Raw genomic sequence first — 121896 nt, 5'->3', positions numbered from 1 at the left:
ACGGCCACACGTGAGCCTGTACATGCTGGATACAGATGCATCTACAGACACGAGCTGCGTGTTCATGTGCTCGTGCCTCAGTGTTAGTGACTCTGAAGTTCCTGTGATGTTGACCAACAATGTCAGCCTTTGTTCTTAAAATAAAACTTGGAATGAGAGGCGAATTTCTGCTGGCATGTGAATTTTTTGTAGGCTATTATGTTTTGTTTCATATCCACCATATGTTGATTTATTTAACGCTGAGTCAAAAAGTGGTATAATGAGTATACGTAGTTGCTAAAAAAAACTACAAAAACAAACTACATTTCTCCAGAGGTAGAAATGTAGTTTGTTCAAACTGCTGCCAGGCTGAACTACATGTAGTTTTACAAGCCACGCTTGCACAGTAGCTTCCCCAACACTGTCCGTTTGACAGTCAGCTCAGTGTTTTCTTTGAATATCAGCTGTGAATCAAACAAAGTGCCCAGGTATTTATAGGAGTCAACAATCTGGACCTCTTCACAATGCAACTCTTTCTCTTTCAGCCGGGTGTCAGATTGCAGTGTGTTCTGCTTTCAGCACGTGAGGAGCTGCAGCGTTGTGGTAAGATCACTTCTGTCTGACTGCACGTCAGCACGTTTCCTTTATAACAAGACGCTGACTCGAGTGACATCACATGAGGACATTAATCAGTCAGGCACATTTCTCCAACAGCAGTCTGCTGGTATTTATTTCCAAAAATATAAAAGTTGTGGTGTCTGATGCCGCCTGCAATCTGTTTGATTTTGCAACCATTTGCTTTTTCCTACTGAGAATAAACTTTTCAGCGTTGTTCCCTCATGAAGTCCGAGTGACTTCAGTACAGGGTTCAAAAGTTTGTTGCAGTTTGTTATTCCAGGCAAGACAAATATCAAGCGAGAGACCACTGCTCAAGATAGCATCCCAACATTTGTAAGCATGAAAATGTTTTTGAGGCGACATCAGGTCATTTCCCTGAGCAAAAACCTTTAATACCTGACAGCTCGACAAGACGACCAACAAGCGAGAGACCACTGTTCAAGATGGAGTTTCAGCCTCTGTAAGCATGAGACCGCTGGATATTTTCAATGAGGCGGGACATTTTCCAGCCTTGAACCAGGTATTTTAAGCCAAAACGTGATGTTTTCAGAACCCTAACCAAGGGTTTTTTGATTTCATAAGCAGTTGTTCCATTTACAGTGCTCAGTTAACTGTATCTCCAGTTAATGTTCCATAAACGTGTCGTTATGTTGAATCCGTCCTGGTTCCTCAGCTCTCTCCAGTGGTGAGGGATAGTTGGGCCACAGTATCTGAACTATCTGTTCAGCATGTGGGTATTCATCAAACCTGTTATACTCTACAATTGAAGGATTTGCTCTTTTGCAGTACTTGAGGTTCTGTCTCAGACGGTAAGAATCAAAGTTCAGCACCTAAAACAGAAAAAGAGAAGAAGAAGATGAAGAGCGGAACAGCTGCAAGGACTCTGAATGAAAGATGTTAGCAGCCACGCTAAATGCTAACTGAGACTGTCATTGTTAGATAACAGTGTGAGGTATCTGATTTAACTATGACCAGTTGTTTCTCCCTTTGTGATTAAGGAATGTTGGGTTGACAGGTCCAGGGATTATTCATTATTCAGCTGTGTGTTCGAGGTTAGCAAGAAGACGAGGCCACAGGGGCTGAAACTGACTTTGGCCCTCATGCCAGATGGTTGGAGATGTCTAAATGTAGACATTTCCATAGAATGACAGAGAGACCATTTGGTATAAAACCTGTGGAGTGACAGCAGCAGAGTTAGTTAATTTATAGATGAGGAACTATTCCGGGGTGAGCAGAAACAGACCGACTCCTCTTTCATCCTTTGGACAGATGGACCTTCTATCCACCAAAGTGACTAATTAGAAGAAGTAGGTAGGTGCGGGCGAAGGGACTTTAAAAAGCCCGCACAGGCAGACAAATTTAGGTGGTTACTTGTAGATTTCCTGGATCGAAGGCTCAAGAGGATCTCTGGTAGAGCAGAGGGCAAAGCAGGCAGAACTTAGGCAGAACTTTGCCATAGATTTGGGAACAGCAGGTGCGGCCTCACTGGTTCGGATGCAGTCTTGAGATCTGTTTCAATAAAGATTCCTCTATCATTCCACCCAGCCTTGCCCCCACAGATTCTATTATCATCAAACTACACGCCGACACCTTTAATGAAGACAGCCCAGAAACAACAAGTGTATTACAGAATCCAGAATCCATGACGTTAAAGTTCAGGTCAATAAAGCAGATGTTTTATGGAGATGTGGTTCACCTGAGACATCCATCATAAATCTCTGGATCTGCCCAGAGCCTGCAGATCCACATCTCCACCCATTTATCTTTGCAATACTGTGTCAGTTTCCTACAACCACTGAGATGGAGATGTGGTCATCTGTGAAGAGAAGAGTGAGCAGTGAAGGTACCTGTCTGTCCACATGCAGGGCGACAGCAACCTGATCCCAAACACAAAACCTGAGACGAGGCGCCACCTCCTCCACCTCCACCCGTCTTTCCCCAGGTCTCCGGACCAACCTGTATCTGAGGGAGCAACAGAGACGAAGAGAAGCAAACGGAATCACAGACTGGAGCTGTTACCTCCCCCTCCTGGCAGTGAGAGTAATTACACAAACACTGTTGACATGTTTATGACACTATACGCCGATCGCTCCGGAAGTGACGTCATGACATTGGCTCTCTTGTTCTGTCTCAAGAGGACATTTTAAACATAGACTCAACATGTCAACACATTTAAACAGTTTCAATCTGCCTCCGTATTTCTCACTTGTGTGTCCCACACATGGACTCAGGCCTCCAGATGAAGCAGCCTCCTCTGTAGGAACAGACAGAGTTTGGGTCGTCAGTCAGCAGAGGACGGTCTGACAACAGCTCATCACTAACTGGACTGTGGACCAGCACCACGTACATCACTTTCTTTTTGTACAGGACGGTCTTGAAGACCCGCATGACGGGCTGAGCGCCGGAGCAAAACTGGAACGATAAAAGAGGTTTTGGTGGAAGAGTCCTCACAAACACATTCGCACAGCTCTCTGTTAATGTCACAAAACAACAGACAATGGTTTTCACCAGTTTTCACAACTAGATGACAAATTCTGGCAGGTGTGACCTGGATGTCTCTGAGAGGTTTTGAACCTGGAGACATGGAATGTGGAATGAATTCTAAGGCTGCGGGGTTGAAGACTTTTTAGAAGCCGATCACAAATACGTTTTATTCATACAAGCCTTTCATGTCACTTCACACATCCAGATGAGACCGTTAACACAGAGATACCAGTGGAAAACAGTGGGTTTACTCTCACACACACTTCACTCAGCTGATCGATCAGCTGACAAAAGTTAACTTCTCTCTCAGCTTTTTCTCAGCCCTCAGTACCTGCTGGCTGTAGGCCTCCAGCACCTCCTCCAGGGGGCAGGTGAAGCGGTACGAGCCCAGCCTGGAGAGCTCGGAGAAGGCCGGGGAGGTGGCAAACTTCCCCAGGAAGCTCTGCTGCATCTGGACCTGCTCCTCCGTCCGGTCGGGGTAGGTCGTCTCCAGGAGCCTCCTCTCAGCTGATGTGATGTCATCAGGCTTCACAGCCAGACTCCACCACACCAGAGAGCCTCCGTATGGGCTCTTGAAGCCGTTATCCCTCCAGATGCCACATAATCCATCTCTGTCTGTGTCGTGTTTCAGATGAGACAGCTGAAACTCTGGTCGGGGACATGCATTGTCGAAGTCATTTGGTAGATATATGTTTCTTAAGTCTCGAGCTTCCTCTCTCAATTCATTCAGCTTCAAGTGTCGACTTTCAAACACGTGTTCCTCAAACCCTCTCCTGTTTCTCTGTGTGTTCATGGTCAGATGTTGTTTAAAAAGACAGATTAAAAGTTAATTCCTGCACTTTACATTCTGCTCACTGTCCTCTGCTTTCAGAGGAGTGTGCACTCTGATCTCCAACAGCAGCTGAGCCTGTGACCACATGATAAACCACACCCACTTCTTGTTTTACTTTGGCGGGACTTCCGCCTTAGTAAACTGTGTGAGTCATCACATGACAAAAGAGATGTGCAGCGACTGGCCAAAGGTTCGCTCTCACGCATCAGTCTCTGTGGTTTCCTTTTCTTTCTCTACTTCAGTGTTTCACTTTGACAGCACATTCAGACCATGTTTGGTATTGTCCTGGAGGCACCGTCACGTAATGTTACTCTGTAGATATCAGATGGTAAAATTCAAATGGACCTGTACGAACAGACACATACAAACATATCTTAGTTATCTGATCAGTAACTCCAAAGTGTACAACAACAGCTGTTTTATCTTCATGTCTTTTTGAATGAAACTGTAACGTAGAATATTGCCACCAGAACAATAGAGTGGCATGAAATGCATCAAGATAAAATATAAGATCATTTAAGGTACAATGGAAATAGTATCTGTATCTGTGTATCTGTAATTAATTATTATTGACATAATTATTATTGTTGTTGTTGTCATTACATGTATTAATTTCATTTTTTTTCTTCCCCATAAGCCCTCTGTCATTTCTGTTAAATGGGTCATTATTCTCTTTCTTTTTCTTTCTTTCTTTCTTTCTTTCTTTCTTTCTTTCTTTCTTTATGATCCCTGAAAAGCAAACTTAGTGCTTAATTTATTGACCCGCTTATGCATTCATGCATTAATATTAATGTGTATATTTATAGTTACTGTAGTGTTTCTGTTGTTCGTGTTGTTTTTTTGAGTGTTAGTGCTTTTATTTATCATGAATCACTGTTGCTGTTCTTGGAGGAAGACCTTTATTGTGAAGGTTGTTTTGGCCGGAAGTCGCCTGATACCGGTGAAGTGGATCGAGTCCACCGCCCAGTCCGACAGAAAACATCAAACTAACAGGAAAGAAACACATATAAAGTCTGTCAGTGAAGTTAAAGTGAGCGGTGTATCCGTGGAGAAGTTTCCCACTCCGTTTAAAAACTGTTCAAAGGGTTTAAAGCGACATTTGACGGCAGTTTACAGCGAACGTTAGCTAACTATGTGTAGTTAACTCCCTGATTAGCCTGAGAAGCTAACCCGAGCTAACAGGATTAGCTCTGCGGGCTCAACGAGCACACGTCGGTTATTTAAATGTCTGTGAAGCGGAGCACCTGGTCGAGCCAACCTGGAGAGCGGTAAAGGTGAGTGTGTCGCGTCATATCTGCTCCTGTCTGAAGCTAACTGTTAGCATAAAACTGTATGGAGAGTGCAGACAGGTCCAGGAGACGAACTTACGTCACTTTACTGCTTCACCTGGAAAGGTAACACATGGGGGTCTACAGGGGAGAACAGCACGCCAAACTCCACTGATAATTCTGGGAATTTTAGACTTTTCACTCGCATTGTCGGAGAGATGAATGCAGATTTGTACATAACTCATGTATTTTAAAGTTATCCACTAATCGGCGTCCATATAATGTAAGTATTATTATTACTACTAACAGTAAATTGATTACATTAACTGTTTTATGAAAATTGACCATTATCATGACTTGTTACTGTATAAATTGAATTCTACTGGAATGGTGATTAAGCGACTATTTGTAGAGTTTATATCCAGGTTCATGACGGTCAGGACTGTAACACTTAAATTATAATAAAGCAGAAAGAAGAAGAAGAAAAAGGCTTAAAGAGATGATGACAGGCTAAAACATAAGACTAATGTCTGTCACTGGTTCCCTTCACTCAAAACTCGAGAAATAACATTGTAATGGTTTAAAGTTAAAGTTAAAATACAGTCACAGCAATTCCTCTCAGGTGAAGAGTCACACAGCTGGTTGATATTCAATATTGTGATAATATTAGAATATATCTATCCAAGCTGAATGCATTGCAGTGCATTGATTAGTGAGAAAAAGTACAGACTAATGGTAATAATCATGAGCATTAATCACACCGACACCGCTATTGAATCTGTCCTAATGAATCCCGGTGCTCCAGCGTTCTGTCAGCTGTGTCGTCGAGATCCAACATGTGATCTTGACTTCCTCCGCCCTCCTCTGCTGTGTTTATCCAGGATGCTCCAGGGGCCGTACGGCAGCCTGGACCGGGACCGGCCCCTCATCCGGCTCCCTTTCACCAGCTTCGCTGTGGGGACGGTGCTGCTCCCTCTGACCGGCCTCATCGCCTGCCTCTTCATCTCACTCGTGTACCACTTCGAGGACGCAACATTCACACACTGCCATGTAAGTCGTCACAAAGCTCAGACGTGCAGGTGAACTACACACCGTCGGTTTGTTTGTTTTGATGCCATGATGGAGGACTGACATCATGGCTCCACACACACCTGATGTGTTCAGAAGGATCCACGGATATTGATTCTTCAGGGTCGTGCCAATACCAATCATAAGTAATCAATAAGGCCAATTACTGATATTTGGAACCAATAAACACTGGTAGTAAAAATGTAAGTCTTAATGTCAAAATTTTGAACAACCAGTACACTTTAGGTTCTATTCTTGAGTACAATTTTGAAGTACATTATTTTAGTATTTCCATTTTCTGCTACTTTATATTCACCTCCATTGCATTTATTTGGTAATGATAGATAGATAGATAGATAGATAGATAGATAGATAGATAGATAGATAGATAGATAGATAGATAGATAGATAGCTTCAGCTAGAGTAGGGCATCTTTAAATGTTTTTTTTTCCTGAGATAATCAGAATAATGCTGAATATCGGCCTCAGTAATCGGTCCATCTCTTGTTTTCAGCTCTTTGCTGGAAGTTTACGTTCCATGTTTCAACGACGTCCTCATTTCTCCGTCTGTTTCTGTTTTTTATGACAGGAAACACTTCAGTAACTAAAACAACAAACATATGTCAATTTCTTCAGTTCACACTCAAGAGTATTTTATGGACATAAAACAGGTTGATGAAAACTCCTGATGTTGATAACACATTTTGAAACTTAATATGGGGACACAACCTCATCAAATACTCAAGTACAGTAACGAAGTAGCGATACCTCTTCACTGTCCTCCAGTACATGTTCCATGTATCTGTATCTGTATCTGTGTGACTTCTCCTCTCTACACCTGAACTTTCTCCTCCTCACAGCTTCAGAACAGCCTTGTTACTTTAGTTTGATGCATCTGAGGTGAATTCTGGATTCTTGTTATTTCCCAACATCAGCAGACTGATGTGGACCAATCAGACGCAGCGAGACGAGACAAAGACGTAAAAGCCGTAAGAAGCCGTAAACAGACAGAGAGGGAGGCTGGAATGTGGAGAAAAGGCGTGTTAGTGTCTCGTATCTGCAGAGAGTTTCTGATTTTCTCTCTTTGTTGCTGCTCGGGACGCTTTACCAACCCAACATGTGTCTATTTGACGTCCTGGGAATGAGACTCAACAATCAACTGTCTCTGTGGTGCGTTCAGGAACAGCTGGGACAAATCCTACTGATTCTACCTTTAACTTTAATAGTCTCTGAATTCTATTAATATGATGTGAGCTTCAGTTAGCTTTGAGCACAAATGTCCTTCAGAGGGAGACTTTTTACTCTGATACTCTGGGATATTTTCTATTTCACAGTTGTGTTGGAGGTGACATGAACTAGAATGTGACTCTTTTATGACTGTGTGTTGTTCGAGAAGCTGAAATAAACATCTATGTTTTTGTTTTTGTTCAACCAGGTTTCAAACTACCTCCCGTCCATCAGCGCCGCCATCAGCCGCGTGCCGGAGCGTTACATCTGGCGCTGCTGCATTGGCTTACACTCCGCGCCGCGCTACCTGGTTTCCATCGCCTACTTTAACTTCTACTGGGGTCGCTTCACCAACAGGCTGCCGGAGCTGGTGCTGAGCGGTCTGGCTCTCCTCTGCAGCCTCGCCGAAAACACCGGCCTGCTGCTGCTCACATACGTGTCGTCCACCGAAACCTACAGTGAGTTCAGCGGCCAGTCAGAGACGAGATGATCCACGTCTTCCATCTTAAACGAGTGTTAACGAGCTGTTTGTCCCTGCAGATCTTCATAAGAACGGTTTCATCGTGTTCATAGGGAGCTCGCTGCTGCACATGCTCATTACCTGCAGACTGTGGCAGGTGATCAGGAGACACTACGTGAACCCAGAGGTGAAAAAAACAAACAGAGCTTCATCTTTTGTCTCAGCTGTGTGTCTGTTACTTGTATAATTAACCAGTGAGTCAGTAAAACATATAATAACACAAACATCCCTCACAGACGTTGACACAGAAGAGCTGGAGCTTGTTTTTTAAACAGATACGTGAGAATGCAACATGAACACTTCATTATTCTTTACGTCTTCATACGTGATCTGTTGGACGACTCGTCAACACAAACCTGTGCTGAGATGTTCTCAGATAACTGCAGCTGCTGTTGTTAGTGTTGACCTGCAGGGGGCGCTGCACCACAAAACATCCCCCATCAACACAGAGCAGGTTTCTAATCCAGGTTTTCAAGGAGTTTTCAGAGGTTCCTAGTAATTATAGAGGTGCTTGAGGAGGTTTTGGTTCCTGTAGGAGGCTATGAGAGTCCTTATCTAGACCCTCGTGTTCCTTCAGGAGGATTTAAGAATGATTTAGTAAGTTTAGTTGTGGTGGCTCAAGGACCGCTTGTAAAGGTCTTTACTGGTCCTTGTGGCACCTTCGGAGGGAAACTGGAAAAGCTTGAGGATCATGTGGTCCTTGAGGAGGGTGGGGGGACTATGTTAGTGTTCCAGGAGACATTAGTTGACCTCAGAAAGTTTTGTGGGTCCTTGAAGAGATTCAAGATTTTCTTGAGCACATTGTAGGGGTTCCTCAGAAGGTTCCAGGGGAGATATAAACTTAATGGTCCTTGAAGAGGATTTCAGGATCCTTCAGGTGAGGTTCTTGTGGTGGATCAGGGAACGCTTTAACAATGTTCTTTCAGTTCCTCAGGAGGATCAGGTGGTCCTTAAGGAGGTTTTAGGGTCTTCAGAAGTAGTTGAGGAAGCATTAGTTTTGAGGTCCTTGAAGATGAGAGGAATTCAAGGTTCAAGGAATTCCAGATAGCGATCATGAGGTGGTGAAGACGTGTTCGTTATTTAATTAAGTTCAATGCGTCAGCAGGTCAGTAAAACTGTCGATCGCAGCTCTTTCGGTGAGTTTTCAGATATTAATCTGCACTCTGGCTCTGAGCAGGAAATACATGAATACGTTCCAAATTTAACTTGTGTCTGAACTTTATTTTGGTGCTTCCCTGTTTCAGTATCAGCAGAGCAAATGTGTCACAGAGTGACGGCAGCAGTTTAACCACAGCTCTGCATGGCTGCTCTCATCATGTGACTGCTGCACTTCCAGGAAAAGAGAACCGCCTCTTATTATTAATATTTCATTATCTCAGGGTTCCCACACATGAATTGAAAATGGAGATGAATCGTTAGTTGCAGCTATTAACTGTTTATGTTGTAATCATGGATTTACTGAAAACATGTCATGTCAAAAGCTGATCATCAGTTTTTGAGCATCTATATTTCTCTCTTCTGTGTTAGTTTTCTCTAAATCAAACATTTAAATGCTCTGTCTGTTTGTCCATCACAGGAAATGACATCATATCGTTGGAAGGTGCGTCTCTTCCTGTTTAACGTCAGCTGTTGTCTGGCTGCTGCTTATTTCTTCAGACGGCACAACAAATACTGTGAGGCAGGAGGTGAGTGTCGAGTCCACATCTCTGGTTCACACCACGACTCTCCTCTGTATTCACTTCCTGTCTCTCCGTCCTTCAGTCTACACCCTGTTCGCCTTCTTCGAATACCTGGTGGTCTTCTCCAACATGGCCTTCCACATGACTGCCTTCTGGGACTTTGGGAGCAAAGAGGTGATGGTGGCGACGCCTCCTGAGGACAAACGATACTGAGCAGCAGCTTCACCTGTTGACCCTTTAAAAAGGTGAAAAGAGGCCAGGAGACTGGTTCCAACTCTGTGCACACATGAAGGCCTCATGCAGCCTCGTTCACATTACATGAGAACTGATACTGAAGCCTGATGATCATTCCAACAACACCTGATCTGAGACCTGCTCGTCATGTTTGGACCGACGGCCTCGTCAGAGAGTTTACATGTAGAAATGTACCGATAATTAGTGCCGAACCGATAGCAGTGCATTAAAAAATATATATTATTATTATTTTGTATAGTATTAAGCTGCTGGGAAGTAGCAGGACCATGTTTCCAAAGAATATATTATTTGGCATCAGATCGGTGCAAAGACTGATTTTAAGTGTCAGAGGCATTTCTAAAAGTGGTATCTGTTTTAGAACAACCCAAAAAATAGTTTTTAAACTCGGTTTCAGCAGAGATGGAGCAACATGTTCCACCCATACGTGTTGAGAACAAGTTTGTCTCCAAAAAGCTTTTAAAGAATAAATATGTCTCAAAAACATTGTTGTGTGATGTTGTCTGACCGTCGGCAGCCTTTATTTTCCCTCTTCAGGTGATGAAATCTGAAACGTATCGAGCTTCAGAGATCTTCTATTAAAGCAGGATCGTTGACTCTGCTGGTGTTTTTGTTCTTCCACCTACTTGTGCACGTTCATACAGAAACAAAACATTTCAAAGACGACACAGCCAGCTCACTGTTACTGAGCTGCTGGAGGAAACTGCTGGGAAATTCCTTAAAACTTTCCATTTCAGCACCGCTCAGCCTGCGTCACAGGATCCGTGAGTCCGATGCACGTTCTCTTCGGCTCGCATCAGCTCTGATGTCAAACAGACGAGATTTTTATTTTGTAGATCATCGCTGCACCAGTAAAAACCAGTGGTGGATGGTAAATCCAGACCAATGTTTTAAATACCTGAAAACAATAAATCTAATATTAAAAAGCCTTAAAATAAAACTGCGGTCTCCCACACCGGTATTATTTTTTCAGAGATCCATTATTGATTTGTTTGTGAAGAGGGTTCACTCTGGCACAAGAAACCGAACTCTGTAACAAACTGAATTTCTTCTTTTGTTGTTTATTGTTGAATCGCTGAAGCTGTTAGTTGTTTTATTTCTGGTGGATATTATTTGAGCCTCCAGGTCGAGCTGATGATGTAAAATGTGTTTTTAAAGAAGAGTTCGTCAGGACATGAAACCTGTGATCCACATGTGGATGTCTAACAGTCCAACAGTGGCACATTTATCAGTGCTGACAAACAACATGTTGAAATCTAGTCGTGGGTTTGAAGAATTGTGACACCTCGAGTCAACACTGTGTCAGAGACAGAGGAGGTTATTGACTCTGCTGCTCGTCGACACTAAACTGGACTCACATGTTCGCTGCTCATTGTTACGTCCTGACACACAGCCTGTTTTCAGCAGCTCTGTTCATGCAGAGTTTTCTTCAGGTTTACAATAATAAACGTTTCAGTTTCTGCTCAACTCGTCCGAGACAACAGATGATTTAAATTTCGGCACTTGAAGAAATCCCCCGTTAATCGCGGCGGACGGGAACACCTGCAGATGTGCTTGTGTGAATGTGCGACAGTACTCGGTGGGCTGATGCTGTTTTAACAAACTCAAGAACAGAAAGAGTGAAGACTCAGCAGGAGACGAGGGACAGGAAGAGGAAGTGACTGCTGCCTCCGAGGAGACGCTCCAGAGGAAAAGACGACATCCTGAAACACTGCAGAGAAACAGTGACTTCACCAAGTCCGACTGGTCCAGTTTAGAGGTTCAGAGATAGTTTGAGGGCAATCTAGTAGTTTTGACTGAGCTCATTTATCTGACTGGAGTAACAGGTTAGATCTCAGATTCACTCTTCACACCGAGCCTCAGAGAACCAACGTTTGGTTTGACAAAATACTTTTTTGTCTTCTGATAAAACTTTTGAGCTTTCAGGCCGTGATCAGACCTGATGTCACCGTCCGTCCTGAGTGATCCCATCATAAGTGAACCACTTTAAGTCGTCAGTTCATATAAATATATATAAATGTCCATCACTTGGACAGATGTATGCAATGTTTTTATATAAAGAAACATTTGCAGAATTAACAAGAAGGTCCAAATAATGCAGAATGAGTCAGAGACAGAGTTGTACAGAGTTTATAAAGTGTCTCAAACTCAACAACTCACTGAACCGACACATTTGTTAAGGGAGTCTGGTGATGTTGAGGTTACTGGTTCAGTGGCTGATCAGCTGGAACGGTAATTTACATCACAGTGGAGTCAGACTGTGTTTAATCCATCTGCCAGTTGTGGCTTCCTCTTGTTTCCCAGAGGACGTCAGCTGATCAGGTGGTCCTTTAATGTGCGTACACAGCTGTAAAACAATCTGTTCTGAGTGGTCGGATCTCAGGTGCTCTCACCTGTGACGGGTCACTCAGCACAGATTCTTCCCGAACACGCCCTCAGTGGTCAGATAAGATAACTTGTTAACGTCCGCGGGTGTATTTATGATTTGAGTATTGTGTTATCTGACACTAAGAGAGCCCTTTCATCATTTGGGGAAGTTGTTTGCCTGCAGGTCATTTATTAAACTCACTTCCCCCTGCTTCATTTTCCTGAACAACACAAACAGCTTCACCCGACAACAACCGAGTCATTCAGACTCTGATCCACAGCTGCTGGAGGTGGATGACATGTGCTTCACATGTTCTTGTTCCCCTCAGAATGAATTCTAACATTTTAATGTGTCCAGTACTTCGTTTCACACTATTGTGAGCATGTTAGCATGCTGACATTAGCGTCTGTAGCTCAAAGTGCAGATGCTCATCGAGTTAAAACACAGAAGGCAGATGTGCTGAATGAAACATGTTTAAATGTATTGTCACATTTAAATAAAAAATACAGTCAATTTAAAAACAATCAACAAAAATAGTCACTTTTTTTTTTTTTTTTTACTTACAAGTCACTGAAATTTAGTCATCGTGACAAACTGGAGCCGACTTTTCATGTGAACAGCTGACAGACTTTGATACATACAAGAACAGAATGGTGTTAGCGCAGCAGCTAACGTTCTGTTCACATTCAGGGTTCCTCGACCACAACAAAAGCATTTTCTTCCTCATAAAACATTTGCAAAGCAGGTTTTGAAGCTTATAATTTCTTCAGGGGATCAAAAGAGGTGATGTTAATTTATTATTTGGGCGGGAACAAAGAAATTGCAGGTCATAGACAATTAAAAACAGAGCAGAAGTCACGTGGACCTGATGGGACCTCGTTCCAGCAGACATCAGTCTGGTCGTGAACGGAGAGAGACGAATAATGTATTGATCCTGTTTGAACTGTGTCAGGAATCACACACGATGAAGAGATAATGATAATAAAGATATTTTTCAACTTGAGTAAGTTACAGTGACGAAAGCCGACAGTGAAGATCATGTTAACGTTCATGTAAACGCTCAGTATCAATAACTACTTGTTCAACTTCCTGATTTCTATTTACATCAGTTTGTGACTCCACCAAAGCTGCTTCCTGTCCGACCCGCCCGTCCTCTCAGACCGACTGCACGCTGATGCAAATTCATTCCAAAACTGTTTGGTTCATCCAAACCTTGTGAGAAACTGCACCGGTTTTAAAAGAGATTTGTGTTTTATGGAGCACCTGACACTGTGCTCACCTGCCACTCTGACACTCAGTGATGTCATAAACAACACTGAAACACAAGGGAGTTACTGGCTTTTGTCTAAAATACTGTTGTTGTTCGTCTTCTGTTTGGGGAAAATCGTGCAAGTGTGGGAACTACAGTTCCCATAATGCTCTGAGGGGTGAAAACAGGAAGTGCAAGGAGTTCTTCTGTTCCGTTCAGTTAGTTATTCCGAATTATCTGTTTGCAGCGTTCTCACTGATGTCCAGACGACTTCCACGAGATCGCTGTGATACTGAAGAAAACTAAAACTTCTGAACTGTCTCTTAGATGAATATTTTGTTAAGGAGAGCGGCTGGACTTCCTCACACTCCTTTACTGACATGTCATTAGAATTGCCTGTTTTCTTCTGTTTTGTTTGAAATATAGATTTCATTCAATCGATATGATTTCTAAGAGGATTTATGGATGAGAACGACTGCTACGAGTCAAACTGCATCTGGACTGTAATTTGGCGAAATCTTCTTTCTATAAAGTAAAAAGAAGAACAATAATGATTCTGACTGGTTCCTGCTCTGGTGCTTCAGAGAGGACAGAGATGTTTTGAAATGTTTTTGTATCAGCGAAGGTAACGATGGTTTTAGTTAAAGCTCAGAGTGTTTTCCAACCAGTGTTCGAATGACCTTCAGGAGCAGCGGCCTGGATTTTATTTATTTTGGTTTCCTAACAACTCATCTCTCATTTGGTGGAATGATAAACATCCTGCACACGTTCAGACCAACTAGTTAAATATGTTGTTAAGATGAAACCGCTGACCCCCGCAGCTCATTTAAAACCACAGAGATGTTCAATTTGATTTACTTATTATTGTTGTTAGAAATGTCAGAAGATCATCTTTGATAATTCTTCCCGTCTCTTCCCGCTAAAAGTAACCCCGCCCCCTCAACAATCCAAACGCTGAGCCCAAAACTACCTTATATAATTATTTCAAGATAAAATTCTAAAAAAACACACGTTTCCAAACAGTCTCTCAGGTAATCAGCCGACCCAAACCGCTCCGTCGGTGTTCTCCATGAGGCGCTGGAGGCCCGGTCCTACAGCAGGACGCACGGTTTCTTGGTGACGGTGGGCGTCGGGTTGAGGTAGGACCTCACGGCGTCTGCGAACACGTCCTTGATGCCCTCCTGGTTGAGGGCAGAACACTCCAGGTAGCGGGCGGCGTGGATCTGGCGGGCGAGGCTGTCGCCCTGCTGCCGGGTGACAGGCGTCTGGTTCTGCTCCTTCAGCTTCCTCTGGATCTCCGGGTCGTTCCGGAGGTCACTCTTCGTGCCGACCAGGAGGATGGGAACGCCGGGACAATGGTGCAACACCTGATGATGACGAGAACAATCAGGTTGAGTAAATATCTCTGCAACTTGTCTGTAAAGCTTTAAAAAGTTAAACAGTTTGGGAAAAGTTTTCTTTCAATCTCAGAAAACTCGAAAAGAAACAAAAATGTGTTTTTTGTTGGCGTTAAAAAAGGAAAATGTCTCTTCCTGGTTTTAGTTTTATTCATCATCTTTCTGCAAAGCCAAAGTTTTTAAAGAGAACATTTATTTTAATCTAGAGGGATTATTATTAGTTGTTCATGATGGAGAGCTTTATTACACTCATGTTAACGTGTTGCTAACAAATAAACATTTAACCATTTCCAGGAACTGAAATTTAATGGTGGACAGTGTTTCAGTACGGAGGCCCAGAGAGTCCAGAAGAAGACGACATGCTGGGGTTCTGTTTTCTCTCCTGTGTTTAACACTTAACAACAGGTAAACACTGTTTGGTTCTTTGTAAGTTCCCTTTACGAGCCTCTCAGAGCTTCCGAGTTCCCTTAACTGACACACTGCCTGTGACTCCTCCCACCGCGATGATGATGATGATGATGATGATGACAAATAATAAATAATTTAGGTTGGTCTGTTTTTCCCTGAGAAACATCTGGCCAGCTTGTTGTTTGTGTGTGTCACTCACAGACAACATAATGTTACTGATGCTGCTGTGATATAAATAAGACAATACAATCTGCATGTGTCTTTAAAGTGGACTGATTATAATAAATGTTTATACACATCCACTACATTACAATCTAAATTGGACTTGTGTGTAGTTGCCGGGTAGATTTTGACCTCTGACCTCTGGGTGCCACTTGTGTTTGACGTTCTCGTAGGAGGCGGGGCTCGAGATGGAGAAGCAGATGATGAAGACGTTGGTCTGCGGGTACGACAGCGTCCTCAGCCGGTCGTACTCCTCCTGACCCGCCGTGTCCCACAGGTTCAGACTGATGGTCCTGCCGTCCACCGTCACCTGAACGCACCACGCACACACACACACACACACACACACACACACACACACACACACACACACACACACACACCTGGTCAGGGATTTTTGTATCTGTGTTGGTTCATACCAAAAAAAAAACTGAAACTAACAACTAGTTTCCACCAAATTTACTATAAATATTAATGTGGAATTGAGAGTGAAAGTAGCCTCACTCCCACACACACACACACACACACACACACACACACACCTGGCTGCTGTAGTTGTCGAACACTGTGGGGATGTACTCTTTGGGAAACGCTCCGGTGGTGTAGGAGATGAGGAGGCAGGTCTTCCCCACAGCACCGTCACCCACAACCACACACTTTATACTCTGCATGATGACCTCTGACCTCTGACCCTTCAGCGACCTGCAACACACACACACACACACACACAAACATTACTGCTGTTGGTCCAGTGTGTTTTGTATGTTTTAAGGATTTTACAGCTCTGGAAATTTATTACAAGGGAAATTATTTAATCTTTCATCACAGCACAGCGACACACGTACGACACTCCTGAACACTTTCAGATTCAGTTTGACCCTCAAAGTAAACTAATCAAACTAATAAAGTTAATATGTGAGACGATCCATCAGAATATTTACAGCGAAGACAAAAGAATGACATCATCTGGACGTTTACCTTCGGTGACTCTGATTGGTTCACTCGTCTTGCTCCGGCTGTCAGACACACTTCAGTTTCTTCAGTTAACACAGTTTGTTCAGAAACACGTGACGTCCCATCGTCTGACTGCGGGGGGGGAGGAGGGGGGGGAGGAGGCGGGGGGGGGAGGGGGGGGAGGTTGTCCTCGGTCAGTATTTGTGTTTATGGAAATGATTGCTGCAGAAGGAAACGTTCTCTAAACAAAACAGAGATGTTATCCTGCTCACACACACAGATTTGAATGCCAGCGTGTGTGTGTGTGTGTGTGTGTGTGTGTGTGTGTGTGTGTGTGTGCGTGTATTGATGGTTGAACACAGACAAATATTGACAAAGCTGAAACACACACATTTCTTCCACACAGTCAAATTGTGTTGACATTTAAGTGACAGAGACAGTTTGTCAGATTCACGTCGTCTCTTTGTGTCGATCTTTATTCCGTCGCACCCGAGTCGTTATCGCAGTCATTTTTGAAGTAATACTTGCTAGAAGTAGTCGAGGGCAATGTTTGCAGTGTTGTTGTGTTAGATTCCTGCTCTTGCTGTCGAGTCAGAGAACCTCGGGTCAAAGCCAGAGTCCCTAAATCCCCAAAGTTATTTCCAAGTCATACTTTAGATCCAGAAGTCATATCAGAGTTACCCAAATATTGTCCAAGTCGACAACCAGCCAACCAAGATCGTGTCCAAATCCTGCAGCTCATGACCGAGTCACCAAAAGTCGTCTCCGAGTCCAGATTGAGCCCAGGCTGATAACAAAACATTGATCACAACATGTCTGAGATTTACAGGGATCAACTCTGAGTCACTCACTCAAACTCAAGCCAGAAAGTTAAAAAGTTTACAGAATCTCATCCAAATCACCAAAATCTCGTCCAAATCATGTTCCGTCCGAGTCACCCGGGCGGTGCTCGAGTCCCTGATGTCAGATGTCCCAGAAGCGTCTCTCTGCTCTGTTCACATAAATATACACCGAGTCTGTTTGTTTTGACTGACGTGGACAGAAGCTGCGTCGAGCTGCACAGAGCTGATCGAGCCAGACAGGAAGTCAAACACAGGAGCGTGTGGACTCGTGTTGGAAATAAGATTTACGATTAGATTCTACATGAGCAAGCCCGGTGGAACGAAGACGGGAGTCATCAGAAGATCGTGTCACAGTCATCAGTTCACATTCAGATCACTGAGGTCGAGTTCGAGTCGAGCAGGTCAACAGCAGAACCTCTGGACACCAACGAAGAAGAAAAGGGTTCAACACACATAGCTGAGGAGGAGGATTCATACTGAAGTGTCTCTCTTCATGTCAGCAACAGTTTCACTGTCAGTGTTTTGCTTTTTTAAACCTTTTGTTGTCTTGAAGAAGAACTGAGAGCCACAGCAGCGTGAAGACTGAAGCCTGAGGAGTGAACGTGACGAGATGAACTCAGTGAACGCTGAAACACCGACTCTGCAGCGTCTCTCTCCAGATGTCTGGATAGAGACAGCGGCTCAGCCCAGACTCTGGGGACGCTGACCCCACCCTCCTCGCTCTCGCTCTGGGTGGAGGTCGGCTGATCTCACTCCTGCTGGAAGCTTTAACCTCTGATCTCACAGTGTTTCACTTTCTCAGAGTCCTTCGTTTTGTTCAGATGATGCACGGTGAGCAGAACTGTGACCTCTGACCCCTGCAGTGGTGGGAGAACAGCTCCGGTGTGACGTAAAGGCGTAAAGCTTCAACACCTCACTAGTGTAGATTCAAGGTCAGTCACTTCTTTATCAGAATCACAACTGTATCTCATTAATTTCTCTATCGGCAGACTTTAACCACAAATCTCTGAAACCATTTATAAAGACATGAAACGCTCCACGTGAGACGGTTTGTCCAACAGTTGAACCCACTTCTTCAGGAGGAAACAGTTTACTGGGACTGTTTTCTGATTCAGATTTGTGATATCAGAGTCAAAACGAGTTAAAACATCTCACACACACACGTATTAATCTGTTGATGAGAGTCTGAAGCACAATGAAAGAATCGTTTGTCGTGTTGTAACGAGCTCCTGTTGTAACTCAGATGAAGTCGGTAAAAAAGGAAGCTTTCAGTAGAAACGTGTCATCGTGGTTTCATGTTGAAATAAAGAAGCAACCTGAGTGAAGAAAAGTGAAGGAACACGTTATGTGTAAGTGTCCGGTTCAGATGAGTCCAAATCTGATTTCTGACGGTAGTTCAGTCTTATCCAGGAAGTTCTTGTACAACCAGGAGTTGATGTTCAGCTGCAGTTCGTCTGATGGCCACTAGGTGCTGCTGTGATAAAATCGTCTCGCCTCAGGAAACAGAAGTCGTTTCTAACATTGTGTAATTAAACTTAATGTGACACACAGAGACTTCCTTTTAATCTTACAGTGTGAAGGAAGTGGATGTAAACTGTTGGATACACTTTGCGACAACCCCCCAAAATGACTCGTTTCATTGTCTATCATTAATTATTTTATTGTCTTTAACTTAACAGAGAGCTGAACTGAAGTAAGCTGGAGGAAATCCGGCAAAATGTTTGGCTTCATGCACGACTGAGCATCTCTAACGGAGTGACGGGTGAGACTGTATCCAGATTTATCTACAGATTAACGACCACAAGCGTCAACGTCCATCTTAACGATGAAGCCAACGCCGAAGTTCTAACAACTGCAGTTCCTCTAACGGCCACTCGAGGCTCTAACAGTGAGTCTGCTGTTCAAACATCCAACTTCTGAGGGAGGAAACTGAGGAGACACACAACCTCAAATTCAGAAACATACAGTCAGTCCCCGTCTGGACCAGGAGTTAAGAGTCCGTCCATGTTCTTCTCAGTCTGCACTGGACTGATGTCTGTATCGAGCTCCAGGTGAAACTGCTTCGGTCGAACATTCACCTAAAATTCTGTCAAAGTAGCGTATGAAAATATTTCTGCAGAACTGTGTAACTTTATTTTTACAGTTTACAGTCGAGGTCATCGATCTTCTTGTTATGACGCTGTGATTTAAATTAAGAAAAACATCTGCGCTCTTATTGAAGTTTACGACAATTTTCATAATTTGTTCAGAAGTTAAAATAAGTAAAAGTCAGGCGCACCAGTGAAACCAGAGTTACCAGAACCATCAAGTAAACCAGCAGGTGGTTTATTTACCCCAGTTTCTGTTTCATACAATTACTCTTCAGTGTAACTCTAATATGAAGCTCAGCTGTGGAACCGGCAGGTCTGACAGATCTGACGGGGAACTGTGTGCTGACCGAGTCGGACTGTGAGAGGAAGAACGAAGAAAAACACGTTGAAGAAAAAGAGGAAGAGGAATCGAGATCAGCAGAACGACTTTAACACACATTCATTGTGTGAACGCAGCCTTCCTCTGGGGGAGCGTGAGCTCGAGTCAAGTGTGAACCTGAAACAAACACCTTTCTGTTTTGTTTTTAAATGCCAGTTAATCATTAACATGATGAGTTATACATGAACTTGACGTTTGAATATATTTACAGGAATGATAACGGGGAATTACAGACCACCAGACACTGAGCTGCGACCCTGAAGTCATCTGAGAGGCCCAATCAGGAAGCTGCACCTTAGGATGAAATTGGAGGTGAAACTCTGATGTCACTGAGTCCTCGCCATAGCAACGGCAGCTGAGGCTCATGGGTACTGTAGTGTTTAGGCTCACTACATCCTGGTTCAATAATTCCAGGTCACTTTTCTACGACTGTCTGAAGTCAGTCCCTGCTTCACTCACTCACTCTGCGCCTGGTAAACATTCAGCAGCTCACTTTATATAAAACATCATCGCTGACAGATGTCGAGTCACAAAATGTTTTAAACATCATTCAGTCAGTCCGGAACGTTTCTGCCTCTGTTTGAGAGCCTCTGCCAGACGTTCCAGCTCCTCCAGAGAATCCTAAGGCTCTCCTCAACCAGGTGATACCCTGCAGTCTCTGACCAGCTGGACCCAGAAAACCTCCAAATACAGTCGCCGGCTCCAGTCTGTATCCGTCTGGATGTCTCTGAAGCTACGTTCATGTTCAGGTACAACGTATGAAGTCTGGCTTCTCATTAACTTTATTCTGTTTGATTAATGCACTTTATTTGAATATTTCACCCCGACTGGACAGATTTTTGTCGTACTACACACCAGGAAGTCGTTCATTTCTTCTTTGTTTTATCCTGAGCACAGAATAAATATGTCTATGGTTATAAATATGTTCAGTCTGTTTAAACCATGTACAACCATGACACCAAGACAAACAGGCAAGACTGATCCAGATCGAGATCCTGCATCCTCACCAGAAGCAACATCCAGATCAAACCACTGTGTACCAACTCAAATATCAGAAATGACTGAGCCTTTCAGTCACCACAACACCAAAGACTGATCAAACTACAGCAAAAACACACCAGGATATCAGACCAAACCTGGGCTGAACCTGCAGAAGGAGAACCGACTACACTGAATGAATGAATGAATGAGGACAGTCTGGTTGTTAGACAGCAGAGTATGACTCAACCCTCTCGTAGACATGATGAATTAGTCTTGTAGAAATGAACTTGATACTGGATTTGTCAATAACGTGGAGGAAGTGTTCAGTTTGTATCAGCAGCTCATTAAAACAGGAACAGACTAGAAAACAATCAGGCTCCATCATCATCAAACGTATTCAGTTTTATATCTCTAGCAGAAACACTTTCTCTGAGGGAAGCTACAGATCCTGAAATGTAATCAGCACCAGTGAAGAGAGAGACCGGCAGCCTGCCGTCTCCTTCAGGCTTTTACTGGTCTTGTATTTCAGCGTTTCAGGAACCAACAAACCGCTTGAGTTTCGTCTTGTCAGCTGTGTTCTTTTTCTGTATTTTTATTCAATTTTGCTGCTTTAGGAGGAGCTTCCTGACCCACAGAGGAACCGAGCCATCCTGCAGCTGAAGCTCTGACGGGAAAGTCTCTAAAACTGGATCAGCAAGGTTTATATAAAATGTTCACGCCTGTTTGGACTTTTGTATCTTGCATTAATCTGAAAAAACCCAACCGAGAGAAAAGATGCCGGCTCTGCAAAATGAGTAAATTTTGGTATATTTGGTGATAAAAAGGGGAAATGCATGGAAGCCTTTTCACGTTCCCAGGGTCCGAAGTTCCCTACTTCAATATTCTGTTGACAGTTTCCTACTGTGTCCTGATCAGATCTAAAGAAGTTAATACTGACATTCCTCCAATCTTTGTTAACTAAAACATTTCAAACAACACAGACGTTCCACATGTGAACAGACAGTGAAACACTGCTGCACTCAGAGAACAATCACCAAGAAGAACTGGGACATAAATACTGAAGAATATTGGACCGAACGTGGCTAAAACACCAGAGAACTTAGGAGCAACCGGACTTTAGTATCAGGGAAAATACTTGAGCAAACTGGGGCTAAAACAGTGAAGACGTTAGACCAAAATGGGCTAAACGCCAGAGAAAACTGGACCAAAGCTGGGCTAAAATACCAGAGATTAAGTTAAATCAAACACGCTAACCTGCTGACAGGGTCGAGTTATTAGTCAGACAGTCAGACGATCAGGCAAAAAAAAAGGTTATCCAGATTATTTAACCACTGTGACAAACCAGATGTGTGCACTGGACGTTAATAATCCAGGTTGCAGCTGAAACAGGAAGAGAGTCTGTGAACTGTGACGAATGATTACAACAGACAGCTGGCTCAAAACCTTCACCTTCATTTTCTCTTTCAAACTAACGGGTCCGACCTGTGATCACCTCACAGTCCACACATCTCAGTCCACACACCGTCCTGTTATCATGGGCCAGCTGACAGCAGCAGAGTCGGACCGCTGCAGCGTTTCCTCACCTCCCCTCACCCGGACAAAGAGTTCGATGCTGCAGGCCAAAGAGGAACTGGTCTGTGTTGAAACCGAAACAGGAAGGGTTCGTCCGCCGCTCTGTTCATCCAGCAGCAGCATGTGGGAAGGAAAAGTGTTTACTGAGACAGTCTGACCAGCAGCTCGTAGCAGCACAGAGAAAACTGGTGGAACTGTCCTTTAATGAACTGCACTGTGGTCTGAACTCAGACGGTTGACCTCGTTAAGACATTAACCCTCAACCCCCGACTGCAAACATGGTTCTGGTCTTAAACAGACCAAACCTGGGCTAAAACCACCAACAATAATAGACCAAACCTGGGCTAAAACCACCAACAACATCAGACCAAACCTGGGCTAAAACCACCAACAATAATAGACCAAACCTGGGCTAAAACCACCAACAACATCAGACCAAACCTGGGCTAAAACCACCAACAACATCAGACCAAACCTGGGCTAAAACCACCAACAACAATAGACCAAACCTGGGCTAAAACCACCAACAACAATAGACCAAACCTGGGCTAAAACCACCAACAACATCAGACCAAACCTGGGCTAAAACCACCAACAACATCAGACCAAACCTGGGCTAAAACCACCAACAACATCAGACCAAACCTGGGCTAAAACCACCAACAACATCAGACCAAACCTGGGCTAAAACCACCAACAATAATAGACCAAACCTGGGCTAAAACCACCAACAACATCAGACCAAACCTGGGCTAAAACCACCAACAATAATAGACCAAACCTGGGCTAAAACCACCAACAACATCAGACCAAACCTGGGCTAAAACCACCAACAACAATAGACCAAACCTGGGCTAAAACCACCAACAATAATAGACCAAACCTGGGCTAAAACCACCAACAACATCAGACCAAACCTGGGCTAAAACCACCAACAATAATAGACCAAACCTGGGCTAAAACCACCAACAACATCAGACCAAACCTGGGCTAAAACCACCAACAACAATAGACCAAACCTGGGCTAAAACCACCAACAACATCAGACCAAACCTGGGCTAAAACCACCAACAACAATAGACCAAACCTGGGCTAAAACCACCAACAACATCAGACCAAACCTGGGCTAAAACCACCAACAACATCAGACCAAACCTGGGCTAAAACCACCAACAACATCAGACCAAACCTGGGCTAAAACCACCAACAACAATAGACCAAACCTGGGCTAAAACCACCAACAACAATAGACCAAACCTGGGCTAAAACCACCAACAACATCAGACCAAACCTGGGCTAAAACCACCAACAACATCAGACCAAACCTGGGCTAAAACCACCAACAACAATAGACCAAACCTGGGCTAAAACCACCAACAACATCAGACCAAATCTGCGCTAAAACCACCAACAACATCAGACCAAACCTGGGCTAAAACCACCAACAACATCAGACCAAACCTGGGCTAAAACCACCAACATCATCAGACCAAACCTGGGCTAAAACCACCAACAACAATAGACCAAACCTGGGCTAAAACCACCAACAACAATAGACCAAACCTGGGCTAAAACCACCAACAACATCAGACCAAATCTGCGCTAAAACCACCAACAACAATAGACCAAACCTGGGCTAAAACCACCAACAACAATAGACCAAACCTGGGCTAAAACCACCAACAAAAATAGACCAAACCTGGGCTAAAACCACTGACAACGTCAGGAGAAACCTGGGCTAAAACAACAGACAGTATCAGACCAAACCTGGGCTAAAACCGCCAACAACAATAGACCAAACCTGGGATAAAACCACCAACAACAATAGACAAAACCTGGGCTAAAACCACCAACAACAATAGACAAAACCTGGGCTAAAACCACCAACAACATCAGACCAAACCTGGGCTAAAACCACTGACAATATCAAGCCAAACCTGGGCTAAAACAACCAATGACATCAGACCAAACCTGGGCTAAAACCACCAACAACAATAGAACAAACCTGGGCTAAAACCACTGACAACGTCAGGAGAAACCTGGGCTAAAACAACAGACAGTATCAGACCAAACCTGGGCTAAAACCACCAACAACAATAGACCAAACCTGGGCTAAAACCACCAACAATATCAGACCAAACCTGGGCTAAAACCACCAACAACATCAGACCAAACCTGGGCTAAAACAATCAATGACATCAGACCAAAACTGGGGTAAAACCACCGACAGTATCAGACCAAACCTGGGCTAAAACCACCGACAATATCAGACCAAACCTGGGCTAAAACCACCGACAGTATCAGACCAAACCTGGATTAAAACAACAGCCAGTATCAGACCAAACCTGGGCTAAAACAACCCACAACATCAGACCAAACCTGGGCTAAAACAACCCACAACATCAGACCAAACCTGGGCTAAAACAACAGACAGTATCAGACTAAACCTGAGCAAAAACCACTGACAACATCAAACCAAACCTGGGCTAAAACCACCGACAACATCAAACCAAACCTGGGCTAAAACCACTAACAACATCAGGCCAAACCTGGGCTAAAACAACAGCCAGTATCAGACCAAACCTGGACTAAAATAAGAGACAGTATTAGACCAAACCTGGGCTAAAACAACCCACAACATCAGACCAAACCTGGGCTAAAACAACCCACAACATCAGACCAAACCTGGGTTAATACTCTGAAGGTCTTGATGAAGATTCTGGTCTGTCGGAGGCTGGACCGGACCGCTGCCTACTACACAGTACTTATGCTCTTTTGACTTTCAGCTCCTGGCTGCTGAAGAACCACATCAGTGCCCACTGGTCGATCTGTGACTAATCTCACCCTCTGACTTCCTGTTTCATTCTGGGAAGTCTGAAACTGTCCAACTTTACAGACGTGTTTCTCATTCACATCAGAGTGGGTGTGATGACATCTCATCCAGAGTGACTCCATTACTCAATCAGGTTATTTTTACCCTCTGGTCATTTTAGAGGCTTATTATAGTTAAGCTGTTTCCTATATTCAGATTCAAAAGATTAATTTTTATTGTCTTAATATTTTTGGACTGATGTTTGGACTGAACGAACATTGTGTCACTTTGAACTTGTTGTCACCAAGCAGTCGAGTGACTGATGGAGGAAATGATCAGCAGATTAATCCAGAGTGGAAAAAATCATTAGATACTGAAAATGTGCTCTGTGTTGACCGACCACAACAGTTAAATCCTGCTGTTACATCAATGAATGAGTCATAATAATCTAATGACATCATATATAGTATAGTAATAGAGTCACAAGGAAAGTTTGACTTGATTGAGTACTTTTACTTTAATACTTGAATCACATTTCAATGATTTCAACACAGGACTTCTACTGTAGTAAAGGATGTGAATACTTCACACCACTGAATATTAATATAATAACATCTTAAAACACATACAAATATTAAATATGAAATAATTAATGTAAATATACATTTTGTTTTGTTTTGTTTTGTTTTACACTGAATTTGGGTCAAAGTTTAAAGAAGAAGTGAGTGTGACACACACACACACACACACACACACACACACACACACACACACACACACACACATTGGGAGTGGTCGCACCCCATCTCCAGTTTCCTGCAGCAGCGTCAACAAACAAACAAACTATCAGGTTATTGATCCGCTGGAGAACTGATCGATCAGCTGACGGGAATTAAAGCCGAGATCAACAAAGCGCTAAAAGTTTGGACAGAGAGAGGAAACACACACACACACACACACACACACACACACACACACACACACACAGTCAGGGTCTCACACATAAACACACTCAGGGTCTCACACACACACACACACACACACACACACACACACACACACACACACTGATCTCGGAGCTCCGGCGGATGAAACGCAGAGACTCACCGGTCATCAGTCCTCCTCTCCGGGCACACAGCTCCGCTCAGTCCCGCTCCGTCAGTGTATGTGTGTGTGTGTGTGTGTCAGTGCGTCAGTGCGTGTGTGTGTCGGTGTGTGTGCGGGAGGGACAGTGGATCTGTATGTCAGAGTGGGGCGGGCGGGCGGAGCTAATGTAGAGGAGGAAGTCCGAGAGAAGAGAGAGGAAGTGGAGGAGCAAGTTTGAGGAAGTTTACAGAGTGTGTGTGTGTGTGTGTGTGTGTGTGTGTGTGTGTGTGTGTGTGTGTGTGTGTGTGTGTGTGTGGTAGTAACAGCGGGCTTTTCTGTTTGTCCAGAGTTGAGAAACATGTTTCCAAAGTCATTAAATGAGCCAATCAGAGCCCTTCGCCCCGCCCACCACCAGATTGATTGACAGGTTTGCTCTACAGAAGTCTCAGTTATTTAAAGATGAACCGTTTTTAATAACTGATACATCGACAGATCATATAGAAAGGAGCAGGATAAAGTAAAAACATTATTAGGATTGTGAATTAATTAGTTTAAAACTTTTGTCAGGTCCAAAATGATTGTTTTGTTTATGTCTGTGTCAGCCAATAGAATTACACCATTGGAATCATCTACTGGTGTCTTTGTTTCCATGGCAACAACAGTCTTAGCTGTTGGCAGGTTGTGGAGAAAAAAAAAACGTTAAAATCGCTGACTTCTACGGTACGCGCCCAGCTTACTAGCTAATGTTAGGCTTAGGGTTAGGTCGCTAATGTTAGCTAGGGTTAGCAATGTTAGCATTAGGGCTCGTGTCCATTTAGTGTTTTTTTTCTGGCAGTAACAAAAAAGACTCAGACACAAATGGCCACAGACCTTTAGTTAATATTAGCGACATAAGTATTGGTGACATTAGTATTAGCGACATTAGTGTTAGCAACGTAAACTGAATGACATTAGCTAGCTAGCTTTTAGAACATGGGGGGGGCAGATGATTCAAACAACAGAAATGATGAGCGGTGAGTGTGATGGAAGGACACATTTAGTGTCTGAACGTTCTTAATAACATCTCTGACGAAATAGTTAAACAGTCTTTGAAACCTTCTTTCCCTTCAGGGACGTTAGAGTTCCACTGCGAACATTATTCAACCTAACAACTCTGGGGTTTGTCTTTGTGCCTGTTTACAAGCTATTGTCTTTTTTCAAATAAGGTTTATAAAACAAAACAATGTTTGAGTGTTTGAGTCTTTCTTTGAAGGGCCACAGTGTTAGCATCGTCCCGGTTTTATTATCTAAAATGCCTCAGCCAATAGCTGGTTAGCTTAGCTTAGCATAAAGACTTGAAACAATGTGCAACAGCTAGCCTGGCTCCGTCCCAAGGTGACAAATCCACCAACAGGTTCAATAAATAATACGTTTTATTTTGGGTCAATCTTCTCACCAAAAACAGCAACCAAAATAATCAGAATACTGAGTCCAAAATCTAAACGCAGTAACCGCTAGTCATGAGACAGAGATGGTACTATGTAATTTTAGAGAAGAAACTCAAACTCAGAATTTTACTTTTTACAATATTAATGAGGTCATAGTACAAACTATTTTCCATCAGTGAATAAACGAGCTGCACATTGACATTTCTTCAATAAAACCACAGACTGCTCCTTTAAATATGTTTTGTAAGGTCTTAAATGACTAGATTCTAATAATAAACATGTAGAGCAACAGAAACTCTTCTTCTTGTGTTCTTCTGGAGAAAGCCTCATTTGTTTACTTGTCTGATTGTTTGAACCAGTTATTCAGTGCAATGTAAGAAATCCTCAAGTAATATTTAGTGAATTTATCATATTAAGATGTCAGGTTTTACATCTCTTTTCCTTTCAGATGGAGCGAGACTAAACTTTTATTTTGTCAAATGATAAAAACAAAGATTTCAGAGTTTAGTTTCAGTCTGCAGCCGCTGTGCTTTGGTTTTGTAGAGCAGATTCTTACCGTCATGAACAGAACGGTCTGTTTCCTTTAACATCAGCGAGTTGTTAATTTTTTAAGAGAAGGAGAGTCTGACGGGAACCAGATCATAAATATATTATAGTATGATCCTCTCTGCTTCAGTAATCCAATGTTCCTACCTCGATCAATGAGGTGAAACGTCTCTACAGAGACTGCAGGTGGGACACAGTACACAGTGTTCACTGTTCCTACTGTAGTTTACAGAGTATTACAGATCCAAGACCAGCTGGCAGGTTAACAAGTCCTCTACTGGCCCTTGAACTCATCTTCATGAGCTGGACCTGGACTTCCTGTCAGTTCAGGTGTCTGATGTGGATCTGAGGCTCCTCCTGCACCTCCTCTCTCCGGCCACAGGGGGGCGCCACCAGACTGGAGGACTGCTGGGGGGCCAGCTGAGGCTCAGTCCAGGTTCCTGTGGCATCTAGACTCTTGATCCAGGTTTCTGATCAACCCTGATCGATCATGTCTCATCAGGCTGAAACAGTCTGACTGAGGAGGGGAATCGATCAGGCAGCAGAACTGAAGCTGCTGATCAGAACCTGGACTCTGTTGGATCTCACTTAACATCAGCTCACATCAATAAACAGAGAGAAGAATATATTGACTCAAAATACATGTAGGCTGCTTCTATTTTCAACAAGGTGCACCTGAACGAACCTTCAGACCTTACTGACAAAATAAAAGCACCAGTCTGAAGTTTGGCGTTTGTAGGTTGAATCTCAAGGTTCAGTCTGGACCCTGAGCACGAGATGACCAGGGGATGACGTCATCTCATCTCCATGACAACCGCGCAGCTGCATGAGGCTGCATGTTCAATAGTTAAATGACAATAACTTGATGATGCTACAATCATATTTTATAACATCAAATATGAAAATGTTAAATATGAAATTTAAAAAGGATAGTAATGAGAAAAATATATATGAAAGTATTTTAATGATAAATTCAAGTCCAAAACTACCAACATCCAGATAAATGTGGACATTAGTTAATTTATAAGATGTGACATGAACTGACATTTCTGCTGTAATTTGCTTCAGAATTTATTTAACTAGTTAATTATTTAACTTGAGTTATTTACTTCCTGATTTAATTCACCCCATTTATTTATTTATTTATTTATTTTTCCTTTGCATTTCCCCCCATTTATTTCATAAATTTGATTGTATTTTTTGCATTTTATTTATTATTGTTAATATTGTAGTATTCTTTTCTTTATTCATTTTGCTTCATGATACAACAGAACATAATTGACCCGTTAGTTAAAAGATGGTCTGGGATCAGAGTTCATAGATCAATTATACATGTTACAAAATAAAACATAAGTAACTATATAAAATAATACACAAATAAAACAAAACCAAAAAAAAGAAAAATGTAACTAAATCAACACAGGTAAATAAATACAGAAACAGTTTTTTTTAAATGTTGTTGCATTTTCTAAATTAATTACATTCACCTTCATTATTATTTTCATTGCATTTTAATGTATTTAGTGAGTCATTTATATTTATTTTGGATTTTTGCAGTTTTCATCCTCCAGAACAAAAAATAAAAGTTTCAAAAAACGTGAAAAACTCAAACTCAAAACTCTGCTTGAAAATGACTTTGAACTTTAATAGAAACAGTAGCAGATTTATTCGATCAGAACCGCTGCAGCTCTTCAGATCAATGTTTCTATTCTCTGAAGTCGGAGCTTTCGGTGGGTCCGTGAACGCAGCGCAGGCGGACCTCCTCGTGTTTTTTCCTCAGCAGCAGTTTGTTGAGTTTGTGTCGAGACCCGATCAACTGACCGACCAGCTGAGTCTGTGTCTGTGTCTGTGTGTCTGCTGATCGATCCGCCCTGACTGAGCCGATCACATCGATGGATTAACAGCTGGAGGTGAGTGACGTCTTCTGTCTCGACGCTCGGGACTCGAACTCTCCGCGGATCAGGCGCGTTTTTCTCCGCGGCTCAACGTGTTTTCTGTGGAGGGATGTCGGTGTGAACGGAGCAGCTGTGTGACCTCTGACCTCCAGCACACACACACACACACACACACGCTCTGTTTCACACAGAACAAGAAGAAGAAAGTCTCCAGACTCTCTGAGTAACTCTGAAGTTGAGATGGATTCGAGTCACTCGAGACTCGACGGCTTCATGAGTCACGTGCTGCTGCTGCGGATCGATGGATGGATTCATTTATTTAAACCTCACAGAAGCTAAAGACAGCGGTCACTGAGATGAAGCGAGGACCGTGAACGCATCAGCGAGTACTGAAAGATATTTATCGTGTTTGTGTTTGAAATATATATGTAATGATGTAATGTATGAGATGTAAGTAAGTACTTGAGTGCAGTTCATGTATTTACTTTAGTTACAGTTACTTTGTAGATTACACCCAGCACAGAGACAAAGGAGCTCGTGTTTTAATTAATTTATCTAAACGACAGTCAGATAATCAGAATCATGACATATTGGATCCCGTCATCGTGGATCAATAGTTTACAGCATATGGATACATGCAAAATGTACTTTTACTTTAACATTTCATACTTAAGTACATTTGATATCAGATTACTTTAACTTTCTCTCTCTCAGTGAGTCAGTGAACAACAAGGAACTGGATAAATCTAAAATATGAAAAGGAATAAAAGACGATACTGGACGTGATGTCAGAACAGTGAGAGATGAAGAAGAACTCCAGTAACTCAGAACCGGCTGTTTACATCCTGGATGTTCTGATCTGTATTTCAGCATCTGAATCTGAACAGCTGGATGTTTTTGCCTTGACTTAAAGTAACCACATGCATTCACACCCACAAATGCATTGTGGGTAATGTAGGCACAAGGTTTTGAAAAGGAAGAAGAACGTGTGGAAGAAAGAAAGGTGGTATCTCTTCAAACTGTCCGCGACGAGTCTGACAGTCAAAGGAGAGCGGTTAAAGACCAAAACCTGTCGCTACCATTACCCACAATGCAACTCGGCCACTGTGGCAGTTTATCAGATGGCATGCAGCTTCCTCTGGTGCCACAAACGCTTCATACTACTTTTATAACATGCAGCAGAACTCGCCAACACCTGTCAACACACTTTAAAACAAAACTCTCACCAAAATGCGAGCTAGGGTCATTTTGTGAATGTCCCTGAGTCAACCGTTTGTTTAAAAGCTTATTTAGCACCATTAATTAATAACCACTTTTAAGAATGACCATATTTCCGTTTCGGGTCAAATTAATTTTCAATGGGAGTTATTTTTAAAATTGTAGGAAGTCTTGACACAACATGAAACTTTGCTGGTAGCATCACCAGGGTCTCTACACATGAACACCAGCACTGAGAACATTGTTTGTGTACACAGAGTTACTAAAAAGAAAGTTACCAGTTGTTTTTTGGATAGTTGTTGCTGGAAGACAGTAGTTCCACCTTAACTGTCCTCCAGGTTACGTCTCATTCTGAGATCGACTCTTCTCCACTGGCAGGACGGCGGTGAGCGGAACAAGCTACTGCTAACATGAGTTGTTCAAAAACTTTCTTTTTAGTAAACTCAGCTGATGATTAACCTAAAAGCTGATGTCTGATTGATAAAGAATTGCAGCTTTGGTGTTTAGATCCAGTGGCATGTACATATCTGGAATCTGACTGGCTCACCACCAGGGTCAGGAGGTGATAGGCGGTTTGTTAGTGTTATGTATGGATTATTGAACTGCCCTGATCAATGCAGGCTGAAGCTGAACAGCTGTTTGAACTGAAACACGGAAAAAAAAAGTGTTTGCTGTTTGCTGAGTAAGTCATGTGATGCTGTAGTGATACGATGGAATAACTGCAGACCAACAGAGAAACTTGAGGATGTGCTTTTATTGTGAAACGTTTGAAGACACTCCGTTTTAATGTGAAAAAATGTTTCTTCCTCTCATTCTTCAGACATGGAGGGTGTGTGTGTGTGGCTGGTGTGTGTGTGCATACTGGGTGTGTGTGTCGGGGCTCACAGTTCGCTGGACAGAGGTGACCACGCCCACCTGGACCACCAACACCATCATCCTGTTTCCAACGGCAACGCAGCCTCAGGTAGGACACACACTGCCTGGGTGTGTGTGTGTGTGTGTGTGTGTGTGTGTGTGTGTGTTGTTGATGTAATGTGTCCAACAGTCCAATAGCTTCAGCTGTTAGCATGCTAACACACTAAACTAAGATGGTGACCATTAGACCGTGATCCTGTTAGCATGCTGTGTTCTGAGCTTATTTAATGAAGTTATTTCAGTTCTCTTGGTGTCATGTTGTTATTGATCCTATTGGATGAATTATCTGAGTTTGAGCTTTAGCATTTATCCTGTCAGTCTTTCCATGTGAGCCAATCATGAGTCTAGAGTCAAGGGTTAGTTTTGGTGAATAATCCTTGTAAAGTTTTGTTTTATATAAGAGCATGTGTTGCTAAAGCTATTAGTGAGCTAGTGGCACGAGAATGGCAGAGAAAATGCAGCCAAACCAATGCTAACAGTTTAGCTTGACAGCAGTGAGTGCTAACGATAGCCATGGTCATGATGATAGTATACAATGTTTATATGTGGCTGAGACATGAGGTAGTTGGATATAGTTATTGATGAAAAAGATGGACTGCATTCACAGTTCACAGCCTCTGAGCCTGTTGTTCAGCAGCTAGCTAACCTAGCTGCAAAAAGCACACTGCCCCTGAGCATAGAACTGCTGCTGCTGCTGCAACATTTGCCTCCCACAGCTGCTAAAGTTAGCACAAAGCACACAGTGAGTGAGCAGCAGTGACAGCAACAGACTCCTTCACTGGCTAACCCAGTTAGCACAAAGCTTGCAGCTCCTGAGCCAAGCTAACCCAGTTAGCACAAAGGACGCAGTCTCTATTAGTGATTGAGTGAGCAGGAGTGGCAGCGATGGACTGTTGTTCATCAGCTAACCCAGTTAGCACAAAGCACACAGCTACAGCTGTAAGGAGTAACTGTTGTGCTGGGACAGCTAGTTAGCTGCTGTTTATATGATTGTAGCATTTAACAGGGTTGTTTATTTATGTATTTATTAGCCTTTAAAAGCTAATCAAGCTTGTTGAATTTTGTAAAATAGCCGCAAACATTTCCCAGCCGGCTGGTCGGTGTGTGGTCATGAGGAGAGGTTGTAAGATTTTGTTGGTTGGATGCTTTCTAAGTGTAGATCGCTCTTGCTGGTATTGTACCAACTGCAGCTTTATGCTAATGAGGTTATGCTTTCTGTGTAGCCAGATAACATCTAGCATGAGCTGAATCATCTTGTGCAGTTTTTATATTAACGTTACAGCAGCAGAGATCTACAGGTACAGACAGGTAAAGAGACAAACCTGTTCATTTAACATTTTGTTTGTGCTTGGTTTTCTTTTAAATCATGATTGTGATATGAAGTCGATTGAGGCTTCAGTCTTGTTGTAGCATTTGATGAGCACAGAATTTGTTCTTGAGAATGAACGAGGGCTGTTTGTGTTTGAGGTCGGAGCGGTTTTGGATTTTTACATCGTACACAAATGAACCTGAGGGAGAAAGAGATGTCGTGTCACTGTGGAAATACGCCCTGTCCCTCATTCTGTCTACGACTCTTAAGTGACAGCTTCCTGTGAACCATCCTCATGTATGGACTTCAGAAGTGTGTGTGTGTGTGTGTGTGTGTGCGTGCATGTGTGCAGCAAAGATAGTGTGGGAGCTAGCCGTTAGCAGCTCACCACAGTTTCCTGAACTTCACACATTGATGATGTCACAGGAAATGTGTTGTCAGAAATAGACTCATCCCTGCTTCGTAAGAGACAAAAGGCAAAGTTCCGCCTCCAGGTCTGAGAGCCAATAGGAAAAGAGCAGGTGACTGCGTGTGTCACATCACTCGGTTTCTTCTCTGCTACCAAAGTATAAAATGAAACATGCTGCGGGTTCACGGCTTCATTTCACACCTCTGGTCTCAGAACGAGGCGCTAACAGAAGCTTCTGTTCAACAGAAACTGCAAGAAGTGAAATTAAACTCCAAGAAAGACATAAAGAGTGAAAACCTCAGGAGTTACTGAGGCAGAACTTTATCTTCACTCCGTTAATTAACAAACATTTTCTAATATAATATATTATATAATATATATATATAATATATATTCTAACTAATATATACTAGTATATATTCATATGTATAAGAATTTTAGTTGTGAATTGTTGTTGCTGAGATATCTATTAAAGCTAGCATGCTAACCAGCCTCCCAGTCCAGACCACAAGCTGCACGGCTAACTGAGCTAACTAGCTAAAGGCAGCTACAGTTAGCACTCTGGTGACATGCAGAGTATCTACTTAATATGTGGACAATTCTTCCATTTTGCTCCGTTAACATTAGCATTAGACGTCAGGACGGTGTTTTCCCTCTCAGACGCTCTCAGCTCCTCAGCAGAAAGTCGTGTTCTGACTTGTTATCTCTCCGTCTGAATCACTCACTCGTTCTCACAGCTCGCTGCTTCACTCAGCTCAGTCTGTCACACTGACCTTTAACCTGCGACGCTCTGCTGCTGGATTCTTACAAATGAAGCATCCTCATCTGGACGTATGGAGCGAAGCTCACCACTACAGCTGTTACCTTCTGCTGTCAGCTGATTTGACTTATGTGTGAATTTTCCTTCAGCTGGTTTCACTCAATTGTACCAAATTAAGTTACTCTGTTAAAAAGGGAAACTTGAAGAGGTGCATGCTGGGATGTGTCTCCTGCTCTTGGTTCTGGGACGTGAAGCGTTCCTGCTGTGTTGGACTCGGTTCAGACTGATGTTCAGTGTGTGACTTTCACTCAACCTTCCTCCTCTTTAATTCTATTATCTCTGTATTTTTATCCTCACAGCTGCCGATCTTAATCCTCAGACCTTTAGCTGAGGCGGCTTCCTCACCTGTCACTCTCTTTACCTCTCTGTCTTCTTCTGTGGTGTTGTGGCCGTCACAGTGGAGGGGGTACTTAAGCTGGATTTATTCCAGGATCAAGTTAACAGCGGTCCTCCTGGAGATACCTTCACTATAGGTTTAAATCTGTTGGCCGTCAGATTTCACCCTCCGACAGCACGACTCCAACGCTGCATGGTTTGTGGTTGTGAACACAGCTCAACGTGGTCGTGTTTGAAAGTTGAATCAGAAAGCAGAGTGTTCTGTCTGTATAATAACAGGTTTTAAACAAATTATATACTGTTACAGCAGACACAATTAGTTAAAGCTCCTTTTTAGCCTATTCCTGTTTTTATTCTGTCACGGCATCTCACCAAATGTAAAGGAACTGGACACGACTTGGCACCTTGTGCATTCAAACTGTGCTGAATTAGCTGTTAGCGGTTGCTGTTTGCAGTAAACCCCTTCATGTACCAGCAGCTCTTAATTTAATACTGAAGAAAACTCAAAAACGTGATGATTCTCAGGCACTGTCATACTGTCGTGATTCTCTGTCTGTGATTTGTGTTTATCTGTGGTAGATGATGATCTCCTCGGGAAGTGTTCGTCAAACTGAATCCAAAACTATGGACATAAATCTGTCATAGATCTGCCTTGAGGTGTATTAATGTGTCTTAATAAGCTCCACAGACCTGCACACACCTTCTCTTCCTCCTCACACTGTTTTTGTCTCCACTCTTCTCTCTCCGTCTGAAACCAAACGCAGCGTGTAGCCGTTGAATCTCTGTGATCAGAGCTGCTCCATCTCATCTCTAATCTGTCCTAATATTTACCCAGAGAGCCGAGAGAGTAACTCTTGCACTGCTGCAGGTTCGCTGTCGTCACCGTATCGACAGTGTGAACAGCTGATAGTTACACAGTCTGAATTATCTGACATCTGGATCAGCTGCAGCCTCACCGGTGCTGAGGAAGTGGACGTAATGAGGTCAGAAGTCACTGCGACAAACTGAAGTGTTGACTTAAGATAAAGAACTGATGCCGCCATAAAATGAAACTGAATTAGAACTAGCAGGTGATGTTTGTAGCTACACTGAACACAGTCTGCAGATCTGATGTTGGTGCTGGACTGTAGCTCCCAAAACATCGAGCACGAGCGCGTCGTCTGCACAAGAGCAGAACATGTTCGAGCACACAGGCAGCGTGGAGCGAACAGAACTGCTGCCTGAAACTCCTCACACTGAACCTTTAGTGAGAGCATCGATTAAACTGATACATGATCAGATACACAAAAGACATTTCTCTTCACTGAGGAGTTTTTTACAGTGTGTTATTATTCTCCACTTCAGCTGGAGACCCCAAAGTGTCGCAAATCATTTTCACACGGAAGAGACCTTTGTAAACCCCCCCCCACACACACACTCACACACACACACACACACACACACACACACACACACACACACACACACTCAGCTGAGTGCTCATGCAGAGACCCTCAGGCGATCTGCATGCTGAGATGACCAAATGTAGGCATGAACGAAGTTCTCGCTCCGTTCAACCTGAGTAAATCTGCTGCGTTGTCATGACGACGGCGGCAGCAGATAAGTGATTGTGATGGATGGTCGTGGATGCTAGCTGCTAGCTGAGGCTAACAGGAACTGAGGCAGTTGCTGCTTTGTGGGAGAAGAGAAGGAAGAGTTTCATTCTTACTGGCCTCAGTGTTCAGTGTCAGGTTCTTCCATTTTATGATTCTGCTGGTCCAGAACCAAACGTGGACTAACTCCCGACCACCTCTGTTGTGTGTCTGTGTGTGTCTGTGTGTGTCTGTGCACGAGTAAGGCATAGTGAAGAAAGTGTAACAGCGACAGAAGCGACTCCTTTTATGACTCCAAGTTTTGCTGCGTTGACTTCTGTACTCGAGAAAGATTTTCCTCCTCGGGCTCTCGCACGCTTCAGTTCTCGACCCAAACAAAGATGGCAGCCAGACACGCTGGATGTTTGCTCGCCTGTTGCTGTTTTTGGCTCGACGAACAGAGTCGACGTTCATCAAACTGACACAGAAGCTCGGACTCGCAGTCTTTACCTACCTGACATATCTGCTGAGATCCTGTGTGTTCTGGTTCTGTATGGACTTTATGGTGTACATGTCGCTGTAATGCCACACCTTCCCCCTCTGTGGACAACAGTAAAGGTAATAATGATGTGTTGTTGTTGTTGTTGTCGTCGTCTCTCTGTGTTGTAGATCTGTGTGTGATAGACCAGCAGCTCTGTCAGGATGAAAACTCCCTGCTGAGTTTCGAGGCGATCTGCAGCATCCACAAACAGATGGACGACGACGCAGACGGGACGGTGGACATGACCGAGACGGACGAGGTGAGACGAAAACCCTGTTTGTTCTCCTCCTGACCCAACAAGACAAGGCTGCAGCTCACACAGACTCCTTCTCCTTCTCCTTCTCCTCCTCCTCCTCCTCCTCCTTCTCCTCCCCCTCCTCAGTTTCTCAGGGAGGATCTGAAGTATCATGACTCCAAAGCCAAACACAGCAGCTTCCACCGAGCCGACCTGTACATCAGCGTGGAGGACATGTGGACCACCTGGAAGAGCTCTGAAGGTGAGGCGGTGATTCAGTCTGACCTGTTTCCTGTGAACCTGGCTGCACAATTTGCCCTCAACTCCGACATCATTTAAAGGTGCAGTATGTGACTTCAGGAGGATCTGTTGGCAGGAACGGAATATAATATTCATACCTGGATTCACCTGGAACTACGAATATTTGCTAGCGTGACCTCGAGAGGGCGAGATGAGCACACTGATGCCACGACATCCTCGACACCGGACCTTTAACTCCTCGTCCAGGATGTTATTTTAACCCTGGTGAAACTACAGGAACTGTTCAGTCACAGATATAAACATTCAGCAGACGTCGGCTCTCTTCAGACTATGTTACAATGCATGAGATAGAACTTTATTAAGCCCAGAGGAAATCGTTGTGCCAGAAAGTCCAGTACACTGGAAAAAAACAGCAACAACAGGCGGGTTCACTGGGTCAGGGTCCCACACCGGGTCCAGTTTCAGACAACAAACTGACCCTTTTGTTTTGGTGAAGTATAGAAAATATAAAATGTTTAAAGCAGTAAATGCAGTAAACCAGTGCACATCCGTCTTTTGGCATCTCAAGATTTAAGTCTGGACAGTAAATAAAACAACATGAAATATGAATCAAATCTGATTTTTACAGCTGTGGCTCAGTCTGGACACTCGGCTAATCAGGTCTGATTTGAGAAAAATATTTGTCTGATGTCTGAATGGAGCCTGAATCCTCAGGTGGCACCGGAGAAAATACTGCAGGAGTTTGAGTCAAATATCTAAATAACTTAATGACATCTGACATGCGTCCACAACAAGTCCATTAAATCAAACAGACGCTGCTAACAGGAGCTGCTAACAGGCGCTGCTAACAAGAGCTGCTAACAGGAGCTGCTAACAGGAGCTGCTAACAGGCACTGCTAACAAGAGCTGCTAACAGGAGCTGCTAACAGGAGCTGCTAACAGGAGCTGCTAACAAGAGCTGCTAACAGGAGCTGCTAACAGGAGCTGCTAACAGGCGCTGCTAACAGGAGCTGCTAACAGGCGCTGCTAACAGGAGCTGCTAACAGGCGCTGCTAACAAGAGCTGCTAACAGGAGCTGCTAACAGGCACTGCTAACAGGAGCTGCTAACAGACGCTGCTAACAGGAGCTGCTAACAGGCGCTGCTAACAAGAGCTGCTAACAGGAGCTGCTAACAGGCACTGCTAACAGGAGCTGCTAACAGGGGCTGCTAACAGGCACTGCTAACAGGAGCTGCTAACAGGCACTGCTAACAGCTTCCTGAATACCTGAACATGAGATTACAGCACATTTGATGAGCTTGTACACCGTCAGGTTCTTCTGATGGATTTCATAGTTTCTGTTGTAGTCTTGGTTCCCAGACATGTTGGTGTTAGCACGTTAGCATCTGTCACATTTGCATCAGCATGTTTGATGTCCTCTATTTTCACACAAGGACAAAACTCCAACAGACGTGAGCTCACTGCGTCTGTAATTATTCCTGATGGAGCAGGTGATGTTAGAATCACCTGCAGACGAGCCATCGTCATCAAACTGTTGAGTTCAGTGTGAAACTAACTAATTATTAACTGTTAGTGACGATTTACTCTCAATCTGAAGATCAGCTGCTGCAACAGGCTGCTGCTCTTTGTGTCACAGCAACTCTGGGAAATGTAAAAACCCATTAATTAAATAAAGTCGGCAGATTGAAGGAAAAGTAGTTTCAACAAAGCAAAAACACACAAACATCAACAGAACGACTCTTCAGCAAAGTGACTGCTGGACGCAGATCTGAGGTTTCCTCATGTTAAACACTCAGTGACGCATCTTCACTCTGAGCATCTGTTTACTCTGTAAATACAACACAGTGTTCACAGCATCACCTCACAGAACCAGACCTCCTCTAAGAACCTGTGAGTTTAAGGGTCAGGAGAAAAATCAAGATTCATCTGTTGAGAGAGAGAAAGAAAAAAGAAAGAGAGAAAGAAAGAAAGACAGACCGGTGGAGGGATTCAACAGGAGAATTGTGTTGCGTGTAAAAATAAAATCCTATTTTTGGATCCACTTTATTTTCCATCGCAATTTGTCACGGCGATGACGAAAAAAAACGACACATGAAGAAGAAAATGTTTATTTTTAGAGAAAAGTGCCTGAGATGTAATAACAGAGAGAGACGGAGATGTACAGCAGACCAACAGCTGCTGTTGATGTTTCGGTTATTAAGTGACGGAGCCAGAAACATGTTAACAATCTTCTTCGTGTTGCAGAAACCTTCTTGTCGCAGCTGTAAACCACCGGTCGTCCCTCAAACGTCCTCAGCTGTTTATTTTTCAGAATGGTGGATGTTTAGCTCTGCGGCTCGACACAGTCGCTGTGTTCAATCCTTCATTCCACACTGACTCTGACCTTCTGAACTGTGTGAAGTGGTTTTATTATTAAATACATGCTGTGTGTGTGTTGCAGTGTATAACTGGACGGTGCAGCAGGTGGAGGACTGGCTGGTCAACAGTGTGGAGCTTCCTCAGTACACAGAAACCTTCAGGAAACACCAGCTGGATGGGAAGGCCTTACCCAGGTAACCCTTCAGACAGGAAGTATAATTTAACCTCCAGCTACAAACGGTGTATTTGTTTATACTTTGTTAGAGTGTCTGTTAGCAGCTCCTGTTAGCAGCTCCTGTTAGCAGCTCCTGTTAGCAGCGCCTGTTAGCAGCGCCTGTTAGCAGCTCCTGTTAGCAGCTCCTGTTAGCAGCGCCTGTTAGCAGCGCCTGTTAGCAGCGCCTGTTAGCAGCTCCTGTTAGCAGCGCCTGTTAGCAGCTCCTGTTAGCAGTGTACTCATGGATGTGCACTGTTCTGAACTGTCTTTGTTCTCTGATCTCTACATGGTTTTATGGACGTTTGTTCTGGATGTACGTCCGAGATAAAGATGTCCGCAGGACGTGAACGTCACTCTGAGTGATATCAATATGTGTTCCATGTCTGTGAGTTCACATTTGACCCAGTTATGATGGGGAGAAGGAGCAGCTTAAAGGACCATACCAGTGGTATTACACCCGTCGGCATTTATAGTTCAGTCAGACAGACGATCTATAATCCTCAGACTTATTTCTGTGGCGTGGTTCCTGTTGTCCATCTTTACTTTGCTCATTCCAGTTTGTCTTTAAACTGTAAGTCATATTTCTGTCCTCTGTAAACAGGCTCAGCGTCTTCAATTTATTTGATCTAATAATAATAATCTGATAAGTCATGACACCAGAACCGTTGTTTGTTTTCCAGCTCTGTTTAAAGCCTGATGATTTCCTGTAGGCCCCCGTACTCACATCTCAGATATCGGAGCGTCCTTAAATGCACCACTTTTTTCTTCTGAGCTGAAAAACCACACAACCATGACAGTGTTTGTTTCTGGCCTGCCACTTCCTGTGGAGGTTAAAATCTACCGTCGGACTGAGACTCTCGTTTCTGTGAGCCTCGTTAATGAGCTCGTCTGTGTTCCCGGCAGGCTGGCGGTGAAGAACACCACGCTGACCGTGACCGTGCTGAAGATCTTAGACAGAAGTCATGCTCAGAAACTGCAGCTCAAAGCCCTCGACATCATCCTGTTTGGACCGCCGCCAGGTGTGTGTGTGTGTGTGTGTGTGTGTGTGTTATGACACAGTGATATCAGTGGTAATCTCAGAGTAACATATTACTTTGCTGAATGAGGAGGAAATGTGATGGTTGTCTAACCCTCGAGTCCACATTCATATAATTCATATACTTACTGTGTGTGTGTGTTGTTGTTAATATAAATATATATATTTACACACACTTACACACACACAGACATATAGTTTGATAAACATAAGTAAACATACATATTAACACACATATACATACATTCATGTGTATATGTGTGTGGGTATGAATCTGTTTCTGTTGACTGTAGGTTATACAGCTTTAAAGTATTTGTGGGATTATCCTTATGTTGATGTTTCTAATAAAACTACACGTGTTGTGTATTTGTGTGTGTATTAATATGAACTGTGTCACCAGGCCGACAGAACCGGTGGAAGGATCTGGTTCTGGGTGTGTCCATCCTCATGGCGCTGGGCGGCTGCTGGTTCGCCTACGTCCAGACCAGGAAGTCCAGAGACGACATGGGGAAGCTGATGAAGGACCTGGAGGGTCTGCAGAGGGCCGAGCAGAGCCTGCAGGAGCTGCAGGAGAAGTGAGTCCATCACAGCTTCTGTCACAACATCTGTTATTGCATTCAAGGGTTAATAACCAGACGGATCAGAACTACATGTGTTCACATCCTGTGATTTAAATAATCAGCTCCACATCTCAGTGTTGGAAGGAGTTTGAGCTGCAGCCTGTTTTAATGTACGGATGATAAAACTCCTCACAGCCGAGCTCAGAACAGCTGCTGAGACCATCCAACACATTTTGTTATTATATAATTATATATAATTAACCTTCAACAGTGACTGAGCTGCAGCTACCATGAGGAAATAACTCATCTACTGTGTGTGTGTGTGTGTGTGTGTGTGTGTGTGTGTGTGTGTGTGTGTGTGTGTGTGTGTGTAGACAGTCTCTGCAGAGGCCCTCTGTCTGAAGTCCTTATATGGTCAAAGAATAGCCAGGAGCTCAGTCTTATGCTCTCTGTCTCTCTCTCTCACACACACACACCTGCATTTACACACCACCTTACACAAACACTTCACACACTTGGCACAGGAACACACTCTGTGTGTGTGTGCGTGTGTGTGTGTGTGTGTGTGTGTGTGTGTGTGTGTGTGTGTCATGTTGTAACATGCTGTTTCACCTCACAGCTCGTTTTGTTTCTCTCTGACTACGACGAGAGCTGATGACACTTAGAGGACTGTTACTATTGGTTACTACTACTGTTACGCTTTTCTCCTGTGACGGCTGCTGTTACTTTTACTACTGATACTGCTGTTACACTTACTACTGTTACTACAGTAACACTAGTAACAGAAGTAAGTGTAACAGTAGTAACAGTTCACCTGTTACACTTACCACAGCGGCAGCTGTTGCATTTCTACCCTCACAGTAAACCTACTATTGTTACTACCTCTAATATTACACTGTGTACTGCCTTTATTAATGCTGTCATTTTTACCACTAATATGACTTCTATTACTACATTTATTTGTGTAACGGTGACCGCTGCTATTACCACGACTAGTTTTACTAAGAATACTGTCTCTAAGGCTACTATGATTTAGTACTGCTATTACTACGACTACTGCTACTATTACTCCAATTACCATTACTATTTTTGTTCTTATGTTCTCTGTTAGCACTCACTATCCCCTCTACTGTTACATTACTGTGATGGCTATACTGCTACAAACTACTACTGATACAAGTAATATCATACTATTACTACTCCAAACATGAGCATTTCCCATTTATATTATTGCTATACGAACTATAACTACTGCTGATGCTCTAGCTACGGTTACTGCTGGTACTGTGAAAAACTATCATTGTTGAGTAAAATAACTGGTTCTATAGGTGGATTCAACAGAAATACCACCTGTAGTACTACAATAGATCTGTGAGTACTGCGGCTGTATTGTGTGTCAGCAGCTGACCTGGATACAGTGTCAGTAGATTAAATCCAAACAGGTGGTGATTCACCGAGGACAGGTCACATATATACTGTTACACACACTTTACACACACACACACACACACACAGTTACACATTCCTTCATGCCACCCCATAAACACTGACCCCCTCCCCCTCAGACTGAGGCACAGCTCCCCCTGCTGGCAACAACAGTCACTACAGACACTGGTAACAGCAGCAGTATGACAGCAGTGTGGTATAGTACAGGAGTCAAACACCAAAATTACAGTATCACTAGTATTAATAGTGGTACTTGTACTAACAGTAGTATCAGTGACATTACTCGTAGTAACGTCAATAATAGGTCAATTAGCAGTAACATTAGTTATAACAGTACAAAAACTGAGGCAATACTACTAATATAATGTTAACATTAGTGTCAGTACTACTAACAGTAGCATACGTTACAGTAGTAGTAGCAGTTCAGTCATAATGTTGGTAGTAGTAACAGTAGTAAAAGTAACAGTATTCACAGTGGTAGTAGAATCAGTGGCTGTAGTAGTAACAGAGATGTAGTGATAGAAGAAGTACTAACATTGGTGATCCATTAGACATCGTAAAAGTAGTAATAGAAATGCTAAAAGTAACATTAGATGGAGTAATTCTAGTTCTGTATCGTAGACAACTGGACTAATTTATTGAAGACGACTCACCTCTAAACCAAGAGGCTTGGTCAGTTCTAACTAACTGGAGGGGAGTTGCAGGCTTTTAACTCTGTGTGGGAGTGTCCCTACATAGTTTGCAAGTGTCCTTACATAGTGTGGGAGTGTCCTTACATAGTGTGGGAGTGTCCTTACATAGCATGCAAGCATCCTTACATAGTGAGGGAGTGTCCTTACATAGCATGCGAGCATCCTTACATAGTGCGGGAGTGTCCTTACATAGCATGCCAGCATCCTTACATAGTGAGGGAGTGTCCTTACATAGCATGCGAGCATCCTTACATAGTGCGGGAGTGTCCTTACATAGTCATTAAGGACTTAAGTTTGAGCTCTGAGTTTCAGAGTCGTCAGGAGCTTTCTACATCATCTCATGGCCTTCCTCACAGGACTGTGTTTATTTATCACGTGACCAGAGTACAATATACACTCCGTCACTAAACCATCGCCATGACAACTGAGTAACTCAATCCATCGAGGAAGACATAAGACGTGGCAGAAAGCCTCAGCTACCCAAGATAAAACAGGCCGTGTGATCAGTCTGTCAAACTAAATCTAGGAGCTGAACCAATAAGAGAAAATATAAAAATGACCTCATATGTTCTGTTGTTGTTGTTGTTGTTTCCGTCAGGCTGCAGAAGGCTCAGGAGGAGCAGCGCTGCGTTCAGGTGGAGAAGGTGAAGGTGGAGGAGGAGCTGAGGAGTGAGATCGACTCAGCCAAACAGGAGGCTCATCGGCTCCGAGAGCTTCGAGAGGGAACCGAGAACGAGAGGAGCCGGCAGAAATACGCCGAGGAGGAGCTGGAACAGGTAGAGGAGGTTTTCACTGTGAGCTCCCCAAAGACCCTGGAAACGTCTGACACGTTACCTTAGAGGGCTGAAAATCCTGAGTTGTGTATGAATCGCAGGTGCGTATGGCGTTGAAGAAGGCTGAAAGGGAGCTGGAGTCGCGGGCTCACTGTGCTCCACCGGAGTCTCTGCAGAGGTGGCTTCAGCTGACGCACGAGATTGAGGTTCAGTACTACAACATCAAGAAACAGAGCGCAGAAAGGCAGCTGCTGCAGGCCAGAGAGGGGGTGAGGACAGCAACACACACTGTTAACACTGAGACACACATGATGATGATGGTGATGATGATGATGATGATGATGTGTTTCAGGCAGAGAAGATCAAGAAGAAGAGGAGCTCTCTGTTCGGGACGTTTCATGTGGCTCACAGCTCCTCACTGGACGACGTCGACCATAAGATCCTCTCTGCCAAGTGAGTGACGTTCAACCAGACGACATATTAACTTTAGATCCACAAATATTTAATGTACCATCTGTTAGCATGATATTGTGACCTGTTAGCTTAACAGACGGAGTCAACAGGTCCCAGGTCAGAGTATCATCAACAGGGCCCTTGTCATGATTCAGTGCTAACAGACTGAACAACAGCATCTCTGTTACCTGCAGATGTTGTTGGTTTCACAGCCGCCGCCGTCCCTCCTGCTAACACCCTCCTCCTCCCTCAGACAGGCGCTGGCCGAGGTGACGGCGGCGCTGCGGGAGAAGCTCCACCGCTGGCAGCAGATCGAGTCTCTGACCGGTTTCTGCCTGGTCAATAATCCTGGTCTGGGAGCGTTGGCTGCCGCCCTCAACCTGGACCCGTCCTTCCTCGGCCTGCGACCTCCGACCCCGCAGCACCTCATCCTCTCTGACGACCTCGACGACATGGACGAAGACATCCTGTCTCCTGGGACGCTGCAGTGTAAGTTGATGACACGTTTGGTTAGTTAAGGTCCGTCGGCACTAATCTTGTTCAGACTCGACTCGTCCTGCTGCTCATTACAGCACCAAGTGTGGCTTAAAATAGTCTGCAACAAATACACTACTTACTGTTTGTTTGATACAAACTACAGGGAGAAGCAGTGGGGTTTTTTTGTTTTGATTTGTTTTTATAAATTGCAGAATACTTTTTAAATGTAGCTTTGCGTCTTCGGTAGTAACCAATGAGCTCGGACCTGAGGGCCACAGATGGACATTGTTGGTTTCTTAACTAGAGATTTGTTGTTGTTATTATTCAGATAATAAAAAATATATCATGGTTACTCCTCTGAAATATAGTTGTCTCTTTAATGAATAATCTTGTGGGGAGATTTTAAGCCTGACCTGCGGTCTGTGGAAGCAGCTGAGCTACATATTTACTGTCGTCATCTCAGACAGCCAGCCTGACCTCAGATCAGGCAGTTAACCGAAAAGCAATTAAAACAACTCAAACTTTGAGAGGAGGGAACTGGTTCAGAACTCATTACTGCATCAGTGTATGTAGTTTGTACAAGTGGTGTTGCCGTACCCAGCTGTCAAAGATGGTGGACGTACTTGTGCATGCAGTAACATTAGCTTACTGCTAACGATTAGCCTGTGTCTAAAACATATTGTTTTGTCACAGTAGTGTGTCTCATCATTTCTTACATGTCAACAAGCTCTTGAACAAGAGCTGCTACATTTTGTTTTATCGTACATATTGATCGGACAGTTATCTTTTTATCATCAGATTTAACTTACAGACAAGCTTCTTTTTATTACTGCTGCGTTTTATAGTCGTCGATCTGTAGAAATAAACTGAAGGTTTACTTTTACCAGTCAAGCTGAAGTTCTGCCCATGGTTCTGTCCATGGTTCTGCCTGTGGTTCTGTCCATGGTTCTGCCTGTGGTTCTGTCCATGGTTATGCCTGTGGTTCTGCCCGTGGTTCTGTCCATGGTTCTGCCTGTGGTTCTGTCCATGGTTATGCCTGTGGTTCTGCCCGTGGTTCTGTCCATGGTTCTGCCCGTGGTTCTGTCCATGGATATGCCTGTGGTTCTGCCTGTGGTTCTGCCCGTGGTTCTCTCTGCAGTTCTGCCTGTGGTTCTGTCTGGTTCTGTCTGTAGCTGCTGGAGTCCGTCTGCTAAAGTCTTGGGATCTTAAGTTTGTGTAAAGCGACCCCGACTGTAGAGATTCAGTCGCCACTGGTCACTTCGGGTTTCTCACAGAGGGAAACGTGATGACCCACCTGACCTCATCTCCTCTCAGCTCACCTGTGGTCCGCTCACTGTCTCCGTCCTCTCCTCTGATTGGTCCTCTTTTCTTGGCATCTCTCTCTTGATTGGCTCCCTCCAGACGCAGCGTGGCAGATGGACCGGCGAGTGAGCGACCTCTGGCCCCTGAGTGGCATCGCAGAAACCCAGTCACCATGGAAACACTCTGGTTGGCCCCTCCCTCTTTCAGCCTCCCCCTCTCTGATTGGTTCATTCCTCTGTACGATCCGACTGTCTCGGTTCCCACTGAGTTTCTGAACAATGAACACAATGAGATATAAAATAAATTATATATAATTATACTGTATCATAAATTCACATGAGCAGCTACAACCTTTTCTTATGATTTTTCAATGAAGCATAAAATACAAAATATAAAAGTAAATAAATGTTAAGTGATATAAAATCATTACATCGTTACATAAATTATATTTCAAAACTTTATTGGTAAAATAATAACGATGTGTAATACATGGAGGTTATATTAAAGACTGAGCAAACAGGTTTGTAATAATTAATAGAATTGCAAATAAAATCTGAATCTTTTGATACATTTCTGGTAAAAGCCAGTTTAGAAATCTGATTTTCTTAAAATATACACCCAGCAATCTGTCAAAAGTCACAGAAAGTGTTGAATGAATGTGGGAAGCGGCTTCATTTCACCTCGAAGAGGCCAAAACAAAAAGATGTTTCCACTTTGAAACAGAGGCACGAATCAACCTGGAGGCAGCGTTCACATGAACATTTGTGAGAAGTCAGAAAACAAACTGAAATTTAAGGTTAAAATGTGAGGAATTCTTTAGTAAAATTGAGATTGAACGATAAACGACGGCACATCAGAGTACGATGCAGCAGCGTTAGCTTGTTAGCTTGTTAGCGCCACACATCCAGTCATGTAAAGAGGTTTATAGTCATCAGAGAGTCGTTTCTTCTTCTCCCAGTCTTAATGCTAAGCTAGGCTAACATCCGGACTCCAGATCTGACTCATCTGAGCACGATTCATGTTCAATTATTCTTTCAACTTCGATCAGTGTTCTGTGAATATGACGGACCACAGGTGTCCATGTGAACGCCTCCTCACCTGTGCAGCCTCCTCCTCCTCTTCCTCCTCCTCCTCCACCTCGTCCTCCTTCACCTTCCTCGCTCCGTCTGGTCAGATCAGACGAAGCCTCTTGGAGTCTCCTCTTCCTCTCCTCACCTTTTCACTCTCTGAAGACCTGGAAAACAAATCACTGTGTTAACACTTCACCTGTGCCCCCTCCTCTGTTCACTAACATCCACTTGCAGGTCTGCAGCAGCTAAAAACACAAAGAAATGTTTCTTACTTTCAGAATTTCTGCTGCTGGAGCAAGTTGATTCACACAGTCGAATGTTTGGATTCTAAAACCACAGAAACATTTGGAAAGATTAAAAAAGTACCTTATATTGGAGTGAATTACTCCAAGAATACTTGATTGGAAACTTTGTCAAACCTGTTTTTCACAGTTGTCAGTCAGAAGATCAGTTCAAGTGTTTGGCCCCGTTCACACCTGATATCAACATCCGTCCTGAGTGACCACTTGTCATCAGGTCTCACATCCTCACTCTATATGCTGAATTAACAAGAAGATCCAAATAATGCAGAATGAGTCAGAGACAGAGTTTCACAGAGTTTATAAAGTGTCTCCAGCTCAACAACTCACTAAACTGACACATTTGTTAAGGGAGTCTGGGGACTTTCTCCACGGGGACAAAGAAGTCGCCTATATTGTTCCTGTTTAGTGTCTTTGTAACATGTGACATGTTTAGATCAATAACATGTTTCTTCTTTCATAAATGGAGTGTAAATGGTGAAATCAGTGTAAACAGTGTGTTCAAACAGCTGATCAATGTTGGCAGGTAAGACTTTAGCACTTTAGACACAGAAGCAGACAGGCTGGTACAGACATGCTGCCACAAACTGACACTTTTTACAAGGAGACAAACAACTTCAGCTTCTGGTTTAATGCTGAACTTACAACAAGGACACAGTGAGTCGGAATCTGTCTTAATATAGTTTCGTAATGTTTATAAAGTTTGTTTTAACTCAACAACTCTTAAAATCACATGATTTGTTAAGGGAGTCTGGTGATGTTGTTGTTCTAAATGTGGTCTGAGGGACTGGACCTCCTCCTTGATGCATGCTACCTGTACTGAGAGCTGTCCACTTGACATCGGATCACTCAGGACGGATGTTGACACCGGGTCTGAACAGGTCCAGTGTCTCTGTGGACGAAGCTGAAGTTTACGAGCTGTGAATCCAACAGGAAGCTTAAAAAAAAGTCTCATTTTATTTGAAAGTTGTTGCAGCTAAAAGTTCACTTTTGCACTTTTTCTCCTCATGAATCTGTCGTCTGCACTTGTAACTCCTCAGTTTTAAGAAGCATTTCTGCTGTTTGTGAGTCAGAACTTCCTGTGTCTCTGCTTTTCAAAATAAAACCACCAACTGAGTCTAACTCTTCCTCCTCCCTCTCCTGCAGCTCAGAGTCTGATGCCCCTGCGACAGCGGATGGGAGACCCCGGTTTGACGTTCAGCTCTCAGAGGTTGGTTGAAGGGCGGGGCTTACCTCAACAGGAAGGGCGTGACCCGTTCACATCGTCCCGTCCTCCCAGTGGTCACTGCCGGCAGAATCGCAGCCGTTCCATTGGCCAGCTGGAGTTCCTCCCCGTGCCCTCCCCCTCTCTCTCCTCCTCCCTGTCTCACCCCTCCATCGGCCCCACCTCTCCTCTTCACCCTCCCTCCATCTCATTCTGTCCTCCCCCCACCTCCACCTCCTCCTCCTCCTCCTCCTCTTCTTCGTCCTACGCTGAAGGCACCGCTCACTTCTCTGCTCTGCTCCTCCGCTCTTCTTACTTCCATTCTGTGGAGGCGGCGTCCAGCCTCCCTCCAGCAGGAGGCGCCGCGGCGAGCCAGAGGCAGCGCTGTCGCTCCGGCAGCTTCGGGTATCTTCCTCTGCACGGCGTTTTACTGACGCACTAACAAGTCGTTACTCAAACAATCAACTCGTATATGAACAGAACCAGAATTGGTTCTGTGTTTCTGGAAATTCTGTACTGAAGTCCACTACGACTCCAGATTCCAGAGGTCAGAGGTCAGATGTCAGGCGTCACTGTGACCTCACAGTTCTAGAGAACAATAATAAAATTTTACTGCGGTCCAGTCGCCGTCACATCGCTGCTTCTTGTTCTTCTTCCTGTTTCCCTCCTAATGTTGCTGTTTGTTGTTTGTGGTTCTGTTAACACATTTTGTTTTAGTGGTTAAGTTGAAGTGTTCGTTGTTTATTAAAGGATCTTTGTTTCAGAGGTTTTTGTAAACAATCATCTGATTGGTTCTCTCTTTCTCTCCCTCAGGGACATCATGAACCGCTCCGACTCTGACTCCGCCCTCCCTCTCTCACACAGTGAATCACGAAGCCTGTACGGGTCCAAGGCCTTCCTCCTTTCATCCAGGCTCCACCCCCTGCAGGGTCAGGGCTCGGGGCTCGGTGGAGCAGGAGGAGGAAGTGTTGGAGGAGGTGGTGGTCTGGAGAAGAGCTCTAGCCTCGGGGAGCTGAGGGGCAACTCTGCTGCCGTCCTCGCCTCCGCCTGCTCCACCCGCTCCCTCTGCATCACGTCCGACGCCGTCGACAGTCCGCTCGTCTTCGCGTCCTCCGCCTCGTCCAGCTCGACCAGCAGCGGTCGGGGGACGGGCGTCCAGCTCACGCCCAGGAGGAGTCCTGTGGAGGAGGACGGAGGCGAGGAGAGCGAGTCGTCCGGCAGCCGGAGGAGAAACGCTTTTAATAAGATCTTTAAGAAGAAGCAGGGACGTCAGTGAACCTTACAGACATGATGAGATCTTCAACATGATGCACAAAACAAACGCTCACAGGGAACATCACATCTAACGCTTCACTCTTCCTCTTGTCATTCAAGACGGTTTTGACACCGGAGCGTCTCCATCAGGTTTACCTCGGTTTCTGTCGCTCTCCCTCTTCACTCTCTTTGCCTCCTCATCAGCAGCTTCTTCTTCTCTCCTCAGTTGTTCCATTGTTACCTGGAGATAGTGACCGGGGAGAACAGTGCCTCTTCCTGTTGTGAATGCACAATGACAGACTCACTTCCTTATTGCCGTAATTCATTGTTCATGTTTTGGGGAACAACCGACTGACCATCAGTGAAAATGAGGTCATAAGGAACCTGATCTTTACATGGATCGTCATTTTTCTGTCTGTTGCCAATTTAAATAAAATCCTTTGATGCCAAACGTGCTAAACGTCACCAAAGTCATTCAAGTCAACTTTACAGGAAGTGACTTAGTGCTTCATTTGACTTTGAGCCGTCTAAAGTTTGTCTGAAGTAAGAAACATTTGAATATTTCCGTCCCAAATAACTTGAACGTGGTACGAATGCTCCAAAGTGAAGTCGGCAGAGTTTATCTTCAACCAGCCAGTAAACGTTTCAGATCTGACGACATGTAAACACTGAAGAAGAGGCCGGTGTGCAGGGGATTGTGGGAAACAGAGGACCAAATTAAACAGCAGTTGTAGTTTTGGAGCGAATCAGGCTGCAGGTCTCTTCCAGTTTGTCTGTTGATGCGTGTGTCAGATGCATGATGGGAACACACTTTGTTTTGTAAATGCCTTTTTGTTTCATATGTTAATGTAAGAGTGGAGTTATGATTTATTATCTGAAGGGTTCTGATTTCATGATGGTGGAGCAGGACAGCAGATCGATCGACACCTCGGACCCACCTGAGCTGTGAGTCAGAGTCGTGATGTCACTGACCTTTACCGCCATTTCGTGCTTTATTATTCTGAGCAGCAGCGAGTCAGTTGGCAGAAAACGCATCATTATCTTTCAAGCAAATGATCTTTGATGTTGTTTGTAGATCAGAGCTGTCACGATATCAGATCTCCAGTCGTGACCTGAAGAGTTCACAATAATTTCACTGTGAGAAAAAGTGAAAACAGTGCAGGCAGGTCGGCTTGTTGTTCTCTCACCTGCCGACCACTTCAGCTAAACAAGAACAGAATTAAACCAAAACAGTTTCGGAGGCGATGTATTAATTACACAATATTATCGTGTGTCTTTTTAATACAATATCAATATTTGAGGATAATCGTCATCGTGACATGACGTGAAGACGACTTTTAACAAAACAAATCTGTTAGAGGACAAAATATTTAAAATTATTATTAATTCAGCTGTAATTTTATTGAGACGACATCTAACGTTTATCTTTTTTCCCTGATAAACAATTAAAATCAGCCCGAGCTTGGAAAACTGAAAATATGTATTATAGCTGATAAACTGACCTGATCATATGAAGAATTGTTTAAACGGTTTCACAAGCGCAGCAGCTACAGAAGGTGACGGCAGCTCCTTTAAAATTGGTTTGTTGTCAGTAAACAGAAGAAGAAGTCGTTGTCGTGCATCCCTCAAACTGATTAATTATCAAAATAACTGACAACAAATCGATTACTCGTTGCAGCTCAGAGTGATTTTGGAACTTAAACTCATTGTTGCCGGTGTTGAAAGATCTGAAACTAAAACATAACGAGTCACTGAGATACCAAAGAAGAAGTCTGCTGTCTGTCCACCATCCTCCAAACAGACCTCAGGTCAGCTTGTTTAACTTATTCTCACTGTTTGATGTTCACCTGTAGAGGAAATGTAAGATTTTACTTGGAGATGTGGAAATAAAAATGTGTCTGCACAGTTTGGAGTCCACACACACACACACACACACACACACACACACACACACACACACACACACACAGAAGGTAATGAATCAGCTGATGTGTGTGTGTCATCTGCAGCAGGATGTTCAGAGGGATGTGAACGTTAAATCACATTAACTTTATTTACTCTGAACAAAGTTTAGTGTTTATTTAAAGAGAGCAGCTGTCAGTGAGAGCGGCTGTGAGAACTTCATTACCCAGAAATCCTGTCACATGATGCCAGTAAACTAAACATCGGCCTCTTAAACTCGCTGGAACATAATTCAACTTCTAATTTTATTTAAGGCAAAATAAGGCAGAAATAAACATGATGATATAAAGTCCTCCTCTCTTCCTCCTGATGATATAAAGTCCTCCTCTCCTCCTCCTGAGGATATAAAGTCCTCCTCTCCTCCTCCTCATGATATAAAGTCCTCCTCTCCTCCTCCTGATGATATAAAGTCATCTTCTCCTCCTCCTGATGATATAAAGTCCTCCTCTCCTCCTCCTCATGATATAAAGTCATCTTCTCCTCCTCCTGATGATATAAAATCCTCCTCTCCTCCTCCTGATGATGTAAAGTCCTCCTCTCCTCCTCCTGATGATATAAAGTCCTCCTCTCCTCCTCCTGATGATATAAAGTCCTCCTCTCCTCCTCCTGATGATATAAAGTCCTCCTCTCCTCCTCCTGATGATATAAAGTCCTCCTCTCCTCCTCCTGAGGATATAAAGTCCTCCTCTCCTCCTCCTCATGATGTAAAGTCCTCCTCTCCTCCTCCTGATGATACAAAGAGAGAATGACTGAGTTTTACTAATTGGACAAACTGTTACTTTAATGAAATGTTGTTATTTTTGTTTGTTGGACATGAACTCTCTGTCAGATCTGATTCACATTGATCAACATACTGAGCCCACTGTCGTGGTGCCTTCACTGACCTGTCACCTGCTCTGGAGATCTGCCAGAAAGAGGCTGATGTTCGACCACCAGGTGGCAGCACAGAGCCGAGCACGAGCCGACTGAGGAGCAGTTTCACCGTGGTGCGTTCAGGGTCAGAGTCAGCTGTTCTGCTCTATAAAGGAGCTGATAACTCGACACCTCCGCCTTCATCGGTCATCCGTCAGCAGTTTGTGTCCTCTGTCAACACAATGTGTTTAAATGATGTGATTAAATAAACACTGTGACGTAATTTAACTGTCGATTAACATTAAAAAACAAGAAAAACAGATTACATGTAAATCTCAAGTCCTGGTGAGCCAGGTCAAGACAAGTTCCCAGGTTGAGTCATAAGAAAAGTCCAGAGTCAGAACCATCAAGCCCCGAGATAAGACCAACAAGCTCCAGGTATGAAGACCCGAGACTACCAGGTCCCTGGTCAAGTCACACCTGAAGTCAAACAAGTCCAGAGTCAACACCAACAAGTCCCATCAAGCCCAAAACATTCTAGCTCCAAGTCAAGACAGTAAAGACCAGAGTGAAGTCAAGTCAAGACCAATAAGTCCGAAAACAATTCACTGGTCAAGTCCCAAGATGAGACCAGCAAGACTAAGAAAAGACCTGAGTCAAGCCCCAAGTCAGACTCCAAAGTCCAAAAGTCAAATCCTCATCAAACATCAAAACTCAAGACCAACATCAAGACCACGTCATCATAAAACTGGCTTTAGTCAAGCCCAACAAGTCCCGAGTCTAATCTTAAGTGATCATCAAAAGTCTCAACTCAAGTCTCAGGTAAAGAGAAACAAGTCCTGAGTCATCACCTCAATGGTTCTGGTCAGGACCAGCAAGTCCAAGTCTACACTGAAGTCAGGCTCAACAAGTCCTGAGGCAACACCAAATTTCTCAAGTCCACATGTGAAGACGAAGTTTATATGTCAACACTGAACTCCACCGTTAGAAACAAACTTTTAGTAAAATATAAAAACATTTTATTCTTTTTGTTTCTGCAGGTGACTCGTCAGCGACGGCAGCTGTGATGTTGTGTAACGTCTTTCTGTTGGCACCAGTTTCACCTTATAAGGTTTCCCCCTAAAAGTCGTTCTTTCCTGTCTGCTGCACCCCTCCCTCCAACCACGTCCTGTGTTTCTGCTCCGCCGACAAACTGCTGACACCGATTGGTCAGAAGATAAGCTGAGATACACGTAATTAGAGGATTGTATATAAATCTAATATTAACAGAGACACTTACACTTTATTTCATTTGTCATCTGTAGAGAACTTTAAAAACTGTTTTCATCTGCCTGAGTGGAAACGCTGCTCCATTCAAAACCTCATTTAAAAAACTGTTGTTTTAGCGGCTGTGTGTTTTTCTCTTCTCCTGTCCACAAATTCACCAGAGCAGAGTGTCTCTCCTGTTATGCAACTGGTATTAAGTTGGTGAAACCCAGAAGTGAAGAAACACAAAAGAAGAAACGAAAGAAGAAATTTTCTCCACACGAGTGACTCAACTTCCCTCCAGAGCACCAGAGTCGTGCTGCAGGGCAGCAACATGCCGCAGATTCCTCTTCATCCAAATTATCTGAAATATCTGAAAAACACACAACGCTGCCTGTTGATACGACCAGCTACAGCCATGCAGGGGGTGGACAAAATACCAGAAACACCTGAGCTGTGTGATTAAAGCTTGTAATGAGAAGATGATGAAGTCTGTCAGAGATTCAACCTGAACTCTGCCGTCAAACTCTGAGACTGTTGAGCAACTATTCTGTTGTAACACGCATTGCATTCTGGTCCACAGGACATCAGACCACTAGTCCAGAACCAGAACTGTCCTTTGATTTTAAATTTCAAGGGGAAATTTGATAAACCACAAACCCCAATAAGTCTTTGTTTTATCTCTATGAACCTGCAGAGACTTTATTCTCACTTTGTAACAGGTCGACGGTTTAGTTGATTTTATGGTTTGAGCTGCAAACTTTGAGCAACAATAACGTTTTCATTTTCAGGCTGAATATCTTAATGTTTAACAATAAACTTTACTGTAAGAGTGAAATGAAACGATAAACTAAACTGGGAATTTAATAATTGTAAATATTTTAGTTGTGTTCTTCTCTATTCCAAACAATATGTTGTTTATTTAAAACAGTAGCTGCAGTAGTCGTTGAAACATTCAAAACCTGCTACGGGCCTTTTAAATTAATCTAACTGACAGTTAGCATTAGCATTTAGCATGCTAACATGCTCAATTGTCATCTTGAGCATGGTGATGTTAGCATTTAGCTCAGACCGTCGCCTCACAGGCAGCACTTTATTACAAATTCTGTATTAATATTATTTTATTTTTTCATAAATAGTATGAGTAATATTTTATTTTACCACCACAACAACAATAATCATAATAATAACCTTTTATCTGATTTATTTTTGTTTTGTTTTGTCAGCACATCTTCTCATAGGTTTTATCTTATATATCTTAATTGTACATGTTTTGTATCTCACATTAGGTCGACGCCTCTCGTTGTTTTATTAACAGCTGGATTTGTGTTTAAAGGAGCACTCTGTAGTTTTTTAACGAGAAGAGAAAGATCTTCACCCTAAACAAACTAAATAATCAAACTGTCTTTGTTTTCATGACTGAATGAACTAAATTCAAGTTCAACACAATTTATACTGTTTTACTTTGTTTATATGTGGCGGACCCTGCCACCTCTCTAGCTTCAGACGGTGTTCTGGAACCTTATTTTCCTCTGAGAACAGCATGTTTATTCACTTATGGAGAAAACAAATATATTGTTATTACCTCATTAATATTGTAAATATGCTAATTCTGTATAACACTCCTTTAAATGCAGCATCACTGGCTGCAAGCTGTCTGTAGCTTCTTCTTGTTGTTCACTGTTTGCTGCCTCACACAGTCGTGTTAATGCTTCTTAGTTCCCGTCATTGTCTTCAGCTCGACTGTTTTCAATAACTAAAATCACACTTGATAAATCAAGGTGAGGCCTCAGAACGAGCAGCAGACGGAGAGCAACGATCAGCATGAGAACATGAGCTGCTCTCTCTCTCTCTCACTATGTGTCTGTAGTGACTCTCGTTCTATATTTAACCTGCAGGCCAACGACTCGCTCACACATACTCGACATAGACGAGGCCGCTGACAGACGACCAGCAGGATGGAGGTAAAGCTCCTCTAAAGTTTAACTCTCTGCTCAGTTTGCATGTGTGTGTGTGTGTGTGTGTGTGTGTGTGTGTGTGTGTGTGTGTCTGTGTGAATGTGCATGTGTGAATGTGTGGTTGTGTGTTTGTTGTTTGTCTGTTTTGTTGAAGTTTGGAGGAAAGCCAAACAAACAGAGGAGTGAAGCTGCAGTCTTCACAAACACTTTGTTTGTTTGTTTGTTTGTTTGTTTGTTTGTTTGTTTGTTGATTGTTGTTTGTTTGTCCCTGTTTATGTTTAGCTTGTGAGACAATAATAAACCTGCAGGTTGGATTTGGCAGCTCGGTGAGCGACTGCACGTTTTCATCAGCGTGGCGCTTGCGGTCCTCGAGGTGTCGGCAGGTCGCTCTTATCACACACTCTATACTTTGTATTTGAAGCAGTTTGAAACTACAGATTTTGTTTAATTTCTTAAAAGGTAAACTAAAATCTTTTTTCACAAACTAAATACATTTCAGAAATGTTTAAATGCATCGACGAGATATCAGGTTCATCAGAAGATCACGTTTCCCTCTTTTAAATTCCATGTGAACGTCATTGAAATCCGGATGTCAGAGCTTTCCGACAGCACTTGAACGCAGCACATATTTGTGGATCAGAACTCATTTAATAAAACATGAAAACACATCAGGGAACTGATTCTGATTGGAAGATAAAATAAGAAAAATATCTCTTTTCTCGTTTTTGTTAAACTTGTGTGTATGCGTGTGTGTGTGTGTGTGTGTGTGTGTGTGTGTGTGTGTGTGTGTGTGTGTGTGTGTGTGTTTACTGACCTGGAGGTTACTGCAGGTCAGTGACGGCACATTAATTCAGATCCTGCACAGTTTTAAAATGATGATAATATTCTGCATCATGATTATTTAAAGAAACAGTGCCGACACAATCCTGGGATTTCTAGTTTCTCATATTGGCTGGTTGTTTTTTTACTGGCTGGTTGTTTTGTTTACTGGTTGGTTGACTGGTGTGTTGGCTGGTTTGTTGGCTGGTTTGTCAGCAGGATTAGAGAGAAACTACTTTACAGACTTCCATGGAACTTGGATGGAGGATGGGTCTCAGCCCAGAACAGAACAGAACCCACTAACTTTTGGTGCTGATCCTGAAAAAGGGATGGGTCTGAGAATCTTTCCTTCACTTTGTGTAACATCCCTATCTAGGTGGGTTTTTACCCAAATTTCATAAGTTCTTGGGGAATCAAGCATGGATCTGATGAAAACCACGGAGCTGGTATCTGTGACTGAGAAGTATTATATCTTTTGAAAACACTGTCGACTTGTTGTCCTGCTAGCGTCTGTACTGCACTTGTTCAATTTCCCTTTTCAAAATCATTTTATTACACAAAAGGTAAAGAGAGAATTCAGTGAGTGGTGAGGATGAGCTTGGCTGGCTAGCATGTTAGCAGGTAGCTCAACAAAGCTAAACCTAACAAAAAAGTCTTGTCATACGCTTTAAATCGAACATGATGAATGGCAGATATTCTTAGTTTGAAAAAAACAGGACACACACACACACACACACACACACACACACACACACACAAAGAGGAAGTGGTTTAACGGTTGTATTCTCATCACTTTCTGCCTTCAGTTTATAGGTTGAGTAAACACTGTGGAAAGAATGAGCAAGACTCTGTGTGTGTGTGTGTGTGTGTGTGTGTGTGTGTGTGTGTGTGTGTGTGTGTGTGTGTGTGTGTGTGTGTGTGTGTGTGTGTGTCCTCTGGGCGATGTGATTTCATTATCTGTTGAATGTCAGCAATGTGAGACCTTCAGCTGAAATGGACGTGGATCAACCCCACGTCAACAGCTGTGTGTGTGTGTGTGTGTGTGTGTGTGTGTGTGTGTGTGGTTGTCTTTAACAGACTCGTACTCTCCTCCTGTGTTTTAAGCTGCTGAGATTTTCTGTTTGCAAATTAAGAAACTATTTCAGGTCTGATTCACATGTCAGTTTTAATTGGTGGGAAGTCAGTGAGGGATTGTGAACGCACCACTGCGTCTGCGTGGCTGCAGATAACAAGGACAGCTACTGAAACAGAAGTAACAGCAAAACAAAGTCAATGCATATCATGAGCCTGTGACACAAAGCTTCCATAAAGTCACTGAATCAATAATATCTCTATAACATGTGATCTGGGGCCAAACGCTTCCTCTGGATCCGATTGCAGAATGAACATCTAAGAATCAAGTCAGCTGTTAACTGCTTCTGGAATACAGGAAATTATGACATCTAGTCTATTAAAAGAGAAGTCATGATGCACATGAGACAGCTCTGTGCTACAGGCTGAATACATCCTGCAAGCCAGAAGCTACAGCAGCTACACAAGGTTAGCGTTAGCTCCACCAGAACACAGCAAGATCTGTCTTCAAACAGCCCGGAGCTGCTGAGTTATAGTTACATTATAGCAGCAGTTATCTGTCTCTGAGGACCAACACTGACAACAAGTAGGATCAAAAAGTACAACCAATAAATCTTTGTTTTAAGGATCCACAGAGATCAAGACCGAGACATCAGCAGCTAGTATAACCACTGTCATATTGTCTGTGGTTGTTAGCATTATACAGGTTTAGCCTAGCTCAGCTCAAAGACTGGGAGCAGGGGAAGGCGATAGATTATCTTAATCAAAACAGAAAAGAATATATTTTCCAACAACATGAATTATAAGTTGCATATGATTCAACCTGCATGGAATCAAAATGAGCCGCTGGTTTAGCGGCTGTTAGCACTGGAGCTACGTGGAGACCAACAGGCCAGAGGTCCTGACCTCCTGGCAGGTCGTTAAGTTTGAACTCTCAGAGCATCATGTGGCTCAGCGCTGAATAATCCTACACTCATTTACATTTAGCACAAACCAGCAGACACACAGCGAGTGAAGAGCCGCCGTGACGTCCTGCACAAAGACATTCACAAAGTAAATCCACTTTCATTCTCCCGTCTCTGCATGTGGTCGGATCGAAGAGGTCAGAAACATGTGTGGCATGTTGCCTCTGAGCCGAGTCTCTAATGAGCAGCTGCCTTCCTGAGGACAACACTCACATTTCCTTCCTAACATGGTCACAACGCTGCTGACACGCCACCACAGACAGGAAGTAGTTCACGTCTTTCAATTGAATATTTAGGATTGAGTGTTGAGAAATTCCACACAAATCACAACTTAGAAATGGACAATATGAGCTGCTGTATGTGTCATCTTTGATCTCATGGCGTTAGTAATATCAGCAGCAGTGATACCAGTTAATGTGATTGTAATATCTACCTGTCTCATTACCTTACATCCTTTCCTTCCTTCCTTCCTTCCTTCCTTCCTTCCCTCAGGAGGAGGCTCCATCCCGGCGCTCTGTGGCTGAACTCGCAGGACGATTCAAAGGCTCGGCTGCTCCGCACGATGCTGCTGGACAGGAAGCGGTGAGTCCGAAGAGTCTGACGAGAGCCGCTCAACTCAGTGAAGACGTGCAGAATGACAAAGAGACGCAAAACAAACACAGAGACACTTAAAATATCTGCAACTGGACATAAAATGAACACAAAGATACAAAATAACTGCAAGAGATCACCAAGAGACACAAACAACTACAAAAACACAAAAGAAATGTCTAAAAACATGCAAAACAACGTCAAAGAGACACAAACCATCACAGAGACTCTTAAAATTGCCAAACGACACAAAACAACAACAAAAAGACCAAAAATTATTACTGCAAAGATGCAAAACGAGGGCACATAAACACAAAACAACTACAGAGTTGCTCCGGACAAAAGCGTTTGCTAAATGTAAATAAGGAGACAAAACCAGCTGTGCTGCTGTTTTGTGGTATTTGGTTCTCTGACCGAGCATCATCACAGTGCTGAGGTGGCTGACGCGTCGCAGCGTCCCTGAACACATCTCAGGCTGGTGTCAGTGGGTGAAGAAGAAGACAACAGGAAGTGAGCGTCACGTTTCTCTTCCTGGTGTCTTAATGTTGTGAAGTACCTACAGTGATCAGTGAAGAAGGTTTGACTTCAGTTTGTACGACTGAAAGAACCCAGAACTACAATCATCACTTCACTTCTAACTACTGTCACATTTGTTTGTAAGAGAACATGAATAATGCAGGTATCTAATCACCTGGGCTCACCTGCTGAATGATGCTCACGGCTTTATCTGTCATTCTGTCTGAAAGCAGAAAACTACAACATTTTTAATCAGCTTGTGTTTCAGTGAAGACTGATGCTGAGCAAATGTTACTAGATATTTAAAATACTGGAAGTTAAAGGTTTGTTTGTTTGTTTGTTTGTTTGTTGACCAGGCGAAGCCGGTCAGACGTCGACCTCCTCGCTCCTTACACCTCCCCAAACCCCCCGGAGACGACCAGGAGGTGAGAGAGCGATGATGTCATTCTCTAATGAACAAATCAGAACATTTAGATTAAATAAACTATAAAATACATGCATAATAGATAAGTGTGTGTGTGTGTGTGTGTGTGTGTGTCAGCAGCCTGCAGGTGTCACCTCTCCTCTACCTACCAAAGCCAAGAGGAACTCAGCTCTGATCGAGAAGCTGCAGGTGAGTCCAGGTGGTCTCTGCTGCCCTCTGCTGGTGTGGACAGAGAGCTGCACTCTGACATCACTGTGACATCACTGTGACATCACTCTCTCTCTCTCTCTGGATAGGCCAACCTCGCTCTGTCCCCCTCGGCCCTGCTGCCCTCTCCTAAGAGCCCGGGCTTCAGGCTGCTGCCTCCCTCCTTCCCCCCGGCCTCCCCCGGCTCCGGCCCGGTCACCGTGGGAACCAGCCCGTCCTCGGGGACCCCCACCAGCCCACTTACTGAACAGGAAGCCCCCGCCTCCTTTGAAGCCCCTCCCACTGTGGAGGAGGGGTCCATCCTGTCCAACGCCAACGTCAAGGTGAGTCAGAGAGTTAAAGGACAGTTCCGCTGTTTTCATCATCGTGTCGAATCCTGCGTTCTCATTGGTTTACGTCATGTGATGAACTAATTCTGATATTCTGAAACAGTTTTTATCTCCCGAGTTTATGACTTGAAAACTGCATAATTACTGTTTGTCTTTGTGGGCGGACATCTTTGTAGTCCTTCCCTTCTGGGAGAAGGTTCACGCCAGTGCTGTGAACATGTGGCGACCAGGGGCGGAGCCAGAGGGGCGACCAGGGTGCCCACTTTCTTTAACTGACCCGGTCTGTCCGCCGGTTCAAAGGCTTAGAAACCGAACCTGAATCATGTCCTGAGCTCACCGTCTGTCTCTGCTCCCATTGGTCCTTCTCCAGGGCAGACCTCGCCTCTCCATACGGCGACGTCCTCCATCCCGCCGTCACAGGAAGTCCAGCAGTGGAGACGAGTTCAGTGTCGCCAACGAGGGAGGAGATACGTCTCTGAAGTCCCCGACTGAACCTGAGGACAAAACAAGAGAAGGAGATGGAGGAGGAGAAGATCAAACTGACGAGGGGAAGGACGACAAGACAGACGAGGGGAAGGACGACGAGACAGACGAGGGGAAGGACGACAAGACAGACGAGGTGAAGGACGACAAGACAGACGAGGTGAAGGACGACAAGACAGACGAGGGGAAGGACGACAAGACAGACGAGGTGAAGGACGACAAGACAGACGAGGGGAAGGACGACAAGACAGACGAGGTGAAGGACGACAAGACAGACGAGGTGAAGGACGACAAGACAGACGAGGGGAAGGACGACAAGACAGACGAGGGGAAGGACGACAGGACAAACCCTTCACCGTGTCCTGAGAAGAACGAATCCGAAGAAGATCACTCGGAGACCAGCGTCGAGCCCAGACAGGAAGTAGAGAAGAAGGAGGAGGAGAACAGACCCGAGGGGGGAAAGGAGGAAGATGGATCTTCTTTAGGAGAAAAGGAGGAGAAGAAAGACTCTGAAGAAAAACAGGAAGATTTGACTGAAGGAGCGACGAACACGGACGTCACAGAAGAAGAAAAGGCCGAGGTGACGACTCAGAAACTTCTGATTCATTCAACACGAGGACGGAAACTTCAGTTTGTTTCAGATTAACTGTCGAGTTTTCTCTCTCCACAGGAGACGACGGGTCAGAGTTCAGTCCGATGAGTCATCAGACGAACGGCCGAGTCGGAGCGCTGCCGCCATGTTGGGCCCCTGAGGTTCTGGGAGGGAGACCCTGCAGCAGCGAGGCCTGAAGGAAGAGGCCCCGGTGAGTCTGGACTCTGAACGGACCAACGAAGCTCTGAGCTGCTGCCTGTCCACACCGTCTCTTTTCTCTGGAAGTGAAGAAACAGACTGAAACTCTCTTTAGTTTCCAGTTTGTCTTGTAAAGAATCGCTGATGTTATTTAACTGAAGGTCTTTAAATCAGAGCGACGTGTCGAGAAGCTCCTGAAGCGACTAATGTGAACCAGTTCCTACTAATCAAAGCCTTTTTACACTGCAGCGCTGGATGTGTTCCTTTTTGTAAGAATATAATATTATTTTATTGTTTTCATGAATGTTATCTTGCTGTTCAGTGCCTTCAGAGCTGTGACTGATGAGGATGATGATGATGATGATGAGGATGATGATGATGTGTGATGTAGGATCTGTTGGTGTGTAGAAGCTTTCTGTAGAGTGTCCACATGAATCATTTTGTGTCAGTGTGTTTGCTGAGCTGCCAGAAGAGAAACCTGAAGCTTTATTCCAAAGAGTCATTAAAAAATACTTTTTCACAAAAAACAACTCTGGAGCAGTTTGTTGTTTTCAGAACTGAACAAGGACTCAGGAGGGAAACTGGAGACGTGACTTCAGGTGTGAAGGTGATATTAAAATTCAGATTTTGGCTACATTATGTTCATATCTTTACTTTCCTGTGTTTGTTTTTATTCCCCTTGAGCAGCAGAGGAACAATTATAGAAATGTTTTACTTTAATTCATTACAAGTAAATGTTCTGCATATAAAGTAACAGCTACAGGCTACTTCTTTGTCCCCGTGGAGAAAGTCCCCAGACTCCCTTTAAAAAACACTCAATTTAGTGAGTTGTTGATTTAGAGACACTTTATAGACTCGGTGAAACTCTGTCTTTGACTAATTCTTAATCATTATGGCCTTCTTATTCATTCGGCATAATTTCTGTCTCCTTGTAAAAAGTGTCAGTTTGTGGCAGCATGTCTGTACCAGCCTGTCTGCTTCTGTGTCTAAAGTGCTAAAGTCTTACCTGCCAACATTGATCAGCTGTTTGAACACACTGTTTACACTGATTTCACCATTTACACTCCATTTATGAAAGAAGAAACATGTTATTGATCTAAACATGTCACATGTTACAAAGACACTAAACAGGAACAATATAGGCGACTTCTTTGTCCCCGTGGAGAAAGTCCCCAGACTCCCTTAACAAATGTGTCAGTTTAGTGAGTTGTTGAGTTGGAGACACTTTATAAACTCTGTGAAACTCTGTCTCTGACTCATTCTGCATTATTTGGACCTTCTTGTTAATTCAGCAAATGTTGTACATGAACTTCTTTCTGTCTTTGAGTAGAAACATGGAGTCTGTTTGTCTCAGTTGTAACAGTCTTTGTGACACTTCAATGAAACTTGTAACCAAAATATCACAGTGTAATCACATGAGATTATGTTTGGAAACTGTCTTTAATTAAGATGATTCACAGAAGATTTAAGTAAAGAAATGTTTTGTTTTTTGATTATTTTAATCTGATCTTCGTGGTGGCGGCTGGCACTCGTCCACATGACTCAGTAACTCCTAATCTCTACCAGGAAAAGACGTTCTGGGAGGACTCGCAGCGAGAGGAGGAAACCTGGCTGCTGCTGCTGCTGCTGCTCGCTGTGTTTAAATCTGATTGTGGATTATCTCTTCCATCCTCTGATTCTCTCACATCAACCCCCACTGCTGCCCGAAATAAAACAGATCAACAGAGAAAGGTTGTTGTTCTGGAAACTGAAGCGTCGCTGCCAGAAACCACAGACCTGCAGCCCGAGAGACAAACTGAGAGAACCCAGGTGAACAACAGGTGTTCAGCTCGCCAAACAGGCAAATAGATGTAATATAAAATCCAACAATAAGTGAGGATTAAATATTAAAACAAGCTTGTTTTTGAGCGGTGATCTGACCTCTGAAACCCAGAGCACACCTGAGTGTCGTCGCTGCAGCTCGATGATGTTCAGACAGAATAATAAGAGTTTTCTGTTAGTTTGTTTTTTAGGTTTTATTACAGAAAAAACATCAAAATTCTTGTCAAAATCTCAAAGTTTCCAAAAATACTGAACACATTTTTAGGTAGAGATAAAAAGATAATTCCATATTTAAGTGTGGCATCAGTTTTACTTTATGTGTTATTTAAAGCATCGTATGACTTAAAGGATGAACAAGAAGGTATAAAGATAAAATACTTTATCACACAAAGAGGGAAAATTATCATGTCTTTTTTTTTTAAAGGGACATTCAGGAGGTTAAAAGATGAGTCACTGATGATCTCTGTTGAAATACAGCTACAAGTCCCAGAAAGAGATATTTATGTTTGAAAATTAAAGATTCTTCATTCATAAATTTCATCACAATGCAGAGAAAATAAAACGTTGGTGAGTTCTTACGTTGATTCTGTGTCGACCATCGATGACATGAACGTGTGAACGCGGACGGCTGAGCTGGAATGATGTGACTTTCATGTGAACGGGACGTCTTGATGAATCTGACGTGACTTTTCCACTGCGAGTCTAATTAAAGCTCGGATCTGATTAACTCACTCCAGCGTCATTCCTCCGAATCACCAGATCGTCTCAACTTCTTCTCTGAATAACGTCGATCATCATTTCGTGTATCATGATGTTCTGTTGGACTCTTTCAGAAGTTAACACCTGACAGGAAGACATAAGACAACTTATCTCTTTTATTTTCATGTGATAATATTAATAAAGCACATTAAACATTGTTGAAGTCACCAGATGTGACTGTGAGATTCCTCGAGTTCATTTGAAGATGCTAATGTACATTTAAATGGTTTAACTGGATCACCACCAGCAGCTCTGAGCCTATTACAGACCATCAGGATCAGCTGACCCTCCGGAGGTCAAAGGTCAGATTGGGCATGAATATGTCAGGAAGTATCCTGTTACTTTACCCACTAATTACATTTTAGCCTTCGTGGAAAAACCAGCTGACTCTGATCTTTGCACTGAACGTAGATCAATCATGTTAACGATCAGCCGACTATCGATTAAAGAAACTGCTTCACATTTGCACAGATTCAAAAAGATCTCGGACACTCAGTTTGAAAATCTGGTGCAAAGTCTGTTTGATTTGACTGATCAATAAATACCAAGTGTTGATCTGTAAAGACATCAGGAGTATCTGTGATGATCAATACGATCTGGACCAGGAGAGCAGGACTTTATATCCTCAGGAGGAGGAGAGGAGGACTTTATATCCTCAGGAGGAGAAGAGGAGGACTTTATATCATCAGGAGGAGGACAGGAGGACTTTATATCTTCAGGAGGAGGAGAGCAGGACTTTATATCATCAGGAGGAGGAGAGGAGGACTTTATATCTTCAGGAGGAGGAGAGGAGGACTTTATATCATCAGGAGGAGGAGAGGAGGACTTTCTATCATCAGGAGGAGGAGAGGAGGACTTTATATCTTCAGGAGGAGGAGAGGAGGACTTTATATCATCAGGAGGAGGAGAGGAGGACTTTATATCATCAGGAGGAGGAGAGGAGGACTTTATATCATCAGGAGGAGGAGAGGAGGACTTTATATCATCAGGAGGAGGAGAGGAGGACTTTATATCATCAGGAGGAGGAGAGGAGGACTTTATATCCTCAGGAGGGAGGAGAGGACTTTACATCATCATGACGGGGCAGTTCTGAGAAGCCCGTCTGTTGGAGGCGGGTCCGGGGAACCTCTCCGTCTGAACCAGAACACCAAGGTCAGTGTCTGACATAATCCCTGAGCCGGGCCATCCCTGCTCCCTCACCTGAACTGAGCAGGTAAAGCCTCTTGGCTCGGCCTCTGGCAGCAGAACTCCTCGGCAGGACGGCCTGATCTCATTAAGGGTTTATTTTAGGTGCTTCCTTGGTTTTCCTCCATGAAACTAAGAGGGTTAGAGACTCCGGAGTTCTGCTCTCTGCCCTGCAGAGTCACTGCAGCCTGGATGTTGTCTGGTTCCTGCTGCTGAAGCCCGGTGGCCTCGCTGCAGACGCTGCAGACGCTGCGGATATTTAACTTTTGACTGTTTCATTGACTTTCTTCCTCTGCGTCCTCGGATCAACACCTGCAGTTCTGTTTCTGGTCTCCTCTCTTTTCCTGCGACCCTCTCCTCCTCTCCTCCAGCCTCCATCCTCTCCTTCAGTCGGAGGAGGATCCCTCGTTCTTCCTCTCTCTGCCTCGGTGCACCTGTCGGACCGCACCGATGGGGAACCACGGCTCGAACCTGGACGACATCCTGGCGGAGGACATGCATCACTGGTACAACAAGTTCATGCGAGAGTCTCCGTCGGGCCTCATCACGCTGTTCGAGCTGAAGGCCATCCTGGGCCTGAAGGGCATGAGCGAGAACGCCAACAGCTACGTGGAGCAGGTCTTCTTCACCTTCGACATGGACGGGGTGCGTTCACACACTCACACAGCTGGAGCTTTTCAAAGTAAAGCTTCAGAATTAAACTCGAAATATACTGAGAGAGCAGCAGATCTGTTTTATGTCTGCTGATCACTGGACCAGAACTGGTTCAGAAACACTTGCAAACAATTTATCAGCTGGTGTCCATAAATATTTTATTATCCTGAGAAAAATCTCTGTGCTACACGAGACTGAGATGCTAACAATGCTAACAATGCTAACAGTCAAACAGTAAAAAGTGGATTAAAAATGAGTTAGAATTTAGAGGAATGAAGAAAAAGGTAAAATGAAAAAAATGTTAAGAAATATAAAAAGTATTCGAGTATTTCTACTGTGTGTGACCTCGTAGAATGAGTGATTCTGCTCTTCACACAAATACTGTTTTAATTACAAGTTACTTCTATTAAGATTTTACTTTGAGAGGAAGTATTCAGATTGTTTAGTAGCAAAACATTCATGTAAGAGTACAATAAAAATACTCGATTACATGAGGAGTTCATGCTTTCAAACAGATTTTCAAGTATCAGCGGAGATTACCAGCAGTGGGAAGAATACTTTAAATCTCAACTAAAATAATACCCAGTTACAAGTAAAATTACTGGTTTTAAAATAATACTTGGCAGCTCGTGGTCTTTCTTGGTGATGCGACTGACTGAGACCAGAGTGAAGTGGAACCAGAACCAGATCCTGGTTCAGTGCAGAGCTGCAGGCTGAACGTTTCTGCTCTAATTCAACATGAAGTTTGTGTTTTATTTTGGTCTTTTGATGGATTTCTATTTTTCAAGCTGTGTTGATCAACGTGAAGCTGCTGCCGTCACAAAGACGACTGGACTGATCTCAGTCTCCCTCACAGTTATCGGTCCAAACATCTCGAGTCCAAACATCACAGAACCAAACGTGGGTGTATTCATTGATTTAGTCTCTAACAGAGACATAAAGCGTCTGAGACAGTGAGGTTCAAAGGACTGTTACGCTGTGACATCATCATGTACCTCATGGCGACACATTAAAGTCTATTTCCAGTTTAATAACAGAACATATTAACATTTACATCTCTGCAGCTCTGAGTTAAAGTTCGGCGCTGTGTCTTCTTTAACATGAGAGAAAAATAAAGATGTAGACAGTATATTTATATTTTTATCCCTCTGCAGTGATGACCTGACATCTGATCCAACACTTCAGTTATTGATCTCTTTTATTGGCAATAGTTTGTCAAATGACGACGGCGCTTAAAATACTCACTGATAAGAGAGTGAAGACAGGACATGAGCTGATGCCGGGTCAGAATCCTGTTGGTTCTGTTCTGTCAGCTAACAAACTGATAATTAAAGAACTTAATTAAGTCTGACTGAGACTTCAGGATCCAGCAGCACGTTTCTGCTCCTCTGCTGAGAAACTTTGTCTTTTAGGATTTAAATCCAGTGAACAGTCAGATTTCAGATGAACTTCATACTGGACATTTATACTAAAACAGACTTTTATTTTGTAGGAGATCTTCTTGATTTAACGACCTCAGACAGCTGAAGTTTCTCGTCAGCTTCAGATTTACAATGAAACACATATTTCTCCTGTATTCAGAGCTGAACTGAGACAGTGAATCACTTTACTGACCAAAACATTTTCACGCTGCAGCTGAACCTGAAGTTCACGTGGCGTTCAGGAACAACGTGATCGTGAAAAAGTGTTGACAGATTTTATTTTTTAGATTTTGTGAACGGAGACAAAGTTTTTGTTTGTGGTTTAATGTTTTTGTTGTTTTATCACTGAAGCAGAAGTTGCAGTTGCAGATTCAGATCCCTCAGCTTTGATTGGCTATCACTTGTGACATGTAACCAATCAGATGGTGTGATGGGCGGGACACTGAGTGACAGGAGCTGCCTCAGAGCCAAACAATAAATTAAATCAATTTATTCATCAGCAACTGGACACGAAACACAAGGGACTTTCTTTATCATAATCTAGTGAAACTGGATTCTTTGCAGGTCAGATAAAAAAAAAAAGCTTCTTTTAGTAAACAGGAAATTAAAGGAGCCATTTTTCAGACTAACAGGAAGTTATTGATTTAAGCCTGAAGTTGATTTGTTATATTTATTATTTATTGGAAAACTATTTACAGATAAGCCTCAGAATCAATTAAACTACTTGTATAAACTACATAACAAGGACTTTCCTTCATCACGAGTACAAATAAACTGGTTTTACTTTTTATCCGAAGCGGCCGACACTAAACTCTCCTGCTGAAAATGTTGTGCTTTTATTTTGAAGGTTGAGAAGTTGTTTGTTTGCCATATTACATGATTCTGTGATGTTTTATGAACCTGGATGTTAAATGACACTTTAGTTTCTGGATCTTAATGAAACACAATGAAAGGCAGAATGAGGACAAAGATGGCTGCTGCAGAACTTTGACTGGTTCTGTCTAATTGGTTTAGTGTGTTGGCCCGCAGAGCTCTGATCCGCGCTGTGTGTTTGTGGCGAGCTAAGTGGATTCAGAGTGTGTGTCGCTGAAGTTCAGTGAGGATGTTCTGAGAACTCAAGGACACCATGAGCTCACGGGCGGCTGACCGGGTTCAGAAAGGTCCAGTTCAGAGAGCGTTTAGTTTCATGCACGATAAATATATTTATTGTGCTATTGTCTTTGTGTTGGTTGTGAGTTGTGAGTCTGCTGGCATTTTTAGAAAAACTAAACATTAATCAAGACAATAATCAGCTTTGTGCACGTGTGTTCTGTTAGTGTGTGTAAATGTGCTCGTGTGTTAGTTTTAGTTCTCAGTCTGAAGTTAAAGGAGCAGGACGGTGAAAACGCTGAAGACGTCAGCTTCACACACTGTGACCTGAACGCAGCGTCATCTTGTGTTTCTTCTCGTTGTTCCTGCAGTTTGTGTGTTGACGTCTTCTCTGTGGCTTCTGATTGGCTGGACAGCAATGAAATCACAGCCAAGACCTGCACTTTAATGTGTGTGTGTGTGTGTACTTCAGTGTCACTGCCAGTGTGGGAAGTTTGAGTTTCTCACAGGTGTTCAGAAACTCTCTTGGACACATCAACTCTCCTGAGTTTATTCACTGCTTACAAAACGTGACTGATGAACTACAGATTCATCTCGTGAGGTCGACATGAGGAACACAAGACTAAAGTCCACAAGACGAGTGTTGAGAAAACAAAGAAGTGAAAGTTTTATGTACAAACAAAACTTTCTGTTCCTGATTTTGAGAAACAAAAACATCAAATGTTAAACGTAGAGCTGCAAATATCCAACACAAGTCTTTTAGCGTCAGTGTGTTAAACGTGAATATTTCCTGGTTTCTGTCTGAGGATCTTTGAGTTTTGGACAAACCTGACCATCATTTTCCACCATTTACTGACATTTTAACAGAGAATTGATGAACGCAGCTTTAATCTAAATGTTGTCTGAACACAAGCAGCAGAGACAGGAGACATTATGTAAAACATACTCTGAAGTTTCCAGATTAAAAACAAGCAGCTGAATGTTAAAACACACGTCCACAGAGATCTGAACGGTCTCGTGACGGTTTCTCTTTCCTGTCTGCAGGACGGGTACATCGACTTTGTGGAGTACATCGCAGCCATCAGCCTGATGCTGAAAGGAGAAATCAACCAGAAACTAAAGTGGTACTTCAAACTGTTCGACCAGGACGGCAACGGAAAGATCGACAGGGAGGAGCTGGAGACCATCTTCTCGGTAACAATCACACAAACAGACAATTGCTGACGCACAAAACTCACAGACGACAGCAGTTTCAGTCTCTCTCAGCTCCGATCATCAGATTCACGCTCCGCTGAGTTCAGAGGAGAAATCTTCATCAGCTCATCGTTCATAACTGTCCCAGGATCAGTTTGTAACCCAGACAACACTGAGCTGAGCGTCCACACACAGAAACACAAAGTGCTGCAGTCTCTCAGTCAACATGTTGTTGATTTCAGGATTTACTGTATATTTCTGTGAAGTCGAGATGTGGTGCACTACTGTCGCTAATGTGACATGTTCAAAAACTTTCTTTTTAGTAAACTCAGTGCTGGTGTTCATGTGTAGAGACCCTGGTGATGCTACCAGCAAAGTCTCATGTTGTGTCGAGACTTCTTACTGTTTTAACAATAGAGATTTTGATGCTGTGGTTAAAGTGCCCGTAGCACTCCCGAAAACGAAAACACGGTAAATCTTAAAAGTGCCTCTTTTGTCATAATTATGCTTTTAAACAAAGAAGAAAGTGATGAGCTGATAAATACCCTGAGTGGGTCTTTGAGCCAGCGTGAGAGCAGAACATCACTCTGTCTCCATCAGCAGCTTCTTCTTCTTCTGCAGTGTTGAGGTTGAGTTCGCTGGGGACGGTGACCGGGGAGGAACATGCCTCTTCCTGTTTCGGTTGCAAAGTGACAGATGCACGTTTTATTGGACAAATTTCATATTTGGGGGCAAAATCCAGCTGGCAGACAAAAATATCACAGAAATGAGTTTCCAGGGAGCCGATCTGAACGTGGCTGTCTGCTGAAACTCCTGGTTTACTGCCAGTGTGTTTACTGTCTCTAACTTCTTGTATATAGACTGTGAGCTGACCGAGCTGCGAAATGTAAACACGACCCGTTAATGTTGTCTTATAAACCCGTGCAGACGCAGCTGTACGCATGAAACAGTGCTAAACATTTCAGTCATCCACTCTCCAATTTAAGATACTGAACATGTCAGCCTGAGTTTAAAGGCAGAGAGAAATTAGAGATCAACAACTTTATTTTTGACACGTTGCAGGTTTACATCACAAGTCACAGTTTTAGTGGTGATGGTGCTGTTTGCATTTCATTTCCACAAAGAGTCTAAGTATGAAAATGATGATGTGATTTTAATCTTCATCAGAACATCATAACACCTGCTGTGATCTGGTTTGTGCTCCTGGTGATAGTTTGTGATTTCAACATAATTTTGATAAACTGTTCAACACTTGAGGAAAGACGTCTGCATGAAAAGGTTTAAAGAAGCTCGTCGTGAAGACAGAAACTGCTGCTGTGAGTGAAGTGACAGCGAGCAGCGCTGCAGCTGCAGCTCTGATGGATTAACTCTGAAATTAGACGCGTGTTAATCTGCTGAATCAGCTCAATCTATCAGCCGACAGGAAGCTGCTGGAAGTGGGTCGACTCCAACCCAGTTAGTCTGCACGTCAGAACCAGTCTGAGGGAAGTCAGAGCGTGTTTGACCCGCTGCAGCTCCAGTGTGTCGATGACAGACTGACCCGAATCATGGACTTAATTAGAGAACAGAAAAAATAAAACTATCATTTAATCACACTGTAATTTAAATTAACCTTTATAATGATGAAGGAAATGGCAATTCATTTGAAAAGGGGAAATTAAATAAAATCATGAAATGGAATTAGTGAGTAATAAGTGAGCAAGAAAAGCTTAAATGTAAAAGCTGAAGCTGAAACATGTAATTGAAAAGTTAAAAAGAAAATATTAAATAATATTTATCATTTTCTCTTAATTTCATATCTGTGCAGAAGGATCCTCAATATTCAACTTCACAGATTGTTCTAATAATCTCTGATTTATATCATTTCATCATCATTCAGAAATAAGAACAAAAAAGCCAGATTCAGATTTTTAAACTCACATTTGAAGGAGAAACGTTCCTCTTGTTCTGTTTGACGGTTTCTGTCAGTTAGACTGTGTTCGTCTCCCCCTGCAGGCCATCCAGGACATCACCCGCAACAGAGACATCGACCCCGAGGAGATCGTCTCGCTCATATTTGAGAGGATCGATGTGAAGGGAGAAGGTAAAGAACGAGATGCAGATGATGACGTCATTGTTATGACCACCGAACAAGATGGTGTTAAAGATCTAAGAACAGAAAAACTGTGTCAGTTTGTTTTATTATGAACATGCTAACACTGGCCAAGCATTATTTCATATAGTTTGGTTCTTCTAGTTTACGATGTCAAACTGAACTGAGATTTCAGATAGAAAATGTAATTTATTGTGAAAAGTGCGAACCACTTGTGAAAACGTCCAGTTCACATCGGACATCATTTAGCTGCCGCACGTTAAAATGACACGCGAAGACGCAAAGTTCATGATTTAATGTGCACTGGTTCGTCTCCACATGTGGTAATTCTAGTCTACATGTGGAAGCAGCCAATTAGATGCTACGATATTCAAGTCACATGTGAGTCCAGACTCAACATGTACGCAGATGATACAGTTCTTTCCTAAAAAAACAGAGGAAAGTCTGAAGCGCGAATAGATCAAACCCTCAAAGATTCAGGCTTTTGGCCCCAAAAAATCAAATGGAAACACCTCCAAAATTAGCAGTGGAGTTAATATATAGTCACAGTGCAGAATGAACGAGTCCCAGGTCATCAAGGTGAGATGATCAGAGCAAAGATATCTGCAAACAGGAAAGTCCTCCCTAACGCTTCTCCTTCCTCAGCCACCAGCCAACAGAGGAGGCTGATGTGGCCCATTAAATAATATATAATAATATATCTGTTCAACTGAAGTCGCCATCTATGATCTAAATTATGATCTTTCTTTAGGCAATCTCAGTTTCCCTGTAAACTACAGCCAGACTTTAAATATCCTCCGAATATCTCGATCCAACTAAACAGAGGAGTAAAGTTTTGGCTCGAGCTCTTCGTCATGTCATGTTAGCTTCAGCTTCTCCTTAACGTAGCTGTTTATTTGCAGACAGTTTCAGATTGCCAAGAAGTGCAGAGCTGCTACTCAGTGAGGTTTTGTGAAGTTTGAACATTAAACACCACAATCTCTGGCAATTTGGATCAAATCTTGCAGGTTCCCAGAATCTATTCAGGCGAACTGTAGACGGCCCAGTTCTGCTGGACACAGTGGTCACATACAGTCAGCTGTAAAGATCATGAAGAGTTGAGATCTGTATTTAAACAAAACTGGTGCGTTCAAGCGCAGCGTGCAGTATTATAGAGGCTCCATCTGGACTACAAGGAACAAACCTGATCAGCAGTGTTCTGTTTTACGTTTGTAACGATCTTGTTTTTTGGTTTGTGTTGATGTAAGCACCCAGTGTTGAGTGGATTATCCTGGTGAAGTAAAATAAAGAATAAAAGCATCACATTCCCCCGTAACAGCCACTTACCTGTCCTTCGACCCCTCAGGTGAGATGACCCTGGAGGAGTTCATCGAAGGAGCCAAAGATCACGAAGACATCATGGACATGCTGAAGAAAATGATGGACCTGACGCCGGTGTTAGTCATCATCGTGGAGGGCCGGGAGGGCTGAGAGCGCAGCGTCCCAACAAGACTTTCATTATTTAAAATTATAATAATAATCAGTCCCCTTCAAAAAGAGAAAAGACTTGACCACTCTGACGTCTCCTGGAAGACACCCGACGTGTTGCTGTCAGAGCGAGACACTTTGTGATGGACTGTGATTGGTCGTCCAGCCTCCAGGTGTCCCGTCGCTCCGCTCCTCCTCGTCTCAGGCCGAAAAACAAACTCGTTTCTGACAAAGATGTCTGAACGCTTTGATGATTCTGTTTTCCAGCAGCGACCTTCATCCTCCGACAAGATCCACCGTCACAAATCATCCAAAACTTTCCAGAAATGTTCAAACTCAGAGCGTCATCTTGAATTTTAGTCATGATTCCAGATGTGTCCACGCTCTGAACACCTTTCATTACCTGCTGAGGTCCGTCTGTAGCAGACTGTGCTGCTCGTTTCTCCCATTAATATTCTTTTCTGATTCCATTTCTTGACTGAATGTTATTTAGAAAAAAGTTTCAGTGCATTTGTTTCTGTTCAGACGTTCAAACATTCTGTCGAAAAAACGTGTTTATATTATTCAAAGTGACGGATTCAAACTGTGGCATCAGCCTCCAGCACGAGGACCGAAAACACAACACCAGGGTGACGAAACTGAGGAACCATGTTGGGACAAAGGACAGTCATCAAATACTGAAGATCAGATTGATTCGCCAGTTTAAGACTAAACATCTTCCAGTATTTGGTTGGAACAATGGCTGCGAGATCCTTTAATATTCCTGTGATGATGTGATTGTTTCTGTTTTGGAGATTTCTGCTCAAAATGACTCAACTAACCAAAAACAAAAGCCAGAAGAGACCAAGCTGACCTGAAGAGATGTTACTTAAGATGTAAATAACATCTTTTTAAATCAATCTGACCTCAATATTATTTATACTTAAGCACATTTACACTGGACATCGATTATCAATTATTCACACCATTGTATAGTTCGATGCCACTCTAAACGGAACAAACAGGAACTTCTATCACAATCAATGTGCCAGTTAATTTTACGATTAAATCAATTATTGAGTCTGTAAATAGTCAAAAAGCCAGCTCTCTGGACTCGCTGAAGAGTTGAAGAAGAAGACGATTAATGAATCCACTAATCGTTTCGTTACACGCACATGAGGAGTTTGATGTCTGAGTATCTGGTAGCACAGTGAGAGCAGAGCATGCTGGGAGTTTGTCCTGCAGTCAGCTGCTCTTTGCTCTGAAAGCTGCTGATCCTCTTACTGTAAACGAATCAGCAGAATGAGCTGTCATGGAGCAGATTTACAGACGGATTCACCTCCGAAGACTCAAAGACGAGTTCAGCAGCCGCCTGCAGGCTGGAGGAGGAAACACGAACCACGGCCTCTAAATCTACTTCACGTCTCTGGCGTCCACCACAGAGGAGAGTCCTGCATTTAAGGACAAGAATAATCCTCGACAACCGGATCCATCTGCTGCTCGGGCACCAGGCCAGGCCACAAATTCACTCAGGACAGAAACAGATCAATGCAGGTCAAACCAGGACAGCAGGCCAGTCAAGGTGTGACTCATACCAAACTACAGCGAGTTTTCTCAGGTGTAAAAACCTTCAACTGTCACTCACCTGGTTTTAATTTGAAGGATTACAAGTTTCCTCTCATCCAAACTGTGTTTAAACTGTAGCATGGTGTTTTCACGTCTTCTCAGGAGACAAACAACGATGTTTGGATGCATCACAACATGTTAATAACATTATATTACAGCGTAAGTTGTTGTTAGTTTTGTGCGAATGGTCTCTTATTTTGAAGTTCAAAGGAAATCCCCTGAATGATGTGAGTGCTGTAAACATTTTTACTTTTATACGATGATGTGTAAGAAGATGAAGATGGTGGAGGAGAGTCTGACAGGTGAGTAGAGAGACAGCCGGTCGTGAGAAGAGGCCATTTTGTCCTTAAAGCTGCTAACTGATAGTCGTACAGTCAGATCTGATCTGCAGGTTAGCATCCACGCTAACAGTTCTTATAGTGCAATAGAGATGCAGCAGAGACGAGTCCTGTAACACACTGTAAGATCATTTTAACCAATCATGTTTTGTGTTGCCTTATCAATAAAGTTTTTGAACAAATGTTGGGTCTTTATTCAGTGGAGTCGAGTTTAAAACAGCTCACGCTAACAGAAAGAGAAGCGGGTCAAAAATCAAATCAAACTCTGAGGAATAAACGTGAGTTCTGAGCCTGGACTTAAAAGAGTTGATGGTGTTTGGACCTGTTGTAGGACCGACCCGTCCCGGTCCACAAGGACCTGCAGCAGTCGAGAGGGAATGAAGCCGCGTGTGACTTTCTCAAGTTTTCAAAAGAGAAACGTCTCAATTTCAACTACAGTACGAAGTTAGGAAGAACTGGCTTCACAACAGCGTAACTGTTAACTTAAAAACTTAAGAGTTGCAGCCAGATGTTGAATATTACAGCAACATTCTTGACACTGGGTTTGACAAAAGGGGACCGACCTGGATGAGAATCCCTCATGAAGTCAGGAGGACCAAAGTCCAGAAAACTTCACACTCATCTTCATTCAGAAGTCAACTCTAAATCTCCTCGTGGCAGTTCATGAAAGTGATCAGACTTTGTTAGGTGAGATACAGCTGTGTGCCGTCAGCGTAACATCGGAAGCAGATGTTGTATTTTGGAATATTTTGGCCGAGAAGAAGCACAAACAGAGAGAAAAGAATCGGGCCTGAGACAGAACCATGTGGGACACCACAGGAAAGACAAGCAGGGGAGAAGAAACGTTTCCTCACAGCAGACCGATGAAAACTACTCTTATTTTTCTTTATGGCAAACCTGATAAATGTTTTCACTTTGATTAGGTTGTAAAACAGTCTCACACACAAACGAGGTAAATCAATCTCTTTTTATTTGAAAATATACAAAAACAAGCATCATAAATGTCTTTCACTTCTGTTTTGGTCCACGTGGTGTTTTAGTAAAAAAACAGGAAGTAATTCTTCACGACTGCTCAGTTTGTTTCATCCACCTGCTGCTTTCAGTTTCACCCTGAAACTACAGTTCTGCACTACAAGTCTCTGATGGCCGACAGTATCAAAGAGGGAACACGGGTCGGGTTCTGTTCTGCTTCGCCTCAAAAGTTTAAATGTTTTCAGATAAATAAAAATATTGCAGCTGATCGGAGGCTCAGAGTGACGTGGACGGAAAACATTTCACACCTACAGACAGTTCAAACTAAATGTTTATGTTCTGATCCGGTGACGCAGAAGAAATTCTTTTCTTGTAAAATATTTTTAGGTAACATTGGTGTTGTAACGAGTTTAATTAACGTGGCTTCCTTAATTTAAAGTATTTGCACTTGTAATCACAGACTGGAGCCGAGTGGTGAGGAGTTACTGGTGTCAACACCAGACAGGCCTCAAATATGTAAAGATGGACGTAACTTTGCTCGTGTTTCCTGTTTGAAAAGTCAAGTTCACACAACATGAGAACACAGATGAGTCAAACTTCTCATGAAACGTGTCATGTGTTGCTATAATCTGCACTGGAATTAAACTGAACATGTCGACTGGTGAATTCAACATTAACTCAGTGTTCAGTATTGTGGCTGTTTGGTGATTCAGTCTCTTCAGTTTTCATCTCAGACTTTCTCTTATTGTCGACAGCTAACACGACATCTTCAGGCTTTTATTTTGAAAAGAAAATGCACATATTGTGATTTTTGACTAAGTGGGAACGAGACGGGCTGGCAGAGGTTACTACAGGTCAACTGGCCTACAGGTATATGTTTAACACACAGAGGTGACGGACACCAGCTCGGCAGCTCGGCAGTATTTCAGGTTTAGAGCAGGAGAAAATGGATTTGAAAGAAGTCGTCTTTGCTGTAAAGCGATTATGTCTATCGTGATATTCTGGCGGGACGTTATAACATCCTGGACATCACCTAAGCCTCCTGGGCTAACAACGACTTGATGTCGTGACTTGATGTGTAAAGAAAGTGTTGTCGACTTTAAAATGTCTTAAAAAAGCGTTTTCTTACACCATAATGCAGTTCAACATACTGCAGGTCCGCAGGTTCATGTTCAGTGTCGATGCTCAAACATTCGACACTGAAGCTGCTGGAAATATCAGGAAGTGATGTCATGTGTGTCCTCTGTGTTCAGAAGAAGAAGAAGAAGAAAAATAAACCGAAAAGTAAAGTTGAGCCGGAGAGAGCCACCGACTCTTCAGTCTGTCAGTCTGCGTGGTGAGCAGTCAGAGTCGGTGTAGGTGTGTCGGGGATCGAACCTGCGACCTCTCAGGTACGGGACGCCGCCTCACAGCTGTTTGGGCTTCTCCTCCCGCCGCAGCAGGCTGACGTACAGACGCAGGAACGAGTAAGTCACGCCCAGCGAGCAGTACACCGACGTCACCAGCAGGGGGAGGAAGGGCAGCTTCTGTTGCCACGGAGACAGAGGGAAGACGATCTCACAGGCGGTCGCCACGACAACCAGTCCCAGCAGGTAGACAGACTCCAGAGGATGGAGCAGAGGACCGCTGAGGAGAGTCAGTAATCTGATTACTGAGTGTTCTGATGACTCTGTAAAGCACTCTGGGTAATGGAGTTTTTGTTACCGACACAAAACAACAAAAGTTCTAATAGTTCTTAATCTAAATCTCATCAGATCAACATGTGGTGTTTACTTTTACTAATTATAGTCAACAAATGTCATGTTCAGACTCCCAACATGTGAGTCCGTCAATCGTTCTTTCATATTTTGTTAATTATATGTCAACATATATCTATTGTTTAATTTATTCCTCTTTGGATTTCATCATTTTATTTCATGCTGTAAAGAAGTTCAGTCATCACCTGAAACTGCTGCTCACTGCAGCTTTTATATATTCACATTTATCTTTAAAAATTATGGATCTTTAAATGTGATTTATGAGGATATCAATACAGACCTCCAGGCCAGAGAAGTCTGTATTCACTGGTTTCTGACTTGATCATCTTTAATATCAAATATTTTGTATTAAAACTAATATTTTCGAGTTTTACATCCAAATAATAGAAGTTTACCTGTGAAGTTTCCTCAGAGCCGCGAACGAGTAGATCACAAACATCAGCATGAGAACCGCTTTGATGGGCAGCTCTGCAAACCACATTTAATAAACTAAATCACATCATTACATTTAAGAACTACTGACTGTTAAACATAAAGGTGAGAATAGTAAAGGTCAAAGGTCAAAGCACCTGAAGGTCTTTAAATGCATGCAGGACTGAATTAAAGCTCTTTAAAACGATGTGACAAACACAGCGAGCAGGAATTCTCCAAACCTTGAACGGTTCTTCAGAGTTGAAGTGTCTGTGGATGCTGTGACTTTAAATAATCAACTTATATTTCAGAACAGAAATCAATAAAACAGAGAAACACTCGTCCAGCTTCCTCAGATCGAGCCTCTGTCAGTCTGTGTCTGGTGTTTACCTGCAGGAGTGAAAATCAGCGGGAACAGCGAGTAATGACCCGTGGTGGTCAGAACCAGGAAGATCCCAGCATCCTCTCTGCTCTCAACCGCCAGGATGCTACAAGAAGAAGACAAAAACCTCAGAAAACCATTTCAGACTTCATCAAGTAATCGTGTAAAACATCATGTAAAACATCGTGTAAAACATCGAGTCACGACTGCGGCACTGACCTGAGGGGCAGGATGGCGATGAGGATGGCCTTCTCGTGGACGTGCCAGCCGAACATGAAGGAGCCCAGAGCGCAGAGCAGCAGGCAGCGCAGGAAACCACGAGCACCGCGAGGACGCCACCAGATGGACGCCACCGCCGGCTTTGGAGAGGGACAGAAGAGAACACCATCACTGAGCTCGTTCAAGTGAAACTTCTGAACTGATACGTTCTTTCAAACAACACTTTAAATAAATCTGGACGACTTTCTGCATACAGAAAAAAACAAAATGCAACTAACATCTTTGCTGCTGAAGTGACGACAGTGAACGACACTTTGTTGGTGTTTTTTCACTTCAGTCTCCTGCGTTATATCCAGTTTAATGACAGTTTCAATATAAACTTGTCTGTTTTTGTGTCTGAACACACCAAAGATGATCTCTGACAGAAGACGCTCCACTCTGTCACATCTCTGCCCAACCAGAGAGCGTCTGCAGGTCAACAGAGTGAGACGTCTCCTCAACAGAGGATCTCAGAGAGGTCGTCCATACGGGATCAATGATTTAACCTGATGAACGCTACGCCTTTGAATCAGAACCGTCGGTATTTGGATCAAGTAGCTCATGATTTAGTTTCTACAGCTGTCTGAATGCGTCAGACATTTAATCTTCTATTGTTATGAGAATATAAATCTGAATTATCAACAGATCTCTTTTGTTACGGGACGTATAAAAGAAACACAAACTGATCCCGGCTCAGTGTCGGTTTGTTGCGACTCACCAGGATGGAGAGCAGAGTGCAGACGAGTGTGATGGAGGGAGTGACGGAGGGGAGGACCGAGTGCTGAAACTCCTGAACCAACCCGCCCGTCATGGAGGCTCGAGGAAGCTCCGCCTCCTGCAGCAGCTTCAGACGAACACCTGAACAGGTACACAGATCATAGACAGGTGTGGATTCATCTCTACAGTCACACACTGATGTCGTACTGTGGTTAGATTTAACATGAGGACTTTAGATTCGTTCTTCAGCTTCTGATGTTTCAACATGTATTTATTTATTAGAGAAGAGAGAAACACATCTGTAAAACTGATCCCAGAAGCTGTTTATGAGGAGGTGGCGTCTCACCGAGCGTCACCAGGACTTTATCCAGGATGTTGTAGAGGGCCCAGATATTGGGGGCCCAGTAGGCGTGACAGAGGCCCCGTTTGAAGGGGAAGAGACGGGACAGGACCTGAGGCAGCTGACCCTGAAACAAACACTTCTATGTCAGGTCTCAGTAACGTAAAAATACAGCTGACAGGCTACAAACAGATATCTAAGGTGCTGGTGCTCAGCGCCTCTGCAGCCAAGCGACACTCACCATGGCGATGAAGGGGCCGAAGGAAAGAGCGCAGACGGAGCCCACGATGCTGCCGAGGGCGATCAGACGGAGCGGACTGAAGCTCCTCCAACCGATGGAACCGTCTGCACAATCAAAACACACAGAAGAAGAAGAAACATGCCTACGGATGAGCTCCTGCTGTCTCTGCAAAACTAATTCTACAAGGTGTAAAATATCAACTGTTGAGACTAAAGTTAACTTACGTGTCTCATTAAACACAAACACAAACAACTAACTTGCACACTAAACAGCTCTGCAGCTCTGTCCAATCAGCTGCTGCCGCTGCTCTCAGTCACTCCCTGCATTTGCCTTCCTGACACTGTATGGACTGAAAAACTGACATAAAAATTAAAAAGTCATCCTCTTAGATGGACAGTTGAGAGGAAACGAAGCAGGAAGAGATCTAACAAAGTTCATCAGTTAAGAAAGGTCCAAAAGCATACAGGTGAACAGGTGTGTGTGTGTGTGTGTGTGTGTGTGTGTGTGTGTGTGTGTGTGTGTGTGTGTGTGCGTGTGCGTGTGTGTGGTACCTCTGTTGTCCTGAGTGAAGCAGTAACTCCTCAGCAGGTAGATGCCGTAGGCCGGAGCCACGTACAGGTAGATGTGCTTCAGGTTGAGCAGGAGGGCGAACAGCAGCGCCCCCTGCAGGTGTCGAGACTGTTCAACACAACAAACAACACAAAAACAGGTGAACTGAGGCCGTTTATAACACAGTCATCATTTCTACGTGACAGATCCACAGTCACACCCGTGAGAACAGTCTCAGTGTCGTACCTGCAGGTGTTTTGCCACCGACAGCAGCAGGAAACCAAACAAGAAGCCGTTATACTGGAAATGAATATCTGAGAAACTGTGAAGGAAGTTTTATCACGTTCTTCACGATGATGTCAGACAACAACGAGTCAACGATTATTTGTTTCTCTCCACAGGGATTTGCAGGTCGGTCTACGAGGCCTCGATCAGTCCGGACCCGGTCACACTCTGAAACACTCGATGACTTCAGGTGACATCACTCATGATGCATCACTGCACATCCCCAGGATGTATTGATCATTCCCTGGAATTCTCTCATTGTTCAAATCAATCTGCCGATTTTAAATTCAGAATTGTTTACATCCATGTTTACTTCCTGTCTTCTGCTTTCTGTTTATCTGCCTGATCCAAACAGAAAAACTGACGGAGTCTAAACTTTAACTGATAATATTCCCACAGCTGAAGGATACGATCGACGATGAGGAGGCCGAAGTTCCAGAGCAGCAGAACAGCCAGAACGAAGGACGGGCGGTTCAAAATGTCCCGAGAGCCTTTCTGCTCCTGAACGCACCTGCAGCACCTGGAGGACAGACGACAGAGCCAATCAGGGTCGAGCTGCTGGAAAATACAGCAGGAAACATTACATGTGCAACATTTTGTTAAATGTTGAATTCTTTTTACATTTCTAAGAGAAACACGTGTTTAATTACAACACAAATTCAACCTGTTATTGTCTTTTAAGAACAACTGAACAACTGAAATCATGTTCAATCTAAACTCTGCGAATCACCTGCTGTTGTACAAATAAAACCTCTCCGCTCTCTGTGATCAGACTCTGGACTCACTCTCTGACAGCAAAGATATAAACCAGGTCGGTGAAGATGACCGACAGCCTCTGGAACAGAACAGTCGCCGGGCTGTCGTAGTTCAGATTCTCCACCAGCAGCATGTTTCTGTCAAAGTGCTGCGCCACATGAGACAGACCAAACTCGAACCAGGCAAACAGCGGAGGGTAGTCCAGAGTCCACTCGGACGTGTTCTACAGGGCAAGAAAGTGTTAAATGCTCTGTTCATTGGTTTATGTAACAAGGAGAGAACCTATGAATTAAGATTTGTTTGTCTGTCAATATTAGAAGAACTGATCTTAAATAAACCATTAAGAACAAGCTGAACATGTAAAGCAAGAAATAAAGCTGTTTCCCTCCAATCATGGAGAAGTTCCTCTGGGCGAAATGACAGTCTGCAGCCTAAAACACACTTCCTGTCTCAAACAACAGCAGCAGAGTGACGTCCGTCCATCGAACTGACCTCATGATACCACCTGGACACAGGCAGACTGTGAGTGATGGCCAACCAGTTCCTGTGCACCTCGAAGTCTGTGGAATGGCTGAAACACACAAACAACAGCAGAATAACATGTTACTCTGGAGGTAAACTTGCACCAAACCCCATTCAGAAAACTGACAATTTAATACATTAATTAGAATACTAACAGGCTGCTGTTTCTAAACTACAGCTGTGATTTTAGATTATAGTTAATCAAACACAGATTCTGTTTAATTGCTGGTTTCACTCAGTTATGATGTTTCTGGTGAGAGAAATAAAGCCATAAATAAAACTGAAGTTTACAGACTGAAGCTGCTTCTTGTATCACACATCCATTTGACTGGATTTTGGTGTTTGATCCTGTATGTTGGTATATTCATGATGCCGATTTGTTTGGTTTGTCAAAACATCTGGAAATATTGTTCCATCAACTCTTCTTCAATGGTCCCTTCAGACCACGTGAGTGACATCCTTAAATTGGGAGATTTTTCTGAGAAGTGCGGTGTAGACGAATGTTGCACTTTGTTGTATTTCTGAAGGCAACAACAGTTAGCAACAAAGTGAGTGACATCCGAAAAGTAATTTAAACACTTGAGCCAGATGTGCCAAACGTTTTCACGGATATAAATCGGGTTTAATCTCTAATAATCGTTAGAGTTTTGACAGCTCTACTGAAAAACGGCGCCATCTTGAGGCTGTCTGACTACATAAAGCCTGGAAGTTAATAACACGTCAAGTTAATGTTACAACTCACTTATCACTTCATGTGATATCTAACACAACAAACGGCCTCACACACATATGTTGTTCTCTAATAACTCAACAAAAATAACGAAGCCTGAACAGTTTTCTTCCCGTTAATGTTCATTCTCAGTCATTTCTCTGGTTTGTAGCTAACGTCAGACGCTCGGTTTGTTAGCCGGATGCTAACACGAGCCGCGGCAGCTGCTAAATGATCGACTATCAGATAAAAGCTTCGTGTTGCATCTGCAGCACAGAGTTTAACGTCTTTGTAACAAAGTACTTCCACTCACTAGGCGTTGATAAAGAGACATTTGAGTAAAGAAACTCCCAGTGCTAACGCTGGAAACCAGCTCCAACTGTCCACCACGGGCGCCGCCATGACAGTGACGGTGTAATTCTGCAAACAACTTTATTGACAGCTCCGAGGATGACAGTGTGCTGACTGAGCCTCTGTAGAAAAGTGATCCTACAGCTGCTGAGTGATGCGCTGTTAGGAATGTTTGCGTACTTTGTTAATATCTTGGCGGAAGGACTGATCGATCCCTGCAGGAGAGGACGTGAAGTGATCATTCAGATGCGTTAAAAGTCACTCCATAAACTAAGGAATTCTGAGCTTCCTCTGCAAAATAAAACAACACTGTCGTAGTTTTGTAGGCTCTCTACAGATGATGGTCCCCACATCAGATCACATCAGATCACATCAGATCACATCAGATCACATCACTACTTGTATGAATAGTACAATTAATGAAATACTCCGATTAGCAGTTAAATGCAGGTTAATGTAATCAACAACATAAAAAAATATTATGTTTGAAATAAATTACTATCAAGGCAGAATGACATCCATGTGACATCATTATGCCTTATATTATTCAATTATTAAAATTTACTGATACATTCACATATAAGTTATATATTAATGCTGTAGCTGCCTCCGACGGGGCTCATTTAATGTCATCCATTAATCCTCTTTCTTATGAACTCTCCATAAAAACAGCGATGGAAAGTAACTAAGTAAATTTACTCAAATAGTTAACTTAAGTACAATTTAGAGGTATTTATAATTAGTTGAATAATTCCATTTTCTGCTACTCCGCTACATCCTGGACGCAAATATGATAATTTTAACTCCACTACATTTATGTGATGACTGTGCAGACATCATGCTGCATCAGAGCCAAAGTTACAAAGAAAAAATGTGTTTATGTATTTGTTCGGCAATATATCATTCATTTTTACCAAAGTAATATTTCAACACTTTTCTTTGCCTCAGTTATGACTTTCGGGTACTTCTTCATGCACCCATTATCAGTGCTGTGTCACAGCAACCTGCAATTTGGTGATTTCCCACGGTCCCTGAATGCAGCACGAGGACGGGTTCTTCTCGTCGGTCTCCCTTCGTTCTGTAAACTGTTTCCGGTCTGTCAGCTGTGTGTTTGTGATCTCTCACAGTGTCAACAGGATCAGCTGGACTCTGACTCGGATCAGTTGGACTCTGACTCGGATCAGTTGGACTCTGACTCGGATCAGTTGGACTCTGACTCGGATCAGTTGGACTCTGACTCGGATCAGTTGGACTCTCAGGAGCTTCAGAGTTTCCGTGAACTTGACAAAAAGTCAGACACGCAGCAGCTTCCGGCATGAACGCGCTGCTGCGGCGGTGTCACGTGCTGCGGGTCGGTGCGTGGAGAGGTGAGTGAGCGGTTCTGATCCAACAACCTCTGACTGTCATTGTAACTCACTTTGTTCTGTGTGAAAAGTTCTGGTCTCACATCTTCTGCTGAAATCAAAGCAGAAATACTGTTCAGGTCGGAAAAGTATCAGAACAGAAAAGATAAAAGTGGACATGAAGTTTCAGAAACTCTCTGCGTGTCACTGGTTGAAGGATGAAGACACCTTGTGACACATGTCAGGTTCATGTGGCTACAGGTGTGAAGAACTTAAAGCCAGGTGGCTTGTTGCTAGGCAACCGGGAGATACGCCAGGGTGTTCGAAGCCCCGCCCCTTCCGGTCTGACCCATGGGACCTTTGTCTGTCAGTGAAGAGACACAAATGATTTATTGATCCTGTTTGAACTGTGTCATGGTTGTTAATAAATGCTGACATGACATGGAAGCTATTGAACAAAGTCAGTCTCGAAGCTAAGCTAAGCTAAGCTAAGCTAACCACCTGCTGGTTATGAAAGTGGAGTTAAGATCAGTAAATTACCAAATTCCCCTTAAAAGTTTAATTTGAGTACCTCAGACTAAAAACAGGTTAATGTGTGTGTTTGTGTGTGTTTGTGGGAGACAGACTTCCACCTGACGGCTCCCTCGGCGACCTTTGACCTCAGGAAAGTTGAATTGACGCCTCTGGAGCAGCGAAAGCTGACCTTCGACTCCCACAGCATGGTGAGGGAGCTGGAGAGCAGCGGTGAGGGAACGACTCAGTCACTAATATTAATATTTAGTCATCAATCTTTTACCACTTTAAATTCAGAATATAAACGTGTGAGGACACAAAAACAAACAACAGCAGATGATTTATGAAAATCTAGACTTCTCGACTGGAGTCCAGATTTAAGGAGGACTGATCAGTTTAAGGAGGACTGATCAGTTAAAGGAGGACTGATCAGTTAAAGGAGGACTGATCAGTTTAAGGAGGACTGATCAGTTAAAGGAGGACTGAGGTTTGTGTTTCTGTCCTGCAGGTTTTGAGAAGCGTCAGGCGGAGCTGATCGTCTCGGCTCTGGTCACCCTGACGACGGCCAACATGGACATCGTTTATAAAGACATGGTGACCAAAGCTCACCAGGTGAGACAGTCGCCTCCATTTTAGTTTGAACTTGTGCAAACATTACTGACACGCATGCTACTTCTTTATGTTAACATTACTTTATGCTAATATTAGCTTTAAGAATGCTAACCATACTTTTGAAATTCTAGCATGTTTTTTAAGCTAACAGGTTTCAAAAGGCTAACCATACTTATGTATGCTCACATTATTTGTTAATGCTAACATTACTTTTTCTAATGCTAACCTTACTTCATGCAATACTTAACTCTTACGCTAAATTTACTTCTGTTAAGTTCCTTCATATCCTGTGTGCTGGTTTAATCCCCAGTAAGGCATCATGTTCCATCAGATCATCATGTTTGTAGCGTTGCTGTCCTGTCAGAACCACGTGTCTGTAAAAAGTCAGAAAATCAGCCTGTTCGTCTGTTCATCTGTCTGTGTGGTGCAGTGGGAGTCTGGAGTGAAGCAGCTGGACTCAGTCACATGATGAAATCTGTTCTGTTGTCAGGAGATTGCACTGCAGCAGATCGTGGCTCACCTGGACTCCATCAGGAAGGACATGGTGATCCTGGAGAAGAGCGAGTTCGCCAGCCTTCGATCTGAGAACACGGTACCACGTCACTGCCCGCGTGTTGGTTTAAAGGAAAAGTTCATCCAAAAATGAAAATGAAGTCAGTTACATCCTCCACACAGCTGAACTTGATCCTGGTCTCCAGAAGTCCTGAAACCCAAACTGATTTGATAAATCGATATTGACACCCTCAATGTGCTAACGCTTTTAGCTCAGCAGCTGCAGTGAAGCTTTCAGCTTTAAAAACACTGTTTTCAGATCAGTTTGTGATTTTGTTTCTCTTTGACTCTCGTAGAAAATGAAGCGAGAGCTGGAGCAGCTGCAGAACAGACTGAAGGTGAGAAAGTGTTTCAACAAGCATATGAAGCCTTTAAAGAAACTCGTTCATGATGAAAGTGCAGCAGCGTGTTGGTGATGTCTGTGTTTGTTCAGGAGGAGACGCTGAGAGTCCGAGCAGAAACCAAACTGGACATCAACCTGGAGAGCAGCCGGATCTCTGACATGGTGCGTCAGATTCATCGTCTGATGTCCACCACAAATAAACTTCATGTTTTCTTCAGTATCAAAGTGATCCAGTGATCGTTGTCTGTACATCCATGAACACACAGCAAACAGGAAGTGCCGACAGATAATTCAGCAAACTTTAATAAAGACAATCTGAGTGAATGTAAACACATTTGGGCTAAAAAGGAAAAAATCTTCAGCTCATTTTGTGTTTTTCTGTCAGTTTACTGAGCAGGAGAAGAAGCTGATGGAGGCCAGCACAGACTTCCACCACAAGGTAAATAGACTCTAATACTACAGCACTACTACATAGAACCACACCTGTGATTAGAGTCAGTCACTGACCGAAGGAACAAACTGACTGTCTGGTTGATGACATCACCAGAAAGCCGACCTGGAGCACGACAACATGGAGATCAACAAGAAGATGGACCTGCAGGTGGCCTCGCTCAAAACGGTTCTGGAGTCTCTGAAACTGGAGACGATCCGATACCTGGCAGGTAAACATGTGTGTCTGCTGCAGAGCGCTGCTGCAGGCTGAGTCTGTAAACTCAAGCGTTGTCTCTGTCCTGTGTCCCTCCTCAGCCACCGTCTTCTCCTGCCTGGCCATCGCTCTGGGAGTCTACCGGCTGTGGAGGTGAAGGAGCTGAACTCGTCTCCATCCTCCACACAAAGTAGTTCCAGTGAAAACGCTTCGATATCTGAGTTCAAAACATGTTGCTGCTATAAAATATCACAATTTAACTTTAAAGCAACAAAAAGCCAATTTCAGTTCATCTCCTCTGTAGTTTACTTCAGTACAACACAGTCAGAGTACTCGGATACAAACAGACCTGAATGTTACTTCAGTAGAAGTACACAAGTATTAACAGCTCACAGTTCTACATGTAAACATCCTGCATTTTAAAATCCCACTTCAGTAAAAGTACTCTGAGCTTCATGTTAAAGTATCAGCTGATGATACTTCTTTACTTTTATATCTTTTTAAGTGTTCAAGTGTCCTTTTAAAAGAGCATTTTTTGAATGTCACGTTTGTTTCATGTGTTGCCATGGAAATGTGTTTAATTGTTTTGTTTTGAAGAACCTGTTTGTTTTTTTTTATTGATGAATCTGTGTGATGATTTGATTATTGATAGTTGTTTGAAATGTAAAAACATCCAGTTTGATGAGATGTGATCAGGACACAGAACAACAGCTGGACGAGTCAAACAGAACACAAATAAAGATTTTAAATCAAAAACAACAAAATGTGTTTTTAACAAGAACAAAATCCTGAAAAATAACGCACATTAAATATTGACATGTTTAGCAGCTGATGATGGGCTCCAGTTAATGTGGTGAGATTTTTGGTTGCTGTTGATTTTGACAAACATTAACATCATAAACTGTCATTATGGTGATAAAATTAGAGGAACATTTCACACCAACAGTTAAACTCCGTCTGATTGAAGTAAAACAGTTTGAGATTGTGTCCTTTAAGGTCAGTGAATGTTTAGTCATGAGAACAAAGTTTGTTTAGTTTTGTTCAGGCAGAAAATCATCACGCACTGAAGATCTGTGAACTACAGAATGCTCCTTTAAACACCGTCAGAGTTCATCGAAGACGCTTCAGGTTAAATGAAATAAAAACACCAGGACAGATGCTTTAAATCCACTAAACCTTTATTTGACTTTTAAACCTAAATGACAATAGAACTGAGATCAATCATTGTTCACACAAACACAAACAAGTTTCAGACTCTTTTATTAAAGATCAACTCGAGACCAAAGAAAAACCAACGAAGAAGACTTGGATCCTCGGGAGAAAACGCTTCCTGAAGAGCAGCCGACGTCTTCAGGCGTCCAATCAGACGATGCTTACCTTGAACGCAGCCAGAAACAAGACAACACCTGCAGCTACCCGTCGTCAAACAACCCGATCGATCGGTTCAACTATTTACAGACGTTAACAGGCAGCAGCTGTTCGACTCAATCACAGTTACACCAGAGATACCAAAAATACTTTAATTTATAAATTAAATCATTTACATCGTTTACCCAAAGAAACAAAACATTCTCTTTTAAATAAACAATTTCAGTTCTCATTCGATTCACAGAAAACACCAGACCTGAAATGGTCGCGCTGAATCCAAATACAAAAATGTATTGAAGTTTATGTTGCTGAGGACTCAGCACGCTAAAAACACCTCCGGAGAAAAGTGAAGGTGAGGCAGCAGCAGCGTTACTCTTTGTTCTGATCCAATTGCACATCTTCTGTTAAAACCTCCGGCTCCTCTATTTTCACTTCCGGAGGCTCCGGAGCCTCAGACTCCACTTCCTGTTTGACTGCAGCAATGGTGGCTATGGCGGCGGCGGCGGCAGCAGCAGCAGCAGCGACTGCACAGGAAGTGCCCTCCTCCTCCTCCTCCTCCTCCTCTTCTTTCTTGATGAAGGTGCTCAGCGGGTGGTCAGTGAGCACCTTGTTGGGCGACGGCGTCACGTCGATGTACGACGACGTCTGAGGAGACAAACAGCAGCAGGTCAGACGTCTGAAGGTTTATTAATCATTTATATCGATACGATTTCATCTTCAGTTACTTACATTCTGATAATCTTCAAAGCAGGCGGGATGGAAGATCTGTGGAGAGAAACAAACATCAGTCAGTGATCTCAGAATGCAGAATCATCCGACCCGGATCACTTCTTATTGTTCAGCTCTAAACTCAACATGAGAGAAACAGAATAAACAAATGATCAAAGCGCAGATTCAGAATGGTGGCGGTCTTGTTTCGTACCTTGTCGTCAACCCTGAGGGCGTCCTTCAGGAACCAGTCCTCCTCCTCCTCGACCCAGTACGTCTCAAACGGTTCCTGACAGATTTCACACGACTGCACGAGGAAAGAGGTTTATTTTATTAAAAGATGGAAACAATCCAAAAACACAAGACCGATAAAAACTTCAGTCACAAGTTTCACTCTGATTTTTAGCTCCTGCTCATCTCGGATTTGTCCCTCAAGGCCACCGTGCTCTGACCACCAGCACAACAGCAGAGACAACAGCTGCGTCTCAAATCAATGTTGTTTATGCTGCATGTTGAACTTTATCTCAGTGGAAAGTAAGTAACTATATATACACTCAGGTGCTCAGTTAAGATGTCATCTGAGTAACATTTTGAACCTGTAACAGGATTTCGTCCTTCTACAAGAGAAAAAGATGCGCTTGTGTTTCTGAATGGGGCTGTGAGTCTTTGATCACAGACGTTCCTGATTGGCTGAAGAATGACCACAGCTGTGATGTCACACAGTCTCACCTCTCCCACTTGGTCCTTGGTGGCCTTCACGCTCTGGAACTCTTTCTCCTTCGCCGCCGCCTGACTCTTCTGAACCTCCTCCTCGTTCTCCTTCTCGAAGAACAGACTCTTCGCTCGCTCCTCGAGGTCTGCGATCTCCTCAAACTCGATCCAGTCCTGATGGTCACAAACAAACACACACAAAAATTCAGTGATCTTTAAGTTTTTAAAAAACCTGCAAAGTGTGTGTGTGTGTGAGCGCGCACGTGTGTGTGTGTACTCACCCTGAGGGTGTAGTACCAGCGGCGGTGTGTGATCTTCTTGCTGGCGACCTTCCCGGCATGGTTCTGCCTGAAGTGCCAGTCCAGGTGGTCGGCGTACATGTCGGTCTGAGCGGCGGTGAACCTCATGCTGCACAGACAGCACTGGTTCCCTGAGTACAGCTTCGTCACGACGCTCTCGTAACGCCTGAGGGGTGAAAATGACCCGAGAGACAGAAGGTGTCACAACACCCATAAATCAAACAGCAGAAAGTTTTATGACAACAGTCAGGTTGAACCTATCCTGGACTCACTGTTTCATGTCATCGATGGTGAAGCTGGTGAGGTCTGGGAGGTTGTCGTCTTCCTCCTCCTCCTCCACCTGCTCCGGCTCCTCCTCTTCCTCCTCCACCACAGGTGGAACAGCTGGAGCAGCTGTTTCTGGGGAAAATACAATTATGTTCATTATTTCCAGCAGCTTAATTTAACTTTGTAATCAGACCAAAGGTCCTGAGGAAGACAGCAGCAGCTCATTTCAACAAAACACTGACCTGTGCCGGTCTGCGGTGTCGGTTCAGACTGCGAGGGTTTGATGATACCATTGGAGATGAGTTTGGACAGCAGGTCGTTGACGTCAACCTGACCAAAGTGGTTTTCTTGAGGGCCGACCTGCGGTGCTACAGGGACAGAAAAAACAACCAGTTAAAGACACTGAACTGGCAGTATTTCTTCTTCAGTATCAGACGTGTTTGGGTATCAGTGGGAGGATCTTACTCGGCTGTCTGAAAGGCACTGGGTTCTGAGGCAGGAACGGCTGGTTGAGGTTCGTCATCATGTTCACCTGAAAACAACAAGAGAACATTTCAAAAACTAATTAAAAGCAACAACATGTTCATATAATGTGTTGAGTTAACAAGTAAAGACATGCGGATGAAACCTGGTGACGGGTTAGTGGACGGGTGTTTCACTCACCGGCTGCTGCATACTGACGGCGGGGGCTGCAGGGTTGTAGAAGGGGGCGGGGGTTGGTTGGCTGAAGGGCGGGGCCGGCTGCATGTTGAAGCTTCCTGGCTGCTGCAGGTTCGGCTGAGCAGGGAAGGGCATCGGTCCCGCGGGGAACTGAGGGTTCATGGGCTCCTGGAAACGCTGGGGGGCCATGTTGAAGTTCTGCTGGGGTGCCATTGGGTTCTCATAGATGGGCGGGGCCATCGGCCTCATGGGGGGCTGAAGGTTGTGTTGGGGTGCGAACCTCATGGGGCCCTGTTGGCCTGGGGCAGATTCATAGAGCGGGGGCCCACCCTGATGGGACACATTGGGCATGTCAAACCTGGGTCCAGGCTGCATGGGCCCGTCGAAGCGCATTGGACCAGGACCGTCAAACCGCATTGGGCCCATCTGGTTAGGAGGGCCATCGAAGCGCATGGGCCGCTGCTGCTGGAAGCCCATTGGTCCAGATCCAGGACCAGGAGCCATGTTGTTAAAGTGCTGCATGGGGCCCTCAAAGTGGCCTGGTCCAGGTCCTTGTCCCTCAAACCTGACTGGAGGCCGCTGATCGACGGGACCATCAAACCTCCCGGGGCCCTGAGGGTGAGGCGGACCATCAAACCGGCCCATACCATCGCCGCCTCTCATTGGACCGTGAGGAATGTGGGGCCCGGGCCCGTCAAACCTCTCCGGCATGTTGTGGTGAGGCGGTCCACCACCATCAAACCTGCCGGGAACCTGGTGGTGAGGCCCATCAAACCGAGACGAGTCATCGTAGCATCCGGGGCCACCACCCTCGTACCACCCGGAAGGGTGGGGTCTGGAGGGGCCCATGTGTCCGGGCCCTTCGTACATGGAGGGGGGATGTCCTCCATCATGAGGAGGCGTGTGTCCTGGAGAGTCACTGTGCTGTCGGACAGAAGACAGAGGTCCGGCCCGTGCCGGCGCCTTCAGGATGGATTTTGGCGGATGGGGAGGATGAGGGTGAGGAAGGGGGACGTCCAGAGGTGCATCGTCTGAATGCTCACTGTTTGGGCTCTCAAAGCGAGGAACCGGGCTCGCCTCTGCCGTGTCTTTTTGGTGAAGAGGCGACAGCCGCTCGCGCTCAAACCTCGGCACTGGCGGGTCCAGACCAGCTGGGCTCGAACAGTTCCTGTGGACCACAGTGCCGGAAGGTGGGGGTCCATCCGGCCTCCGTGGGTCTGAGTGCCTGGAGTCGGTAGGTGGGCCGTACCTCCTGGGAGCATTGTAGCCGCTCTTCTGCTCCTCGCGATCGTCTAAACGCTGGCGCTCCATCAGCGGAGAGGTCCACTCTCGCTCACCTGGAAACAACAAAACAAACTCATCAAGACGTTTTCTGGCGACAGTTACCGTCAGTGAACCGCTAACATCCTGTCACTCTACATGTTAAGTGTCTGAGTTAAACAGTACGAGCTTCAGCTCACTTAAGGTTACTGCAGACAGAAACTACAGAGAAGAAATCTAAATGACCTAAAAAGATGTTTTCACCGTCCTGAACTCGTCTTCTCTCGAACTCATTACTGACTACAGCTCCCATGACCTCCTGATCTACAGTGATGAGCTGGATCTGACTCTGTGTGAGCTGAACCCCTAATTAAATGTGTAAACTGATCTCTTTAGAAGAGTCTCTAACCCTGCTGAAGTATCACTGATCGAGACCCTGACACCCCGCAGCTCCAGAACCTGACCTCTGACCTCTCTGTGGATAAAGACGACAGATAACAGATAATATTTGTCTTCACAGATCAGTTAAAACAGATCAACACTTCATCATGGAGCCGCTCAGAACTGCAGACTTACTGGACTCTCTGGGGTCGGCTCTCCTCCTGAAGCGAAGTCCTGGGAGAGATTTCAGAGTGGGGAACTCTTTGCCGTGGTTGTACTCCTCGATCATGGGCCCAGGTGGAGGCCGGGGCTCCTCACGCTCTTTACTCCGCCTTTCACCTGTTAGTCATTAACCAACGGATTTCAGTCATTATTGATTCTTTATTGATTCACATCACACAAAAAGTAACTTTTTCATTAGTTGCTCCATTTAATGATCAACCGATTCTTGCTCCGGCTCACCTGGTCTTTCCCGTGACGCCCGACTGTATTTATGTGAAGGCGGGTGTCCGCTGCTCCGTCCACTGCTCGGCTTCTCCCCCTGCTTCCCTTCCTCTGCCTCCTCCGGACTCTCCTCGCCCTCCCACTCCTCTCCGGCGGCCCGGTGCGCGACCTGGGTCTTCCTCAGCTTGGACTTGTGCTCATAGTACGACAGCTCTGCTGCGTCCATGCCGTCATGAGGGCGGGGCTGGGCAGAGGGGGGCGTGGTCAGTAGCGGCTGCTTCTTGGAGAAGTTGTTGCTGGAGTCGTCCCAGCTGTCAGAGTGCTGCTGCTGCAGCTCCTCCTGATACTGGAAGAAGTGTTTGATCTGGTGGGCCATGTTCAGGAAGTCCTCCTGGGAGATCTCGCCACTCTCCAGGCGCTTACTGGCCTGCAGAAACAAACAACAACAACTCTTTAACAAAACATCCTCTTGGTATTCCTCAATTTACTTTTTATTGTCCTTCTACATTTTAAAAACTTCTTAATGTTATCTGAGCTGTGTTTGTGACGTACCCTCCGCAGGAGGTCCTTCTTGGAGGCAGAGTTAAGGACTTCAGGGATCTGCAGGTTAGCGTCAACACTGAGGCGGTGTTTCGGGGTTCGGGGGGTTGTGGGTCGAGTCGGGGTGCTGTACTGTTTGTGTCTCGGAGGTCCAGGCTTCACATGAGAGTCTTCTGATGGCTTCAGGCTGAAGAACAGACAAATACATTTGTTAATTGTTGCTTCATCCAGAAACAGAGAAAGCTCCTAAAAATCTGTTTATTCAATATTATTTATTCAGTGATTAGTGATTAAATTAAGACAAAATCTACAATCAAAATGAACTCAAGCTGCAGCTCAAACCTCGGCTCAAGTTCATGTTGCAATTAAGTTGATTGACAACAGAAATAATTTCATCATTGACCTGATTAATCTCTTGAAACACAAAGAATCTCTTATACATCACAAATTAAGTAAATAATCACATTTAACAAGCTGGAACCAGAACATGTCTTGGCACCATTTCCTTAGTGACTAAATCAATTACTGGATTTTCAAAAATGTTGCATTTCAAGAGTCAAAATTTCTCAAAGCTTAATATTTCTTCACAACAGCAGCTGCACATGATCAGTAACATGAAGTCTTAATCTTAAGATTAATGAACCAGGAAGAATCTGATCTGAAGCTCATTTCACTGACATTTTACATCAACTTTCTTTTTGTTTAGATGTCAGTGTCAGATCTATCAGATTCAGAAAACGCCAAGGGTATTGCAATCAGTGCATCCCTGGCCCTTTATAGTACATTTTGACTTTTATCAAACTGAGGTCAGACATCAAGCGTTAGTTTAAGGTATGTCAACATTACTAAGATGGATATAAGATGACATGATGGACTCACTGTTTGTTCTCCTCCCAGCCGCTCCTCCAGCGGTGAGAAGTGTCCTTGTTCTCCTTGCTTCCCCCGTCGTGGCTCCTCGGGGAGTGAGAGTCTCTGGATTCAGAGTGCCGATCCTCTGCTGGCCGCTTTGACCTCCTGCTCTCTGACTGGTTCTTTTTAGGTGTGAGCCGGTCCTCTCGACCAGGTTTGCCGTGTTCAGGTTCATCTGCGCGAATCCTCCGAGGTTTGCCAAGTTTGTGAGAAGGCGACGGAGACAAGGAGCTGCTCCTGGCTCTGCTCTTGGGTGAACGCCTGTCCTTCCTCTTGGGGGAGGCAGCTGGGGAGCGCGACCTTGACCGTGAGCGGGTGCGTTTCCTGGCGTGTGTTCGGGCGTTGCCTCCGGTCTTGAACTCGGCCTTCTCTGTGGACTCCTCGCGGTCATGTTTGGCAACCAAGCCGTTCACCAGCTTCCCTTTGGGCAACCTCTGAGGCTCTACTCCTCGTGCCGCCTCCTCCCTCTCCTTCTTGTCGGTGCATCTTTTCTTCTCCTTCTGCTCGTCCTCTTTGACCTCTCCAGTCTTCTCCTGTGTGCGTTTCCTCAGTCTGGGATCTTTCTTCGTGCCCTCAGCTGACTTTTGAATCTCGGCCTCCACCTGTTTGTTTTTACTCTGGACACTTTTGACCAACGGAGACTGAGACTTGGACTTGGGCTTCTCCTCTGGCACCTCTTTCCTCTGGGTCCTGGCCTTGTCTGGCCTTGTCAACTTCTCAGGAGCCAGAGCAGAACTTCCTGTTGTGGTTGCGTCTGCCCTCTTTCCAGCAGAATGTTCTTTGTGCTGGGAGCCGACTGGGGGGCCAGTGCGGTTCAGACGAGGGTCTCTGGTGGACGGCTTGGAGTCTGTCTGAGTCTGAGGAGGGATCCACGGTCGCACCACAGGAGCAGTTTGGCTGACCGGCTTCGGTGCCGTGCTTGCTGCTGCTGGAGTGGAGACTGGAGTTGATGTTGGTACCACAAATCCACCAACCTGTAGAGACATTCAACAACTGTTGGTGCTTTTGTTTCAGGGATTCGGTGTTCATGTGGATAAACAGAAATGTGGTGCAGTTAGGAGGCTGATATATAAAGAATCTAAAAAGAGTTCCTGTACGCCTTTTGTGAAGTGCTACAGGTTATTGTTTCCATTTATGAAGTCTTTCTGGATGCTAATTTTTATGGCTGAGGCACGTGGCTGTATCAGTCATAATCACCTATATTGATCTGATGTATGTAAACACCTGCACCACACCTAAAGTTTTTACTGTTTGCAAAGTTGATCTTGGGACATGTAACTGCCTGAGGTACCTTTTTTATTACATGTTTAAATCAATAGTACTGATTACAGAGTTGACCTTGTGGTAGACTGAAATAAGTACTTAAGGGTGCCCTAACCCAAAGTCCAGTCTGGACTTTTAGGTTCGAGCACATGTACAGGTGTGCAATGTAGACATCAAGTATAGTGATGCATAATCATGATATCCAGGAATGTGAGAGGGCCGGACCAAAACAATGGAGAATGTGAGCTGCAAAAAAGTCAGATAAAGTCATGTTCTCAGTGTTGTTCTCCACTGGGCTGAGATCATGCTACAACGTGATGATCTACAAAAGTAAGTGTTCAGGCCCGGTTGTAGCCGGAGCAATGTGAGTGTGGACCAGCAGGAACTGGGGAAGAGGGCTAACTGTGCTTTGGCACGGCACGGACAAATGGACCAAGTGTACTTAGTGTGGCAGTTATAACGTCCCATCAACATTAAGTAAATTCACGTGGAGCACATCTTTTTGTTTTCAACAAACTCTGAGAATAAGACAGAAAGAAGATAAACTGACAGAAACAAAGAAGCAGATTTAGAATCAGAAACTTTCTGTCCTACCAGCTGAGCTTTGGTCTGCTCCAGTTCCAGTTCAATCTTCTTCTGCTGCAGCTCTAGAAGCTGTTTCTGTTTGGCCAGCAGCTGCTGACGGATCAGCTGCTCCTGGGTCAGACTGTACTGACTGACGGCCGGGGCCGGCTGGGAGGCCGGCGCTGCTGCAGGAGCTGGCGTCGGCGCTGGTGCTGGTGCTGGTGGTGGGGTCGGCTGAGGTGGAGGGGTGGGTGTGGTGGCAGGAGGTGGAGAGGACACCTCATCTGACTGCACATGTTGGAGAATTGAAACAACATTTGAGTTTCTTTCTTCAAATTTACAAGAGACGGCAGTCAGACCAAAATTAACACATTATCCTCAAACAAAGTTTACGCTGAGTTTCTGTCCCACCAACTTAATGTTTTTTCATTATTGATTCATCTACAGAAACTGTAAGATAAGAGATTAACTGAAAGAAAATGACAAATTATGAACCTGCCAATTTCCAGGAAAAAATAATGACCATGTCTCAGGTTCCAGCTTCTCAAACATGAGATCAGCTGCTTCTTCAGTCCAGCAATTTTATCTTATAAGAAATAAAATAGTATCCACAACTTCCTTCAAGTAAATTTAGCTTATGGCTATATTATTCAAATGTTTTCATAGGTCGAGGAAAGAGACAAAATGTCAGTAAAAATGAGGCATGCTGTCCTCTAACTGCAGACACTGTTCTGGCACTTTAACCATCCTTCTACGCCCGTTTCCTCAACATATTCTCTCACCAACTGGGTCAAACTCACACAGATAATCAACACTGCATCCAAGACAACAGGACTCACCACATCCGGCTGCTCAGAGCACAATTCTAAGGCCATCACAAACACAGAGGCACAGGACATCTAACACTCAGTTACGGGGTGCTGAGGTGCAAAAATCTGACACCTGCAATCACAGCGACTCACCAGGGGAAGTAAATTACTTCGAGCTGAAGCAGTTCATATTTGCTTCATGAGCTGATGCAAATTTTCCTTCATTTTATTTGATACATTTTTAAAAATGAGTTAACCTCATTGAAATGTGGGGTTATTTTGGCTTTATCATTCAAGGAGACCTGGCTCTGCAGTTTTGCAAGAAAGTCTGTATCACAGGCTGGAATAATTCTGCAAACTCTCATGGACACACCAAATCAACAGATTGAAACAAAAATGAAGAAAGAAGCAGGGTCGCAGTCTGATGTTGTGTTTGCAGCACATACACACCTGTTTTAAAAACTTGGGGTTGACGTGAATGCTGGCGCCGGCGTTGACGGTAGGCGGCAGTGGCTTGATGGGCCAAGCCGGGTCCACAGAGTTGACCCGGACGTCCAGCGCGTACAGTTTCTTAAGAGGAAACACATCGTCCCACGTCGATCGCAACTTGAACAGACTCTTTCTAGTGTTTTCATCCACCTACAAACAGAGGACATGACTTGGTCCAACAGCTACCAACAAAAACCTGAAACACTTCAGAACAACAGCAGCAGCAAAGTACAAGCACTATGTCAACTACAGCTGAAAGGATGAAAATATACTTTCAAACACTATTTTAACATTTTCTGAAGAGTTTAAAAAGAGTAACTACGATGTATCTTTTATTAGCAGGACTAGGTTATAGCATTAAGTACACAGGAGCAGAGTGCAGGAGATCACAGAAAAGCAAGCAACATAACAAACAGGAGGGAAGTGAAGTGGGCTGCTTAAGACTTTTAGTGCTTATATTTTACAAAAATGCTAAACGGCAGCAAAGAGAACTGTACCTTTTCAAAGACACATATAAATGAAGTGATTAGGTTTTTAGCAAACACTGCAAGGTATTCTCCTCCAACATTCTTCACTATGGAATCCACTAAGTACAAAACTGGAAGCTTCTCGGCAGATGGGGCCTGGAGCAATAGAGAACTCAACAAGTTTAGAACACAACAGGGGTTAAAACCAACATTTCAGAACAAATACTTCAACTACAACTTGACAGGATTAACAGGGCCAACTGCCCTCCCCCTCACCACCCACTGTGTGAAAAAGGTTTTAATTAAAAAGTGTGGAGATGTTAAAAATCAAAGTCTGTGCCAAGGGAGGAAAAGGTGCAAGGACTCCGCACATCTTCACAAAAAAGGAGAAAAAGCAATCCAGAGGTTTCTTCATCCAGGACTCAAAATAAAACAGAGGAAAAATACTTCGATAAAATCCTTTGCAATCTCACTGAGGGTTCGACTACATCTTCGATCAGTCCAAAAAAAAAGACAAAAAAATGTCGAAAAATCTTCAATAATGATCAGTCAAATCAGAGTCTGTAAATATGGATCTCAGGAAGCACATGATCCTTTCTCAGAGTCAGGGGAGAACAAAAAAACATGTCCATGAAGAGTAAAAAAAAGAAAAAAGAAAAAGGTCAAGTCCTCAGGAAGGTTTACCTCCAAAGAGGGTTCTGTTCATCAAACCCTCTTTGTACCATACCCAGATGAAACATCAGCAAGTTTTAGTCTTCAGCTCCACACCCAGTGAGTTTTATTCACGCTTTTAAGGTTTTACCCATCAAAATGTTTCTCTCCCTTCAGTTGTTAAAAAGCGCCAATAACCCATTAGAAATTCTTTAGACATTTAGTTAAAGAAGCTGCTAACTGCATTTAAACTAAAGCAGAAGTCTACTGTCACTACACTGTGAAGCGTCAGGTGAAGAAATACTGTTTGTGCAACCAGCTGAGTCAGACTCAGCTGTGTAAATGTAAACCAGAGTCATACCAATAAATTACACTGGGAAATAAAAAATGACAAAAAGCACATTTCACATTTTTTATTATAACATTTTAACCATTCAATGACATTTCAGTAATTCAAAATTCACTACTGACTTAATGCAGAGAAACTTTTCTAATCCGATCAGGCTTCAAGGGACCAAAGCTTTGTTTCGCCAGGCGTCACAGTGCAAACACTGACCACAGAGAACTGAGGCAAACTGCTGACTGAAATGCATTTCTATAGAAGGCGGAGGGGACTTTAAAGAGGCCACTTCTCTGTTTAACAGCTAGTCGACAATATTTATTGACAAGAGATGTGACTCGAAACCATTTCAATACAAATGACGTGGTCTGGCCTCAATCACTGCAGGATTACACTGACGAATGGCCAAAGTACTCATAATAGTTTAAAAAGGAGGGACTGCTAATGTCCAGTAAAAATCCACCGTATCTGAACCCGGTCTCCTAACAAAGATCTGTGCTCATTCTTTAAGGATTTACAGACAGCTTGTCCTGCTAACATTAACACATTCAATTTTACCATTAGGTCAGACTACTATTTAAAATCTGTGAGTCCAGTAGTTATCACATGACTCTTACAGGGGGAAGCTCCAAGCTTGTTATGTCCATTATAGTAAATTAATCATTTATGACAAAAATGTGTCACTTCTGCTTATTAATGTTGAGTACTTTTAAATCAAAACAAACAATTGCACCACCATGTCTTCACTAGCAATTTAATGGTGTACTTTGTAAGTTTTGCCAACAAAATGTTATTCAGAAAAATCTTCATTGGTTATTTAACTAATGAACATATTTGTTTATATGCCTGAATAAATACACTGACCGTCAGGGACATCAGAGTTTCATACTGCTTCACTGCGTTTTTATGTGGCAGACCCTGCCACCTTTCTAGCTTCAAACAAGTCCTGGGGACCTTTTTGTCCTGGAAAAACCTTCTTTGTTTAGTTATGGATAAACTATATGTGTGAGTTTGTATTAGTACCTTAGTAGATATTGGAATTCTGTGTTCAAATTTCTTCAACTAGACCGATTCGAAGATTTTTTTAAATGCCCACTTACATAATAAAGTTTTAAAATATCAACACTGTCTCCATTTCCATCGAACCGGCGCACTTCTGGTAAAAATGTTAATCCTCGATTTTAAGAGTGTTCTACGGACCTTTCGTCGAATTAGACAGGAAATGGCTGCTCTGTACAATTTAACTTTTCTCTCAAAACTTTGAAAGTAACTCAGCTGAACGAACTCATTGTATTACTACATTTAATGAGTATTAATGATTTTCGTGGTGATACTCAAATATTGTACATAAAATACAATACGGTGGATTTTCACTTCCGTTGGGCCCGAGAGCACACCAGGTTAACGTTACAGCTAATTTCGACTGCGAGTTTCGACAAAAGGATAGTAAAATTGATGTCTTGCTTTAAAGCAAATTAAATGTATTTCAATGATTAAACGAGGTTTCAGTTTAACACACAATTACTGAGTGAGACGATGGCAGTGCGACTCGACTGAGTTACACCAAAGGAAGACAACGGAATGCAAGTTAACGTAGCTAGGTGACATGTCGTGTAACACAGCCGCCATGTTTAGCTAGCAGCTAGCATAGCCAACAGCACATCGTCGACTGGGCCTACTACATACATCGACATAAAGCATCTGAGATTGAAAGTATTCTATATTTATAAAAACCTTGCTTATTTGCGCTTCAATAATTGCGACGATATCCTTGGCGAAGTTGAGGTTTTCCTCGGCCAGAATGGTCAGCATGTTGATGTGCGGCTTGCTGTTGAATGTCAGGTCTTCCAGCGAGGACTGATACTCTCGGCAGGCATCTTCCCTCGCCGCTTTGTCGTCCATCTTTGAGCTGAGCGAACCGGGAAAACCTACACGGACTTTATGATTAGCATAACCATTGATTAGCAGGCAGTCCATGTACCCATGTAGCTAACTGTTCGGCCCTGACTAGTTGAAGAACAACGCCGGGTATTTCGTATTTTTCAGCCGCCGCCTGTCGTCCTTCTCTGCTCGTTTCCGACGACAAGAAGATGGCGACTCTAACTGAAGGCCGCATACGTCACACAAACATATAATATCTGTCGTGACGTCAGTGGAGTCCCATTGGTCGGTTTCCGCCCCTCTGAGTCGGCGCTCTGGCTATGATTGGTTGCGTAAAATAACAGCCACCTAAATCCGCCAATCATATTGAGGTGTTGTGATCTATGATTACATAAGTGAAGAGAGGGCGAAGTGAAGACAACATGAGGCAGCAGCGTGGCGAGCAGCAGCGACCATTCTCTGGATTGATACCACAGAGTTTATCGTATTGATAGATAACATCATATTATATAACATAATACATAATTTCAGTTATGAAATACCCCTAAGTACATTTACTTAGTGCAAGTACTTAAGTACTTAATCAACTGTATAAACTATACACCGTAAAAGTATTTCAGTAGTATGCTACTTTATGCTTTCCACGCAACTACATTTGGCAGATATTGTATAATATTAACAGATGTTTCAATTAAACTATTAACGTAATATACACAAACATACATATATATTTAAACGTTTGAATATTCATATTATTTTATTTACAGGTATTCTACGTTTTACCTCACGACTCTTATTTGACAGTTCAAGTTGCAGGTAACATTGCAGAATGCTGCTGGCATCAGAGTCAGAGCAGCACATTTTAAATTCATCTTTTTTATCTGCAGTTGGATTAAATAAAACAAAGACACACTGAAAGTTGGCTTGTTGATCACACTAATGCCAAGTCAACTATCAGTATCAGTTTATACATGCATACACTTTACTTCTACCTCTAATACATACTAGTACATTTACTGCTATAAATGTACTTTTAGTACAAGTTCATGTCATATCAGCTACTTTTATTCAAATACTATTGATACAGGTGACTGTCATTTTTACCAAATAAATATTTTAACATAATGTCTTTACTTTTACTCATATATAATTTTGAATACATCCCATCAGTATGAAAATCTTTAACACGTCTGATATATAACCTGTGTTTATCTAAACATGCAAACCTTTGGCCTCCAGTTTCTGACAAACTGACACATTGTGATATTTTTAGAGCCTTATGTTCAGAGCTCCACAGTCTCTCTCTGCTGCGTCTTCATACAGAGTTGAGCCAGCAGTGCAGTTTAGTTCTGAGCATTTAGCTCACACTATAATTTACATTCTCAAGATGATCACGACGTTTCCAGCATTCATACTCCTGCTTCTGCTGCTTCACAATACAAATTCCATTCTAATGAATCATGTTCACATTACAGGCTGTTTGGTTCTTTTTGGTTCAAAAGCAAAAATATATCTTACATTGAAAGTACCAGAAGGATAAGACATTATATAGTTTACACTCAAGTGTGATTTTTACAGAGAAACATGAGCTGATGTTATTTGACATTTAACTAACTTTGAGAGAATCTGTATATGTGGCAGGTTGTGCCTCATAAAGACTGAATCATCTGTTATTGAGAATTAACCCTGTCAGTGTTGCAGCTGCCATGTAAGGCTCCAAACTAACTGCAGGGATATTATTAGACACAGTAACCAAACTCCAGACCGGGTGGAGAGATGCTGGATCACAGTCAACCAGTCCAACAGGGAGAGGCGGAGGGACGAGTCAGATCATTTAATTACAGTAAAAGTATTCATACAGTGTAACTCACGCTCTGCTACATGTCAAACAGACAGAGTGTTACTACAGTAAGAGTAGGCCTATGTGGATATAATCAGGAAAACCTACATCATGTAATGACGATAATGATAATAAACACACTGTTTCAGCTCCACACTGATATTTATTTATTCCATCCTCTAAGCACATAATCGAGCTTCAGTCCACCAATCAGGGGACTTGTGATAATTATGCTGCACATGGATCCAGTTAACCTGAACTGGTTTCACATTTTTGTGAAGGTGAGAGACTAATTTTCTCTTGAAACAGGTTCTGTGTCAGCAGGACAGCTGGTACACCAGCAACTTGAAATTATTAATAGTCTGTTCAGAATTAAAGCGAACGTCTAATTTCAGATAATCCTGTATAGATTCGATAATTTGCTGTTTATCAGAGAAAGAAAAAACACAGAATACAAACATTGATTAAATCAAACAGAAATTAAAGATTTTATGTATTTATATAGTGATGGAATTTAACTGTTAATTTACTTGAGGGCTGTTTTTAAGTAAAATTTTGAGGTCCTTTCACTTTACTTGAGTTTTACCAAGTAAGCTTATACTTCCACTCCGCTACATTTATAATAACTTCAGTTATGAGTTGGCTTACATGCCGCATTAACATGAAAGAGAACATTTTAAATTATTTTATATCAATCAGGCATTTAACTTAAAAGAAACAGGAATTTTACCTGTATGATTTCACTTTAACATGTACTTTCAATACTAACGTATTAGTTTTTACACTTGACATCAAACTTTATTGACTGACTTCCACATTTTACCAAAGTAATAATTTAACACAGTATCTTTACTTTTACTGAAGTATGATTTCTGAGCACATTTTAAATCTGTGACGCTGAAGCAGATCCTAACTGTCACCAGGGGGCGCCGATGCTCCAGAGTGACACCACCGAAGAAGAAGCAGCAGCAGAGAACCGTTGCCGGGTTGACGACAGCAGCCGCAGCAGCAGCCGTTGTTAGCAGCTAGCGCCATGGCGGCAGTGCGCAGCTTACGGGTGTCGGTGAAATCAGACAGCGGCTCAGACCGCTCGGAATCGGACTCTGACTCCGAATCGGACAGAGATGCCCGCGAAGCCGAGCCGATGGAGGTGGAGGATGGAGAGCTGGAGCCAGAGGACATATCCGTTAACCGTTCCCTGAAGGAGCTGCTGCCGGTGAGTGTCCGGGCGAGGCCTTGTCAGACCGGGGACTGGCGTCTCCTGCGGCCGGCGGAACCGCCTGAAGTGGCTGCGTGGGGTAACTTGGACTCCCGGCTCTGTCTGCGGGAGCTGACGGTGGTTGTTAGCACCGTGAGGTTACAGACAGCGACGGACAACAGTTAGCTGCTTCTAACGAGGACTCGTTTGAATGAACGACACCTTTGTTGAGGAGCTGCTGGCCGCTTGTTTATTCCAGGCACTTGTTGCTGTTAGCTTCTCAGACCGAGCGCTCGATCCACCGAACTCCAGTAAATAAACTGAAGGTTAAATGTTTTTTAAGGGCAAAAGGAAGCAGATCGTTGAAAATGATTGAAGATGTTGACTATTAAGATACATGTACAGCTAATGATCAGTTCGGCCTAATTATAATCAGCTAATTCAGATAGTGTGTATTGTTAACTTGTGTAGATAGTTCCTCAGTTGTTGCTTGTCTGATTATCGTCCTGCTAACAGACAGTGAACAGACAGAACATTATAATCATGTAAAGGCTTTATTATGGGTTTCCATTATCTGCTGGTCTAATGACATTATGTCTGACAGGGTAGGTGTACTCACTATTTTACTTTGGCAAATTAGAATTAAATTGCTGTTTTTAAAGTAGAAGTTTGGTGTAATGTTAATGTGGCAGAAATCAGTTAAAAACAGCCTCAGTCTCTGTGGCCCTGTGGAGTTTTTGTGTCAAACATACGGCCTTAAACGTCTCCAGTACATTTTAAACACATTTGTAGAGCTCTCATATTTGTTTTTGTATTAATAGATGGTTTCATTTTGACATTAGTCAACTTTAAAATTGGTTGTTTTGCAGGATACGAGCCGGAGATACGAGAACAAGGCTGGAGCGTTCATCACTGGGATTGATGTCACCTCAAAGGTACGACACCAGGACTCGCAGATGCAGATGCAGGCACTGAATAATTGAGGAAAATCTCAGCTATCACACTGCTGAACAATATGTTTGTTCACCGTCATCTGCTGAAGTTCTGGAAGCCTGAATGAATCATTTTGAGACACATTAAATCTTCAGTCCTCAAACTGTCAGCACAAACACTCGTGATGCTGCGAGAAGGTGTGAGTTAAAGTGCTGAATGTACAGCAGGCGTTGTGCTAAAATAAAGTGTGTTGTGTTTTTTTATCAGGAGGCGATCGAGAAAAAAGAGAAGCGAGCAAGACGTTTCCATTTCTGCGCGGGGGAGAGCACCAGTCAGAGGAACGTTTACCTCGATAAAGAAGTCATGAAGAAAGGTAAGAAACCTGCGTGTGTACAGGTGTTTGTTTACAGGTGTTTACAGGACCCTGTTGACCCTGTTGTTTTCTTCTTCTGTGGTGCTCAGCTATCCCCAGACTGCGTATGGAGGCGATCTATGTAACAGGTGTGGACGACATGAGCACACAGGACGTCTTCGGATACTTTAAGGAATATCCTCCAGCTCACATCGAGTGGATCGATGACACATCCTGTGAGCAGCACACACACAGAGTACAACCTCATATATGTGTTTACTTACACATTGATTAAATACGTATCTGACGCATTGAAGTTATTTTACCACCAGATGTTCAGGATCATTGTCTTTTCAGTTGCTGATCAGTCAAGAAGTGATGACATGACATTGATTTGTCTCTGATGAACTCTTCTATAGGTGGCATGAATGAGCTTACTGCTACCTCTGGGCAGGCACGAGCCATGTGGCTATAAATACATGTACTATATACCTACTCAACACGTGTGTTTTGTGTTTTGTTCGTTGATTGTCGTGGGCTTTAGAATCAGAGTTCACGTATAAAGTTTGACCTCAGGACGGGTGAATCTCAGCTCCCGTGTGTCTGAACACCAGCTGCTTGTTTCCTAGGTAACGTGGTTTGGCTCGATGACAACACTTCTGTCCGAGCCCTCGTCAACTGCAGCCGGTTACCTGACCCAGAGTCTGTTACCACGGAGACGGAGAGCACCGACCAGCCAGGCAAACAGAGCAAAGGTCAGTGTGTGTTCAGAGCTGCGCGCAGCAGGTTCTGACAAGTAAGAGCAGAATACAGTAAGTCTGCTTTTCAACTCGCAGGTCATCGGGCCCAAGGGTCGGACGATGAAGATGAAGAGGAAGAGGGAGAAGTGGACGAAGACGAGGAGGAGACGGCGAAGAAGAGCAGCGAGGAGATCGAGGTGAAAGACAGCGATGGAGAGGCGGAGCAGAAAAGCAAAGCGGAGGACGGTCAGGTAGCTGATAACTCTTCTGATCAGAGTCTCTGAATGTTCGAGTGTCTGCTCAAATCAACAAACTGCAGAAATGTGCCGTTATGATCCGATGTAGCTGCACGAGTTCATGAAGTTCAGCTGCAGTGACTGAACCAGAACCCGACTGATACTCGATCAGCTCCAATAACTGATCTGTGGTCTGTGTGTCTCAGATGGACGACCTGTCGGGGGCGGAGAGAGAGTCTCTGCTGAGGAACGACCTGCGACCGGCCATCAAACCCTTCAAAGGAAACAAGCTGTTCCTGCGCTTCGCCACCCTAGGTGTGACACACACACACACACACACACACACACACACACACACACACACACACACACACACACACAGATAAGCCAATGACAGAGGAGCAGCACCTGTAAAGAAAAGACAGGTGAATAAAGGTTTGATTCAAACATTTTGTGTCTGTCTCCAGAGGATAAGAAGGAGTTGGGCGCCGCTCGTCGCAGCAGATACTACATGAAGTACGGAAACCCGAACTATGGAGGCATGAAGGGAATCCTCAGCAACTCCTGGTGAGACTCAAACACTGATCACTGATCAGCAGTAATATTTCATCATCTTGGATTTTATTGGATACACACAAAGTACAAACAAAGTGTTGTTTGGACGTCCTCTGACACCTCAGAGGAGACAACAATGACTTTTTACAACTTTTGACTTACACGTACATTTCAGAGCCTGTACTTTAGTACTTTTATTTGAGTAAAGAAGTTGAATCAGTACTTCTACTGTAACCAGACTTTTTACAGACACGTATCTGAACTTCTCCAGTAGGAAAGACTGACTGAGACTTTAACTGCCTCTGGTGTCAAACAGCTCACAAGCTACGTGGCTCAGAAGTTAATCATGTGTTTGTTGTCCGTCTCCTCAGGAAGAGGAGGTATCACAACCGGCGGATCCAGAGAGACGTCATCAAGACCAAGAAGCCTCTGATCGGAGACAGCATGGGACACACACCTCCGTACACACACCGACACTCCGGTACAAACACACAACAATCCAGACACTTCAGACGCTTTGAAGGATTCACACTGATCCTGATCAATAACTGCTGCTCTTCTTCTCTCCTAGCTGACCTGGTCAACCTGCCCGAGGAGCCCATTAAGGAGGAAGAGGAGGAGGAAGAAGAGGACGAGGACGACGGCGATGAGGACATGGACTCAGACGACAGGGTGGTGGAGTACAAAGAGCGAGCGGAGCGGGAGAGAGGCGAGCGAGGCGGCAGCTCGCGCTCGCTGGGGGCGGGGCTTCGTAGCCGGGCGGAGCGCTCCCCGTCTCCATGGTCGGAGTCAGACGAGATGGACTACGACCTGGAGCTGAAGATGATCTCCACGCCGTCACCCAAGAAGAGCAAGAAGATGACGATGTACGCCGACGAGCTGGACACTCACCTGAAGAGCATCCGGTCAGTTTGCACAAAGTAACTTCTGCTGACATGAAGCTTCCTGATTTTTAAACCATATTAGAATCAAAGAAATGTTGCGTCTGTAACTTCACTCACGCAGCCAGATCCAGATCTCTAGACACGAGACGGTCTCAGTCGTACCACTTTCATCCACAGCACAGCTAGAAACAACAAAAAGAACGTTTCTCTGTAATCAAATCCTGTGTCGTCTTACAAAGTTCTGAAAGGTTTAATTGAACTTTGCAGAGAAAATATCAGCTTTGTTTGTGTCTGGTGAGCAGGAACAGGATCGGAGGTTCAGCATCACAGAGCAGACCCAAATCTGTGTCGCCCACCAAGGTGACGGACGTCCGCCAGCTGCTGGAGGAGAAACGATCGGGTCACTCTCAGCAGAGCCGGCCCCCCCCAGTGGCCGCCAGTGGAAAGACAGGTGAGCTGTTAATCCAGAAGCTCTGATCGTTTCTGCTGTGAGAAATCCAGAAACTGAACCAACTCTGTTTGTAGATGTCCGGCAGCGTCTGGGGAAAAGACGTTACTCTCCAGACAGAAGACGCTCCCCCTCCCCCGTCTCCCCCAGAGAGACGCCTCCAGCCAGAGAACCAATCAGAGACGTGCATCGCAGACTGGGCGTGGCCAGTCAAGACAACAGAGGCCTCTTCTCCAACTCATCCAAAGACAGAAAGACAAGTAAGAAAAGAAAATTCAGCAGCCTCCTCCCTGTTTTCCTCCTCTGTTCTCCCTCATGTCAAACAATTATTACGCCCCTCAAATCTCTAAAGTTTAAGTTAAATTCACCACATGGAGAATTCTGGGTAAATCTGACTGCAGGTAAAAATCAGAGGCATGTTGGTGGGTCTTTTTGTCAAACCACTAGAGGTAGATGAAGTTTTTTTAAATTCAGAATAAAGCTGCTTTCAAATCTAAAACTCTGTCACATTAAAATATATATTATGGTGATGTAACTGTTACATCTGCAGGCGGCCTGTGGAGCAGACTCGGCTCCAGTGACGACGGCAGCGCCGGACATCACGAGCGCAAATCAAGCAGCCGGTCGGCGGGTCTCTTCTCCTCCTCCTCACCTTCATCGAGCCGGAATGAGATTGCCAGCAGCAGCAGCAGGAGGAGACAAGCCGACGGAGAAGAGGAAGAGGAGGTGGAAGAGGAAGACGACTCAACCCTGCAGAAGATGTGGGGCGCCATGATCAAAAAGAAACAGGAGCGCCAGACCCACAAGCTGAAGAAGAGCCGGCTGGACAACCTGCCGTCGTTGCAGATCGAGATCAGCCGCGACAGCAGCGACGACTCGGACGCCTGAAACTGAAACGGACAAAAACTATGAGAGCAGACGGCTGATCTGAGGCCAGCGGGAGGGTTTTCTTTCATTGTTTCATTTTTAACCTGCGGTCTGTGGATGGATCACTGAAGAGGCCCAACATGCACAGGTCCAGGGGCCCGGAGGGTCAGCGGCCCCTGTCTGAAGTGACTGTTCTGATCAGAGTCTCTCGTGTGGTCATGATCTGCTGTCGCTGCGCTAACTGAACCCGAGCCCGACCGATACTTGTGTTTTGGCACCAATACTGAATTCAAGAAGTAAAAATCAAATGTGACAATCAGCTGATGTGGTTCAAACACACGACAAAGATTTTACAGTTAAACAACAAACTCCACAACAACACCTGCGCACTGAAACAATAAACTGCACTTGGAATAGAGTGTATCTCCCTGCAGTACGTTGAATATCAGACAACGTAGACCAGATATTAGACCGGCCCACTTAATTATCAGTCAGACTCTAACTAACACCTGTGAACTGCTTCACCTGTGAGTGACCCTGAACGAGACGCAGAACAACCACGAAGAAGAAGTTAAACAATGCAGCCAAAAAGAATTCCTGTAAACCTTAAAACAGCTCGTATACTTTGTTTTAATCTCATGAACTCTTGTTGTCGGTCGTTGTTACGCCTTTTCAAAGTGGGTTCGGCTCATTTTATAATCCATCCAGGCTGTCTGTATATTTGAGGAACCGTTCGACCTAAAATTAAAACCACTTGTTGTTCCTCTGCTGTAGAGATGTCTACTTCTCTCCACTGTCATGGAACAGCGTCTCTTTCCAGAAGTCATGACCCGTTTACCCGAGATGATCCACAGAGCTCGCTGTGAGCAGTTTCATGAAGGAACAATTTTTTTTTCCCGTGTCACTGAGCAGAAGGAGGCGCTGCGACTCATGGACAAGAGGCGAGCTGACGATGGCGCTCAGCTGAGGAGGACTTTAAACCTCTCGTCCGTGAGGAGATGCATCTGTTCTCCTGCACAGTGATGCTGGTTTTCTAAGGAGGCACTTGTCAGTTAAAGGGGAGATAAGAAGTCATCAAGGGATAAAATGATACATAAATTTTGAATATGAGTGTTAACTTTTCTTTAGTTTTTCTTCTGTCTAAACTGAATGTTCCTCCGTATATTAGTCAGTGGAAGTCAGTAGAAAGAAAATAGTTTCTCTATGAAGCCGCTCACAACAACCTGTCGTCTGTCTTCAGGTGGTGATTTCTGTAAAGACGTGCTGAGTTCACATGTATTTTAACAGGAAGAATAAGTGTTTTGATTTTGGGTCGAACTGTCCCTTTAAACATCTGCTGACACTAACCAGACAGAAACCTTCCAGAATCATTACTCAGTTGCTTTCTTGTCAGGATGTAGCCGAGCATCATGGGAAACCTGGTCGGATGCTCTGGATGTGATCTATAAATCATTCCTGCGTTACCATGGAGATGACGGACGCCGTCGGCCTCGTCATTGATGACCGCTGACTGTGTGACGTCATCAGGCCGCGGTGTCCTCTGAGACCTGAACCCTCAGCCTGGTGGTCGGATCGATGCCCCGCTCGGGACCAACACTTTAAGCTTTTCGTCATCGATGTCGGATCCCGTTCAAAACTTCATTTACAAAACGTGTGTTTTTACGTTGACTGAGCGGCGCCCTGATGTTCAGTCGTGTCTTCCTGTGGACGGTGACGGGATGATGGAGGACAAAGACATGAGAGGGTCGATAACAGATCCGGTCAGACTGACGACGACTTCTCCTGGTTTCTCTTCGTGTTTTTCCTCTTGAAGCAGAACTGATGAACAGACTCTTAGAAAAAGAGACAGAGTTTCTGATGTGTGGATTATTTTCTGATGGTAAAAATGTTAAACGTGAACATTTGGTACATTTTTTAAATCCCGTTCTGTGTCAGTTTGTGGAGAAACAGATTCAGACCGTCTGAATGAGTCGCTCACATCTTCTGTGTTTTTTCTGTTTGTTATTTTTTTAATTGAAACTTTGGGGCCACACTCGTCCGATGACATCACTGCTGGTCATCAAATGAGATCATTATTAAAATGTTGGCTGGTGAATAATTTTACATGTCTGCAGATTAATTTCCTCTTGAGTTTCACTGGAAAGACTCCTGGATCAACTAGAGTACAACTGCAACCAACTATTAGTTTCAATTTGATTAATCGGCTTCTTATTGAACCAACATCCTCATCTATGATCATAATTATGAGCTGATGAAAGCCTGAATTTGGGGATAAAAAGTTTGTTTTAATTCTCACCTTTCATTTGATAATGTCATCATCCGTATCTCCAGATTATGACTCGCTGTGGGAATATCTTTCTTATCAATGCTGAGTTGATCAGTTTTTCTAATTTTAGATCCATTAAATGTTTGTTATTATTGGCAGAAGTGGGATAATAATAATATATAATGATAACTAAAAGTCCAAATTCAGTTGATGATTAATATGTAAATCATTGTCACCATCAATTCATTAATCATTTTGTTTATAAAATGTCAGAAACTTTAAATATTTCTCATCACAAAAGACCAAAGTGACGTCAGCACAAGTTTTCGGTCCAAAACCCCAAAACTTTTTTTATTGTCATAAACGACAAAGAAAAGCAGCAAATTTCACTCCGTCAACACAAATCAGTTCAGAATCATAAATCCCTGTTAATGATGTCTCAGTTTGTTTGTGTGGTAAAACTGCTCTTTCATTAAGTAAGATCCCTAATTATTGATCATTCCATTTGATCTGAGTGTGAGGGCAGACGGCCCTCCTGGATTAATCAATACGCCTCTAAACTACAGACACCTCAATCAATCACATGATCGTCGACGTGACGTAGAGTTGTTTATTCATCACTGAGTCGCTCAGATGAACCTGAGAGTCGACAGGCAGCATGTGTGACGAATACAGCTGCCGATAATAAGAGATATAGATGAGTTAGAGTTAGTGACACTAAGTTTCATTGTTTTATCAATTTACAAATTGATCTGTTGATCATGGTGATGACAATAAAGAGAGTATGAAGCAAAGACAAACAGATCAATAAAAACAATAACTGGCAAACATGTCTTAATAAAAAAGATTTAAAGAAGGAAAAATCAATAAATATAATAAACTGAGGGACATTCAGCAGGTTAACTGATGATGAAAAGATTGATCAGCTGCAGCTGAACTGGAGCCCGGCGACCCGACAGTCAGCTGATCAATATGTGACGGTTCTGAGTCTCCAACATGAAGACGAGAAGTTTGTGAACCTGAACATGAGCAGAGACATGAAGAAGCTCCAGCAGAGAGCGCTGACGAGCTGACCAACATCCACCAACATGTCTGAGGATCTGTGATGCGTTCAATGTCATGATCTTTATCAGATACTCAAGGTTCAAAACTCGTATCAGATCAGTTTGTTTAACTAAAAATCATCGACCTCATGAACTCGGATCAGTCTGACAGTGAACTCGTCTTTCTTTTGACATCCACAGAAAATAGAAACTCTTTAATTCTCAGGATTCACTAGATGAAACACACTTGTGTTGATGTTCTCGGCGGTTTAATAATCACCTCTGAACTGGAGGAGGAGTCTGCAGAGGGAGCAGCTCCTCCTCCACACAGACCTCCATGTTTCTAACAGCGGCCTTTTGTGTTGAGGGTGAGGCGAGGGGTGTTCAGTTGGTCACAGCGCTGACAGAACGTCACTAACAGGATTATTATACTTCACAAATGTATTCTGATATTTACTGATCGCCTGTATTGACACTGAACTTTACTTAAACCCTCTTCCATGACACTTCTGCTGGTTCAGCTCCTTCAATGTGATGATTTGCTGCTTTTCTTTGTCATTTGACAGTAAGTTAAGTTTCTTTGTGTTTTGGACAGTTAGTTGGACAAAAGAAGACATTTAATTACGTCACTTTAAGCTCCGAGAACATTTTTCACTTTTATTTTACATTTTATGGACAACTGACACAATGATTGGCAGGTCAATCAATAATTTAAATAATTGTTCCCTATTTTTCTTCCTATTTTCACTTCACACCTGATCACCTGCGTGACCGACTTCTCTGAGTCACCTGGTTTCTTGTGATGACAAAATAAAAAGTCTGACTGAAACACAAAACTTAAAGAATTATGTTGGTTAATCTTATTTAACATTTTATTGAAATGTTTTACTGGCTTTGAATTTATTAATGTAGAAACAAATGTATCAGGAAAAGGAATCACACACACACACACACACACACACACACTCACAGACACACACACACACACACACACACACAGACAGACAGACACAAAGTAGAAAAGTGTCGTCCTGCAGAAATTTTATCACTTTCAGAATCACAGAATGATGCAGAACATTAAAAACAAACAGCGACATCTTTGTATTTATGCTACTTCCTCCTTCGTCCCCTTTCAAAATAAATGATTTACTCTTATTGTGCAAAAATGTCACCACAGAATCGAACAGCTGACGTGGGAGCGAGTGGAGGAGGAACACCTTCGTGCTCTCAGTGCATCAAGACGTTGACAGTAGATTTAATATTGAGTTCTTTACATATTTAATAACGACGTCAGTATTTTACATCCACAGAGTTTTGTGTCATCTTAGTGCAAAATAAACATCTGCGTCCTGTCGGTTTTTGCATCAAACGGCAGTGAAGCTTCTTCTTCTTGCAGCGGAACAGTCGTCACTCTCAGCACAGCGCCGGTCCGACCCGGTCGACATGATATTGGACTCAGTTTGGTGTTTGTGTTGATATTTCTGATCTCTGATATGAAACCTGGCTCGACACTCGGCTGTGATGAAAGAGACAAACTGCTGTCAGAGTCTCAGCTGTGACTGATGAGTTAATGAACGTGTTCGGGTTCTGGGACGAATGCAGAGAAAGTAATGAAGACGCAACATTCAGCAGATGGTCGGACGGATCAGAACAACATGAAGGATAAAGTTCACCAGAACCACGACCAGAGACAAACTTCAACTTCCTGTCTGAGTAAAACAGCTGTTTCAAACGCAGCGCTGTTACTTTAAACTTCCACCGACCACATTTAGTTAGAAACTTTACTTACTCGTTACTTTGCTGATTACACAGCAGAACATTTCTAAATTAATTTTTTTGGTTTTTCAGGTTAGTGGATTCAAAATAAATGATTCCCAATCACAATACTATCATAATATCAGTGTGTTTACAGGTGTTGTGATGAAGGACTGCATGTGTGAAAAAGTCTGTTGTGGCTCCAGATGAAGCTTCACGCTCCGACACTCCACCTCACTAGTTACAGACGAGGACGGATTCATCCTGCCTCTGGTCCTCCAGCGGAGGAAGTAACAGACGAGACGGCGTCTGTGTGTCGGTCTGCTGGTGGACGATCTGTCTCTGTCTCCTCCATCACTGAGTTCCTGTAGTTACTGTCAGCACTCTTGGTTCTGCGGTGCTGCTTGGTTCAGTGTGAACAAACAAAGGCGGCATGGAGGCAAGCCTTCACTGCACTCCTGACTGACAAGTGTCTGAGATGCACTGTGGGTAATGTAGGCAGCTGTTTTTTCATCTGGAGTCATTACTGACAGTTTCAAAACAAGTGAACTAGATATCACACATTCTTCTTCTTCCTCAAAACCTACCGCCTGCATTACCCACAATGCAACAGAGCCACTGAGTGACATCACAGGAGGCAGTCTGTCAGATGACGTGCAGCTTCTTCTGGAGCCACAGAAGAATTTATAACACCTGTAAACACACTTTAATGTGGAAAACTGGCGTAATGAGCCTTTAACCACATAAATCTGCTGCTGATCCACAAATAAATGAGGATTGTTAATACGACTGTGGATCACCAGGATGTAAACTGCAGGCAGAACAACCTGAACACATCCCGGATCAGCACCGGACCCTCCATCACGTGTCCGGTTCAGATGAAGCCACGCCCCCTTCCATACGATGACAGCCTCGATGACACACGACAAAAAAACATCAACACGGGATGTTAATGTTTGAGTGTTAGTTCTGAGGTCAAGCCCCCTGATGACATCACTGTGACATCATCACAGACTGAGACGCGACCCGTAAACAACCTGTCACATGTAAAATGAGTGAAGTGGCCCTTTAATTTTAAAACAACCTGCCTCAGTGTAAAAGCTTCAGCCTCAGTGTGTGTGTGTGTGTGTGTGTGTGCATGTGTGTGTGTGTGTTGGCGTGCACACAGTCCTGCAGGTCTGATTCTCTCAGATGTTTCTGCAGCAGTCAAGGAATGTTGAAGTGTTTCTCCCTTTTTATCTTCATCAGCGAGTTCACATTAAAGTCCTCCTCCTCCTCCTCCTCCTCCTCCTCCTCCTGCTCCTCCTGCTCCTCCTCCTCCTCCGTGTGTGGAGGCTGATGTCGTTGTGATCTTAGAAAATAAAAAGTGAGAGTTAAAAATAAAACTTCAGCTTTGAGTTTTAACATTTGGATTTAGTTTGGATTCAGCACTATATTTGTTCATTCGTAGGTTCAATTTGCTTTTTTTTCCAGAGATAAAACATCCGCAGTCATTTGCACATCCAATAGAAAGAGATGTGCTTTTCTCTTTGTGTGTTTGATTCTGTCAGAACATCCAGAACCTCCTCAGTATGAGTCTGTACCCGTCACCTTCCTCTGAAGTCGGTCAGAACTGCTCTTATGTGAGAAGATCACGTGATGTGGATTCATGTGCAGTGTGTCTCTGTTCATCTAACTTTATACTTTGTTAAGGCTCAGTGTTAGATGTGGACATGTACGCAGCCTTCTGTCTCCTCACCTTCACCTCAGAAACGACCACAGATGCTAGTTAGCTTGAAGCTATAATCTGATTCAGTGTCCCTTTCAAATAAATAACATAAATAATTATATTTAAGTGATGTTTGATTCTGACATTTAACTGTAGATACAAATATGGAAAATCTATTCAGCTCCGAGTCGCGTCTGCAGGTTTTTATTTCCACCAGCAGAAAAACATGTTTGTAGCCTGAGAGACGAAAACCAGGGAATCAAAAGTCTGAAGACTGAACTGATTCAGTCTGACAGTAAAACATCAACATTCACTGAGTAAGAGAATAAAAACAGGAGTGCACTGTAGCAGCGCTTGTTGTTTTTCTTACAGCATTTTAACAGATTTATAAACATCACATATATGATATATTTATATATATTTATATGTAAGAGCAGACATGATACTGTACACACCTCCCACTGCCGTCCTCACAGTTTAGTGGCCCTGCTGCAGACACACAGAGGAATCAGATCAGAAAACATCGGAGCTGTTAATCTGCCCGAAACACGAAGATTAACGAGAATCTGATCTGAACACAAACAGCTGAACATCTTCACTCAGATAAAAACACTGAAGATGGTTCAGCTGCATGGTGACGCTCAGACTTACTGCAGCCGAGTGACTCAGCTTATCAAAACGAAACTTCAGGTTCGACCTGGGAGAGTTTTTATTCTTCAACTCTGGAAGAAGAAAAGAAAACGTACAGTTTATTCTGACACGAACAGGAAGCTACAAACACATCAGAGGGGCGGCCATGTTGGATCCAGCCTGAACAACTCTGTGAAACCTGCACAGCTCTGAGATCAGTGAAGTGAAGTGAACAGCAGAAGAAGTACCCACATTTGAATATTTGTTATGAGTTGTTTTTCTGGAACATCATGTTCTAGAATCTCTTCTATAAATTTGTCTCAGCTGCATTAATTTACTCTTGAACTGACAGTGAAGTCGGTGGGAACTCAGGAGAATCAGCTATTAACAGCTCAGTGAGCAGGAACAAGTGGAGCCGTCCTGGGATGAAACAATATCTTGTCTTGTTATATTCTAAAATGAAGCAGGAAGTCAAAGTGAACCTGTTGGGCTGCGACAGACGATGAGCGGAGTTGAACTCTGACCTTCGACCGTCACAGCCTGGGCGAGCTGCAGAGAGAGAGAGAGAGAGAGAGAGCGAGGACACGTTGATAATAACACAGATTAATTAAAAGTGTCGTTTTCTTCTGCTGCAGTTCGTGTTGCGTCGACTCACCAGGTGTGATTCGTCAGCAGGGACGCTGAAGCTGCAGGTGCTGGACGTCGACCTGGAGATCTTACTGCTCTCCTTCTTCATCTGGATCCTGCAGAACACAACAGAACAATTCACTGACATCGAGCTGGATTCTGTCTGGACGTGTGGACCTGACGATGACCAGAGATGACGTATTCTTCACCCTCAGGCCAGAGGAAAGTTTCCTGTTACCATAGAGACGACTGAAGGGTTTGGCAGCAGTAATACTGAAGCTTTGTGATTGCAGGTCGGGTCGACCACCATCCCAGCGTGTCTGTACTGACGGGTCGGGAATGAGACTCAAGACTCAACTATGTCACCAACAGGAGGTTTAATGAAAAGTGTTGCACAGATTTTAAATTTCTATTGAGACAAACTCATCAAATGTGTTGCGAGCCCGACCAAAAAATATGACTTTAGTTTTTTTTATGTTTCATTTAGTTTTTTTTATATATAATTAATATTTTCATTCAGTGTTTTTAACTAAATCTCCACGAAAACATGAGAGGATTCACTTCCTATAAAACACCTGCAAGTCAGTAGTTTTTAGTTATTTATAATAATGGATGTGAAGGCACATTCAACATCTACAGGTCCGTTTGTCACAAAATGGGATTCAGATGGAGAGAAAGAAAGAAAGAAAGAAAGAAAGAAAGAAAGAAAGAAAGAAAGAAAGAAACAAACAAACAAACAAACAAAAGAAAGAAGCCTCAGCCTCACACCTGTCCCGTTGTCCCGCCTCTGGAGAGCTGGGATTGGACGGCAGCTCTGACCTCACCTCCAGTGTCGGGTGGCAGCTGTCGAAGCTCCTCTGCTCACTGAGGAGACTGAAGAAGAACAAAGCTTAGCTTAGCACAAAGACTGGAAGCAGGTGGAAACTGTTAGCCTCTGTCTGTCTGTCTGTCACCTCCTCGGGTTGTGTCTCTCCGTCTGACTGTCGACACTCAGCAGACGAGGAAAGATCCCTGAGCGTCTCTTCACCGGAGATTTGACGTTGTACTGAAACACAGAACGCATCAGTGAGTGACAGAGAAAGTCCTCCGGTCCTCCTCCGTGACCTCTGACCTCGGCTCACCTCAGCGCTGATGTGGGCCAGCCCCCCCCCACTGAGACTGGTGGGCAGACCGGCCCCGCCCCGCGACATGGTCTCCATGGAGACGCTCCGCCCTCGCATCGCCCTCTGACAGAGAGAGAGAGAGAGAGAGAGAGAGAGAGAGGAAGTGTTACCAACAGACACATTACTCATTAAAGTAATGTGATTACATTTGTCAGAACCAAGAGAAGTAACACTGACATCCCGGGGTCGACCTGCTCGCTGTCATACAGGAGCAAAGTCTGGGTTCAGCTCCAACAACAGGAGGAGCCGGGAATCGAACCATCAACCCTGTGAACCACCTGAATTCTGCTTCACCTGCACTGCTACGACCTCCATCTGCTCTCTGAGCTCGTCTCATATTCTGCTGCGAGTTTATGAGTCATATAAGATGCAGGAGGGTTAAATCTCCCTCAGGATCAATAAAGTATTCATGTTTTCTGGAGGCACACACACACACACACACACACACACCTTGATGGACTCCAGCAGACCTCCGTGGGCGTGTCCGTTCTCAGCTCGCCCCTCCTCCTCCAGACCTGAGGTCAATCCCAGCATGCACTGGGAGCGTCTCTGCAGCTCATCATGGAGGCTGTCCAGCAGGGCAGCCCGAGTTCGTTCCTACACACACACACACACACACACACACACACACACACACACACACACACACACACACACACACACACACACACACACACACACACACACACCATCAGGTATTATGTTTATAATACTCACTTCCTGTTCCCTCATCTCAGTGAGTTTATTGATGTGTGAAATCTAATTCAAGGTGAAAAAGTTACATTATGTTACTTCATTTACATTTTAATGCCAGTAAAGTTGAACAGGACTTGTACAGATGTTATTTTTCTGGCACAAACACTTCTAACAGAGTGTTTCTGCTCTCTGTTGTTTTCAGGTGTTTTTACCTCCAGGCGGGCGAAGCGGTCGCTCTTGTAACAGGCGAGCTCTGCGTTGATGAGTTTAGTGAGAAGAAACTCTCTGAACTCTGGACCCTGAACACACACAATAAGTCAAATATAAACACTCAGAAATACTTCATGACTCCACAGACTGACGCAAACCTCCACTTCCTCTCACCTTCCTAAAAACAGCTGGATGTGGGAGGGGCGGGCCAAACGGAGGTACGTCTTCTCGTGCTGTGACGGACACCTGTCAGTCACAACAGCCAGAAACACAGCATCACATTATTTTGCAAGCAGGCTAACATTAGCGCTAAACTTCAGGGCTTTGCTGTACCTTGTAGGAGGTGTTGTCCGAGCACGGCTCCTCCACCTGCACCAGGATGAAGGCGTGCAGGAAGTTGGAGGCGATCATGTCGGGGACGAACGGCGTGGCCTCTTCCTGGAACACCACCGCCACGATGTCATTTCCTATGTGGCGTTTCCTCTGGAGCTGAAGGAGAACCTCAACGTGTTACAACATGTAACGTTACTGGAGCCTCGTTACAGAAAAATGTTTGTCTCGCGTTTACAATGTACACGAGACTCCCTGTATCCATGACAACAGATGTCTCAATGTCATGAGAATAAAGAGGTTTAGCTGATGAGTTGGATCGATCGTGTTAGCTTATTTAACGTTGGTGTTAACTTCTCCAGAAAGCTCACATCAATGATGGCTTCACCAACAACAGACTA

General features: G+C 43.7%; 11 protein-coding genes across 27 annotated transcripts in view; 6 read left to right on the top strand and 5 right to left on the bottom strand.

Annotated features, from left to right (window-relative positions):
* Positions 1-744: 744 nt before the first annotated feature.
* LOC119031062 lies at positions 745-4051 on the bottom strand. Its single transcript, XM_037119189.1, has 4 exons — positions 3413-4051; positions 2804-3009; positions 2445-2559; positions 745-1427 (listed from the first exon to the last, which is right to left on the bottom strand). Exons 1-4 carry the CDS (start codon positions 3872-3874, stop codon positions 1221-1223), a joined length of 990 nt encoding a protein of 329 aa, XP_036975084.1. The 5' UTR covers positions 3875-4051; the 3' UTR covers positions 745-1220.
* A 769-nt stretch (positions 4052-4820) lies between these two features.
* pgap2 (post-GPI attachment to proteins 2) lies at positions 4821-10414 on the top strand. Its single transcript, XM_037119366.1, has 6 exons — positions 4821-5187; positions 6063-6231; positions 7684-7933; positions 8016-8122; positions 9572-9680; positions 9757-10414. The coding sequence occupies exons 2-6, from the start codon at positions 6064-6066 to the stop codon at positions 9885-9887; spliced, it is 765 nt and encodes a 254-aa protein (XP_036975261.1). The 5' UTR covers positions 4821-5187; position 6063; the 3' UTR covers positions 9888-10414.
* Positions 10415-12751: 2337 nt separating this feature from the next.
* rhogb (ras homolog family member Gb) lies at positions 12752-26460 on the bottom strand. Of its 5 annotated transcripts, XM_037119370.1 has the most exons (6): positions 25074-25190; positions 22400-22490; positions 16549-16656; positions 16113-16272; positions 15710-15880; positions 12752-14910 (listed from the first exon to the last, which is right to left on the bottom strand). In XM_037119370.1, the coding sequence occupies exons 4-6, from the start codon at positions 16239-16241 to the stop codon at positions 14635-14637; spliced, it is 576 nt and encodes a 191-aa protein (XP_036975265.1). In that variant the 5' UTR covers positions 16242-16272; positions 16549-16656; positions 22400-22490; positions 25074-25190; the 3' UTR covers positions 12752-14634. The 5 variants fall into 5 exon arrangements, with proteins under 5 accessions (XP_036975265.1, XP_036975264.1, XP_036975267.1 ...); XM_037119369.1 differs by lacking the exons at positions 22400-22490; positions 25074-25190 and adding an exon at positions 26308-26460; XM_037119372.1 differs by lacking the exon at positions 22400-22490 and having other exon boundaries at positions 25074-25212.
* Positions 26461-29933: 3473 nt separating this feature from the next.
* Positions 29934-52813, top strand: LOC119031133 (stromal interaction molecule 1-like). 4 transcript variants are annotated; one of them, XM_037119355.1, is made up of 14 exons: positions 29937-30169; positions 32193-32336; positions 37402-37532; positions 37656-37770; positions 40210-40321; positions 41245-41360; positions 41778-41952; positions 44674-44851; positions 44950-45117; positions 45201-45301; positions 45555-45790; positions 47180-47266; positions 49596-49659; positions 50467-52813. In XM_037119355.1, the coding sequence occupies exons 2-14, from the start codon at positions 32195-32197 to the stop codon at positions 50927-50929; spliced, it is 2088 nt and encodes a 695-aa protein (XP_036975250.1). In that variant the 5' UTR covers positions 29937-30169; positions 32193-32194; the 3' UTR covers positions 50930-52813. The 4 variants fall into 4 exon arrangements, with proteins under 4 accessions (XP_036975253.1, XP_036975250.1, XP_036975251.1 ...); XM_037119356.1 differs by lacking the exon at positions 29937-30169 and adding an exon at positions 30272-30540; XM_037119358.1 differs by lacking the exon at positions 47180-47266 and having other exon boundaries at positions 29934-30169.
* Positions 52814-56774: 3961 nt separating this feature from the next.
* dub (duboraya) lies at positions 56775-63649 on the top strand. 4 transcript variants are annotated; one of them, XM_037119363.1, is made up of 7 exons: positions 56775-56930; positions 60272-60361; positions 61243-61311; positions 61431-61499; positions 61607-61840; positions 62217-62909; positions 63000-63649. In XM_037119363.1, exons 1-7 carry the CDS (start codon positions 56925-56927, stop codon positions 63027-63029), a joined length of 1191 nt encoding a protein of 396 aa, XP_036975258.1. In that variant the 5' UTR covers positions 56775-56924; the 3' UTR covers positions 63030-63649. The 4 variants fall into 4 exon arrangements, with proteins under 4 accessions (XP_036975258.1, XP_036975257.1, XP_036975260.1 ...); XM_037119362.1 differs by having other exon boundaries at positions 61428-61499; XM_037119365.1 differs by lacking the exons at positions 56775-56930; positions 60272-60361 and adding an exon at positions 60909-61049.
* Positions 63650-66835: 3186 nt separating this feature from the next.
* guca1d (guanylate cyclase activator 1d) lies at positions 66836-77376 on the top strand. Its single transcript, XM_037119374.1, has 4 exons — positions 66836-67529; positions 71093-71242; positions 73238-73325; positions 74680-77376. The coding sequence occupies exons 1-4, from the start codon at positions 67335-67337 to the stop codon at positions 74802-74804; spliced, it is 558 nt and encodes a 185-aa protein (XP_036975269.1). The 5' UTR covers positions 66836-67334; the 3' UTR covers positions 74805-77376.
* A 320-nt stretch (positions 77377-77696) lies between these two features.
* alg8 (ALG8 alpha-1,3-glucosyltransferase) lies at positions 77697-86138 on the bottom strand. Of its 2 annotated transcripts, none has more exons than XM_037119361.1 (13): positions 85999-86138; positions 83905-83983; positions 83442-83635; positions 83067-83176; positions 82618-82685; positions 82374-82500; positions 81823-81926; positions 81588-81708; positions 81243-81382; positions 80486-80625; positions 80275-80372; positions 79869-79941; positions 77697-79342 (listed from the first exon to the last, which is right to left on the bottom strand). In XM_037119361.1, exons 3-13 carry the CDS (start codon positions 83543-83545, stop codon positions 79123-79125), a joined length of 1305 nt encoding a protein of 434 aa, XP_036975256.1. In that variant the 5' UTR covers positions 83546-83635; positions 83905-83983; positions 85999-86138; the 3' UTR covers positions 77697-79122. The 2 variants fall into 2 exon arrangements, with proteins under 2 accessions (XP_036975256.1, XP_036975255.1); XM_037119360.1 differs by lacking the exon at positions 85999-86138 and adding an exon at positions 84957-85179.
* Positions 86139-86221: 83 nt separating this feature from the next.
* On the top strand, positions 86222-89447 carry ccdc90b (coiled-coil domain containing 90B). The gene is made up of 9 exons (XM_037119367.1): positions 86222-86361; positions 86962-87081; positions 87359-87462; positions 87953-88054; positions 88311-88352; positions 88448-88519; positions 88743-88796; positions 88905-89019; positions 89105-89447. Exons 1-9 carry the CDS (start codon positions 86310-86312, stop codon positions 89158-89160), a joined length of 717 nt encoding a protein of 238 aa, XP_036975262.1. The 5' UTR covers positions 86222-86309; the 3' UTR covers positions 89161-89447.
* A 716-nt stretch (positions 89448-90163) lies between these two features.
* On the bottom strand, positions 90164-103241 carry pcf11 (PCF11 cleavage and polyadenylation factor subunit). 3 transcript variants are annotated; one of them, XM_037118934.1, is made up of 18 exons: positions 102868-103241; positions 100173-100298; positions 99637-99825; positions 98408-98665; positions 96521-97524; positions 95654-95828; positions 95120-95528; positions 94853-94996; positions 94686-94751; positions 93020-94353; positions 92822-92888; positions 92599-92724; positions 92362-92488; positions 92072-92255; positions 91809-91964; positions 91294-91386; positions 91101-91136; positions 90164-91016 (listed from the first exon to the last, which is right to left on the bottom strand). In XM_037118934.1, the coding sequence occupies exons 1-18, from the start codon at positions 103108-103110 to the stop codon at positions 90741-90743; spliced, it is 5013 nt and encodes a 1670-aa protein (XP_036974829.1). In that variant the 5' UTR covers positions 103111-103241; the 3' UTR covers positions 90164-90740. The 3 variants fall into 3 exon arrangements, with proteins under 3 accessions (XP_036974829.1, XP_036974830.1, XP_036974831.1); XM_037118935.1 differs by having other exon boundaries at positions 92362-92482; XM_037118936.1 differs by lacking the exon at positions 94686-94751.
* Positions 103242-105790: 2549 nt separating this feature from the next.
* Positions 105791-113170, top strand: ncbp3 (nuclear cap binding subunit 3). Its single transcript, XM_037118870.1, has 13 exons — positions 105791-106070; positions 106922-106987; positions 107253-107358; positions 107448-107573; positions 107967-108092; positions 108174-108328; positions 108520-108628; positions 108781-108880; positions 109240-109349; positions 109440-109773; positions 110055-110203; positions 110278-110460; positions 110751-113170. The coding sequence occupies exons 1-13, from the start codon at positions 105888-105890 to the stop codon at positions 111086-111088; spliced, it is 2085 nt and encodes a 694-aa protein (XP_036974765.1). The 5' UTR covers positions 105791-105887; the 3' UTR covers positions 111089-113170.
* Positions 113171-115230: 2060 nt separating this feature from the next.
* The window catches only part of LOC119030909 (rap1 GTPase-activating protein 2-like), a 40167-nt gene continuing 33501 nt past the window's right edge, over positions 115231-121896 (bottom strand). For all 4 annotated transcript variants that reach the window (XM_037118865.1, XM_037118866.1, XM_037118867.1 and 1 more), the window contains 12 exons: positions 121499-121654; positions 121340-121411; positions 121168-121254; positions 120710-120856; positions 120218-120322; positions 120050-120141; positions 119865-119969; positions 119125-119212; positions 118952-119018; positions 118491-118561; positions 118295-118328; positions 115231-117482 (listed from right to left, as the gene is read on the bottom strand). In XM_037118865.1, coding sequence (XP_036974760.1) covers positions 118317-118328; positions 118491-118561; positions 118952-119018; positions 119125-119212; positions 119865-119969; positions 120050-120141; positions 120218-120322; positions 120710-120856; positions 121168-121254; positions 121340-121411; positions 121499-121654 — 1002 coding nt within the window. In that variant the 3' untranslated portion in view covers positions 115231-117482; positions 118295-118316. The remainder of the gene's footprint in view (positions 117483-118294; positions 118329-118490; positions 118562-118951; positions 119019-119124; positions 119213-119864; positions 119970-120049; positions 120142-120217; positions 120323-120709; positions 120857-121167; positions 121255-121339; positions 121412-121498; positions 121655-121896) is intronic.

This window comes from Acanthopagrus latus, chromosome 13 (assembly GCF_904848185.1).
Source record: "Acanthopagrus latus isolate v.2019 chromosome 13, fAcaLat1.1, whole genome shotgun sequence".
In the NCBI taxonomy this organism is placed as follows: Eukaryota; Metazoa; Chordata; class Actinopteri; order Spariformes; family Sparidae; genus Acanthopagrus; species Acanthopagrus latus.
The sequence above is the reverse complement of the archived record's forward strand: the minus strand, read 5'-3'. Positions and strand labels throughout refer to the sequence as shown.

Excerpts from the sequence above, each read along its gene's own strand:
- dub (XM_037119362.1), top strand. Across the intron at positions 61,312-61,427 it reads CCCCCGGAGACGACCAGGAG|CAGCCTGCAGGTGTCACCTC; the intron begins GTGAGAGAGCGA and ends TGTGTGTGTCAG. Across the intron at positions 61,500-61,606 it reads CTCTGATCGAGAAGCTGCAG|GCCAACCTCGCTCTGTCCCC; the intron begins GTGAGTCCAGGT and ends CTCTCTGGATAG.
- ncbp3 (XM_037118870.1), top strand. The coding sequence starts at position 105,888 with ATGGCGGCAGTGCGCAGCTTACGGGTGTCGGTGAAATCAGACAGCGGC. Across the intron at positions 109,350-109,439 it reads GTACACACACCGACACTCCG|CTGACCTGGTCAACCTGCCC; the intron begins GTACAAACACAC and ends CTTCTCTCCTAG. Across the intron at positions 110,461-110,750 it reads ATCCAAAGACAGAAAGACAA|GCGGCCTGTGGAGCAGACTC; the intron begins GTAAGAAAAGAA and ends TTACATCTGCAG.
- pgap2 (XM_037119366.1), top strand. The coding sequence starts at position 6,064 with ATGCTCCAGGGGCCGTACGGCAGCCTGGACCGGGACCGGCCCCTCATC. Across the intron at positions 6,232-7,683 it reads CAACATTCACACACTGCCAT|GTTTCAAACTACCTCCCGTC; the intron begins GTAAGTCGTCAC and ends TTGTTCAACCAG. Across the intron at positions 7,934-8,015 it reads GTCGTCCACCGAAACCTACA|ATCTTCATAAGAACGGTTTC; the intron begins GTGAGTTCAGCG and ends TTGTCCCTGCAG.
- pcf11 (XM_037118934.1), bottom strand. The coding sequence starts at position 103,110 with ATGGACTGCCTGCTAATCAATGGTTATGCTAATCATAAAGTCCGTGTA. Across the intron at positions 98,666-99,636 it reads ACCCCAAGTTTTTAAAACAG|TCAGATGAGGTGTCCTCTCC; the intron begins GTGTGTATGTGC and ends CAACATGTGCAG. Across the intron at positions 92,256-92,361 it reads ACCATCGATGACATGAAACA|GCGTTACGAGAGCGTCGTGA; the intron begins GTGAGTCCAGGA and ends TTCACCCCTCAG.
- LOC119031062 (XM_037119189.1), bottom strand. The coding sequence starts at position 3,874 with ATGAACACACAGAGAAACAGGAGAGGGTTTGAGGAACACGTGTTTGAA. Across the intron at positions 2,560-2,803 it reads TCCATGTGTGGGACACACAA|ATACAGGTTGGTCCGGAGAC; the intron begins GTGAGAAATACG and ends TTGCTCCCTCAG. Across the intron at positions 1,428-2,444 it reads CCCTGCATGTGGACAGACAG|GTGCTGAACTTTGATTCTTA; the intron begins GTACCTTCACTG and ends TTTCTGTTTTAG.
- rhogb (XM_037119369.1), bottom strand. The coding sequence starts at position 16,241 with ATGCAGAGTATAAAGTGTGTGGTTGTGGGTGACGGTGCTGTGGGGAAG. Across the intron at positions 15,881-16,112 it reads TCGACAACTACAGCAGCCAG|GTGACGGTGGACGGCAGGAC; the intron begins GTGTGTGTGTGT and ends TGGTGCGTTCAG. Across the intron at positions 14,911-15,709 it reads AACACAAGTGGCACCCAGAG|GTGTTGCACCATTGTCCCGG; the intron begins GTCAGAGGTCAA and ends CGTCATCATCAG.
- ccdc90b (XM_037119367.1), top strand. The coding sequence starts at position 86,310 with ATGAACGCGCTGCTGCGGCGGTGTCACGTGCTGCGGGTCGGTGCGTGG. Across the intron at positions 88,520-88,742 it reads GCAGCCGGATCTCTGACATG|TTTACTGAGCAGGAGAAGAA; the intron begins GTGCGTCAGATT and ends TTTTTCTGTCAG. Across the intron at positions 88,797-88,904 it reads GCACAGACTTCCACCACAAG|AAAGCCGACCTGGAGCACGA; the intron begins GTAAATAGACTC and ends TGACATCACCAG.
- guca1d (XM_037119374.1), top strand. The coding sequence starts at position 67,335 with ATGGGGAACCACGGCTCGAACCTGGACGACATCCTGGCGGAGGACATG. Across the intron at positions 71,243-73,237 it reads AGCTGGAGACCATCTTCTCG|GCCATCCAGGACATCACCCG; the intron begins GTAACAATCACA and ends CTCCCCCTGCAG. Across the intron at positions 73,326-74,679 it reads GATCGATGTGAAGGGAGAAG|GTGAGATGACCCTGGAGGAG; the intron begins GTAAAGAACGAG and ends TCGACCCCTCAG.
- LOC119031133 (XM_037119355.1), top strand. The coding sequence starts at position 32,195 with ATGGAGGGTGTGTGTGTGTGGCTGGTGTGTGTGTGCATACTGGGTGTG. Across the intron at positions 32,337-37,401 it reads CAACGGCAACGCAGCCTCAG|ATCTGTGTGTGATAGACCAG; the intron begins GTAGGACACACA and ends TCTGTGTTGTAG. Across the intron at positions 37,533-37,655 it reads ACATGACCGAGACGGACGAG|TTTCTCAGGGAGGATCTGAA; the intron begins GTGAGACGAAAA and ends CCCCCTCCTCAG.
- alg8 (XM_037119360.1), bottom strand. The coding sequence starts at position 85,045 with ATGGCGGCGCCCGTGGTGGACAGTTGGAGCTGGTTTCCAGCGTTAGCA. Across the intron at positions 83,984-84,956 it reads TGTCTCTTTATCAACGCCTA|CCATTCCACAGACTTCGAGG; the intron begins GTGAGTGGAAGT and ends TGTGTGTTTCAG. Across the intron at positions 83,636-83,904 it reads TGTCCAGGTGGTATCATGAG|AACACGTCCGAGTGGACTCT; the intron begins GTCAGTTCGATG and ends CTTGCCCTGTAG.